Source organism: Pempheris klunzingeri, chromosome 13 (assembly GCF_042242105.1).
Source record: "Pempheris klunzingeri isolate RE-2024b chromosome 13, fPemKlu1.hap1, whole genome shotgun sequence".
In the NCBI taxonomy this organism is placed as follows: domain Eukaryota; kingdom Metazoa; phylum Chordata; class Actinopteri; order Acropomatiformes; family Pempheridae; genus Pempheris; species Pempheris klunzingeri.
In genome coordinates, this window is record NC_092024.1 from 9427481 (window position 1) to 9564529 (window position 137049).

The following is a 137049-nucleotide window of genomic DNA, read 5'->3' on the forward strand; positions in this document are numbered from 1 at the left end:
ACAACAATAAACAACATAGAACAAGGACACATAGAACATAAACAAGCAAACATAGACAAGCGCCAGCCTATCAATTCACCATTGTACGTATAAGAGCTTTAAAATTTAGCACAGTCTTTTATGTGGTTATTTAAAGTGAGGCGAGCAGAGCACATAAAAGCTTTCTTTTCTAATTTAGTCCATGAACTTTCAACAGACTGCAGAAACGCACCTTCACCTAAAGTCTCAGACTATAACTGAAGTCAGCTCTCTGTGCAGTCAAAGTGCAAATGTATGATGGGAGTTTACTAAGAATGGCTTTATAAATGAACACATGCCGACGACTGAGTCTCCGAATAGTCAAAGATGGCCAACCAGTCCTGGTGAAACGAGTGCAATAATGATGACAGAGGGATTTACAGTTTGTAACAAATCTTAGTGCACTGAGATATGCAGTTTAAGCAATTTAACATCTGCAAGCAATGTGCAGGTGCATTCATGAACAACAGATCGCCTTAAACAAGAGCCACTCAAGCCTCTCTGGTCTCCAAGGCAGGAAACATTTCTAAAATAAATCTCTAAAAAGATTTACAATGTGAGGTTTGAAACAAGGCTGCCATCAAGCCAAATATTGAGATATTTAGGGAGCAGGGAGTAAACCAGTTTACACTTTTCAGATTTAAACCCCAATCTGGACACCAGTACACTTGGACGACTGTGCAGTCTGTTACTACTGTTTCCTGTTTCTGTTCCTGTTTTCATTGGTGTGTTGTTTAATCTTAATATATGTATCCGGGACTTCCTGGAAAACAACATTGATACACATTATTCTGGGGAAATACAAAAATTCAGTTTGTTCCATATTTACAGCTTTAAGAGGCCTGAAGGCATCAACCAGCTGAGGTTTATGCCTTCAGGCCTCTTAAAGCTGTAAATATGGAACAAACTGAAACGGGAACATCACTTTGGTTAAACTGTTCCCGACTCGCAGACATGATGCACCCCTGACACTGTGTCATTTTAAACTGCCAAAATAGGTGGGGCCCACAGGAGGATTATCAGCTCATGGGATAAAACTAATGACATCTAGTAAAATAGCTGAATAATGTTCAGAAAATATTAAATATAGTAAATGTTACTGTTTGTCTGGTGTTGTTCAAGGAAACTATTTTCAGACTGTTTCAAACAAAGAAAATAACCAGAATATAGGTTTTATATTTACATACTGCAGTAGTTGCTTAAGGTTGTGCTGATTTTAACAACATTACATACTGTTGGGTAGTTTAACATGATACATAATATTTTTGCGGTGTCACTGTCCTGTGAGAACCACTCATTTCTAAAAGGTCTTAAAACTTTTCACAAGCTCATAAAAACAGCCTGTTTTCAGCTTTGCAATGATGCATTTTCCAGCTGATCCAAGAGGGTTTTAAAACATGTATTTGGTTTAGGAAGTAAAAGAATTTTCCCATCCCACAGGCGAACACTTCATCCTTCATTTCATCGGAACAAATTTTATTCAAATCACCACATTTTGAGATACATGGCTTTTACTGCACAATAAAGGGTCGGAAAAGTTGTAATATGAAAAGTAACTAAAGCTGTCAGACAAATGAAGTGCATTCAAAAGTATGGAGCTGAAAAAAAAATGGAAACACTCAAGTAAAGGACAAGTACCTCGAATTTATAGTTATGTACAGTAGTTGAGTAAATACACTCAGGTAGATTCCACCATTGCCAATTACAGACAGATATGGTGTACATTTTTCACTATATTCTTCACTATGTTCATCCTGTATTGTAATTCTGTTTTATTTTTTATTTCTATACTTAATATTCTTAAATGTATGTTTTGTGATTATGCACCACAATACCAAGGCATATTCCTTGCAATGTGAATACTTACTTGTCTTCTGATTCTGCTTTTATTTAAATGTTCAGGTTCTCTCACAGAGGAGCAGAGCCTACTCTGTAATGTGAAATTGGTAACCAGTAGATGGCGCCACGATGAAAGCTTTAACCTGTAAGGATTCTGATAATATTACAGACTCTTGAAAGCAACGTACATTTACTCAGCTATTGCACTGAACTACAGTTTTGTGGCACTTTATTTTATGATGCTTTAGATTTTACACTAATTCACAAGATGTGAACTTTGTAGTTTTTACATCACTTCATCTATTTGACAGATACATTCACTACTTAGATTGAGGATTTACAAAGAAAACATATGATAATATAAAACACATTTACATTAAAAAAAAAAAAAAAAAATTCACATTATTGCATTAGTGATAACAATCCAACAGTATATAATTATAAAACTCGGATGAGTTCATTTACTTTAGATATAGTTTGCACAGTGTGCTGCTCATGCTTAGGGACTTTCACTTCAGTCAGTTTTGAATACAGGACTTTATCTCGTGGTTGAGTATTTGTAGATTATGGTATTTGCATTGCTCTGCACATTTGCACATTTGCACTTGAGATTATACATGTTTGCCAAAACAATTTGTTTTGGAACTGTTATTATTTTAAGTGAGCCTGTGTCACTTTTGCTGAATGCAGCTAGTCACAAGGGGCATTTACAGGATAATGGTGAATGTTAAAACATTGTGTAACACAAGTAGAGAAGAAGTAGACTCAGTAATGTCAGTTACATCTACATGAAGTTTGCTAACACCAGTCACCATAAGCTGCCTGAGTGCAATGAATTGAGCAAAGGTGTGTTTTATTATGTATGAAGTAAACTTCAGTTGTGTTAATTCTTCTTTTTTGTGTCAAACCTCATTAATTTCTACTGTAAACACTAAATACAGTTAGATTAGTTTATTCAAATTTACAACATAGTAAAGTATCAATTCTTTGTACTCCATTGTTACTCATGTACATACAGTGTAAAGGTTGGCTACTTCCAACCTTGCCTGAAAATAAATCTGCAGGATTAAGATGTTTTCGGTTATTGTATGTCATAAGACCTGCTAAATTCCCCGAACTTCCAGGCAACCATGTTGGCTTTGTTTCTCTGTAGCTGGATCAATATACAACGCACAAAAAAAAGGTTCTTCAGTGGTTCTTTGGGGTGATCGAGGTGCTATATACTGCCACTGCAAAAAAAAGAGCCTGTACAGCTACTTTATGGTTATTTAAAGGTTCTCTGCTGGTGTTTCAGATTAGTTTAGTTTAGTTGGGTGAAGGTTTTCATTTGACTAAGTTGCGATGTAGCACCTTATTTATAGCATCAAAGGTGTTTTCCCTATTCTTACAAACCAAATGGTGCTATTCACCACCACTTTTGTTTAGTGTGATCAAGGGGAAAACCACAGTGTGATGAACTACAAATGAGCCTACAGGGTCTTCTGCAACAGCCACACAGACAAGTGAAGGAAAAGACTTTGTATGTTTTTTAGTGTCTTTAGAGGATGAGGATGTTTGTCTGGGATCAATTCAGTGACTGAGACGGTGAACAGATGAGGGGGTTTCTAACAGTATGTTTATGGAAAGTCATGAACTGGACTCACTCCTCCTCTGGATTCCCCCCTCGTCATCTCGACATTTGAATAAATCAGATCAACTCTTACTTTCATCTTGAAACACGCGCATATTCAACACTTTTCTCCCACATGTAAGGTTAAACAAAAATGATGCATTTAAGAGCTTGTTGTAAGGTAGTTATTGCCCAATTTTCTGTTGAAACAACTATTACTCGTTCACTTACACTTTACTGAATCAGCCCAGCTAAAGATGGACTGATGATGGAATGAATCTGTCTTTAGGTGACCTGTGATGACTATTTACTGTCCTCCTCGCTTTGTTCTCTCTTATTCCAAATATATCCAAAACACTCAGGGTCAAACTGTGGGACATGTGATTTCCTGCAGCACGCGAAAGCGGCATCCGAGCGAACATGCGATGCTTACGTCATGGCCGTTGAATGACGTATGCGGCGCACTAGGATGAATGAGCCGGTGGAGAGAGCACGAGAGGGACGGTCAGAGGCACGAGAGCACCGACAGGGAGACGGCATGATGCTGTGAGACAGACTCTCCCCTGAGACAGAGACCACTCGACCGGAAGATTTAACAGCAACAACAACAACAATAAAAATAATAGTGATAATAATTCATTCATCGTCTTGAAAGCACAATGGCGCGAGGAGAGGGCGCCGAGCAGTACGCGGCGAGTTTACTGTCAGTCAAACCCCTGAACACAGAGATCAAGACAGCAAAGGTAAGAGCGACGAGTTCTGCGCTTCACTTTGATCAAACTATGTGTAATTTCTGTGTTGCCGCCGTTTATTGAGGAGCGTAAAAAGGCGCCTAAAGTGACGGTGTCTGTGGTTAAATTGTGGTTAAATTTCCTCTCTTCATTTGAACGTGAGTTTGTCCGCCTGTCCTCCGGCAGCTGCTTGTGACTGACACACCGCCTTTAAGGGGACCACTAACGCCGTTTTGAGAGGAATAATGATGAAAAACAGTGAATAATGATGGAAACCGTAGCAGTCTGGTGTCGTGCAGCTGACAGATGTGCTGCAGAAACATGACGTGTACTACTGACCCACAGCTGCACGATGCATCATTAGTTTGGTTTTTAGTGTCAGCAAACAAAATTTTTTTTAAAAAAAGTCTGTGTTCAACAATGATATCTGTAATGTGCAGCAGTTCAACCAACTTGTACAGAGACTTGAATGTGTGTAAAACCAGTATGGAAGGTTTCCTGAAGGAGGCAGCCTGATGTGTCTGACAGGTAACTCTCAAGTGTTGGTATTTTATATGAAAAAGAGTGACGGCGTTGCTTTTTATCCATTTATACCTAAGTATACCTTCCACATCTCGTCTGCTCTGTGATCCCTCCTTTAAATATTTGTATTTCACCTTTTTGTAGGATGGTTAGAGCATGTGCAGTCTAAACTGTAATCTGGTTCAGTTGGATTTGATTAAAATGCAGTTATTAAATTTAATATAAATGATTAGTTGAACATTTCAGTTCATCTTTTTAACGTTCACATTTAGGTCTGTTAGCCTGAAGTGTTTTAATGAGCATGTTTAACTCCTAATAGACATTTTGCAGACAAATCATTTAATCCAAAAGATAATCTGGCTCATCTATAATCAACCCTAAATTGATAGAACAGAAAACACATCATTCGTCCTCTTAAAAGTTGAGTTCACTGGCTGTGGATTTTCCTCACCAGTCATCAGAGCTCATATACAGTCGGTACTCCTTCATGTAGCTTTACTTTTTTTTTTAGTTTCACATAATTATGTCAGTGTGGACTTTCTGAACGCCTGAGGACACGAGAATAAATGAACATTAGTCATTACTGATCTGTGAGGGAGCAGCTGTTCGCTCACAACGTGAGGTGCTGCTACGTTTGTGTCCGAAGCAGATGTGAATCAGTGTGTACGGACCCCCTCGCTGACATCATCAGACCGTGTACAGGTGATTGGCTGACTGCGGACGTGATGAGACTGTAGGCTGTTTGCTGACTGTTGATTTCTCTGCATGAAATATCACACTACACTAACATCCCATCGCTAGAGCCAATGGCAGCGCTGGATTCTTTGTGATGTAGCGTGAGTGTGTGAACTAGAGTAACCTCATAGTTTTACACCGACCACACCACTCCAAAACACCACTGGGGATTTGCCTCTAATCTGACATCATGCGCAATGGGGTGAGGACCGTTAGCCCATCTCGGTCCCTCGTGGTAACAGGTTGTTTAACACGTCATCGCCTTTGCCAAGAGTTCTGCACGGAGGGATGGATGAGATCCAGAAAACGTGGATTAGATCAACTCCAGAGTACAGAGGAGAGCTGTAGATAATGATCACGAGGCGCACCACGTCACTTTAGCTTTATTTATAGCTCTTCTGGGAATATGAGCATTTAAGTGTTGACACACCCTCTCCCTGTCCCTGTCTTACAGCCAAAGGACCAGAGGAATCATCTGTCTGTGTGGAGTAAACTGTGCTATGCCATCGGTGGGGCCCCCTACCAGATCACCGGCAGCGCTCTGGGCTTCTTCCTCCAGATCTACCTGCTGGATGTGGCTCAGGTGACCAACAAGAGACACACGAGAAGGAGAAATCACATGGCAGAGCTAGAAAACACATTTTTTTAGCAAATAAAAAAGACATTTTGAATAATAAAGTTTAGGAATATCCTGTGTTTTATATGCATTATTCCTCAGACCAAAGTCCACCCTCATGTTAATTCTGCAGAAAACAAGCTGGAGACTCATTTCCTCCTCTTTGCATTTGGATTTCCCCGTAGTTACACATACTGATTAGCTTCACAGCCAAAGTTTGTGCTTGTTCTTCTCAGCCTTGGATCAGTTTAACAGTCTCCACCCCGTCAAGCGCATTAACCAGGAGTCCTACTGCTTTACTTTGTTCCTCAATTAGTAAATTAGACTTTTCCACTGCACACAGTAGGAACTTAAATAAAGGCCATTCAGCTCAACTGATGATATCATTAGAGGGGCCTTGAATGACGCTCTGTTCTTAAACAAGTGACACAGTCGTGTATGTCACTGCTGTCGTACTGTAAGCAGCTGCAAAGCCTCAAAATGTCTCCAGAACCATGTCGGCGTTGTGGTACCTTTGAATCGGCCACAGCAGGGCCATTTGAGGTAGTATTTGGCATCCTCTTTGTTTTACTTTCATGTCTCACTCTTTTCCCACCTTCTTCCTTTAGCTGGATCCCTTCCATGCCTCCATCATCCTGTTTGTGGGCCGGGCATGGGACGCTGTCACAGACCCAACAGTGGGTTTCCTGGTGAGCAGGAGTCGATGGACCCGCCTTGGCCGCATGATGCCCTGGTATGTTTCTCACAGCAGCCCATTAATTCAGGGCGGGTTCACAAAGCAGAGAGGATAATAAGGCAATGCTGAAAATGAGCAGATAGCATATTGAGTGGGGTGAGAAATGTGAGGCAGATGTACTGACAAAATAGCAGCCCATAAGCTGTTGCCCGTAACTATGGCAACAGGGTTGAAGTAGCCACTGATGAGGTAAAAGTGGTGAGTGGAAGAATATAGTTTGTATGAATGTGTAGAAACACAGTGCATACCAGAATAACCGTAATAATGTACAAACAGCTGCTGGTGCTTTAAGTCACTTGGCGTTTTGTAAAGTTAGCTGAACACCTGCAAGAGCTTTTAAGCTTGTAGCTGTGTGTGTATGTGTGTGTTGGGATTAGCAATGTGAATAAAATCTGCTGTTACAGTATATTTAATTAACTATATTACTATGATGATAAAGTAAGTTAGTTAATTAGATAATATTTAGCTGGAATAACCAGATGGTTAATCTGATGAGTATTCAGCCACATTAAGGCCATGAAGCCGTTCTGGCTCACTGATTTGATTTGGCTACAAAGATCTAATAACCACAGAAATGTAAGATCCTTAAATTGGCACAAACAGTGCAACAAAATCTAATCTCACAGTCTAAGTTTATCATCTGTCCTTTGTGTATGTGAATGTGTTTGACTGTCATATGTCACCCTGTGATATACTGGTGACCAGCTGGCAGCCTGACAAGAGGATCTCCTTCCTCTGGCCTAAGGCATGCTGGGATTGACTTCTGCGACCAAATTCATACAGTTAATATGGCCATTGAGGAAGCCTGTAAATATAGACGACCTTGACATTTTGAAGTGTGTGTGCACATATGAGAGAGAGAGAGAGAGAGACTGTGTCTGCTAGATGTGACAGTGTTACAAGAACGTCAGGTTCAGAAACCGTTGCTTCACTGCACCACTTCATTGCATTGTAACAGATCTGAATATTTAACAGGTGTTATCACTGTGATAGTTTGAGCATCGTAGGTGCTCGAAGCAGAATTGCTGGCTTTGCACAGGCTGCATGTGGAGGGGGGGAGGGGATTTTACCGGCTTCTGCTGCGATTGGTCCAACCCACAACACACCATCAGCTACTAGGGGTGTGTCCATCTTTGTGTGTGTGTGTGTGTGTGTGTGTTTGATTTGACTGTTTGGGAGGAGGGGGTTTGGTGCAAGCAGAGGGAGGTTACCTTGGGTCAAGAGGCATGTTGGGTTGAAATAATGGAGGTCATTGTTAAAAAAGGCAGCATGTGCATAATCCTGTGGTCTGTTTTAGCTTCTCAAATTAATGCGAAACAACCAGCCGTAAGAGAAGGGCGTACAGATGTCTTTTTGTGTCCGCCTTTGGTCTTCTTATTTGTGCTGAAAATGTTTTACATAGAGATATTCTGATAGAACACTAGAATAGGGCATTGTGCCTTGTCTGCATATGAGTTTTTAAAGTGAAACACTTTTTCACATGCACTTTTAGTGTATTCCCCTCAAGGTCATTTCCTGTGCCTTACCGTCAAGTGTGACACATAAAGAATCTGTGGTGTGCGTGTGCGTGTTCAATCAGCCATGTGGGCATGCGAAACATTTGCAGCCTGGCCTCTATTTCCAAATAAATCAGCTCTCATTAACCTAATTCACTCAAACATTAGTGGAAATCAGGAGGTGCTTTCTTTCTTATTTCCCACATGTGTTACACAAGGAGAAGGGGGTGGGGGGGGGGTTCATATGACCGTGTGAGTGCAGAAGTAGCTGTGTTCAGTAATATGATCCTCAGGGAGAGTCGGGATTTGTCTCTCTTGCAGGACAGCTGAAGATTACTGGCAAAAATATAGATTTTTAGATTAGTTGGATTTGCTGTCATTTTCCAGCACTGAAGGAGGGTGAATTTAAAGAGTGCGGCTCTTAATTATTAATTGTTTTCTCGACTTAAAGGGAAATTCTATCATGTTTTATGTGAATGTCCAATCGGTGTAAATTAAGTCAATTGAAGCAATAAATACCTCAGTGTGTGCTATATGGACCAAGGAAGCTGAAGTCACCTGACGTGTGCAGTGATATAGTTGGTGGCCAGGAACCACAGGTTACTTCCTTGTTCTCGTCGCTTGTATTGGAAACTAGCTACATTTCCAACAGCTAGAATATAAATGCAGAGGATGTTATGGACGAGGATACATTTTTTTTATGGCCGGCGGGGACCAAGAGCAAACTGCGACTGCGGGCAGTTTTTTTTTGCTGGTACCTATGCCAACCCCGAGAGCCTGTGTTATGCAACCTGGCACATGGCTTCACCAGCAGGCCAGCTCAGCGTTCTCAGTCCGTATAGCACAAACTGAGGAATTTATTGTTTCAGTTGACTACATTTACCATCAACACTAATTGGACATCTCCATAAAACACGGTGAAACTTCCCTTTAACCTTATTGATGCGAAGAAGAGGCGCGTGGTTTCCTGTAACGTCTCTCCTCGCAGCAATGCCTGACATCTATCTGTAAGGGGCTTGTGTAAAAGAACGGTGTTTTATCTGGACTGCTGGCTGTTTTGAAAACAAATTTGTGAAGTTGCAGCTGCTTCCCCGTCTGAGGTCAGCTGGAAGCCATACAAAGAAAAGCAAAAGGCTGATTAGCCTGATGGGGTGAGCACGAGGTGGGCCAGTGTGGCCTCAGCGTCCGGGCCAGCCCACCCTTGTCTCCTCATGCAGCCCAGACTGAGCCCTTTCTCCACACACTAGCTCTAAGAAGGCAGGATTAGGAGGATTATTCACAAAGCAGCATGGGAGTAGAAAAGACTTTCTGGGGTAAATCTACAGTAACAGTTGGCACAATTCATTAAAAACAGAAGCCAAAGAGTACACACTGTATGGTGAACCCCACTGAGGTGACTCAAATTGGGGGGAAAAATCATCTCAGACACATTTGATTATTGAAAAACTGAAAATTGTTTTAAAATATGCCTTCATCATAACAATCCTCCAACCCTTTCTTCCCAGGATCCTTTGCTCTACTCCATTTGCGGTGCTGACTTACTTCCTGATCTGGTACGTGCCTCCTTTTGAGGAAGGGAAGGTCATCTGGTACCTGATCTTTTACTGCCTCTTCCAGTCAATGCAGACGGTCAGTATGTCCCAGAACTGCACACGCAGGATTTTGGTCCTCTTGGTCACATGTGCACAGAGATCTGACTGTGTGTTTGTGTATGTTTCCAGTGCTTCCATGTGCCGTATTCAGCCCTCACTATGTTCATCAGCAGCGACCAGAAAGAGAGGGACTCTGCCACTGCTTACCGTACGTCAGCTCTTCCTGTGTGATCAGACGGTTTTATTTGTGCTTTTATTTTGCCGTCCGTGCGCTGACTTCTCCGTTTCTGTGTCGCTCTCAGGTATGATGGTGGAGGTGCTGGGCACAGTTCTAGGCACCGCAATCCAGGGACAGATAGTAGGTGGCACCACAAATTGTCCCAATGAGTCTGATGGGCCCGATAGCAGTAACTCCACCGACATTGACACACCCAGAGTTACTCTGGAGGAGACGGTGAGTGCCTCGAGTCTTTTGCGTTGTGTCAGTTAAATGATGTTTCCAACCACCTGACCCAGCGTTTGCATAGTCTAAGCTAATCCTGTCTTTTCTGTCCTCAGAAACAAGCTTACTTGATTGCTTCAGGGGTCATCTGCATCATCTACGTCTTCTGTGCTGTAGTCTTGTCTTTGGGTGTGAAGGAGCAAAAAGGTATGAAAACATGAAAAAACAAGAGAGGTTCTCTTCGTCTGATTTCAAAGTGGAATAGTAATCATATCTAATGTTGAGTTTTGGACTCAAAGACACATAACTTGGACTGATTTGTACAAGTTTGTATCAGTCTTTGTCAGTTGTCCTTGGGGAAACATTTGGCCAACTCCAAAACAACGTGACGCGTCAGTGGACACATTGTGGCAGCCGCTAAATGTCTCTCGGAGATACAAACGAGCTGATACCACAACATTGTCTCTGATCATAAGAGCTCTGTGTTGTGCATTAAATTCCTTACAGTGGAGACATTCAGATGTGTTCATCTTTGTTCTCTTCTGCTCCTTTTTTTTGGATTATAGAGAGTGGGCGGAAAAAATCGCAGCCCCTCACCTTCCAACAGGGCCTGTGGCTGGTGATAAGTCACGGACCGTACATCAAGCTGGTCATCGGCTTCCTCTTCACTTCTCTGGCCTTCATGGTAATACTGTTTTACCATCTGTCTGTTATTTTGTTTGCTTTTGTGTGAATTTAACATTGTTGTAACATAAACTGTATTTCCCAAAATGTCAGACCGTTCCTTTGTCTGTGACTGTAGGTGGCATTTAAAATGACTCCTCTTCATTTGTTTTTTACAGCTACTGGAGGGAAACTTTGCCCTTTTCATCACCTACGCTCTCGGCCACAGGAAAGACTTCCAGAATATTCTCCTAGTCATCATGGTGAGTGTTTCTTTTCCCCACCGAGAAGCCCTCCTTCTGCTCAGTATAAGATTTGGAGGACATCATGTAATCTGCAGCAGAAAACCCAGCATGGCTGTCCTTGTGGTGTAGATGAAAGTGTCCCGATGTTTTGGGGTTTCAACCCGTGCTCTGAGGCTGTTCCTCACGTGAGGAGACGCATGCTAGCGGGGCTGAAAGGGCAGATTTTCAGGGTGAGAGGAGGTGTTGTTTGGGCTCCTGGGAACCTGTCTCCCAGTCACACACTCATTCTGCGTTAGCAGGAGATCGAGGGAGAGACAGGCACACAGTGGAGCTTTTGTTGCCCTGGCGGCCCTTCACTGCTACCATGGGAACTGCCACCATAGGTTGCGCCCTCCTCTCCATCCTCCCCTGGCTGCTTTCTGCTCTGGTGCGTCTCCCACTGATTAGGAGTGGAAACATTTTTGGGCTCCATGTTTCATATTCGGGAGGTGGGAGTTGAGGGTAAGAAAGGAAATATTTTCCACTGTATTCGCCCACGGTTGCTGGTTCTTGTGTGGCCTAGAGGTCAAAGGTTTTCTGCTCTCTGCAGAAGTAAGTCAAGACCACACAAAGCATGTTGTGCCCTTGACCCCTGACCTCTTCCTGTGGTGGACACTTTATTCTTTCTGTTTCCCACATTTTTAATGAAGCCCAGTTTAGAAATTTCCTTTGATTGATGTAAATTATAACTAATGAATATTAAGTCATTATTAAGGCAGCATTCAAGCTTACTTACCAACACGCAGCATTTACTCTTTCATGATTTCCAAACATATTTCTTAAGAAGTCAATAAAGATCACAATGAAGAAAACAAAAAAATATTCAAATGTGATATCTAAATTCTAATCTAATATCTAAGTTTCTTTCGACTACAAAATACAAATACCATATCAGATAAATATTTCTTCATTTAAGATGAAAGCACAACGTTATCCATATGGTTTAGTGTCTCCATCTTTCGTTTTGATAAAAACGAATCTGGCTAAGCTTCACGACATTTCTAACTCTGTGTCACATTTTTCCAGCTGTCTGGGACTCTAACCATCCCGTTTTGGCAGTGGTTCCTGACCCGCTTTGGGAAAAAGAAGGCGGCTTACTTTGGCATCTCAGTAAGTTTAAAAAATGCTTGTGTTTGGTACAAGAAAGGCGTTCATTCAAAAGGACGTGCTGTGATGTGATGTGCTCGCTCTGTCTCCTTCTGTAGTGGGCAGTACCCTTCATGATCCTGATCATCTCCATTGAGGGCAACCTCATCATTTCTTACTTGGTCTCAGTGGCAGCAGGTGTGAGCGTGGCGGCAGCTTTCCTCCTGCCTTGGTGAGTGTGAACGTATCCACCCAGTCCCAGGATCCACGTGCAAATGTGGATTTGTGCTGATTGTGTCTTGAGCTGTTGTGTTTGTGCTTTCAGGTCGATGCTACCTGATGTGGTGGATGACTTCAAGGTTAAGAACCCAGAAATCCACGGCCACGAAGCCCTCTTCTACTCCTTCTATGTGTTCTTCATCAAGTTCGCCTCTGGAGTGTCCCTGGGTATCTCTACACTCAGCTTGAAGTGAGTTAACTGATCCCTTTTAGTATTCATATCTGTAGCCATTTTGTGTGGATTTGGGTTTTTATTCTTACTATCATTAAAATGTAGTCCGCGCTTAACGTCTTCATAGCCATGATCTCTAACACACTATGGGAGTCGCTTATCAGTCCAGTGGTCATGTGGTCAACGGTCACATAATCCTTCACCTAACAGTCTTGCCAAACTGTACTCACATCAGCTCAACTTTTCTCCCTCTATCTGCATTTTTTTCGCAGATTTGCCGGCTATGTGACCGGGAGCTGCTCACAACCCGAGGCGGTCAGTTTAACCCTGAAGGTGCTGGTCTCTCCTGTGCCTGTGGTTCTTATCGGTGTGGGACTTTTGATACTGAGGACCTACCCTATTGATGAGGAGAAGAGGGAGGACAACAGAAAACTACTGCAGAAAATGCTGTAAGTGAAACATGATATGTACACAAAAGCACTTGACACGCAACAACACCAAAGTTTGTGCTTGTTTGATTATCCCAAATCAAAAATGGACACTTTTGTTACGCAGCAGGACTCATGCATGACCACAGTAAACAAAGCAGTGAAATGCTAAACTCAGTTCTACTCTGCTTTCAAATGAAACCCTTAAAAGAAAAATAGTTTTGCCCCAGTGTTGGCCTGCATTATTCACTCAGTCTTGAAGAGCCAAGTCCTTTGTGTGTGACTCCTGGCTGTTTTCCCTTTTAACAGAGACTCTGAAGCAGATTCAGAGTCTGAAACTTCAGCACTCGGGAGCAACGTGTAGCGGCGGAGGATGGCCCAACCACCACCACCGCTGCTTTACATGTTTGCACAGGCTGTGGAGGGACGAGACCACCAGCTATCTGGACCAACACAGGAGGGACCTCAGACCACTGCTGTACTAACACCAGCAGCAGCCACCGGCCCCCTCCAGAGGCTCACACAGGTTTACATCGCCCTCCGGTGGCCAGCCAGTGTCACCATCCTGCGTGTGCGATTCAAGTCCATTTAATCATCCTTCATCTTCAGCTGTGTCCCATTACTAAACCTAAACATCATACACACTTCCCAAATCTACACAGTCTATTATTTGGTCAGGTAGAGCCGAATTCCAGAGCCGAATTGTGGCTTTCACCTCCCGATATACTTTTACCTGAAATACAATACTGGTCCTGTTTGAAGGCACTGCATACTGAAAACCTGGTTGGAATTGGGACACAGCTCATGATTTGGGGGTTTATTAAGTATTTATTTACTGGTTTACAAGACTGGACGTCAGAGCTGTGTGTGACTTTCCACTCAGATGGTGCTCTGAAGGAAATATACAGCATCAGCCCTTGTTTGTAAAGGGCACACCAGCACTGTTTTTGGAGCTGTGCTACAATTTCTACTTGCCATTTGGTGTCGTCGTTTCCTGTAGAACAAGTGTACTTGAATCTTCTGAATGGGGGGAAAAGGTATGATGGTATGATGTACTGTACGGATCTGAATCACTGCCTTACACTCACGTCTTGAATAAGTAGTTGCAATGAGATTTTCTGTTGGTTTATTTTTCTTTTTGTCTCTGGGACGGGGTTCCCATCGCATCTTGTTGTGCTTTAAAGGTTCAGCAAATCTCAGTGAGGTTTAACAGACATTTCTGAATGTGCTTTTACAGCAAAGTCAACTCCCATATGAAGTCATTTCATCTAGCATGTTCTCAAAAAATGCTTTATTTAACTATTTATTTAAACAAACTAAGGGATATGTGAAAGCACACGTGTATAATAATTTATTAACAGTGAAACGTGACAGCGATTTTCAAGTCCTGTTAAAAACATTCAAATGGTGTTTTTTTTCTTTTTGTTTTCTTCTTCTAAGAAAATGATGATATCAGCTGCTGTAATGTGATAATCCAGCTGCCTTAACAGCATTCTGACAAAAACAGCAGCCCAAACCCTGTTTCTCTAGAAGTCTGTTCTCACTTTACATGACTTGATTTAACTGTAAATGATCTAATATCCTTAAGTTATTACGATTCAAAAGATCTTTAAAGCTTAATATATACTTGCGTAGTTTTCATTTTTAGGGCTTTGAAATTGCACTGAATGAACTGAATGAAGAACAATGAATTTCACCTCGTTCTCCTTATATGCTGCTACCTGTAAAATATGTAAATACTCTTTTCTAAGTCGGACATTGTTGAGCAATATGTAAGGTCGTGCTGTAAATTTGTAATGGTAAGTCTGTGAATAAAGTTTGTCAAAACAGAGAAAAACCTGTGAAATATTCTGATGCAAAATCCCCAAACTCATCTCATCTTTTCTGTTTAGGACATACTTGTTTCCTCAATAAGGTTTATTCGTTAGATATATTCATGGGATTAAATTCATGTAAATTGGTACAATAATGTAAATACAAGGTTCATATGAATCCCAATAAATGGGACCTTTTGAACATATTTAATCTTGTTTTACAACACACCATATGTTCTTATATCTTATTAGAATATAGGACAAATCATAGAGATCCTCAGACAGAATCCCAAAGAACTGTTTTATAAATCAATTAAAATAATTAAAAGAAAATATATTTTAAAAGAAAACATGTAGCACCTGTAAAAACATCACCATTAAATATTCATTTTGTCAGTCATTTAACCTTATTTTCCTGATTTAATCTGATTTATTTTAATGTCATGGACATTGATGGACATGAATCCTTCCTCTGTTTCCAAACACTTAATTGCGAGTAATAATGTCAGAATACTGTGACAAATCATGACACAAAGACATCTGCAGCACAGGAAAGCTGCTTCATTTTAGAAGACACAAACCAACCAAAGCAGAGCTGACCTCCGGACTGCCAATTGACCCTCGGCACTAATTACCTCCAGCCGTGGTCCGCCTGCGGTTTTACGCGCAGATTGAAGGACTGGAAAGGTGGAAGGACGCCGGTCTGCTGCGATGAAAACAAAGTGGCATCTCTATATTTTGTGGAGTGTTTTATCACTTGGCCTCCTCAGTGCAGCGGATTCTTATGCATCACCACCGTTTCTTGGAAGGAAAGGGGTTTTCAAACTGGGTAAATCCAAAGCGTCAACATCAGGCGACAGACAGTCCTCCCAGAGGTCTCCTGCTGGCGCGCCTCCATTGTCTCAACTCAGCTTCCCTCCTCCGGCACCTGCAGCGCCTCGATCCACGCGGACGAACTCTGCTCACCTCCCAGACGTCTCTGTGACCTGCTCCACGTCTGACTTCGTCGTGCGGGTCAAACCCACTTTCTACGGTCTGGGCGCGGATGCGGAGGAGCTGAAATTAGGCAGCTCCTGCAAAAGCAACGGGCTTCTCAGGCCGTACGGCGACCTGCTCTTCACGTACCCTCTGACTGCGTGCGGCTCCGTGCGTCAGGTAAGGTTTCCGCTTGTGTCCACACTCTTTCTGCGTGATCTTCAACTTACAATTTTTGAACCCCTTGTGACAGTCGCCCCACGGCTACTTGGTCTACAAGTTCGTGCTCCATTACGAGCCATCGCCAAAACGTTCCCTAAGCAGAGCGCACCGGATCGATGTCGACATTGAGTGCCGCTATCAAAGGTCAGCCTCGTCCTTTGGCTATTTTCAGCATCTTGTGTGTAAAACGCCAGAGTTTACAACCTCCAAACCCTGTCCAGGAACCGCCATGTGCACCGGCTGACTGTGCAGCCCACCTGGGAAACTGCTGTTGTGCGTAAAAGGCTGAAAGGAGGTCCAAATGACTTCCAGATCCAGCTGATGGACGGTATGTGGATTCTAATGAGAGCTGGTTTCAGTACAAATATGTGTTTGCATGTTTTAAATGTACATAATGTGGCTCCATTTGATGCGATATATTTGAACTCTTAGATTCATGGAGCAGACCAGCCAAGTCCCGGGTGTACCAGCTCGGAAAGACTGTTAATTTGCAGATCTTTGCGCATCATCTCCCAGCTGAAGGAAAACTGTACGTCAGCAGCTGCTATGCTATACCGTCCGGAGGCTCCAAACCATTCCTCAAATACACAATTATTGATAATTTTGGGTGAGGACGGTAATGCATGTTAAATCTCGTGGATTTCCCTCCGTGTCCTGATTTGTAATAAACTCAGATGAGTGGCACAACGTTGTCATCCTTAGCTGTCTGCTGGACAGCAAGAGAGACCCAGGCGCCTCTCAGTTCACCTCTCGGACAGCCAACACCCTGAGATTCTCCATAAAGGCTTTCCAGTTCATCTCTGATCCTGACACAGAGGTGAGCACTGTGTACAATTCTGTGGATTTAACTTAAAGTTTGACCCTCAAGTCTTAACCGTTTCCATTTATAGGTCAGTATTCACTGCAAATTATCCATCACATCTGGGGACCCGAGTCCTGCACACAAATCATGCACCTACAGAGCAAACAGGTGAGTTTTGGACACAGAATTAATGTCCAGGATTATCAGTGACTTTTTCTCTGTTTCCCAGCACATTCAGCATATTTGTGCATGTGCCATGATAGGTGGACGGCCCTTACTGGTGATGACTCCATATGTGAGTGCTGTGATTCACAATGTGTGACCCCTAAACCCCGGAGGGCCATGACGGAAGGTATGTGGCGGACATTTATTATTCATGCACCCATGTTGCGGTTGCTCTAACTTGCTGTATCTCTGCTTTCACCCAGGCTCTGCCAGCAGTGGGTCGGTGCTGGTCTCTGATCAGCTGCTGTCTGGCTCTCTACCAGAAGGCGAGGCCACCATCAGTCAGTACGTCGATGAGCTGCACAGTCATGACATGCGGGGAAGTGCGAATGTAGTAATGTATGATGATGATGATGAAGAAGAGCAAGGCTACACTGATGAAGAGGATCAGCAGCTTGAAGAAGAAAGTGGGCTTATCCTTGGAGTGATGGCAGAACCTGAGTTAGATGAGTTTGCCTTTAGGCAGAGGGGCTTAGTCGAGGAGAAAGTGTCGAAACAGTTCAAAGAGGACGGGTCAGGGTATAAAGTGCTGGGTAGTTTTTCGGAGAGTGAGGAGGAAGGATTTGAACGAGAAGATGAGAGCTCTGATTTACAGCGTTTGAATCAGGAGGGAGACACATTGCATCATCGGGTGCAGGTGGAGCAGGGAGAGTTGCAGCCTCTAGAAGGTGAGGAGGAAAACAAGAAGCGTGGAGGTGAAGAGGACGATGCCTCTGATGTGGAGTGGGAGGATAATGATGATCTGGCAGATTTAGTGGGTGATGAGGAGGCGACGTGGTATTTCACATGGAGGTAGTGTAAGTTTGATAATCGACCGGTACCCCAAAGACTGTAACTCTCCGTAACAGGAGGATAATCTGAGCCATTTCAATAAAAACATGGAAATGCAGTTGGACTCTGTCGTAACTCCACCTCAGACACCGCTCCTGTTTGTGTCATACAGACTTGGGGTTAAAGAAATGGGACATTTAGAAGAAAAAAAATGATCCTGATCTGTTCATAAATCTTTATTCTTTCCATTATAAATGCTCATTTAGTACATTGGTCTCTGAAAACAGTTTGAAATATATTATAGTTCAACACAGATGTATCCCACTGAGGGTAAGCCAAGCCAGAAAATGTGCTCCAAAATATTGATTTTAGTACAATTGCTTTACATTTCTGTTCCGTTTTATTGCTGTGACATTAATGGTCATGCACTTGGAGAGCTTTCAATCATAAAAAAAAAAAAAAAGATGCATGGGATTTTTGAGGAGAACATATATTTGGATATGATTAAGAGCTATACAAAGTTGATTTAAAGGATATTGGGGTTTAAACACAACATTGAAAAGAAAACATTCTGTCTGCAGAGACCCTCCTCTGAACATGGAAACAGGAAAAATAACTTAAAATAATTAATATTTTTTTTAACAAATATAATTGGTGTGGAAACCCTTTTGGTGAAAACACAGAACAGAACTCTGTAGTATAGATCCATTATTTATGGATATGTTAAATGTACAACATTTTGCTATATTTACAGATGAGCGCCCAAAAGTCCCCTTGGTAAGAGTACTGACTAAAGCTCTGATTCAGCAGGACATAAGTGGTACAATCATTATTTGACACTAGAGGGCGGTACATTCCCATCTCTTGCAACTGTAAAGCTCAGAAGACCCTCTGGCAAAAGAAATTATGCTGTATTTTCTCTTGGCAAAAGAAATTATGCTGTATTTTCTCTTAGCAAAATGCAAAATGAGTACTTGATAAAATTAAGACCCACACCATAAACATCAAATTCAAAGACTTTTCTTTAAAATCTAGAACTTTTCCAAACACAACCTCTGAAATAAGCATCTCATCTATCCAAATCCAGGTTCTTCTCTGTCACACAAAGACCAACTTGCAGCAAGTTCAGTGTAATTGCCAATTCCTTCGCAGGTCTCCTTCAGTCTTTACAATCATGTGGATGGGGTCCGTCCTCCTTCAACAGCACTTGCTGTCCCATTTGTTTTCTCTGCAGCATCTGAGATTGGGGAATTTAGACAGAATAAGTTTACTGGAGTGCAGTAAAATAAAAACTCTTGTTTTTTTTAGATGAATTATGATCACTAATTACTTTTAATCTCTTTAATTTGTCCAATACTTTGATTTATGATATATGTTGTGCTTAGTGCCAATTGGCAAATGGTAGCATGCTAACCTAAGATGGTGGTCACATGAAAAACATTACACCTGCTTTCATGCAATGTGCTAATTGTGTAATCTTTTCATTAAAACAGCCTAAATGAGCTACTTTTGCAGTGTAGGAGGTAGATATCGCATTGACAGAAATTCCAGATATTACCGACTCTGTTTTACAACTTGGAAGCTGATGTGGATCATTATAAATAGTCAAGTTAAGTCAAAATTATACAATATCATTGAATATCAGCATGTTAGTCATTATGACCCTGTTAGTTGTGTTTTATTGATAGTGGATGATCTCTCTTACCCTTGATACACTCTTGCAGCGCTTCCTGCCCTCCACGTTGCTCCGTCCCTTCTCTGGTCTCAACCTCTTTACTCTTTGTTTTGGGTTTCTTCGCAACAGGTGGGGGCACCTTGACTCCCTTCTTTACAGACTCTGCGTCACTCACCACCTTTGCCACAGAGGAAACCTCCAGGTTCTTCTGCACGGTTGTCTTGGTCTCAATCACCACCTTCCGGTTGCTCTTGGAGAAAATAAAGCTTGCTGTGCTGGAGGGAGACTTATGAGGGTCGAGTGGTGATGTTGGTACGTTCAAGCTTAGGCGAGAAGCAGTGCTGCCTTGTGATCTGGCTGCAGTCCTCAGGCGGATGGCCTCCTGTAGGTTCATGGAAGGAGCAGCGGTCATGGCAGGAGGGGACTTTCTCGTAGGGGAGAGGGTTTTGGATGAAGTTGCAGGTGGAACCACAACAAACTGGGATTTTGGCAAAGCTGGTTGTGAAGTAAGTGTAGCAGGTGGTGAGATGGATGTGGGAGAGGTTATGATTAGAGACCTCCTGATGGGCTTCTGAGGAGCCTCACTACTGGCAGATGTGGTAGGGACCTGATTGCTGGGCTGCTGATTCCTCACCGTGACCTCAGATTCTGGTTCCTCCTGATCTTTAGGAGGCTCAGGGCTGCTACTGACGGACCGCAGCTTGACCGTCTGCAGGATGGAGGGGGTGACAATGAGGGTGGGTTCCTCCTGTGCAACAGGGGCAGAGGTCAGCTCCAGGGTTTGGTTTTCTGTGCTTGCAGGACTTGGCTGGTGCTTAATGCTGGCATGACCCTGCTCAGGTAAAGGTGGAGGTACAGGGATATTTACAGGTGGAGGAGGAGCAAGCTCTTGCACCTTTTCTGGTGAAGGAGAGTTTTCAAGAGCTGTTGGGATAGAGGCTTCAGATGGAGGTGGTGAGGAGGCCTCCTGGGTTACTGGATCTTCAGTGTTTGGGGGTACAACCTGAGGCTGGAAGAGAAGCTGTATGGGAGGTGGAGGTGGAATACTCTGGGGGGGAGTGAGAATACTGACAGTTTCAGGATATTGGATATTTTCTTGTGGAGGATTAATCTCCTGCTCTGATGACTGGGGTTGTGATTGCAGAGGTGGTGGAGGTGGAAAACTTTGTGGTGGAGCGAGCTTGGTAATGGGTGTGACATCTTCAGACGATTGACAGGTATTCTGTTGAAAAGATGGAGGAGATACCTCTTCAGTGGACAGAGTGGAGACCTCTATAGGAGGCAGAGGGGAGACCTCTTTAAGTGGTGAAGGAGTTACCACCGTAACTAGTGTGGGGGAGACATCAAGTGGAGAGGGGGCTTCTTGAACCAGAGGAGGAGAGGAATCTGTAGGCTTCACAGCAGGAACTTCTTTAGGTGGTGGAGGAGAAGCATCTTTAGGTGGTGGGGGAGAAGCCTCTTTAGGTGGTGGGGGAGAAGCCTCTTTAGGTGGTGGGGGAGGGATTTCTTTTGGTGGTGGTAGAAGGATTTCTTTTGGTGGTGGAGGGGAAACCTCTTTAGGTGGTGGTGGAGAAACTTCTTTAGGTGGTGGGGGAGAAGCCTCTTTAGGTGGTGGAGGAGGGATTTCTTTAGGTGGTGGTAGAAGGATTTCTTTATGTGGTGGTAGAAGGATTTCTTTTGGTGGTGGAGGGGAAACCTCTTTAGGTGGTGGTGGAGAAACTTCTTTAGGTGGTGGGGGAGAAGCTTCTTTAGGTGGTGGGGGAGAAGCCTCTTTAGGTGGTGGAGGAGGGATTTCTTTAGGTGGTGGTAGAAGGATTTCTTTATGTGGTGGTAGAAGGATTTCTTTTGGTGGTGGAGGGGAAACCTCTTTAGGTGGTGGTGGAGAAACTTCTTTAGGTGGTGGTGGAGAAACTTCTTTAGGTGGTGGGGGAGAAGCCTCTTTAGGTGGTGGTGGAGAAGCCTCTTTAGGTGGTGGTGGAGAAGCCTCTTTAGGTGGTGGTGGAGAAGCCTCTTTAGGTGGTGGTACAAGGATTTCTTTAGGTGGTGGTACAAGGATTTCTTTTGGTGGTGGAGGGGAAACCTCTTTAGGTGGTGGTGGAAGGATTTCTTTAGGTGGTGGTAGAAGGATTTCTTTAGGTGGTGGAGGGGAAACCTCTTTAGGTGGCGGAGAAGGATCCTCTGTAGGTGGTGGTGAATGAGAGACTTCTTTAGGTGGCGATGGAGAGACCATTTTAGTCGTAGGAGGAGAGACTATTTTAACTGGTGGAGGAGGAGCTGTATATGGTGGGGGAGGAGGGATGCTGAGGGGTGGAGGTACAACCCCCTGGGATGCGCTGGGCTTCTGTAGTTCAACCTCTGTGGTCACTCTAAGACGCTCTGTTTTCACCACTGATATAACAGATGTAGTTGTACAAGAGTCACCATCAGGCGTGGCGCTCTTTGGTGGCACCTGAACAGGTGAAACTAAGCCCTCCTCACCAAACATTGGGGGTGGTGGAAGAGGGAAATCGATCTCATCAGTGAGACCCCCTTGTCCCACTGGTGGAGGTGGTGGGGGCCAGGACGACTCGGGGGATACAACTTGTACTGATGTGGGAGGATGGTGGGGAGGTGACGGAGATGGAGGTATGCGTGCTAATGAAATGGCAGGTAATGTTTCCATGTCATTCTTTACCTCAGAGGCTTGTGAGGTTGACTTTCTGGCCTTTTCTTCTGTGACTTCTGCCAGCCTTCCTTCGCCTTTCTCTACAGCCTTCACTAACATCCGATCTAATATATCACTTACTCTTACTTTCTCATCTTTTTCTGTCACTTTGCTATTTCCTTTCAAATCAACATTCTGCTCAGCCAGACTGCCATTGTTCTCTTTGTCAATCCCCACATTCAAAAAGCCACTTTCTTGAACGGTCTTTGTCTCCAGCACATGTAGCGATCCATTAGCGGGCTCCACTGTTACAGTTGGGTTCTTGTGTTTTCTTTCAACCGCCAAGCTCTTCGCAGAGCCCTCCGTAGATGCAGAAGGAGACTGCCTCTGTTGTCTCCGGTCCTTTGGATTCTTCTTTATGATGGCGTAAACATTATCAGGTGCTGGGGGCCCCAGCAGCAGCTCAAAGGTACGCTTGCTGTGAGCCCATACCTCTGGAGGAGGGGGTGGAGGTGCGTGAACTTTGGGTGGCGGAGGGATGTTGAAGAGATCTCTCAATGTCCTTACAGAAGGACTGACACTGACAGTATCGACTGAGGTGTCAGGTTTGAGATTCTCAGCAGTAGTGGACCCAGGAAATAACCTTTGAAGCTTTGCTAAGATGCCTTTCTTGTGCCTTGGAGAAGAGTTGTGGGGCTGTTTAGAGGTCTGTGGAGACCTGCCATCTTGGCTAGAGTACCCGCTGGACGGGGAGATAATTTTGCTTGGCTTATTCTCCTGAGGTGATTTCTGCTCTCTCTGCTTCTCTTGTGAAGCACCCCTGCAAACTGTTTCCTCAACCTTTGCAGTTTCCTCTGCCTTTAGTGTTTTCAGCTGGGACCTGATAGGACTGAATGACACAGAACCAGTAGAGTCGTCCAGAGAGCTGGTGTCAGCATTGTATCCATGGTTGTCTATGATCATGGACATCATAGGAGAAGATCCTGATTTGTTTTTTTCATTTTTGTGACCAGAGGCTGAGCTGCTGTGGAGAGAAGATTCCCCTTCAATTACCTTAACTTCTGCCAGATCACGTGACCGCCGCTTCATCTTATTGTGAAGGGAATAGGAACGGTTTGGGGGAGGAGGAGCCCTTTTGGGCTTCATTACAGAGAGACTACGCTGAAACGGGCCCTCTTTGTCTCCCTTAATAATGAGCTTGCCATTGGAGGTGCATTTTGAAGACTTGCTGCGGGAGGAGTGGACACTGATTTTGTCCTCTCTAGCGGAGGCATCTCCATCTTGTGACTTCTTCTGTCTGGGGGTGCTGCTGCTGGAGATGGTTGAGGAGTCGGACACCAGGGTCTCTGAGGACTCAGAGTTGCTCCAACCGGAGCTGTCAGACAGATTGGGAGGGCGTTGGCGAGAGGCGGAGGTGATGGTGGATGCTCTAGAGGAAGCACGGGAGGGAGCCGGGCTGGACAACACCAGGCTACTCTTGCTGACGGTGCGGACGCTGTTGCGACTCGGCCCACGGCTGATTTCCACCACCTCGATGGAGGGTGGCAACACAGCATTGGGAATGATTTTGGACATGTAGGCTGCCTGGGGTGACATGGACATGACGGGGCTGGGCGGCTCCTGCTGGAGGCTGTTTGCAGTGGTCATCCAGGGAACGGCCAGGGACCGGGGCCTCAGCTCACCTGACAAGTCAGGGCCCAGGCGGTGCAGCAAGGCCATGTCATCCCTATGTCCAGCATGGGTAGCGTCGAGCTGCTTGAGTTGGTCCTTGTTGAGGGGCTGGGCAATGTTCACATCTTGATGGCTGGCACTGGCTCCCTTTTGTGACTTTGCTGCCTGCTGTGGCCCATCGGTGGTTGGGCTGTTGTCAGTTTCCCCGTTATATAACTGTTCCTCATCTAACCTCTGAGCCAATGTCCAATCCACTCTGTCCAGACCTGATAGAAGACAGGAGGACTAATTAGCATAAGTTCACATTAATCGTTAAGAAAATGGATGAAATTAAAAGAAACCATCCATTTATTTTCTATATAGAAAACAGTGACCTAATCATATTTATTACTATGAATGTAGCTCATACAGTTTAAAGAGTAATTCATAGATGGATGCCTGTTGTAAGTAATACATTTAAATGATGAGCTGCATACCCAGTTCTCGCTGAACATGGTGTGGGATACCCACAACAGTCTTCCTGTGTCTCCTCCTTGTCTTGGTCTTATCTGACTTCTTCCCAGAGTTCAAGGGCCTGAATGTTGATTCTGGGCCAGACGAAGGCACGAGAAAAAAAATAGCAAAACATGATGCTTTGATCCTTAAAACATTCAAGTTAACAGAATACAGTTTGAAAATTTCACCCATAAAATGCTTTTTCATGTGTGTGCGTCACCATCTGTTGTTTAATGATTAAGATGGGATTTAACTAGTATTTACGCGTGTGGCTAGGTTACCTTGCCTGGTGAGTCCAGAGCGGGAAGATCTTGTGGACACAGATGATTGTACAGAGACGATGGAAGTTGTGTCAGCAATGGTGCTGTCCGTCATAAACCCTCCACTTTCCCCGTCTGTGTGGACCGTCATTGTCGACTGTCAAAAGGAGAAACACAATCCTTTTGGAGAACTGTGCATTGGCAGTAAGTCTAATAAAAAAAAAAAACAGCAGTTCTTGGGTGTGATGTGTCACTTACAATTGTGCTTTCATTATCCTGGTGCTCCACTCCATTATTGGTCTCTGCAAGGACAGTAACATTCAGATTCATAATGGCATTTGTAATTCTTAGCAGTGTTTATAACCTCTAGTTCACACCCTCTTGAGTAATATGCAAACAGTTATCAGTTATTGGCCTGCGACACCTCTAATTTAGTGTACAGATGTAAAGCTGTATGACTAGGGAGTTGTGTACCTTCCTGCTGCATCATTTTCAATCCTTCCTGGGCCTCAGTGTGAAGGTTCTCCAGGTACTTGGGCCTGCTGGCCTCAATGAACACGTTCTCCTGGAACAACGGGGGTGCCAGGGTCTTGTCGTCATCATCTCGCTTTGGGACAGCTGGAAGTAGAGAGAGGAGAGAGGAGATCAGCCTGGATCAACGCAAAGCACTGTGTTACTGTACCAGTAGATAAGTGGGGCCATATGGACGGGGGTGGGGGGCGCATTCAGGTGTCTGGCAGGGGCATTTAAGTACAGAAACAGTAAATATGTTTGTGGGTTAATACATGAGAGAGGGAGTGCAAATTAAGTGGGCTGGACTCACGCAGGATTAACCCCAGTGACTTTGACGATGACTTTTAAGACGGGATTATCACATCAAAAGCAACACACTATACTTTTAACATTGAATTAGACAGTGAGAAGGACACTAATTAAAATGCTGTCACATCTTGTTGCATGCCTGGTACACCAGTACAATCTTTCATTAACTACCTAATTAAGTGATAAAATACCTGAAATACCAGTGGAAGCCATCCAAAACATTACAAAATGCTTTCAGGTTGATTAATGTTATGGTTTTACTTAGAAAGTGCAAAACTCTGTTTGGGTTATTGTCACTTATTCATTTAAAAAGTTAAATTAAGAAACTTGATTTTTTAAATAAAGATAGAAGACCACAAAAACAAATGTTGCAGTAGCTTTACATTTGCTGACTAACTAGCGTGTGATTCAGCCCAGTGATCCAGTCTGGGATCAATGGGCGAACAATCGGCTGAGACCCGTTTATGTAATGGTGACAGCTGATCCACATTTAGCCACCTACCGAACTCACCGCACTGCTGCTGTAAGACCATGCTGGAATTAGCTACCAGCACCATGTGCTCAGTGATCACTACTAAATATTACCACTGTCTCTTCTGTAACAGCATTACGGGTACTCTGGTGGTAGAAAATCCCAAAGAGCAATTACCTATAAATATGCAAAATTCTCATTCTTTAATTCACTTTCCTGTAATTTAGAGGAAGTATTAGTTGCTGAAGTGCGATTTAAATCAGAGCTGTTCTACATCAGGAGAAACCACTTTACAAACTGACAGTAGTTTATATGGTCTACAGCGACAATGAGTGACCACACATTAATTACTTTACTGCTTGTCTTAGGCTAGCCTGCACTACTGGACATCCTTAAAGAGCAAACAATCAGAGCAGGAGCAATTGGGTTTGAGTCATAAACCAACGCATTTCAAACGACTGCTTTCACTCACCTTTCCTCTTGAAGACTGTTGGAAAGCAGTAGAAATGAGAACTGGTGTTATTAGTCAGAAGCACAACCATGGTCCCTCCTGAACTTAGTAAATTAATCCAAAAGTACGCCAAAACCGCGCCCAAGTTGTTGTAAAGAAAGAGGAGGAAGAACTAGAACTCTGAACGTGCAGTCTGTTAGCTCAAAAAACATCCCGCAAAGATCAAGACCGGCTGATAATCTTGCGTGTTTTTGATGAAGTTGTTGTTGACAGTTCAGGTCCATGCGGAGCAGTGAAGGTCTCTACAGCCAATAGACAATCAGAGCTCAAACACTAATCCTCAGCAGCCTAATTCCTGCCGTCCATCTCTACTGTATCTCCCCCTGCTCCCTGCTCAATGAGATCCCCAGCATCCCACTGTTGCTCCCCATCTGCAGGCACTCTCGCCCCGGATTGGCCAGTAAGGGTACAGATCAGACCGAGATCATACATGTAAACATCGAAGGGAAGAGAAAGCTGTTGTCAGGGATTTAAGGTACGAGGGCGTCACGGGTGGCTCCCTCTGTTCATAAATAACTTTACACTTCTTTGTTAGATTAAACACCATTTTTATCGCAGAACGCCAGTAACACAGCACATTTATTTACTCCCTCAGACTTCACTACAACACGTATAACTGTATTGATCTGCCACAAGGGGGAGTAAGTGAATTAAAATAATCTATTCCTAAAACAAGATTAAAAACATGTTTAAAAAGAGGCCTGCAGCTCCACAGCACATGGTCACACATGTGAAAAAATGTTCCCTATTGTTTCCAGCAGCATTACGTTACATTTGTTACCATGCAGCAAGAACAGAGGATGATGAATGAGAAGATCTTCAATTTTCCAGTTAATCAAGAGCTTCTAACTAGAGGGGAATTTTCTCATTTGGAGAAACATCAAAAACTTTTTTTTTTTTTCAAACTTGTTTTTGAGTCAAAGTGCTGTTGTTGAGACTATTTCTTCATCTCTTTTTTTCCTTTCTATTTTCCATTTAGGACACCTCAAACCCATGTGCGGCTAAGAGGGTTTGTTCACTTCCTGGTGTGCTGAGCAGACACGACATGGAATGTGTGCCATCTGAACGAATGGAAAACACTCCCATGGTCGCGACCCTACCGAGTCACTCAAGACAAAAGCAGTCCACAAACTAAAGGAACAAAAGGAATCGCATGTGCCGCCAGTACATAGTAACGAGTAAAAGTAGATCTCTGTTGCTACGGGATCCGCTTCGGCCTATAGGTGTAAACTGAAAGTTGATTCACGTGTGTCGGGTGAAGTCAGTCTAGGACAACACTTATCTGGTTACCATGACAGCACACACTCGACTGATGGGTGGGGCACGACTTCACGCTAATGAGGGACTCATATTATCACTGGTTCTGTGGTCACATTGTAATTGTGTCCATATTAATCACTGACACATTAAAGACACCATCTGCCACTGTTGGATTGTGCAGAAGCAGGCAGCATTAACGGGCTGGTGGCGATTATGTGTGAACCCCTAACTGATGTTTACATCTCGGATTTGGATAAACAGACTAAATCTAATGGATGTGATACTGCGTGACTAGTTTATTTAAGTTGCAGACTTCAGCCTTTAATGAGGGAAAATAATATCTTTTAAAAAAAAAAATCAGCTCAATTCTGATTGCATTTTATGACATGTAAATAATGATGGGTTTAAAGTAGTAACATCTGGTGGCAAGTTTGTTTGGGTGAAATATGGATTCCCTGGCAGTAAACAGAGACAGAAGGGTTCAGGAGACAGGTTGCGTCATCAACTACTGTAAACAAGTTACAACCAGTGATACAAATGGCAGTGAAGAGTGTTTATCAAATGCAACCATGGCCATAAAATGTAGCTTTGACAACTCATTTTAGATCAGAAGCCCTGTTCTGTGAATGGATTTAGGTTTAGAGAGAAAAAACAAGAAATTACTCCAGGAGGTATCAGAAGTTTTGATTCTTTGTAAGCAAATTTTAGAGTAATTATTTCACAACATAGGAAGGGGCTTTATATTTAAAATGTTACATTTATTAAACCATGACTGTACTGAGGTCATGAGTCCAAGACTCTAAAATGTTTTTTTCTTATTATTTTTCACATTGCATTCATTCAGCTTACCGTTCACTTACATTTTATGTAAATTGTATTTTCATGAAAGCTGTTCTTAAGCCCTCTCCGCGCTGCCAGGACTAATATTTTGGCAGGGAAATGCTGAATCCTTTACTCACTAAATAAAAGAGGCCAAATTCAACTTCAGTTAGTCTAGAAATACTGGTGTCATCCTGTAAAGTGCCCTAGCGTGTTGCTTTATGATGTAAACCTCCATCCAGGTTGACAAAACTCCACAAATTACCAGAGAGAACACTGAGACCATGACACACACCAAACCCACATCAACACAGACAAACTACCTGCTGTGACTCTTCCTATAACTGCCTCATGGGAATGAAACAGACACAAGTACCCCACACACACACACACACCTTACATCCCTGCCCTAACTTGCCCCTCTCTCGCTCTCTCCCTCTTGTTTTGCACCGCCAGGCAGACAGCCATGCAGAGACATTCTCCCCAGCTCTGAGGGTGCTGTCTGCCAGGTGCTTAAGCCTCTCTAATCAGCACAAACCCAACTGAACTCAATGGGACGGCAGTGGGAAAGGGCTGAAGCTCACTGTCGCTCTGAAAGTATGTACGGCCTGGACACACTGGGCGCACCCTCTGTTGGCCGTTTTCACGCTCTTGGTTTGCAATGAATTAAATATAGACGTCTCTCCGTCACAGCTGAAAGATGGGAAGGAAGAAGTGTGGTGTGACAAGGACAACAATCCAGGTAACAGATACACCTGCATCATCTGGCACGCAGGGTTACAGTCTGATTCACTGTCAGACAACACAGTCTGTACGCCAGCCGGCATGAATCTATTCAAATGCCACGTTCGTTTTGTGGGTGGTCACTTTTCGCACCGTAGTTAAAGTCATTACATCAGTGCCCACCTCGAAACCTCTCCACAGCCTTCACCTGTGACGTCAGCTGTCACTTCACCTTTTTCAAAGGTCAGGAGTTTCATAGCAGTGACGTCTCTTTTGATAAGTGAAGCTGTAAGTAAAACTGTGCAAGACAATGTAAAATATTGAGGGCTACTAGCACCAGTTTACAAGCTCCTGTTATATGTGATTACAGACAAAACAGGGCTATAGGCAGGAAAAGAGCTGCACTTTCACAGATGATGATACCTATTATGGGTGCGGAGTACCTGAGGTACAACTCTTAAGTTGGCAAATGTTAGTAAAATCAGACTGTTTACGTGTGAGTAGCTAGTGTAGATACTTGTTTACCATTAATTCTACATCTTCAGAATAAATTAAGTGGTAGATCACCTCCCTAACACCACCGGGCACTACAAACACCAGCCATGCTGACGTAAACTGTGCAAGTCTCTCTTACTGCATACAAACGGAGCACAGGCTTATCACAGCTCCAGTCCTTGAATGCATCCCGAAAGAACAGCGTGTTCTCGGAGAGCAGAAACTATACCGAAGAACCAACACCGCGTGCACCTCCACTAAACCTTGCTACGCCAGTGAGGTAAAACCAACAAAGTTATCTTTGAATTTCCACTCTTTACAGTAAGCCCTGTTGCTTAAAAAACGTCTATGTTTGACAACAAAAGTCATGACTGATGACTCACAAAACTTTCCAAGCTCATATCTATCAGCTGGTCTGTAGACTTGCCACAATGTGTTGGCAAACATTTTCTTTCCGTGACAGTAGCTTGAGCAGTTGGTGCAAAGCCACAGTAACGTATCTGCATATCTTGACAATGAAACAATGTATGATTTCATAAATAACAAGCGTTGCTTTTGGCCATCCTGCTCGGTTCGGTAACACTGACATTAGGGGACTGCAAAGAATAGAAGGAACTTGATTAAATGAAACTGGAGCTCATTATTCAGTTGGGACTAGAGGGCAAACTGGCACTTAGTGAACTCATCTTACCATTGGAGTGACCTAAATATGATCTCTTCTGCCACTTGGGTGTGGTGACTCTTCACTGACTGAAACAAAATCCCGGTAAATGCCCATTAAACCCAGTGATTATAAACAAGCTTTTATGCAAGTGTTTACTATACAGGTATACAAGTCCTCATCTACAGAAGTTCCCACGCATAACGTCATTATCGGCTCAACCCTCAGGAGCTTGTGTTCAAAACTACCTGAGAGTGTCACAGAAATCAAAACCTCGTTGTCATTCCGCTGTGGCATTTAAATTTGACAAAAAAAAAAGAAAAAGCATGTGACAGAATCATCAAGCACTTTTCACATAAAGGTCAAATAATGAGATGATCTCTCAGAGGGATGCGCCTCTCTGGGAAGACAGTGTATGAAAAGGCAGACTGGCTGATTAATTCCCGCCACGAGAGGAAAATGAAGATAAGTGAAACTATATCAGATGTCGTTTTTCTCAAACCTGTTCTCCTGCCCTTGACTGTTTCATCATCACAACACAACTACAATATAAGATATCCCGTGTCACACAAGCACAACAAAGTGACAGCGTTGCAAACAACATCAAAAGAATCAAATTATACTAAATGCACTTTTCAAATGAAGACCCAGCGGATTTAGCTGATTTTGGTTGGAAATGTGATAGAAATGAGAAAAACAGCGTGTGTGTGTAAAGTTATTTTACTGGGGATCGCTTTCCTAACAAGGACTGTTAACAACACAAGCTCAAGGATGGCTTGAGCAACATGAATTTTTTAGTAAATTAGATGAAGAGTTGTCTTTAGTCTCTGTCTCAACCATGCTGCTAGCCCTAGTGTTCTCCACAAAAAAAGAACTACTATTCCCATAATCCCCAAACCACACAATACAGTTGTGTATGTCTGTATGCGACGTTTATAAGAACTTCAGCCTCATCGTTTGCATTGTGGTGTTTTTTTCCTTTCACTTCCGTCCATGAGCGATGTGTTCTTCTACTTCTACTATCTGCCATCTAGCAGCTAGAGCTCAACTTTACCTGAAAACACACCTTTTCTCCCTGATTTACTCTATAATGCGACCTGCCGTACTGCCTTACACAATCTAGCTCACTTCACACAAAAACTAACCTGGTGATGAACCCGTAAAGTCTGCAAATCTTTAATACAACAGCAACAAAACTGGTGTGGTTTTTGGGCAATAGTTTCTCAGTGTCTAAATGCTCCACAGCGCAACATGATAATCTGCCAGTAAAGCAACAGATAAATACTCTTAATCTTAACAATCTTTCTTAAATCAAGCAGTGTCTGTAACAAAATATTCAACAAAGCAAGGCAAATAAAATGGCTCATATGATCCGTCACCTGTATGACAAACACACTCACACACAAAGGGCTCCCTATTTCTAGCATCCTCAAAGAAATATCTTCATAAAGCTCAGGAATGTGAGGAATCTCTGAGGGAGTGTTTTGAGCGAGCAGGTGACCTTCTGATTGAACAATGATAGGACTGTATGATCTAATCAGTCTTCACCTTATTTCATTTATCCAAGGGAACTCCTGTTAAAGTGCATCATAAAGCCGAGGCAGGATGTGAGTTGCATAAGAGGGGCCTGTCGAGTGGTTTAACACAGACACGGCAGGGGAATAAATCACTGTCAGACAGGTATGCAAAGACAGACATTAATGAGTAAAGAAATCAAACAAACGGAAGTGAATTAACATGGAACGACAAATACCGTAACCTCTGACTTTGGGCTCACAATGGAACATTGTCCCTGAAATCATTGCAGAGTTAATGGGTTTACCATGCTGAAAGGTCCAGGAGGTCCAGAGTTTATCACTCCAAAACCTGCCACTGTGCACTTCCCGATATGGTCAAACTCCAAGGGCCGTGTTTACAAAAATACATTCCTACAAGAGCAAAGGGTAAGGTGACCCCAGGGTTACAAGGTTTACACGCTCAGCCTGACAGGGAATCTACCGCAACTTGCACTGTCATCCTTAAATGAGTGAAAACACATGAGGAGATTGTCTGATGTATCAGTAGTAGGCTGATGTGTTAGGGGCCTGATGAATACACATGAATACCAGCACATACTGGTAGGGCTGAACATTTTCTCTACTAGTCCCATATGATACCTATGTTTTGGTACACAAAATTATCCTTTTTTGTATTTTTTGAGTATTGGAAGCTGGAAAATAAAAACATTTTCTTTTGTAAAAAAAACAAAACGCCCACCCTCCGGGTTTACCATCTTCACTATTTAATCACCCAAACTAGGGAATGCTTGGCATTTTTGCTTGAAAAATATTTGTAACTATTAATCTATTATCAAAACAGCAGCTGATTATTTTTCTGTCGATCAACTAATTGATTAATGAACTAATCGTCTCAGCTCAAATACGGTCTGTTTGTGAGGTGGTTCATATTTCTCAGTAAATATGATGGTGTCTTGTGTACGTCTGTGATGATCTCTAAGTCACAGAAGCACTACTGAGGTTTGACACCCAGGCGTTCTCATACGAACACAGACTCCACTAATGATCCTGTGTGGGTACCGGAGTCCCCGCGCTACGAGGAACAGCGTGAGTGGAGGGGTCGGGGAAAACAGAACCCCTTGTTCCTCCCTCACTGTAACGGTCCTGGCATGGCTTTTAATTAACTGGCACTGTGCCTGCCATACCAGGCATTTAGTAGTTAGGAGGCCCCTCTGGCATCAATACAGATCATCATCAGAGGCTCAGCTGGAGGTATTCAATTTTCTGGGCAAGTGTGTTACAGTGCACCGTGTCCTGCTCCTGCAGTAACCCTCCTCTAGATGCATTTTTGGGAGTTCTCTGATCAGAGGAAGCGTCTGGCGAGGGGTTTGCTGAGAGTTGCTGCCAGCACCAACAGTGTGCATGCCATCCACAACACGCTGATTGCTCAGGGCTCAATAGCAGCATATATTAATACCTGGCACACACTTCACACACTTCCGATGTTGTAGTGAGATATTTCTGAAACCTTAAGGTAATATTTAAATATATATCATTTAAGAGAAGATTCATTCTGGCTGCCATCAATCACAACAATCATTAAAGACTAGCTCAGACAAAATCTATTTAATTACTCTTTTTCAGTAATTCTTTTTGATTGCATGTGTGGAAAAGTGAAAGAGAAGAATTCACGTGGGAGGTCACCTCTAAGCCGGCCTTGGCAGAGCAGAAACACCTTATCTGACTTCACTGTTTACTTTCTCTTGCAATACTCTAAGCTTCATACTGCTGTCACAACTAACCAGAAACAGCATAATATAGCAAAAATTGTGTAATGCAGCCTACATACACATACTGTAGTCACTGCAGACGTGACTGCAAATGTGTTTATACATATTCATCCTCTGTTGTGGGTATATGAATCATGGAAACCCCCCTCCCACTCCCCTGACAAACTTCCAGCTGAACTACGAGCTCTGGGGCTTCCACTTGGAGAAGACGAGGCAAAAGAAACAGGCGGGGCTTCCTCTGTCTGTAAAGCAATTAGACTGCACAAGCACTGCCAGACAAACACACGTAACAGCCCAAACCAAAAACTGCTTGTGCTTTTTGCGGTTTTGCAAAAGCAAGATTAAGCTTAAGAGGGTTCAGCTAGTTTGTCAGATGTTTTTGTGTTTCGGGTCTGACTGCATCTAAGTGTGATTAATAAGGATGTATTATTAAAGTAAGTGATTTCAGCTCACAAACTTAAAAAAAAAGGTGTGTTCACAGAGAGAAAACATAGCATGCTGACATATGAGTGCACATGTGCAAGCTCCAACAAGATCCCACAGCTCTGGGAAAAGTCAGAGCGCTGCTGCAATCTTCCCTGGAAGTGTGTGAATGAGGCGGCTTTTTTTTTTTTTTTTTATGTGTTTACTACGTGTGCAAGGTGGGTTTTACATAAGTGATCGACTGTTTGGCTGTGTGTGTACTTGTGTGGCTGCACACAAAGTTTAAAATGAAATAGACCACCCAACTCCATGCATGTCCCGTGTGGATGGCGGCTACAGTGCAGCACTTCACCCTCCACGAAACCTGAAGACCAGGTAGGTTCAGTGACGGTATCACACAACAGGACAGACAGACAAGTTTTTTCACTGCAAACAAAAGCAAGCGGGAGGTCAGAAGGCAAGTAGGAAGTCTCTCTGTTCAAACATCCCTCCAGTGAACAAACACGCATGCCTGGGAGCCAAGGAGCTGCATATTCAACTATGCAACTAGTTCCCAGGATCTTATCCCTGCTCATCGCAGATGCCATGCTGCTAAACTACACTGCTCACTATACAAAACTTTTTAAATGTCTTATAAAGAGCTAATTTTTTACAGTACAATACATTACAGGACAACATTGGTGCCCAAGTTCCCTCCCTTGGTAAAAACGTACTTCCCCACCGGTCAGAGCAGAACATTAATCAACTGGAATGACCTTGATGAAGATAAGGTATTCACAGTTTAATTCTAGCTTCCATGTTTAGGTTTGTGTGTGTGTGTCAAAGGTGCTTTATCTTAAATGGCACTTCAGAGGGAGACTCTGATGATGCCTTCAAGGATGCTCTGACATCATGGAACTGCTTGCCAGCTGCTGAAATTTGCATTTTTGTAGGGCAGCTATTGATTTTCTTTTTTTTTTTTTTTAAACTATTACCTGTAGATTATTTATTTGATTTAGCAATTCATCATTGAATGTTGGAAAACAGGGAAATTTCCCAGAGCATAAGGTGATGTCTTCAAATTCTTTGTTTAATCCATCCAACAGCTTCAAACAAAAAGGTATTTAATTTACAATGATATAAAACCTAAAAGGAAACAGATCAACACCTGTGAGAAGCTGTTTGATAAATGACTTAAAGAACGAGTCAGTTATAAAAAGCACAAGTCTGTCAGTTGTACACTATGAAGCCAGCTCAGATGGCATGAGGAGGATAATGTTTGCTCAGTTTGAACACAGTGGTGAGAGTTTTCAAAACTCTGCTTGCAACTGCATCGACGCAGAAGAGCAGCATGAAGTAAGTCTGGCAAATAATCATTAAAGGATTTTCTGACTGAAACAGGTTTCAGGTCTCTGCAGGCTGATTCTCATTTTATGGTGAAATGACGCAGACGTCTTGTGGGAGGCAGGAAATAAATCTGAGGGTAATTGTTTAGCCGACATGGTGAGACGGCCAGATCTCATCTTGTGCTCAATGAAATTAGTAAAACTAAATCAAGCCACATTCATTCACTACATGGCTTTTGCTGTAGTGCTCTTTTGGATGTCATGTAGCATGTAGTGTCCACACCGCCACAGAACCACTGCTAAGATCCAAACACCTGCATCAATAAAATAAAATGACTGTCGAGCATCCTTCAGGCTCTTACCATGACCGTTACCTTGTGGATGAGCCTGCTTTCCCGACTTCTGTCCTCCCTTGTGTCCACCGTGATTCCCAGCAGGGTGCCCATCCAAGGCCAAGTCAAGTGCAGGACCGAGACCCAGGCGCTCTCTCTTAGTGCCAAGGTCCTTCCTCTTCTTACCCTTCAGCCAGCCCAGAGCCCGGCCTAGGGAATGACTGCGCTTCTTCCGCTTGTAGTGCTTCTCCTGCGCAAAAATATCAACCACATCCTGGGGAAGCAGGTCCCCAAACCCCAGCGAGTCACGATTCGACATACCACCTCACGCTGGAGCTACGCCCTGAAAAAAAATAGACAAAGAAGAGAGAGGCGGAAATTACATTTTAGTCATCATCGTCCAGGTTCTACATGTGCCATACACAATTATTTGATTGATTTCCTTCCTGACAACTGATTTCAATTAATGCAATTAATTAGTGGCACCTAGTGGTGAAACACTCGCCTAACCCCTCCCTCTCCTAGCGTGTAGGAGAAGCTACTGTGGCAGACGAGGATTCACGTTCCCTTGGTTTTACAATACAAGATGGTATTCCTCTATTTTCCTCTTCCAAACGGTGCATTTGCTTTACCAATTTCAAGCTGCCACTTCAACGTAAAAACGCGAAATGCTCCGTTTGTCCATTCTGGGCTACTGTAGAAACTTGGTGTGAAATGTGTGCAGACATGCTCCCAACATCAAGTCGCTTTTAGATGTTTTATTAGAGAAAGTGTATGGAACCCATGACAATCATACATCCTGTCATTGCGTTATTTATGGATGGAATTATAGTGAAAATAAATCACTTGGGACGCCGCGGACCCTCCTAAAGGACCCCTGAGCGTCCCCGAACCCCACTTTGAGGACCACCATTTTAGGTAATCCATCCCAGTGAATTTGACAAAAGGGGCTGTGATGAAAACCAACCTCGCTGTTCCGTTTAAGAAAATCACAACAACCGATATTTGAGAGTTCGCTGCTGTAAAGAAGCCTATTTAATTCAAGAAGCTGCCAAATTCAGTGCGCTTACAACAATTACTATATCTGATTACTGACTCCCTTCCAGGTTTGATTTCCCATCAACAGAGCTTATTGATCTTTTTCTGCTTTTGATGCAGTGGATGTTGGTGGTTCCTTGAACGTACCACTAAATCAAAAACATGCAACACTATTGTTTCAAGTCCTGGTAAGGCGATTCTCATCTTGAAAGCTTTTTTTAAATCCAGTTGAAATTACAGTGTGCTTTGGAAAATGCTTGTTGGTAACGCTAAGTGTACAAAACCAACAGTTCAGTGCCAATAGTTGCAAAGTCTTATTCTTCAGACCGCCGCAACTAGCATGTGTGTGTACATCTGTTTGTGTTTGTGCGTCTCCGTGGGCACCGCTCATTCAGCCCGCACGCTCAGCCTACACAGACCCCCCCTCCGGCCTCTAAACCAAACTTCACAGCTCTACAAAGAGAGAACTGGCACCGCTCCCTTCATTCCATAACATGGAGTCATAATTCACAAAGCCACACCCGTAGGCTCATGCACTTTTACACACAGGCACAGCGGCGCACTAGGAAGAGCTAAAGAATAGGAAAATAAACAGTAACCAATGTGCATTCAGGCGTTTTTTAACAGTGTGCGTTCATATATCAGCACACTTTCTGTTTCTTGTTCTGTTTTAATTCATTCTCAGTAGAATGAGCTCATCGCCTCCTTCTCCTTGCTGAAATTCTCTACTCTGAGGCAGATTTCCCAACCTCGCTCCTGGGGATCCCTGGGCTTCTTCCAGCTCCGTACTTTATTAAATGCTTATCTCCAAATCACGGGCTAAAAGTAGGAACAGGCTCTTTGGATGACAGGAGTCAGAGCTTGTAAACATGCACACAAAGAGTGATGGAAGGTGGGATTGGAGTGGGGGTGAGAGAATTATGAATCCTTGGAGGATCTGTTGTCGAGAAAGTTCATGAAAAGTTTTTTTTGACAGCTGTGTTGCAGTACGGTCACGCACGGAAAACACTGCAGGCGGATATTTTAGTGCAGGTGATATGTGAGCAATACAACCAAACAAAACACTGTTGGGAATACTTTCCTGCTCCAGACGGGACATGACACTAAACCACAGAAACCTGTTTCTTGTTCTCTGCGGATTACAAATGTGACTTTTATAAACTGCTTCTGATCATCAAAGCTCCATGCAGGGGGGGGGGGCTGTAACGAGGAGTTAGAGGACACTGGTTTGGATGCATTGTATGGAAATTTTTCAAGCAGATGTGCACCTTTTAAAAGTCAAATGCCTTACATACTGTACACTGGTCATAAATTAGCCTTTTATCAGTCAGATATTGACAATATGAGAATTTCCCCTCTGGAGTAAAGACGATATGGAGTTTATACACTCAGTTTATTAGTTTATTATAGGTTTTCCCCAACTATTTTGGAAATTTGATTCAACTTTATAGTCATTTTGGAGGCTGTTGTTTATGGTGCTGTTGAACTATGTTGCCAAGAGTTTCTATTATTTCGTCCATCCCATTTAAACTCAATGAGGGCAAACACTACAAATGCCTCTCTGTGTAACACACCATAGTTATGAAGGTAGGATTCATTGCAAGTCAGTTTTAGCTAGAGAGCAGAGTTTCCATGGCAGGCGGTGGTCTTCACTCTGTACTTAAAGTGGCTAAAAGTGGAGCTGACTCTGGTTCAGCCCTCTCCAGAGAGCGTCCACACTCGAGACACGAGTATGCAGCCCCATATGTGAGGCTTAAGATGAGTGCTTGAAGCACTTGAATGTTTTTCTAAACTTTATACATACGTGCATGTGGACATTTTTGAAGTACTTTGTTATCTTAATGTAGCCAAGCTGAACTCATTATTCACTGCAGCCCATCTGAAGTGGCACAGTGTGTGTGTGGAGCAGACATAAGGAGTGAGTTGTAGTGAAAGGCCAGTAACAAGAGCAAGCATCCATCTTCTCTGGAGAAAAGTACCAAGCCTCTCCCTGCACTAAGCCCAGTGTTTCTCCTGCTCCAAATTACAGTCATTTGGCCATGACTAAGATCCCTGCATCTCCATTTGCCACAGTCGCCAGTAATCAGACGTCTCTCTCCGGAGAGGAGGGGGCTGGTTTCATTCATTTATAACCCAGGGGCTGCTGGGAGCGCAACAACTCCTCGTGTTAATTTCCATCACAGGGGGACCTGAGTAATGCTGAGAACTCGGAGGACCACCCAGCAGACCGCTCTGCTGTCTGTGCAGTCCGGTCACAAGGAGTTGACTCATGCCATCGTTGCTGTGGTTTCACAAAACCTGCAATTTTCAGGTTTGCCAGTACATTTAATGAGGTGGCACACACAGTGGAGAGTCCTTTAAAATGATCACCACTCCAACAACATCTGCTTGTTTGATGACGTCTATTTTATGCAGTTTGTCTCAAGATTTACAAAAGAAATTGTCACATCTCTTGGTTTTATCCAGGATTAAAGCTTCTCTCACAATCCTCACTCTAGCAAATCAGCTTTAGACCCACGATCCCTCTTCAAAGTTAAAGCACCATTGCCGACATTGTCAATTATAGAGTTGCTTCACTGTCTCACCAATCATTTAACCCCCAACCACGCCTCTTAGTTCATCAAAGTTGATGCACAAACTAAAAACACAAGAGAAGAATTTAAAATCAAATTTGTTTTTAAGGAGATGCAGCACAAACCTTGCTAAAAAACCTCCACCAGCATTATGAACATTACACCTGGCTGTATCATATTACCATAAAGATCATGTTTAAGTCATATGCCCTAAGCTGATTTACAAACAAAAAACAAAAAAGGTGTATGTTCTCTCTCTCTCTCTCTCACACACACACTCTTAAGTCGCTGTGGTGTTTCAGCCCAGCCCCAGTCCTGCCGGAGCAGGCATGTGTTCCAACACGCTGTTTACTTATCCTTTACAAAAGGAGCTGGGCTCTCACACTGGGCAGGAGGTACCGCTCAAACACAGCAAACCTCAACGCTGTGTGTGTGTGTCAATACCTGCAGCACTGCCTGGTTATCTGACATTGACGGCAGTGTGTACACATCAGCATGAAGTAAACTGGGGCTGATAATAGTTTACAAACTGTCACGAAATAGACTCTGAGACTCAGCATATCTGGGAATAACACGTATTGATTGTGTACCTTTGACAGCTTTACGTCCCGAGGCTTGAATACATAAATTCCAGAGCAAATGGGGGTCTCCTCTCTACGTTACCTCTGGCAGGTCAACACAGTTAAAGCAAAGCAAAGCAAAGCACTGACACCTGCCTCGCCTGAAGCGAAGCACGGCAGCATAGATTACAGCATAAATCCAAAGCCAAATCTGTGAATACACCAAAGATCTCCAACTCACTGTACCCTTCTTTAGCAAACTGGTGTGGAAAAGAAAAGCCAGTTTTTATCATATTTGAAGAACTGCTTTAAGTCTGAGTGACTCTAAGCATGCACACACCCTAAACAGATCAATGTCAAAGAAGAATTAAGCAAATAAGTATTTGTTTTGCCTTTAAGGTGGTATTTGTGCCACAAGATCATTTACATGAGTTTACTGACTTTGAAAAACTTATTCAGGATTCTAAACTGTGTCTGACACCCACAGCAGTGTTTCATGTGATCATGTTGAAACATTTCAGAAAAAGTGGGTTAAAATACTGTTGGATCAGCCATCCTAAAAAACTCCAAGAGAGCAAATCTGATGGTAAAGTCACAGAAGTGTTTTATGTACTCACACCCTTATCAACAAATATGAACAATGTGAATTTTGCAGGCGGTGAAGGGAGGTGGTGGTGTGTGTGTGGGGGGGGTGTCTCCAGGAACTTTAACTTTGACTGCGGTGAGTCACACGGGGAAGCTGACGGAGCAGACTATTGGAGTCTGTCTCATGGGGATAAGGCAAAGCCAAGAAGGAGTGGCAGTGATACAGGCAGCCACCTTTGTTTGAATTAGGTCCGGCTGAGTTTAACCAAGAGGCCGTTCACATCTACGCCTGAGCTGCTGGGTTTCACATGGCATGACTTAGCTGTCAGCGAGCAAGGTTAAGGTCGGGCAGAAGGTGGTTAGTCCCCGCAACACGCAAGTAACAGGTTAAAAAGGTTGATATTCTCCTGTTTTAGGGGGGAAAGGATGTTTTGGGTCTGCTCCTGTCTTCCTGCTGAGATCACGGGCTTTACTGTAATAGCCAGTGTTGGAAATAACAGTTTTTAAAGCACGTTTAAAGTGACTCCATAGCTAAATGACAAGTGTGAAAACTGGCGTTACTGTGTGGCACCTGAAGGCATCAATCAGGGTGTTGGCTGTCTTCTTTGGGCATTATCAAACAAAGGAAGGCATTGCTACTCAGACTTAAGCAACTTTGTCTGAGCTACTACTCATGTGCAAACACTCAGCGTACGAGAAACACACTGCAATGGACGGTGGAGCTACAAACTGGAAATGCTCATTCCAAACGACTGAGGAGAGCCTTTTAGGGATGGGAGTCATCAATGAGATATTTCCCATCTTAAGGGAAGTAGTTTCCTCTTTCACAGCAGACCTATTTTCACACTGACGGAGAGGATTACAAGAAATATGAATAATGCCACCAAATAGCTCATGAAAATTTCATTTGGAGATCCGGGGCCCAGGGTGGCCGCAAGTTTCCTACAATCTGGTTCCATACCAACATAAACACACAGCGGCGAAGGACTTGGGCTGAAAGACAGTCCCTCACTGACATTATGTGGTGCCTTTGTTTGCTGCAGAAAGGATACAGTTACAGAAAAACAGCATGTAGGTAATGACAGAATAAAAATAAGGTAAAAATAAACAACAATAACACTGTAAGACAATGATGACACAAATAAACCAAAATGCTATGTAACTGAACTCATTGAGGTTATAGGCGCTGTGTGTGTGTGTGTGTGTGTGTGTGTGTGTGTGTGTGTGTGAGGTGGTACGGTGCAGAGATCTGTGGACGGGGTAATGCATGTTGGCATGCTGCGAGGCCGCCGTAGCCATGCAGCAGCTTGTCTGGTAAGAGCAGCGGCTGCATTCCTGAAAGATTGATAATTACCTACCGAGGAGCTCTTCACTCCAAATCTGCTTTCACCCCCCCCACCCAACACACACACACACACACACACTCACACTACTCCTCCTCCTCCTCCTCTTCCTCTTATTCTCCCTTTCACCTCCCTCATACAGAGTACAGTGGCCTCAGAGACAGAGCCATGAAAGAAACAGGATAATAGCTGGCGCATGAGAGTCATTTTGAGATAACATTATAATGTGGTTGCACGCACTGGCTGAAATTATTGTTCACTGTGTGTTCTCTGTAGAGGGGAGGCATAAATATTTGAGCTCTATGGAAACAGGACTGAATTTTCTAATGCAGAATACGTGGAAAAATACACATCAAAGTATGAAAAAAAACATACAGATTTTTTCAAATTTAGAATGGCACAAGCCTCTGTGCCAAAAATGTTTAATGATCATTTTAATTAACAAGTAAACAACCATGAATTTTTTGATGAATCCATCAGAATATAGTGAAAGACGCCCATTATAATTTCCCATGGTCCAAGAGCACCTCTTCAACGTCCATGTTTTATGTGACCATTTGTGCAAAACTCAAATCTTTACTATCACATAAGACAAAGAAGGCCAAAAACTAAACTATGAAACTGAAAGTAGGTCATGTTTGTTGTTTTTGTGCTTGATAATGCCGATTGATTTCCTGTCAACTAATCAATTCATGGATTTCAGAGCTGCTGATACACTGTAGTTGCAAGAGGAACACTTCTGTGGTATATGATATAAAAAGGTGCAAGATCCAATTGTTGATTCTGTAAAATCTCTCCTTAGATTTTGAGATAAATTACCGTGACATCTTGTCACTTCCAACAACATTACTGTTTCACTTAGTTTCCTTTGTACTTCTTTGTGTCTTTCAAACATGGGACAGAATGATGACTCTCCTCTGGCAGACTAATAGATGGCGACCAGCAGACACAGTGGCGGAGCCCAGTAAAGTGTGTTGTTTGCTTAGTTCCCAGGGGTTGCCAGGGGTCTCAGTCTGGACTGCAGCCTCTGCGGAGCTAAAGACCTCTGAACTGATGGGTCAGTGAAAAGAAAGCGTTGAGCTGCAGCAGCAGTGACCAGCTCGCAGCGAAAAGGCAAACACAGCAGGAAACTCGGGGGTTTAAAAATACACCCTGGCATCTTAGGGTTTCTGCTCGGAACGAGTCAAAACAACAACAAAACAAAAACTCTGTAGCTGCTTGGAAATCCTTTTTAATCTGACGCTCAGTCAGTCTGACAGTCGCCTGAGAGGAAGCACAACAGAAAAATGCAGTGTGGGAATGAAAAACGTCCTCAGTTTAGACCAGAACGTATGTGAACTTTCAGACAGACAAGAACAGAAAGAGTCTGATGTTTACACACACACACTCTCCGTCATGTCCCTACAGCTATTGATAAGCTCTTTCAGAAGTGTTGATGAGTTACTCATCAGCTAATCCTTCTGATTAACAGCACACTGTGTCCCACTGATCAGGACAGGATCCTCTCCCTGCAGGCCAGTATGACTGACACACACACACACACACACACACACACCACTTACTCAACGTTCACACACATCATCAGGCATCTTTATGTTACGACATCTGTGGTTTCCTCCTTTCCAGCTCTGCCCTTTCCTCCACTGAGCAGAACCTACCTGCCTGCATCATGTCTCAAATACAGAACACACTTTCAGCCTTTCTTCCCATCCGGTTCTCCATCCTGTGCTGTGCCTCAATCCCCCCACCCCCACGCCGCCTCTCAGTGTCAGCATCCCACCTCCGCCTTGATGTTCCTCTCAGCCTCAGGTGCCTGCAGGGCTCTGATCCACCTCTCGCGCTGACATAACACACCTGTAGTCTCCATGGGTACAAGCCCTGGCATGGCAGGCTGGCGAGAACGAAGCACCAGTATGCGACACACCCTTTCTAAACAAATGGCTCTGTCTCGGCCTCACCTACCTGAGGGTGCAGGAGGTAAACCTGAGGCCATGGAGCTGGAAAAACAAACGGCCGTCAACCCTCGATTGCTGGAAGTGCCCCAGAGTTTTCAGAAAAGTTTGGATTCGGAGCTTGATTCCAGTCCAAAGTCCAGACGGGACAAACAGACAGGGGGACACCCCTGAGAGGTTCTGAGGTGCTCCTGTTATCTCTGTCTGGTTAATCAGCAAGCAGTGGATCTACGCAAGAGCATTATGAGCTGCACACTTCCTACTGTCACTGACGCTGGCATGAAGTGAACCAGGTGTCAGAGCCCCATGCTAGGACAGTGACGGCACACAACACAATAGTCTTCATTGTCCTGAGCTCCATAGCTGAGAGAAGCACTACAGGTCTTAAATTACCTGAGCTTAGAATCCCTCAAGGCCAAACTAAGAAAATCTCCCACACCTAGTTTTCCATGCATGCCTATACTCACCCTGGGTCTCCTGCCATCCATCTTCATCTGATTACACTTACACACCACCTTCTTTATTGTAAAGCCTGATTTTATGTAATCATAATAACACTTTCTGTACATCCCTAAGAGCTGATTCAGTCGATCCTGGTGACAAAATATGGACTTTTTCTGGGTAGCTCCGGTAGCCCGAGCGCATAAAAACTTTTGGACAGAATATTTAACAATATTTTTCACTATCTATCACGCCAAAGAAAGGTTTTGGGGGCTCTATAAGGCGGAGGTGGCAAAATTAAAACGGACACAACGTGAAAAGCAAAGCAAATACCTTGTTGAAACTGTATGATCCAGATGGGCTGATTCACCCTCTCTCCATTGGAAGCGTCCTCCCGCTGCGTCCTTCCTCTCCAACTCGCCAAACTTTCACCGTCCGGAGGGAAACTCCAGGTGAATCATTTCCGTGAAAAAGGCACTGGAGGAAGCGACTGGAGTCCGGATTAGTTTGCAGCCGCGGATCCGGATCCGTGTGTTGGATGACGCCCGGGGTGACTTCTCCGCTGTCGGCGCTGTTTTGCCCGCAGACGCTCCGGCGGGCCGCAGGGAGGAAATGAAGAGGAGCTGCGCCGCCGCGGGACCTGCAGCAGATCCCACCTGGAGGAGGCTGGGCGCTCAGGTGAGGTCAGGCTGCGGTCAGAGCTGTGGGGACATCTAGCGGTGAGACGGAGGGACGACAGGTGACACGGAGCAAGTGAGGAAGAAGAGGACTCTTACTTTTCCCACGGTTGCTTTGCATTACCCAGCGAATTCATTTCAAGAAAATAAATAAATAAATAAAAAGAAGTTTTTTCACCTCTTGTTTTAAAAGTTGCAAACCAACATTTCCAGCCCGTTTGTTCTGGTTATGCACATCTGCGTTAACTATCTGACCGCTGTAATAGAAATGATATCGATTGCACAACATTTTCCATGCAAAAAGTTTTCAGCTTTGTGACAACGCAAGTTTCACGCAGTCCAATAGGTTTTTAAAAAGATGTCATAATTTTGAGCCGTTTTAATGCTCCAGTTTGTCTGAAAATTCACCACATGTGGAGATACATGGTTTTCTATGGAGATCTGCACAGAGCACACTTTGATGATGAGATGAATGGTGGACAATGACACGTGGTTTCCATGGACACAGGTGATGCAGTCACTTCCCCATTTGGAAACTTTTTACTGGATTTCAGTTAAATGGAGTTATGGGCCATTATAAAATCCACAATAGAGCTTATTCTTTAAGGATGCTCACACCAATGTGTGTGTGTGTGTGTGGTGTATGTTTGTCTCTATTTGTGTGTGAGAAATTTGATGGTCAGCATGCAAAACACTGCAAACAAATGACTATATGGACCATGCAAAATCTGTGGCCAGCTGAGCCCAATACTGAAGGATGCTATTAAAAGAAAAGCCAGTGAATGTTCCCTCCTCTGGCTGTTCAGTAATCCGAGGCAAAATGTTTTCAGGTAGAAAGTTATTGCTCAAGTAGTTTCAGTCATGATGTCACCACCTTCGTAGACGTGCATGAAAACAGGTCATAAAGCTGTATAAATATAGAGCTCTGCGGCTCCCAGGCTGCTCCAGACGTGTTTGCTGATGCATCCGGAGCATGTAGGCCAGACTGGCTTCAGCACTGACACAGTTTGGGCTCCCATGTGGGGGCTATGGGGGAGTCTTAGATAGAGTTTCCCCTCCTGTGTTATTAATAAACACAAAGTGTGCCTCTGTTTTCCTAGAGACAGGCACACTGCAGAGCTGTCCTTAAAGTTCGACGCAAACTGTGCTCCCAGCAGTCTGGACACCTTCTGGTCACCTTCAAACAAAGTAAGTAGAAATATAAGTTCATGACTTGTTAATGATCAGCATAAGACGTAGATTTTGACAATGAAGTGAAGGTTTTTAAGATTTTTAAGGCTCTTGTGATGTCTTTAAGGTTATGCAGCATCAAGAGTTGTAAACATGATTAAATTTGCATTAAACTGCTTTTGGGATGCAAAACAACCTAAAAGAAATGACCAGATTAGAGGGAGGGAGGGAGAGAGAGCACCACAGCCTCATCAGTTATTGCCGTGGGTCATTTGATTAACGACAGATCTCACTCTCTCCTTATCTCCAGCTTGCCTCTTGGAGGGCCATGGACAATCAAACATCAACAGAGAATGGGAAGGACGTGGCATCTCCTGAGCACGTGGAGCGTACGTTTGTTGGCGATGTCACAGACAGCAGCAACACTGACTCTGAAACAGAGACAATCATTCCCCTGGATGAGTGCCCACCACACCCCACCACACAAATGGACAAGGTGGTCATGGAAAGCTTGGGGCAGCTCTTCGAAGACTGCATCCAGCAAGTGTCCCACCTGGAGATGCATAGGGACGAGCTGATCGGAGACCTCATCCGTCTGCAGGAGCCCATGCTGCGGGTGGTGGAGCACCTGAGAGGGAAGCTGGTGGATACGCAGAGGCTGCTCACTCTGGCTCAGCAGGACTACGCTGCTGTTTATGAGCAAGTGCAGCAGGTGAAGAGGAAGCTGTTTGCCACGGCCAGAGACTGCATCCAGAGCCAGGTGACGCTGGCCGCACAGGAGTACGAGGTGGCCCAGTCTGCTGTCACACAGGTAGGAACACCTGGAGGATTGATTTACTTTGTGGCAGGTTGTAGCAGATAAGTGTGCAACACAGGACGAATGATCACCATGATTATGAAATTCACCAGGCAGACTTATCATAAATAATGCTAAGTGAAAGAAAGTGAAAGTGTCTACAAACAAAATTGTGGAGTGATAACAGACAATACATTATGTTGGAAACATAGCAACATTGTTTCCAATGTATTACTGTATAAAATGTAATAAACCATAATTACACACATTATATTGTCTTGTAATAATCCCACACATCACTTACTGTGTAGAAAACTTAAATTCAAGGCTCTAAAATCTCAAAGGTTGGTGGCTCTTCAAACAGAGCAAATCATGTATGAAATAAAACAACAAATGACTAGATGTTAACATCAGGGTCAGGAATAATAAAAAAAAAAAAATCTAAATCAATTTTCTATCCATCCATAGGAGGAGCTCAAGGCGCACATTCAAAGTCTGACCCAGGAAATGTCCCAGCTCCAGGAGGCCTACCAGAACCAGCTAAACTCCCTGAAGGACCAGGCCACCAAGCCCCGCAGGCCCAGGGCCATGAGCGACGTCGGCCAGTGCCGCCATGCTTCTCTCAGACTGCAGCGGCGGCTCAGCGGCAGCGTGAGGGCACTGGAGGGCTGGTACGAACCTCGGCTCATGGCCCTGCTGAAGAGAAGGCAGATCGGGGAGGACGCGTTGAGAAAGAGCAGGGAGCAGGCGAAGGACCTGAGGGCCAGCCTGGGGCCCCTCAGAGAGGACATACAGAGGCTGGAGGTGCAGAGAGCCTGTTTGGGGCAGAGGATCGACCTGATGGACAGGATGAGGGAGGAGAGCAGCAATCAGCACAAGGTACAGTGACTGAGGGATGTAAAGATAGAAAGGATGTTTGGTAAAACTGGACAAACTAAGATGTTTCTCCACTTTGCTCAGGAGACTGTGGAGGCATTAAGAGAGACTCTGAGGGAACTCCAAGTGGAGTTTGAGGTTCAAAGAAGATCTAAGAAGGATTTGGGGGATCTTAAAGATGGCCTTTTAACAGAGCTGGCATTTTTGAGGTAGGTTTACTCTGATTCTTTTACTGTTTACTATAAACTGAGAGCATCAAGATTAAAACTACTTTGTTTTATAGAGGCTGTGAGGGACCCAGTGAAACCACAGCAAAGGAGGATCCATAACTTTGTGTTTCCAGTGGATATTCTCGAGCCGGTTATCTACACCAGACCAAACGCCACAGCATTACATTTATCACCATAATGAAAACTATTATAATACGCAGCGTAATTCAAACGTGGTATTTTTTGGCTTCTACAGGCTCGTTTACGTATCAACTCATATTTTGCAGGAAATGACTCTCGTGTACAACTTATCAAACAAAGAAAACTGTACTTACTGTAAATATTTAATTATGAATATAATTAAGCATACAAGCGATCGGATGCAGCACAGAAAAACAAAAATAAATGCAGACAAAACAAAACACATAAGTGAAAAGACACGAAATCTGGAAAATTGCCATGAATATCAAGCAAATACAAGAAAAGCTACAGTATGTACAATTTTATTAAAAATGGATTTCTGTAGAAATGTTTTCAGGAGAACCGATTGAGATGAAAGTAAGACCATCAGAGCAAACCTGAATGTTGATGGACAAAACTGTTGTTTCATCACAAGCCAGAGTTGTACTGGGAGTTTATAAAACTGGAAAAAGTCTAAAAATCTGACTGATACAGACTTACTTTAATGCTTCACAACATGATGACGACGCGGCATTTTATCATTTTCCTACAAAATCACTGCTGTGTTTAAAAGATGTTGCCGCTTTTGCTCCCAGTGCTGGAAAACGGATCCGTTTGTAATGAGCAGGTTGAACGAAGAGACGCGGAGACTGGACTCATGCCAGGACCTCTGAATCAGCTGCACCTTCTGGGTCCTCATCGTTGTAGATGTTTTCAGCCTGTGGAAGAAACAGTTCAAGAGTATATTCACTGTTACTGCTATTCACCGTTAATAAACGCACTTTAAGATTCTCTCCATGTTGTGTCGGATATTTACTGTTCTTTCACAGTGTCATGCACTTCGTGCAAACAAAGCTCGTACCATCTGCCAGACTTGCATGATGTTGTCTTCTGACACAGAGCAGATGACCCACGGCTCGTTGGGGTTCCAAGAGAAGTCTGAGATCTTAGCTGTGTGTCCGCCGTGGATGAACTAAAGAGAGACAGTGGAGGAGGGATTACTACAGCACTTAACATTCAATAAAAAAAAATTTAAAAAACACACACACACACACACACACACACTGACCAGCAGCTCAGGAGGGCCATCCTCAGCATCCTCTGACGACTGTTCCTCTCCGATCTTGCTGAGGTCCCAGACGTTGAGCCTCCTGTCAGTGCCACTGGAGGCCAGGATGGTTTCGTTATGAGGCGACCACTGAACCTGTTAGGTGGGCCAGATGTTAACTTTCTTGTTAAGTGCTTCATTAACTTAAAACTTAAAACAAATAATCACAACCAAGAGGAATAAAACTGGCCTAACTGTTGGATGACTGTTACCTGCTGTTTACTATGGCTCCTCTGAATCAAATTAGGTGCATTTCAACTGTGACGTGCTTCATATCAGCCAGCCAGAGGCTATGTATATGCAGGACTGGCGTGTGGCCTTGAAAAGGTAGATATGCCACATTGTGACTAGTGAGCTACTGTGGTCCTTACGCCTGAATTAGATCCCACTGGTCATCTGTTGTTAAAGCCAGCCCAAATTTAAAGCCTAACAATGACTCTCAAACAAACTATTTCAGATTAATTTGACTGACCTGAATCGGGGTCACTTCTTACCTGGAAGATCTCGTCCTTGTGAGACTCAAACGAGTGCAGCTTCAGCTTCAGGTTCCTCAGGTCCCAAAGAGCCACGGTCTAAAAATAAACAGTCTTCAGTAAAAGGAGAGCAGATCCTGCAATGCAGGACAGTAACACACTGTGTAACAGTTCTCCAGAGACAGAGGGAACCCACCTTATCTGCCGAGCCAGTAGCCAAGATGAACTCGCTGTAGGGATTGAAGGATAGGCAGTTGATCTCAGCTGTGTGGGCGTCCACTGCATGGCTGGGCTTGGAGGTGTTGTTGGACCGCATGTCCCAGCTGTGCCAAAACACACAAAAGCACCATTGTTTCGATGAAAACTGAGAGTGAAATGAGCGTCTTGTGGGTCATCACTTACTGAAGTCTGTTATCAACTTAAGAGCTACTTACATCATGAGTTTCTGGTCATCGGCCACAGACCCAAAGAGTGACTCGTGGAGCAGGTGCCAGGACACATCCTCCACCACAGCAGTGTGGCCTGTGAAGATGGTCTTGGCATCCACAATTTTTCCCTCCTTGGGCGCTGTGCTGATATCCCAAAGGCAGATAGTCTGTGAATGAGAGCCGAGATTAACGGTAAAAAAATAAAACAAAAACCCCAAATGCTCTGACAACCACCGCTCAATACAACAGAAAGGCAATTTGTAATCAATCATAATTATTTCAACAACGATGATTAAAAACTTGGCATAACAGGAGGAGAGACAATACTAGTCAGAGGAATTCAGGTATGTTGTGACAGGTTGCTTACATGGTCATCAGAAGCACTGAGGAGGCAGCCGCTGAGGTTTGGGTTCCACGAGAGGCCATAGCCCTCCTTCTGGTGGCCTCTCAAACGCAGATCTGGGGTACATTCTCCAGAAGGGTCTTCAATATAAATAAAATCAATGTTACAAAAAAGTCTGCAGACACAACACTTTAAAAAAAAAAAAAGGGATTTTTAGCTGTGATCCTACCAGGCTTGGAGGGATGCTTTGTGTAGTCAAAGACCAGCACGTCGCTGGTGGGGGTCTTGGTGGCAATGATGCAGGGATTCTGGGGCATGTAGCGGGCCCTGTTCACTTCCCCTTCGTGGTTGATCTTAATCTCAATTTCTATCTTCCCACTTACAGACCCAAAGCCTCCAAACTCTGACATAAGGGACAACAGATTCATATGGCCGTTATTGTAAATGATTAATGCAATTCTATCTTACTAAGCCTGTTAAAGAGTGTGTTGTATGTAAGAATGTTTTACTGCATTTTTAAACTAAAACTTCAATCTAAAACAAAGACCCTGCCTATATTTTCTGGGACATTAAAGATTGCAGCAAGATTTAACTTTATCAAATCATTAACAAGAGATGTGAACCACGGCATACATCCATTACATTGAATGACTATAATTTCAATATTGAAATGTACTGAAATAACCATCAATAAGCAGCCAGACACAACATATATTGCACATACTATCCCTCACCTCCTTTCTCGCTGTCGTAGTGTGATGCATCAAACTGGGCGTCATCATTTGGGAGCTGAACACTTGCAATAACCAGGTGATTCTGCTCATCAGACGTGTGCGTCCCCAGAACCAGCCTGTGCACGCTGTAGTCTTTCCCCTCTGGTCTGAAAGAGGAGGGACGAATCAAGATACCAGTTATTCATTCATTCCACCTCTAAAAATCTGGCCTAGTGATGATTAGGTGTTTATAGAGAGCAGCAGACCTCCTCTCACCTGGTGACATCTGGCAGCCACTGGGCAGTGAGGCTGGGCCACTCCAGGGCGTGAGTCATGACCAGGTCGTAGAGGAAAGGGGTGTTCTTCTTCCAGATCTTGTACTCCTCATTGATCACCCTCTCTTCCACAGCATCATCAAACGCAGCTGCGAAAGTCACATTTACCAGATGTGTTATGATGGTCGTCAAAACTGCTTTACCTTGCCTGGACCGAGCAGAGGGTACTGGGGTGGCATGCTAAAGTTGTACACAACCCAAGCAGCTAATGCTAGCCAACTGCTAGCTGGCTGATGTGTAGCGAAATGAAGGAAGATGCTGGCTGGCTGGCGCGCCGACATCCACCAGTACACACAGACTCAAAGTTTGTATCATTCTGGACAACAAACACATTTAATGAGGCAAGTCAGAAAAGTGAACACCGTTACCGTCTTTATCGGCCATTGTGTAGGAGTTACACCGCTAAACCGGCGAAAAGTAGCACTTCTTCAGGGAGAATAGCAGGCAGCTCAGAGGCTCGCGATGGCGCCAACTCCGTACAACGGGACCGACCAATCAGCGCTCACCAAAACAGACCGGAAGTCGTCAGAGCAAACACATGACTACATCCGGAACACCTTCCTCTTACCCATGTTGTTAGTTAGCTACTGTGGCGCAGCGACTTGTTAGAGATCAGTTTTATTCCTCTTATACACGTTGAATAAACCTACAGCTTCAATGACCGACCGCCCGCTGGACCTGACAGATGCACAGGAAGCTATTAAGGCAAAATACCCGCCAATCAACAAGAAATATGAGTGTAAGCCTGAAAGTCTGATAAATAATGCAGCTAGCTGTGTATAAGTGTATGGTAGCTACTCTAGCTTAGCTCGTTTACTTGTGAAAACTGTGTTTGAAACTCCTTTCAGTCTCCAACGTCAGCTAACGCGATGTTCGTGCTTTAATTAAATGAACCAATTAATTGAAATGAAGTGACATAATGTTGACACAGTGTTTGAAAAGAGTGTTATCACATCTGCCCAGCTGTTATAAGTTGGTCTGACAGCATGTCACCGTGTGTTTTACTGTTCCAGACCTGGATCATACAGCAGATGTACAGTGAGTATGCTTTCATATCTCGGTTAAGTGTTTGTTAGATCTCATCTTTCCCTTCTGTTCAACCTGTATCTTATTTTCTGCGCTCTCTTCCTAAGGATTCACTCCTGGGGAGACACTCTGGAGGAAGCCTTCGAGCAGTGTGCCATGGGCATGTTCGGTTACATGACAGACACAGAGACCGTGGAACCGATTGATACTGTTGAAGTGGAATCAGAGGGTGAGGGTTCAACAAAAGCCTCAGTAAACCATTTCTGTACCTCTATTAATCAGACTAAACTCTATGCATACTGTCTCCCCAAAGGTGAAGACATGGAGTCCCTTCTTTTTCACTTCCTCGATGACTGGTTGTACAAGTTCAGTGCGGACCTCTTCTTTATTCCCAGGGTGAGTATGTGAGTCATGGAGTCACTGTGTGACTGTGAATGTCCACCTGTGCTTTGCCCTTTGCCTAGTGTATACTGGGGTAGCCTCTAGTCCTGAATAGGACTTATATCATAACATGTGCCACGGTTGTTTGTTAAATAAACTTAATTTGCACTGTAGTTCATAATTCATGCATATGGTGTGTATTTATATTCCTGTTTGATGGACAGACTGTGTAAAGATCTTGTATGTTGATTGAATATTTCTTTTCCTCGGTTATTCTCCTGACCCAGTTATGTGCTCCGTCTGTTCACTAGGAGGTCAAAGTGTTGCACATAGACAGAATGCACTTCAGGATCCGCTCCATTGGGTAAGTTTGGGTGCCTTCTCACAATAATAGGTTCTAGCAGAACAGCGATGTTGACAAACCTAAACTATTCCAAACTTACTCCTCATATATGAAGTACTGAAATGCATTGAGGGGTTAAAGTATTTGGTAGCAACCAGTGTTGGGTTTCTTCAGTTGGTAGCATTACTTCATGGCACTTAATGATGGCGTCCTGAGAGACAGTCACAGTGTTTTCGAGTATCCTGTGTTTTCTTTACCAAACTCATGTCCAGCAACTATACCCGATTGCTTTTGATGGAAGCTCATTTTCCAAAACTATGACCTGGATCTTTCCTGCATTCCTGGAAGAGATCTTACAAACAGCCCCTGAGGACAATCAAATACCCAGTACCTGAATCAAATACCCGCAACAAAGTGAATAAGAGGTGACATGTTTGAGGGGGGCACTTTCTGGTAGATGTCTCTCAAATATACGCTCACTCTGCAACAAAATAGACAAACCACACTTGCTGATACTTAATGTTAGTGTACTTTTCAAAGCACCTTCCCAATGCTGGTTGGAGTATAAATCCATCTGCAGGAAAATCTCAAGTTCTGTAGTCATGAAATTAGGTGATTACATCAGTTCAACCAAGGCGCTGAACTACCAAAATATAAACAGATGAAATGCCTCACCAGACAGTGGACAACTGCTATAGTACCATCAAGTTTGCATAGCATAGCCATCTACATGCGCTCCACAGGTGAACTGTGATCACACCCTCTTCCACCTCACACATGAAAACCTCAAAGGATCCAAGCCAGTAACAGAAACAGTCAAAACATGGTCTCCTGAGGCCACAGAGACTCAGACTACATGGAGTCCACAGATTGAGACATCTTCATGACCACTATTGACAACCTGGATGACTACGATGACGTCTGCATTCCTACCAGGATCATCCTCTCCTTTTAAGCCTCGTTCTTGAGCTCGGGAAGCTTCGATACAAGAAGAAAAGGAGTCCTACAGGAGTGATGACCGGGTTCCTGGATCATGCTCTATGCTAGTGCACACTATGAATACTTGCACTGTGAATTTATCTAAATTGCACTGGACTTGTCTGACAACATTGCTGGAGTCTTTGCACAGAATGTACACATGACCCATCACACAGAGCCTTACGTCCTCTGCAAACCTATTTGTATATTGCATATTACACTATCTAATGATGTATATTTGTTCCCTTCAAACTGCTCTCTCATGCTGTTATTTCTCTTTTGTTTATTATAGTTGGGGTGAGGAATTCGCTCTGGGAAAGCATCCACAGGTAAGCCAGTAAATGAAGCTTATATGAAGATATCACTGTAGAATATCACAGAAGGATTGTTTATTCAGAATCTGTATATAAGAAAATGCTGGAATAAAAGTACATACGGCCGTACTTTGTTTTTTATTGTTTACTCTCAAAGAATTATTTACAATAAAAGATCAATCGTTCAGTGCGTTTATTCCAAGTGTGATGTCGTGTTTTGTCAATGCAGGGAACTGAGGTGAAAGCCATTACATACTCCGCAATGCAGATCCACGATAAAGACAAACCGGAAATATTTACTATCATTGATATCTGACGACACCTCCAGAGGCGGAGCACCACACACCTGGTTCAATGGAACTGCAATATGGACACGGCCAGTTTAAATGGCCTTTTATCTGAGAGGCACTGATTGTTGACTTGTAAAATCTGGTTTTCTACTTGTAGCGTGAACTGTTTACCAAAAGGAGCATTTCTCCACATTTCTTCTGATCATGGGCGCAGATAGTACAACAGAAGAGCTCTCTCACAGATTACAGACTGCAGATGCAACAATGATCTCATAAGTTGCATTATTCAGAAATCACAAAACCTTTAATATAAAATAATTTGAAAATTAATTGCATGGATATGATGGAACTACTTGATGTATTGGTTTTTAACATATTTGTCAACCCAGTTTTACTTAAATCTTTTGCAAGTTCTCAATCTTATTTATCACAAATTGTGCCAATGCCTTATTAATCGTTGTAAATAAATCAACAGATGTTTATTTTTCTGCTGGGGGATTGAATAAATTGTTTCTTGCGATTTCTATCTTATGCATGTGTGATCATTCTACAGGAGCAACACAGCAAACCTCAAACAAAAAACACTCCCTCAGCGTTAAACAGTTAGAAACTGTCATACATTGAGTTGATTAAAGCTGCTCACGTGAGGAGTCTGCATTACTGGTAACAACACTATGGTTGATTTAAGTTGTTCCTTATGTTGATTTCTATTTTTTTAAGAGTGCTAAAGCCACACCGTGGACTCCATGGTGTGTGTATGTGCCTGTTCAAAGAACTGAAATCTGAGAATATGTAATTTTATAAGGGACAATGCTTTTCCAATGAGTCAACATAGAAGAATGGCAGGGGATTTCTTTTGTACTACAGTGGCTGAATGCCAAAATGCAGCAAATTAATTTAACTGAATTGAGTTTAAATGAATTCAGCGTGACAGTTAAGAGTTTTACAGGGCTACTGATCCTAAACTCCACAAACAGCATTTATTATATTGTTTATAAATGCTTTTATAATAAATATTTATAATATTTATGACTAAGAAAGATACACACTCTGTTTTCTACATCAACTGATCCTTGTTGTCGCAAACCAATTGCATGTACAAAGCACTTAACAGCAGGAATTAGCGTAAAACAAGAGGACTGACACCGGAAACCCAAGTTCTTCAGGTTATACAGAAAAAGAAGACGTGCTGTGACAGCAGCATCTGCTGTCTGCAGGAGCCACTATGCTCCTCTCAGGACGGGACCTGGACTGTCTCACTGCTGTTTGAAGGTTCATTTTTCAGGTTATGATACAGAAAAGTTGGTGCTCTCTACTGTAAGATAATAATAATTAAAAAAAAATCATGTTAAATAGAAAATAAAGCTAGAAATGCCTCAGTGATGATTCAAGCATTTTGAATGTATCGAGGACAGATGTGCTCAAAGTGGTGAGGATATCTGGACGTGGAGTTTATTGCAGTCTGTGACAGCCACATGTATGACACATGATTTCTTTCTTTTTTCTGTTGGGCTGTTATGAGAATTTCAACCAATATGACAAAAATGCATCTAAAGTCGCAGACCCTGCCTTAAATATGAATTTTAACAATCAAAATGTTTTTGTAATTTCTTAACTTACAATTTGAATTAAATTAAATTGAGCTCAAATCAAATGAATTAAAATAAATGAATCTTAATTGACTTTAGTCTTGGACATCTTGAACATCCTGCCTGGCCGTGGCTGCTCTCTGGCGGTGACGTCACTGTCCCCTCCCGTCAGACTCAAATGCAGCTGCGCCATCTCTCCTTTGTCCACTGAGCGGAGCGACTCTCTCGACGGGCAGAGATACCGGACGGCTTTCTAACTCGGCCGTTTATTGCACCGGAAGCCGCTGTTATCTGCACAGCTGCAGTTTAGTTTGAGGAGAAGCTAACGAGCCCGGCAGGCGTGTGTTCCTTAATCTGTAGCTGCTCGCGCGTTAAGTTATGAGCCAAGCGAATGGTGAGAAGAGCCAGTCTGAGTCCGCCATAGAGTCAAGCCCAGCAGACAAGAAAATCAAAATGGAAGACACCAAGTACCTCCCGGAGCTCCTGGCTGAGAAGGACAGCTTGGATTCATCCTTCACGCACGCCATGAAACTTATCTCTGCAGGTAAAGTGATCTCTGGCTAGCTCAGCGAGGCTAACCCAGGCGAGCTAACGGAGCGAGGCCTGCCCTGCTTTTTTCTTGGAGTGAAACAGGCCTGAACAATGGTGCCATAAACACGTGGTTGTTATGGCGATGTGGGTCAAACCCTCCTTGGTTTAAAATGTACCAGGCTTTGTTTAATTCACCAGCCGTCCTACTTACTCTCATACGTGCATAGTTTTGTGTTTTATGTGCAAGAACCAGTGTTCATTCAGACGTTCATTGAAGCTCCAGTCCATCATCAACTCTGGCTCTGCTCTTTTTTTTAATTTTTTTTTAAAAAAAAGAAAGCATGTTTGTTTATTGTACCCTATTTCAGTACACAGATGTAAGTAAAAGTGTTGCATGTTGCACAAAAACGCCTTGAAATACAGAGGGTAGGGTTATTACTGCAGTGGGTACTTAATAACCCAGTGGCTTTATCGCAACAGCACAAAGAAGCCTTGTTTTGAGGGATGATCAGGCTGCTACAAGATCACCTGAGATGTGGCCTATTTTGGCCGATGATGTAATTAATTTTGAATGTCTATGGGCACTGCGTCTGTGAATGCCTCTTGCTCAAAAACATTTTGTCTCGCTTGCAGAGATCGAGAGGATCCAGAAAGGTGAAGCAAAGAAAGAACCAGAGAAGGAAACATATCTGGACCTATTCGCTACTAAGAATCTCAAACTCAAAGAGCGAGTTCTCATTCCTACTAAGCAGTATCCCAGGGTGAGTTTTTTTTTTTCCTTATCTAGGGCATGATCACCGTCTGTTGCCCTCAGGGGGCTTGGTCACCCAGCCTGATCAGTCACCTGAGGCAGCTGTGTTCAGTGACTCTTTAAATGCACCATGTAAAGATGTATTTTTAATAATGTTGGTTATATGTTGGGGTTAAAAATGTGAACTGGGGCATATCTCTTCCTCTGGTGCTGGGCCTTGAAGTATAAACACAATGTCTGAAAGCATGTAGTACATGTCCAAATGATCCTGTGTACCAGATTGATGCTCCCCTTCCTTCTGTCAGCTTTGCTGTCCCTGAATTAGTCAAGTCATGCGCCCAGTGCCCCACTAAGCTTGTTTCTGCATGAACAATCTTGCAGTAGTCTAAAACAGCAGTGTGTGAAGGGGGCTGTGGTGATTACTGTGGAGTTGATCAAGGGATCTTTCATGCTGAACGTGAGCTGCTGCAGCTTGCTCACGTCTCAGCAGGCTGAGCTTGGCTGTGCATGACTATCTTCAATTTTCTTCTTCTGTAATGGGAACAAACAGTAATGCTTTGCTAAAATATTTCCTGCAGGTCAACTTCGTTGGGAAGCTTTTAGGACCACAGGGCAGCACAATCAAGAGACTCCAAGAAGAGACTGGAGCAAAGATTTCAGTTCTGGGTAAAGGTTCCATGAGGGACAAGAACAAGGTATGTGTTGAAAGTTTTCATTGCTGCACTGTTTCCCCATATTGCGTTTGATGCTTTGTGTTAATTATCATTTGCATTTAATGTTCTCCAGGAGGAAGAGCTGAGGAAGGGCGGAGAGGCCAAATATGCCCATCTGGCCATGGAGCTGCATGTGTTCATTGAGGTGATGGCACCCATACCAGAAGCCTATCTGCGCATGGCTCATGCCATGGAGGAGGTCAAGAAGTTCCTTATCCCGGTATGTCCAAAAGAACATCTTAATTACCGAAGCATTTTATGTACTTCAAACTTAATATTGGATTCCACACATGATAGCAATTTCTTGTGTGGCTAACTGAGGGGACTGTTTAATTATCTCGTCCGTAGGAACCTGGTGAGCACGACCCATACATGGACCCTCACTTCCTGAATGGATCCCAGGATGGTTCAGGCAGGGGGCGAGGTGGTCACTTAGGAAGGGGCAGAGGTGGACCACCTGGTGCTGGAGGACCAAGGTAGGAGCCTGACTTGTAATGACAATAACTCTTAACTTGTACTGCATCACGTTTTGGCATCATCTGGCAACTAGCGGCATTGGCCTGTTAAATATGTGAGTGCACAAACTGTCTCTGTGGAACCATGTCGCAAGATGCTGTACTGTTATCGCTCTTTAGTCACCTGTTTTGCCAATTGATCTCGTGTGTCGGATCCCCTTTTACAACTGGGCAAACTTTCCACAGGGGCCGAGGAATGCCACGTGGGGGCCCGCGAGGAGCAATGCGTGGTGGAGCACCACGGGGAGGACTAGGACGGGGCAACGCTCCCAGAGGTGCACCATCTGGTAGGGGTGGACTGCCCTCTGCTCCGAGTAGAGGAGGCTCGACTCCCCGCTCAAGACCACCTGCAGCAGGGGCTCCAAGGATGCTCCCCTCTGCAGCCATGTCCCACCAGCAGCACCAGGGCCCGTCAGCTTCACAGCCCAAAGCTGATGCCTACGAGGACTATGTAAGTTGCTTAACTGCGGGTTTCTTAATTTCTCATGAATTCTCTTGTGAAATCGTGGTGACACAGTGTCAGATCCCTCTGTTACAGTAGTTAACTATTGACTTTGTTTGTCCTCTCAGCCTCCATATGAAGAATCCTATGCAGAGCCCGCCTATGAGGGATATGACAATTATTATAGTCAGCAATCTGCACCTGCGTAAGTCCAAATCAGTTTGCGTTGAAGTATTCAATCTGATTGTTTTAAAGTGCTGTAATAACACTTCTTTCCTGCCTTCAGGGATACCGAATATTATGACTACGGACACGGAGAAGCCCAGGAAACGTCGTATGAGCCTTATGGTAAGATTGTAGAATTACCATTTGTTTTAGTCTTACCCTTAAGGACTCGCACTCACTGAGGACTCTTGTGGAGTTCTGATTAGACCTCCTGTCTACCCCACTCCAGGGTGCTGACTGATGTTTTGTTCTTGTGTTTCCCTTTTTCTGTTCTTCTAGCTCAAGATGATTGGGACAACTCATGGTCCAATTCTGGGGGTGGAGGCAAAGCCCCAATGTCCAGGCAGGCAAAGGGATCCTATAGAGAGCATCCATATGGCAGATACTGAACGGCTACTACTGGTAGAGAGTTGCTATGGCAGCTGTCTCAGATTGTAACTCGCTGAACTTTTCAAAAGTAATTTCCCTTTCGTTTTCTCCCTTTTTTTTATGGTTTATTTTAATTTTGTTTTTTAAACTTGGTAGAGACGTTTTGTTGGATGTATCATAGCGTGCCAGAGGAGAAACACGAACACAAGGTTTTTTTTTTTTCATTGTTTGCCTGTTTCCATTTAATGTTTGTTTCAGTTGCGTAGTTGGCAGTGAAGACCGTAGCGACATAAACCTAACAAAAGAACGAGTGACATTTTAGTGATATTTGATGGTTATCGTTTCAGTTAATTGTACCTGAACAAAATGTGATTGTGGCGATAAACTCTTCTCATGTAGGCTGCATTTAAAATGTCCTTCACAAATGGACACAACTTATTCACGACGAATCAATGTAACTTCACTATAACTAGAATACTCAGTTGCAAACTCAAATACAGTCCTGATCCGTTTTGATTTAAAAACTAAAGTCTTATCATATTTGTTTATACTACAATACAAATCTAGTCTTGCTTGCAGTTATAGAATCACCTAAAATACTATTGAAAGTCATTTGACAAAGACAAATGCTTCTATTTTTGCCACCATTTACAATTGGTATATATTATGATCTGTTGTGCTGTCACTTGCAAAGTCATCGCTGATGATGGACTAATTCTTGTAAAGCTTGAAAGAGTAACAATCCTCAATGTGTGTGAGGCTGCAGCCAACTCAATATTTTGTACATAACCTTAGGACTACTGTGTATGCTTTAAGCCGTGCGTCTCCAAAATGCATAATGCTTGTGTACCTTTTTGGCTAAATAGGATACTAAATATATCCCAAAATGTTTTTCTGCAGTGCGTGTTTCAATAAAGTTTCTAGTTTCTTTTTAATCAATCTAAATATGGTATTTTGCCTTTGTTGTACCAAAGGAATGCCTTCAGTTTGTGAAAGTGGTCCTCAGTGGTTTCTCAACAACGCTGAATAAGCTGTATGTATCCTCGTCAGCCTGACAAAAAAAAAAAAAAAAAACGACAAAAAACAGTGTTTTGACAATGAGCTTATCCTCTTCGTCTGTCTTCAAAATTTATCTAAATGACACTTGTAATGTCACCTTCAAAAACAAATAAAGCTCATCATTCCTTGAGGTTATGTGCTGCCAAATACATGTTTGACTTGAGAGTGATATAGTGCTTTAACATGTATTGTCATTAACCTTTAGTTAGTGTATATCTATTCAAGCTCTCAAGAGCAATGTATCTTCAGCCACTTGAAATAACTGAATTTCAACAGTATTTCAAATCAAGCTTGCAGGGATCTTACTTGACTTTGATGCAAAGTCATGCTGGCTGGTTTTTATAAAAGAAAAAAATCGCAGAGGAGAGGATTCTAAAAGCCTAAAGATCGCCACAAGAAGGTAAAACTAACCCCAACACTCATTTGTTAGATTTTTGTTTTTCTGTGCAAAACATCAAGTAATGCAAGTCATCCAAAACATATCAAAAACATTGAAGTACAAAATTATGCTATCTGTAGTTATTCAGAGCAAAATAAGCCGTACAAAACAATCAGAAATGGTTGTGATGCAACTCTTGCTCAAATAAAACCAATAATGGTCCATTCATTTCACTCAATGCTCACAGTTTCCATCTTGGTAATTTCTTTAGAATGTAGATTAATGAAAATTACTAGTTGCACTCAAAGCTTTAAAATATCCCATTGGTGGACAAAAACCCTTCAGCTTGAGTTGCATGATACTTTTTTAGTATAAAATTAGTTCTGCATGTGTGCTGTCCTCTGTGTGCGTGAAGGCACTGGTGTGTTCAAAGACCTCATACCTGTTTCTCTTCTTAGGTTGTCAGACAACTGTGTAGGCGCAGTTGACACACTGGACTCCGTCTTACCGAGCGTTTATGGTCAGTTGGAAAGAAAATAAGATGAGCGTTTGCCTTACAAGTTGCTGTAAAGATGATTAAATTTGTCTCTCTGTCTTTAACAGGTCCATTGAAAGTCCCTGGAAAGACCAGAGGCCTTGCGGTGTCTCTGGGACTGATAACTTGTCTACCAATACTAATCCCTCGAGGGATTTGTCTGGTTTTAGAGTGTAGCAGGAGCTTCCTCCATCACTGCTGAGAAAATGCTCTGCTACTCTGAAATATTCCTGTAGCAGTTTTATGTTTTTGTTACTGAATGTGTTTAGATTTAGAATATTTTTTTACATTTAAACCTTTTTACTGCCTTTTATGAAAAAAATAAAGCTTTTTAATAAAAAATACAAAAGTGTTATTTAATATTTGAATTCTGTCTTTACGTGATTGACTCACCACGTGTAGATTGACCTTTTGAACTAGCTGCTTTTCTCTGAATTTAAGGCTTTGTGCAGGTTTCAATGAGTAAAGGCTAAATTACAACACAATTAGCATGCTCACACCCCAATTTGGATTAGTTTTGAACAGGTTGGACTTTTCACAGGAGACCAAAAGTAGTTAGTGAGTTGTTTTTTTTTTTTCTTTCAAGACAAGCAGCTGTACAGTCTGTGCTACATCTAATTCACAGAGATGAACTGTAAAACTTGAGGGATGTGAGGTGTTTGGTTTAATGCACAATAAGTTTTACAGTACATGCTGGACTTGGATCACAAACCCTCACAGCAAACCTGAGCATGTGATGTGAAAACACCAGCACTAGTCAGAGGACACAGTGCAGATACTTAAAGTAATTACCTGAAAATGATGATCTGTGTCTTCCTGTTGGCTAAAAGATATTTATATTTAATTGTGGCTAAAAAAAACATTTGTGATTTATTAGATTCAACATGTCTTTTCCCAGTTTATACATTAATGAGTTATATTCCATGTGAGCAAATTTCAGGTCAAGTTTAAAAAAAAAATCCAAAACAATGAACGCACTCAACCACTCATACACCACAAGCACGCAGTATATAGAGTTTGATATACAGTTACAGTCGAGTAACAGAAGAACCTAAACACCTCTGAGTCTGGTCTGAACACATCCACTAAAATAAATCCACGCTGCTTTAACCTCGCTTGCTGCGTCTGTTTTCGAGTTTTGGCGGAATGGCCCTTTAAATGACTCCCCTCCCACAGCTCGCTAACATATCCGCGCCCACATCCATCAGCGGCTAGTTCCACATCAACAATGACTGCCTTTAATCAAAAACACGCCCGTACTTCCGTGAATAATCCGAGGGTGTGCCGTGTTTGAGGAGCTACCGATGCTGCGGAGCCGCTTCTAACGCAGAGCTCGGACCCTGCCGCCGGTGAGCTCCGCTTTTCCAGCCCAGCTAGTTTGGTCTGCGCTGGGTCGGCTGGAAGCTAACTAGCTAGCGGGCTAGTCAGAGACACTGTTAGCCTAGGCCTCAATCTTTGTATTTAATCGAGCGTGGTCTTGGCGGACAGCCCGCAGCCTGCCGCCCATTGAAGGGGTCCACGTTGTTTTCGCCATCTGCCCCATGTCTCAGACTGAGGCGGCTCTCGTGAGATATTTGGCCCTCGAAGAGAGCGAGCCGTGTAGCCACCAAGCTAGCCCGTAATGCCAGCTTCCGCAAAAAGTTGGACCAAAATAAGGGATGCTTTGCACCTGGTTCCTGCCTTGTTTAGCATTAACTGCGTGTTGCATATTTGCGAGGGAGCATTCGTGCATGTCATTTAATCGGCGTGGCTTTCCACGTGCTTAGATTGACATTAAAATATTAAGATCGTAAAGACGTATTAATGTTGTGTTTGTTATGACCGTGTGCACCACTCCCTTAATTATGAGTTGTGTGTCTAATCCAGTCATTTACCAAAACACAACCAGATTAATTCTGTGCCGTCAAAGTCTTGACTAGATCGTTTACAGGATTACTTCAGCTACAACATATTTGTTGGATATACCAGATCAGCCCTCCCAGTCACAGTATGTCCGATCTCTTGTTGCACACAGGTACTAGGACAGAAATCACAGAAGTAGACGTACAGCTGGGAGCAGTGAGCCGTGGGTGTGTCTGCCATGGCAGGTGGAAGGAGAGGGGCGAACCGCACCACGTACTGCAGGCCTCCACTCAGCAGTGAACCGGGCTCGGTCAGCAATGGAAACCACTCGACCAGCTCCCCGGTCACAGGGGTGCGATCTCGTACAAGGTCTGATATCCTGCTGCGAAACACACACTGAGCCTGAGGAATGCACCATGACTCGGATGTGTGGTGCTTTGGTTATCCCACATTGTAACAGAGGGGATGTTCATGTATAGTAACCGGCCGTGTTTTGCCTGCAGGAATGGTTCGGGAACATGCATGTCCAGCCCGCCTCTGGCCACGCAGACCGTGGTTCCTCTGAAGCACTGTAAGATCCCAGAGTTATCTGTGGACCGCAACGTGCTGTTCGAGCTCCATCTTTTCTTCTGCCACCTCATCGCCCTCTTTGTCCATTATGTCAACATTTACAAGACCGTGTGGTGGTACCCGCCGTCTCACCCTCCCTCACACACGTCACTGGTGAGTACTTCATGGTCAGCTGGTTCTCAAGTTTGTTATGGTCGATCAGGTCTTACTGGGCCGCCTATTTTGAAATTTGCAAACATCACTGGTAGTCAATTCCTGTCCTATAGGGCTGTGCTTATTTCTGTTAATAAACTTAATGTCAGTGTGTGTGATGGGACCAACAATCCTGTATCAATCCTCCTATTTACAGAACTTTCACCTTATCGACTATAACATGCTGGTGTTCACGGTCATCATACTGGCGAGGAGGTTAATTGCAGCAATTGTTAAAGAGGTAAGAATACTACTTTTGGCTCCTACATTGTTCTAGTAAAACTTATGTCCATGACCTCTTTCTCTACATTTCAAAACAAAATGCAGCCCTGTCGCGCTCACACTGTAATCTTCTTGCTTTTGAAAGGTTATACTAATGATGTTTCTGCTGTTACTGTCCATTTTTACTGCATTTTGTTTCTGTCATACATCTTCAAATGTGTTTCAATCTTGAATAAAGGTGTTATAGCAAAATTGTATCAATGCCTTTGACTATTCTGTCTCCCCCAGGCGTCACAGAGTGGGAAATTGTCCTTCCCTCATTCGATCTTTCTGGTGATGGCTCGGTTCGCTGTGTTGACGCTGACCGGCTGGAGCCTGTGCCGCTCCCTCATTTACCTCTTCAGAACCTATTCTGTCCTCAGCCTGCTCTTCCTCTGCTACCCGTGAGTATCCACAGGAGGAACAAAGAGCGTTATTATCATACCAATATTTGATGTGTTTGAAATGTCTAATTTACACTCATTCCTCTGCCTTTTCTCCCACTCCTGAGTCCATTTTTGAATGATGAAAGTCATCATTCAGATCTTGTTTGGTATTTATTGTCCTCCTTTGAGCACTGTAGTGAAGAGCTTTTATTCAAACACTGGCTTTGTAACATTGGGTTTATTAAATATTGATAACTTGATGCATTGAAATGGAGCTTGAATGCTCCTTCATTTCCTGCCAGGCCTGATGGTGTATGTTGTTTGCATACTGTTATCCAGGGTGTCAGCATGGATCATCCCAGTAAATCACATAGCAAACATCAGTTTAATCATCAGTGCAGACTGTTGTGTCGCAAATGTATGTACAACTACCCTGGCAATGTTGAAGCAGGGCTTTAGGGTGTTGTAAAAGTTAAGCATAGCTGTCGTTTCCCACAGATTCGGGATGTATATTCCATTCTTCCGGCTGAGCTGCGACCTGCGGCGCGCAGGGCCGCTCTCCCCCATCGCCAGCATCGGCTCCAAAGAGGTGGGCAGCGTGGGCCGGGGCCGGGACTACCTGACTGTGCTGAAGGAGACGTGGAAGCAGCACACCAGCCAGCTGTACGGCGTCCAGGCCATGCCAACTCATGCCTGCTGCCTCTCCCCGGATCTCATCCGCAAGGAGGTGGAGTACCTGAAGATGGACTTCAACTGGAGGATGAAGGAGGTGCTGGTGAGCTCCATGCTCAGTGCTTACTATGTGGCCTTTGTACCCGTCTGGTTTGTCAAGGTGAGAAACTCTTTACTTTTTTTTTTTTTTAAAACCACATCTTCTTCATCATGAGTCTTACTGTTCTTCCTCCTGTATTTTCCTACAGAGTACACAGTATGTGGACAAGCGCTGGTCTTGTGAGCTCTTCATCCTGGTATCGGTCAGTACGTCGGTCATCCTCATGAGGCACCTGCTGCCGCCTCGGTACTGCGACCTGCTCCACAAAGCTGCAGCTCACCTGGGCTGCTGGCAGAAAGTCGACCCCTCGCTCTGCTCCAACGTTCTTCAGCACATGTGCGTACTGCTCGATGTTTAATGCTGGGCCGTAGGTCCCTTTGGAGCCAAATCCTAATCTCACCCTGCTGTCTCTTTTCGCACAGATGGACCGAAGAGTACATGTGGCCACAGGGAGTCCTGGTCAAACATAATAAGAACGTGTACAAGGCCATGGGCCACTACAATGTCGCGGTTCCGTCAGATGTGTCCCATTATCGCTTCTATGTGAGTATTCACAAATGAACAGGTAGAACAACCACAGATGCCAGAGATGTCAGAGAGCCTGTAGCCTCTTTTGGAAAATATTTGTGGTATTTTAAAAAGGCAGCTATTTGCACTTTACCTGATGACATCCTCTCCTCTTTCCCGCCCACAGTTCTTCTTCAACAAGCCTTTACGAATATTGAACATACTCATCATCCTGGAAGGTGCCATGATATTCTACCAGCTCTACTCGCTGATATGCTCAGAAAAGTGGCATCAGACGATATCGCTGGCTCTGATTCTCTTCAGCAACTACTACGCCTTCTTCAAGCTTCTCAGAGACAGAATAGTCCTCGGAAAGGCATACTCGTACTCAAACAGCTCTTCAGACCAGAAAGTCAGTTAGGCTTAAGTTATTATTGGTCGCTTTCACTTTGGAACAACACAAACATGCTTAAGAGCGCCGTATTTTTTCTACAAACTGCATTTTGTGTCACATTTTTGTTCTGGTCTGCCATAATAAAAAGAAATATTTTTGTATTACTGTAAAGCTTTGCTTTTGTTCTGTTTGATTCTAACGTGACCACAAGAAGCCTCAGCACCTCAAAAGATTAGTCTTTTTTTTTTTTTTTTTTTTTCTGTGTAAATGGGTGTAAATTTCAGTTGACAAGGTGCACTAATTGTCTCTTCTTTGCTGAGAACCCTTTGATTATGCACATTTACAACATTTAATGGGTTTTCCCTGCTATTTACTACTGAAATGGAAGCAAAGAAGGATGTTTGAGACTTTAATCTTATTTCTGAATGCCTAATGAATCGGCACAGAATACTAAATGCCAAAATTTGCATATCACATAATTTCTACCACTGAAGTATTTTACTTTTAACCAAATCTATAATATCTATAAATTCAGGTAGATGTGGGTATTTTTAAGTAAATTAGTTCAATGCTCTGGTGTGGAAATTTCAAACCTGACTATTCAGCAGTGATTTAATGTAACAATTAGACGATCATAAAAATCTAATTCTCATCATCATTCCCTGCATCAACACGATTGCACTTTTCTTGTGCCAGACTGATGCAACATATAAAGATAAATTGGGTGCTCCAAAAAATGCTAGACTCCAATTCCCATAATTCAGTCTAGTTTATTCTTCTGTCAGAGCCTCCCTGCCCGAGCTGAGATACACCTGCTGACATCATCAGAGTCAGTTTCTTCCTGCAGAACCACAGAAGCCATCCTCTGCTCCTCACCCCTCCCCCTTATGGATGGTTTTTGTTTACCATCAGCACAGCTGCTTGTTCCTTAAAGATGTCAGTGACACGGACGGAGATTTCTGGCGCCCCCACGCGGCCTGTTTAAAGCACCTTTCTTGCTGTAATAGATCATGCAAAGCAGCATATTTGCAGATAACCACCAAAGAGCAGACAGTGCACATGGACCCCCCCCCCCCCCCCCCCCCCCCCCCCTCATCCTACAGTTCGCTGCACCTGTATGACAGGCCGCGCTGGGAGCTCAGTGTGGACTGGCCCTTTAAGAAGGATAAAGACGACGTCCCCCCCGCACGAGCCGAGCGCATCGCCGCCGCGCGCTGCACCCCGTCGGTGGTCCTCGGTGGGGCTGCAGGGCTGATTCAACACCCCCGCGCTTCATTTGAGGACAATTTCCACCAAGTGCACTTTTCTATGAATGGCAGGAGGAGAAATGTGACGCGGCGCTCGGCCGGTTAGCTGCTTCGGTGCGTTTCTGAGTCGGTGAGTCTCATCTGTGTCGCTCGTAGACGGTAAATCTGTTTACACGTCGCCTCCCGCGCTGAATTTAACAACGAAGCGCAACAAACTGCTGCCCGCGTATTGTCCTTTTGTGAGCTTTGCTCCAGTGTTCACACAGAAGAAGCACGGAGGGATTTCAGAGCGTAAAGTTGCCGTGTTGTGTATCTCTGTAGTGGCCATCTTTGGGCTAAGGAGATAACAGCTACTGTCACACCGGTCTCATCCATTGTAATGGGTGAAAGCCTTACACAGGCCCAGTCTGTGCTGAGGGGGTCATGGTGGCATTGATGAGCTCTCTTTAATGTGACTAGAAACAACCTCTTCTGCTCCAATATGCTGGAGGTGTCACTGAACCCAAAATAAACCACCACACATGTAAGTGAACGGCAAACAAGAAACAAATGCAACCCAAAACAGTACAATCTAATGCTGCACTGCCTTTTAATTTATATAAAAGTGCTGTATTTTTTTACATTGTATAGGTGTCTTTTTTCCTGGTCACTCATTCAGTGTAAATGAATCAGGGTAAAGCCTTAAGCTCCACTGTCATACCACAATAAGTTCCTTATAATAATAATAATAATAATGCAGTATATTGATTGTCTGCTTGAGCCATCTGTCTGAAAGCTGTGTACATTAGGTCCATTAGTGTAACATGCAGCACGCTCCTCTAAAGACTCGTGTCCTGCATCTTGGTGCAGAAGCTCAGCCAATTACCTGATCCTGCATTTCAGTCAGTCGTGTAGTAGAAGATACAAACGACTGCCCACTGCAGTGGAGCTTTCTTGGGATTTCTTGAGCATTTTTTTGTGGTTCGCTTGTTTGTCCTCTAAGCAGTAATGCGCCCTCCTTCAGTTCACACACATTCTCTAATGTATTTCCACTTTGACGCTGGTCTAAAAATATCTCTCCAGGCTGCTGTTCCACTCCCACTTTTTACACCAGGGTAGGATTATGAAGAGAAAAAAAAGCCAGACAATTGCTTTCTTTTAAAACTTTCATCTAAATCCAATCCCATTTAGATAGGTAGATTAGTCACATAGATTAGTCCTCAGTCTCTTTTAATTAAAATGTAGCAGCACTTCCTCTGATTTAGACTTTTCTGTGACAGATTTAGTGAGGATGCTGTTAAACTAATTAAAGCATCACTTATTTATTTATTTATTTTTTGGCAGAGTGGAGAGTCCTGAGCAGAAGCACTAATTCTGTCACTGTCCTCTTTTCTCAGGGAGGGGAAGGCTGCTGGTCTTGGACTACCTACATTCTGTTGTTTCAGGACGTCCTGAACGCCAGCCGGGCAGAGCAGGCGCCCCCTCGTCTCACCCCAGAGAGCTTCCCCTAAATAGATAATAATGGAAGACAAACGCAAGAAGCGGAGCCCAAAGGTGTCTCTCCCCCAGCCCCCTCCTCCCCCGATCAACCCCCGCAAACTCTCCGTCCTGCCTGCCAGCAAGAGTGCCACCTTCTCCCTCGGCCTGCCGCAGCCCCCCTCCCCCAAGAACAGAGGCAAGTACAAGAGGTCCATAGGAGCGCCGGGACAGCCCAAAGAGGTGTTCGCCGCCGTCGTAGCTCCACCAAAGACCACCAGGTTTGTGTCATAACTCAGCAGGAAAATCCTCCAGAAAACACCGGTAGTTATAAACAGCTGCTGCAGGTGTTCTTTGCACGTCTTTCATGTCCGAACAGATAGAGTGAGATAACGTGTGATGGGATACAGTGTGCAGTGTGTAACCAGAGAGAGATAATATCCAGGAAATCAGCACCTAGCAGATTTTTATTGCTTTTACTTGAGCAATATCTGACCTGTTCTGAATGTTGTGAAGCACCAATTCATTGACTACATAAGCACCTTTTAGCTGTCTTATATTTGATGCTAGGTTGTTACATTTTGTGTCTATTTTTCATCTTCATATATATCTTTGTTGCATGTAGACCTCTCACTGCTGCCATACCTTATATTCTGTTTTTTAATATTAACTTGCTCTATATATATTTTTTTATTTTGATACATATCGTTTTCTTTATATGCATCTTACTCCAAAGGAGCTAACAGCCAAAGAATTTCACATGAGTGTCCTGATACAACGGGACCGACAATAAAAATCTTGGATCTTGAATCTAAGAAATCAACTTCTCTCTTGTGAAGAGGATAAAAGGCCATACTGGGAGTAGTAGAAATATGCATTTCACCTCAACCTTTAACTAAAGACAGAAACAATGGATACTTGCAGAAGATATTTTGTCCTCTGTGTGTGTGTGTGAGATGATTTTACCGATGGACTGTTTTTGAAAAGTGTGGTCATGAGTTACAACATCTGATTGATTGTATGATTGGGATGTTTTCTGTCTGCCTCTCCTCAGGCCCCACAAGGAGAAGCCCAGGGCCCCCCAGCCAGCAGGGCCCAGTAAAGTAGTCCAGTCTTCCCCTCTGCAGCACTCTTTTCTCACAGACGTCTCAGACGTGAGAGAGATGGAGGGAGGCCTGCTCAACCTCCTCAACGACTTCCACTCAGGCAAACTACAGGCTTTTGGTAAGATAACCTTGATTAGAGAGGCCACCGGGGGAATATTCTGTTACAGGCTGAAAATAAAAGCTGGTTGAAGAGTGGCTTTGCTACGTGAATCAGACTGAAATCAAATAGCTGTGCTGCTATTTTTGCACATCTGCTGCCATGGAAATACTTTTGACTTTGCAGTAATCCTCCACAACACTTTTAAAGGAGTTAACACGTGTTGGGGTTGACTCGTCTGATTTCTAGGCAAGGTGTGCTCCTTTGAGCAGCTGGAGCACGTTCGTGAGATGCAGGAGAAGCTGGCACGGCTGCACTTCAGCCTCGACAGCCACGTGGAGGAGCTTTCAGAGGACCAGAGGAAATGTGCGTCAGACCACAACCTGGAGCACCTGCTCTGTAACGTAAGCACAAACCACAGCAGCACAGGGTCGCCCTCATCTGTTGCTTTTTGACATTTGTTAACAAAGTTACAGAATGCAAGTTGTACGAGTCTTTGAATAGTCCGTTTCACTTTTTGCATGCGAAAACCACCTGCTAAAATGACAAGAAATCAGTGTGTGTTTCATGATCGTCTCTGCCATGGTGGACAAGCATCCTGTGACTCTTTAGTTTAGCCTGGTTGGAAGTTCCTCAGCGCACAATGACGCAGGTTTCACTGCTGGTTTTTACAAAATGTCCAGCCTGAGGTAATGGAGTAAAGATTTCACCACTGAGACATTAGAAAAAAATAACAATAAAAAATCTGTCTGAAGATAAAACCCTCCATTAGGTCGATTCTCCAGTTTTTTTCTTTTTGTTTTAAACCACAGGTCCAGTTTCTTAAATGAACGTCTGCAGTTTGATGGATTGAATTTCAGATATATAGCAGTGTAGTATTATATAGTATTTAGTATTGTTTTTACCTTCCACTCTGGACAAAGTGAAACAATTTAGTAGGAATGGTGAAATATTATAATATAACAGTAAGATTGCTGAAAATAGTTTCCAGTACGTTTAAATGTTAATGGTATTATCCAGCGCAAACGGCAGTGTGCAGTCCAAGAATGCCTTGAAAGAGCTTCTATTGTTAGCGTATGGTGTGGCTCCCAGTTACCCGGGCCTGGGGCTGGTATGCTCGCTGTGGGGAAGTGACAGAATTATGTGTGAGGGAGGTGAGAAAAAGCCTTCAGCTCATTGCAGACGGTGCTGCCAAGAATACTTGGTGGATAATCGTGCCTCAGAGCAGATGGGCTGTCAAGCGCCTTTCCTTTGTGTGGATAAGAAGTGAAGTTGACTGTTTGCCTTTGTAAACAATGTAGTCGGATGATGGGAGTTGAATTCAAATATTGACCCGACACAAACAGGCTGTTATGTAATGTGATCACATTGGGTGATTAGTCCCGTGTACTGCCACATCGCTGTTTATTTTTGGCTGCTTCTGTTTTCCCCTCATCCATTTGTTCGTTTGTTCCTGCAGCTGGAGGAGCTCAGCACCTCCATGTATCCTTTCCTAATTGAATGATGGGAATCACCCGGCGCTCTGGGGCGCAGCCGCTGGATTTAAACAATCTGCTCTCACTTCAAAGTCCTCCTGTGTGAATCCTTAATGTGTCCGTGTTCAGACAAAAGCTCCACTTGGCTGAGAACCAGGACCTGCCCAAGACATCTGGTCCCTGACAGAGTGAGGTGCGGAGCGCGGCGACCACACACTCATCTTCTCCCAACATCTAACCAGTCCAGGTTGCCATGGCATTGATCCAGCTGCCTTAGTAACAGAATGGAAAGATCCACGGGAGGGGGGCCTATTTTTCCATTTGGTCAGTGAAGCCAGGAGAGCGATACAGGGACTCAAAGCAGCCGAGCATTAAATCAACTCTCAACCAAAATCCTAAACCTTATTCATGGCACAAGAAATGGTCAGAGGGCTTATCAACAGCTGTGTTAGAGGAAATGTGTGTGTTCAAGTTTTCAGCATGTTGTTATGATCGTGGCTCCACTTATTGGTTACATCATTTGGTAACAAATTATTGACTCCAGGTGCAGTCTTTGGTTCTCTGTCACACAAAGCACATTTCACAGCAGCTGAAGACTTTGTATCATTTCATACTATACCGCCTTGTCTTTTGCATAATTTCAGGTGTATGTCTCTGTTAGCAAAGGTAAGAAATTTGAGCCATACTTTCGTAGCAGACATGTTTGACCCCTGCCGACAAGGCCACTGTGGTTAGCTCAGAACTTTAAAGGGAGTTTTCACTTTTGCTATTATTTAGAGTAACACTCCCTCATTTTATATCTTTGCTTTTGATACTGGAAAACAGATTGGATTTAATAATAGCTGGGTGAACCTTTACGATGGTGAGCATTTTAAAGGGACTATGTGAGGAGACCCAATGTATGAAATGTATGTTTGATTAACTTACACGTGCAAAATGGTTTATATATGTTTTGCCAATGTGCAGATCAGCTACTGTATTTGTTGACACTGATGGTTTAAAGTAACTTTTGAATTGGAGGATTGTCTTTATCTTTTTTTTTGTGAATGCTGGCCCAGTAGCAGCATGCCCCCAAGCACAAGCCAGCCCCCACCCCCCAATACTGAAGTGCTATAAAAATCACCTAGTGACTCTCATGACGGCACATTCAGAGTAATGCAGCTGGCAGTCATCTCTGTACAGTACACGTTCAAAATGGCAGCTACTTTCATAGAAAAAAGTTTAGGGGTGGAATGATGATTTTGAGGTGTGCTTTCAAACTCGGCAGTGATGTTCCTTGTACTGATGTACTATTTAATCCCAGACAAGCCAATAAAAGTAACATTAGTGGTCAATCTGAAACATCAAAGCATGTCGAAGCACGTGTGCATTGAAAAACTAATTCCAAGTCTTTTTTACAGCTTGCTAAGCCTACCTCTTTTCTAAGTCCTTGGCCTGGATCGCCTCTACAATCAAACAATACGTTTGTCGTTCTAATTACTGCGTCACAGATGTATGCTGTAATGTAGGCTGTAACCTACGATTATTGTCATTATCAATTGATCTGCGGATTCTTTCCTCAATTTACTTATTTGTTTAGTCTATAAAACATCACAACATACTGAAAAGTGTCCAAGACAGTGTCTTTGAATGTCTTCAAGTGTCCGACCAACAACCCCAAACCCAACGATTCAATGATGTACCGCAGAGAAACTCAAGAAAGTTTGGACATTTTCTCTCCAAAAACAACTTTTAACAAGTAATCTGTCATCAAAACAGTTGCTGATTACTTTTGTGGCTGTCAGTTGATTTATGATTTATTGATCAGTATTTGCAGCTCTGCTTCACAGCCAGTTCCTACTGTTATTTTACATATTAAGAGGGGCATTTCACCAGAAAACTGGTTACCATTAGCTTCACACATGAACTAGGAAATACAGAAAACTTGTGAAGAATCTCGTGTATTCAGTAAATCCAAGCATTAATAAAAGTAAATGAGGCATCTTAAAAGGTATATGTGTGTGTTTCTTGATTATAATTTAATTCACCTTTCACTGTGAGAAGCTGTAAAGTATAACTGTCAAATGTAGACATTAACAGCTGTGGCTGGTTCCCCTCCACCCCATTTCTAATCCCATTACAATCTGAATGAGGCACCTGGAAGTTAGTTTTACAGAAATAAAACACTTTATTTATATATCAATCTGTCATTGCTCTTGATCACAAACAAATTCAATATAATTTAACAATAGATGAGTTGAAAGGCTACTTGAAGACTGGCACTATACTGAGACAGAATCAGATCTGGGTCCTCACTGTTTCTCAGGCGACCGTTGGAGTAAAGCTGAACTCCTTTTCCTTTCACGCTGCCCAGGAGAACTGCTTCGGACCCCAATCAGTGTTCATATATATCTCCTTAACAACAGTTTGATCCTACCAGAAAGTTTTGGTCATGCAAAAAAGAAAAAAAAAAAAGACAGACGGTACCAACTCAGCACATCATTAACAGGACTTTTAAACCATTACACAATGGATAAATTAGAAACTGTACCATCATACAGCATACGATTACAGATTAAACTAATACTGTGCAAAAACACATTTGAGCTGTACAAAGGTATTTTGTACTATTCTCAATAATCTCAATTCACAAATGTTTAAAACTACAGAAGACATTTTAAAAATAGCACATCACATCGGATGAAACATCAAAAATATACAACTTTCAGGTCCCTGTCTTCTTCCTCGTCTTTTTGTGCATTTCAATTTTACATTCTGCAATTGTGTCTCTGATTTGTCTACAGTACATGTTTAGTTGATGGAAATAAGCAATGACAATCATGGGATGGTAAAATGTAAAACTTTCTTTCATGATAATGAGCTACCTTTTCAAAGTGCAAAGAGAGCAGGTTGTGTATGTTTAAGACCTGATGTCAGTATGTTACAATTGTCCAAGCTTCCGTACCAGAGGAAATCTCACTGAGATAAGAATAAGAGCTCCTAGTTTGAAGGACTTTCTCTTTATTGATATAAAAGTGCAGGCACTATAAGAAATGTACAACATCTCTGTTTTCAAGTAAGGTCAGTGTTTATATGTTCTTCTCTTCCAACGTCTGGATGTGTTCGGATTCTGTTTTACCTTTAGGATAAGGTCCTCAAGACCTCGTTTAAACATTTATGGACATTGGCAGGCTGAGAGGCAGCACAGTCAATCAGGCCGGACCCCATCTGTGTGTAAAGGGCTTGGCACAAGTTGGCAGTAGCAGCCCTCACGCTGCCGCCCCGGCCATGAATGGTGCCGCTGTGGGTAGAGGTGCCCAGGAGGTGCCACAGCAAGGGCAGCACTTTCTGCTCCACCATCTGGGGCTTCCGAGGGTAGAGGTCTGTCACAAGAACTGGAAACACCAAGTGAGAAGAAACAAGGTGATGGGGCATTTAAACTAAAGCGAGGGCTGAGACTAAGTCCTGCTACAGTGTTCAGAATTATTACAACAAACATACCTGCAACCTTTTCAATAAGATCCACCTTTGCTTTGCCGTTTAAAAACTGAGCCTTGGTGCAGAAAGGCTGAAGAAGAAGTATGTTATCTGTCACGGAAACAAAGAAAATCACAAAGTCACATACAGACAATTCTCCAATTAGACTGAGCCTCCAATTTCACCTCTTCCAGAAATATCTTAAAATGAGTACCAAGATTTAAGATAAGTGCATTAATAGCTCCAATAGCAGCCGAGTAGATGGCGCTGTTCTTGGAGTTGAGGTGATTGTCCACGATTGCTGGGACCAGGATGTTGACCACTTGGGACAGGTTGTCCTTCAACAAGTGGATGATTTTCTGTAGAGACTCGAGGGCATACAGGTTGACCTTGCTGTTGGACTCCTGTAGCCTGGCCTTGAAGGCATCGAACACCTGAAAGAACACAAAGGAGAAAGAAAGACATTTGGATGAAACGATGGTAACTGGGAGCCAAAGCATATGACAAAAAAAAAAAAAGCTAGCACTTACCGGGAATATACTATTGATGACCATGTTGGGGTTGTGCTGGCAGTCAGCTGCTAGCTGGTCGATTCCCTTGATCCTCTCTCTGAAGTCCTTTGAACCCAGCAGACCTGAGATCTGCTTGATGTATTCGGTCTTGTCTGCAATACTCTGAGTCTGAGATCTACAGCTGTAATGGCTGTTAGACTCCCTGTAGATGATGCAGAGTTCATCAGATGGTTCACTTTTATAAACCTGTGAGTAAATTATGAATGATGTACTTCCCAAACTTTGTTTGATCTTTACATCCACCTGTTGGTCTGATTGAGTGGCTCTCTAGTGAGAGATGAGGCTCTGACTGTACCACTGCCTGGGAGGGAACGTCTACCCCTGGCTGACTGGGTGTCTTGCGGCATCTCACCAAGGCCCTTAAAAAACCCCAGCAATCTCCAGGTAAGACGACAGTGTGGACTTAAACAAAAACACCAATAATATGCAACGTGTGCAGGAAAAAACACAGTACCTTAGTCTTGAGGGTGAAGACGGTGTCTCTGACAGTCGGCAGGTCTTTGGTGGGGATATATTTCTCCAGGATCTTGTCAAAGTCAGGGTGGGATGACAGAGACAGCAGCATTCGCCGCCCAAAGTACCTGTGGGTTGAGCCAGTATAGTAGTATGAAGAGAATGCAGATATCGTGTAAATCGGTCTTATGTAAACTCTGCTATCTTTGGTCCTGCAGATGTCATGTCCATAAATCAGCTGCTTTGTTTTTCTAGGATGTTTTCAGATTTCCAAATACATTATTACAAACACTTCATTTGGAGAATTTCCTATAAACCGTGATAAGAGTCATCTGTGTAAACCCGACCATGAATGACATGAACATGACATGAATGAGGCCGAATGGCTCCAACCTTTAAAAACCAAGGTGAATACACGTGTAGCAGCTAAAAAAGTGTCCCTACATACTTGGTGATGACATTGTTTTCACATTGTCCACATCATGGTTTTAAAGCGTTACCATACACTACTACATACCTGGTTTCCTGTGAGGAGTCTTGAGTGAGTTTGGTGATGGCAGGTAAGATTCTGTCAGTGAGATCTTTACCTCCAGACAAAAGGCGTGCAGCACCAACCTTGTCTACCAGATTGCACAGATGCTGGGCGGTGCATTTTCTCACCACTGCGTTGAGGTGACTACCAACAGAAGGGAATTCAGCAAGCAATGATCGTTTTTTCAATTATTTGATGTTAAGAATGGTGCATAAGTAGCCGCAAAATGTCCAAATTATTAGTGTGGTGAAACAGCACACATACTGACCTAAGTCCCCCAGAGAGTAAAGCATTGATGCCACGAGTGGGTGTGCAGTGCTGCACCATGCAGTCCAGTGCTGCGTCCACATCCTGCCTGATGAAAGCATTACTCTCCCCGGCCTTCTGCAGCAAAGCTTTAACTGTCCCATCCAGCTCCTGGTCCATTGCCTTCTGCATGTGAGTGTACAGGTCTCCCAGGGTACACACTGCAACCCTGGACACACCTGACCGCAGGTTCTTCACCTGAATAAGACGGACATGATTACTGCCTCGCCAGAAACAGGATCGTTCCAACCGCACACAACAGAAAACTGAGGTAGATATTAAAGATATCTATCTGACAAAGAATATATACACTGAAAAATGATCTTCAAAATCAGATATTGGTGTAAAAATCAGGATCAGTTCAAGTTCAAATGGAGTAAACCAGTAAAATTAATACAATTCAAAATGATATATACATTATACTACCTCTTGAATGAGAGACAGACAGACATCATGAAGCCTGGCCTGCAGTGTGTCTGAATGGTAGTGAGCCAGACTGCGCAGGAATGTCAGACCCTCGATCTTCTTCTCCCTGAAGTAAAAATATAAAGATGCAGCTAGTAGCCATTTTCATTGACTTTGTTGACCAAATGTTAAGTTATGGTTCCTGCTAAATATGGTGTATGATGAAGGGGGCTGTGCTTGTTTCTACAAAAGTATATAAATGTATAGCTAATAGAAACTGGAATCTCTGTAACTTGATATTTTTCTATTAACACAATTTCTAAGCTAATCAATACCTGCAAATGCGTTTTTCATGATATTCTACATTGTTTCAAACCTGTGTAGATGCCCTGGATTTGAGTTATCAGTGTGATGGATCAAACCTATTCTGAAACAGTGTGGCTGAAATACTGTAACGTGCAGGTGTGTCTCACCAGTCCTCAGAGCTCAGCAGGTTAAAGCTCTGCGTCAGCGCCAAGTCAGGCTTGGAAAGTGGACACAGTTCCGGAGGCTCGGAGGGATTTTTCTTGTGACCCACAGTGCCAGGGGACAGCTCATCTAAATGGCCCGTCAGACACCACACAACACACAGACACACACAGATTAGGTCTCGTGTTACATCTCTATCAGTCAGAAAACAAGCAGTGTGTGTGGGCGGCGGTGCATTAACAGTAGGCTGTCAAAACAACACATTGTGGCACATTACCCAAAGCAAACATCTTATTCAGCCATGCTCTGATGGCTCTTGCAGTCTAATTAATGTTATAATGTTTTCTATAAACAAAGACCTGTTAAAGCCCTGGTTCATCTATTTATAATGTGGTAGAATACGGCTGAGTTACAAGCCAGCGTCAGACCAACTGAGAGATGACAGATAGCAACATAATAAAGATACACAGTGACATTTTTTGTTTGCTTACAAAAAAAAAACGATGATCCACTAACCTGAGCTGTGGGACAGCGATGGTCGGGTTCTGCTGAGACTAGGGGCCCTCCTAAGACGGGACAGGTTTTTGGGGTTGGGGGGAACTGTAGGGGGGCTTGGTTGATGGGGTGGGGTGTAGCACTTGATGGGGCTTTGGGGTCCTGGTGGGCTGACAGGACTGGTGGGGCTGATAGGGGACTCATCAGAGAGAAGGTCTGCTTTGGTGGAAGTCAGTGTGCTGCCGTTCAGATGCAGATCTACATCAGAGCAAATCAACAATTCAAGTCCCTGGATGATTTTATTTCTTTAAAGAACATGAGGATAAAATGAAAAACATCATAGAAAGATCCAAGACATATAGCTGAACAGCTGGGTATGGTTCACAAATGTTTCTCTTGCCTTTGATGATCAATACTCGATTCTCCTCTGTGGGTGAGTCAGACAGCATCTGTCTGACTCTGTGGCGAATCTTGTCTCGCGTGTGGTCTCCTTGACTGAGCTGCCCCTCTTGCTGATCCAGACACTGCTGCCGCGTCTTATCCCGGCTAAACCTGGCGTTCATCCTCTGCTGCATACACATTATTAAAAAACTCACCAAATGGGTCTTTGTGTGATGACCTTCACCATGATTTACCACTGGACAAAGTGTGACTAACCTTAACCTCATCTGAACGTGGGCTGTCATCACTGTCTAGGTGATTGGCAGTCGGAGCATGGCCGTAAATGCCTGCTGAGGCATCAGTGGGGGGGTTGGCCACAGAATCACCCTGCTCAAGTAACGAGGCGACTCCTGGACGGCTGGAGGACGCTGTAGTGCCGAACATGCCTGAGATGCATGGGAGGGATGTTTGCAGTGAACTTCAATTATCGGACAGCTGGAAACCAAACATTCTCAACAGCTAAAAGAACCCTTAATTACATCAATTAAAACTATTAAATCCATCAATTATGGGAAAAAATGCCCACTGCAAAATTTGGCTTTGTTTTTATGTAACTCCTTTCAGTCTGTTGTAAAACAGCACTCGGCCAGAACTGCTTGGCATCCAAACAGAATATTAGACAACTGAACGATGGATTATGGATGCAAAGTAAAATCTACACAGCCTGACCTCTTCCAATGACTCCTTCAGGCATATCTGTGGCTGGTGAGTTCCTGCTGCTGTGGCTCTGAGATCCTAAGAATCAAAGCAGAGGAATGCTGATGGGTTTAATTATTTAAGCACGCAAAGTATTAGTACCAGGTAAATCACAGAAAAAGCTCTGCTCTGTTTGGAGTCACTGCTGACTGACCTTTGGCAGGCTTAAGAGCTCTGACTGATTCACGGAGCGCTGGTTTGACCAATGGCGGGGACGGTCCTGCTGTCTCTTCCTCAGATTTGATTGTTCCGTTAGAGTAAGTGACTCTCTGCCCAACAACACCTACCTCAGATGACAGTTCATGTCTCTGAGACGATCCTTTAAAAAAAAGAGAAAACATAGAGATAAAATAAGATAAACTAATCAATAAAACACACTGGGCAAAAACATTTGATCCCTCTTATACCTTGAAGGCTGCTGAAGTCCATGGACACAGAAGACCTCAGTTTTGCAGAAGGCACTCTTGCAACGCGAGGCTTAACTCCTGAGGAGTTTCTGGGACTGTTAACAGATGCGACAAGTGAGAAACTATGCTAAAAAAAATGTCTGTTCAACACCATGGTGTGTTTTGACATGTCAACTTGAAAACATCTCATAGATTATCTTAATGACTGTGTTTACATTGGGCAACTCTCACATGATCTTAATATTTCTTATAAATGACTGCTAAAGATGCATCAACATCCAATCACATCATCTAGTCTACAAGAGGAATCTAGCGAAAGCACAAAACTTTTATTATAATGTGAAGTTGTTGTGAAGTTGTAAGTATGGGTCTACTTTTGACAGACAGTGATGGAGGGACTTCAAAAGCAAAAGAAATGCAAAATGTAGCAAAACGTGGATCCTTTACCTGGTTTTGATGCCACTGAAGCTGGAGTTGGCGACTGAGCTCAAACTGTAAAGACCACTCTCGCTGGCTGAACTGGTAAGCATCGGAGAGGTTTGTGATGATGAGTCCAGAAAGGGGCCCAGCCTCACAGCTGAGTCAGGGCTGTCTGGATCTGGATCTGAACTGCTAAGGCTCGCTTTGGCCCTCTTCTTGGCAGCACTGTTGCGCAACGAGCGCAGGGAGTTCAGCATCTGTGAGCAACACACAAATTGACACATTTGAGCATGGAGAGGAGAGGAACATTAGCCAAACAGGCTCTGGACTAGCAGAACTTGCTGTGTCCTGTATTTTCCACCTGAGTCTTTCTAAGGATAGGATAGGATAGGATAGGAAAAACCAGACTGTTTTGCTGACCTCCTGCATATCCAGAGGATAATCCTCCTGAGGCTCTTGTGCTGCACTGATGCTTTTAAGGTCCAGATGAGGGTCCCTCTCTAGCTGCTGATTCTGAGGGCTGCCTGGAGCATTGGACCTCTGGCCATTATGGAACTGGACCTGCTCTGCTGTTGGGACAACTGGTGAGATAGACAGGTTTGCCCTGGTGCTGCTCAGAGCCCGGCGGAATGATGAAGTGGAGGAGGAGCTCACGAGGGTGGCACGGAGAGGCCGGGGAGAGCATCTGCTTGAGAGATGATCTGCTAAAGGGGGCAAAACAGGGAGGATAAAAAAAACACAGATGATGCAAAGAAGCCACATCATTTTTGCATTCAGCTGATATCCCACATGTCGACATAGGTCTCTTCAGTTGATTACCTGTTGCTGCTCCTGTTGTGTCGCTCCAGGGGCTGGTGTCTCGCTGCTGAGGGCTGTTCTCTCTCTTGTTGGGCCAGGTGTTGGACATGGAGAGGGAGGAGTCTGCGTGACGGCGGGACAGCGTTGGAGTAAGCATGCCTCCAGGGAGTGTAGCCAATGGATAGGAGGGTAGTAGGAAGGAGCCGGACGTGGTGGGGTTCGAGGGGAGGGAAAACGTGCGCTCAACACTGGGGTTCCTTGAGAGCACACGTCCCTTGGATGCCACTGTGAGAGAGGGGGACGTCAGGAACCATGAAAAACCGAAAACTGGACACACTTTACAGGGACGTTTTTTAAATAATAAGCAGACAACTTTGAGGTTCTGACTCCTTACCAGCATCTGGGTCAGAGAAGGTGGTCGTTTTAAAGATGTCGGGGTCCAAGTTTAGGCTTCCACTTCTTCTGAGGCGTGCAGGAGACGCCCTCCTTCTGGAGGAATGTGGCTTCTGAGGCTCTGCAGAACCTAGATGGAAAGTAAATTTTGCCATTCGCACAATAAACCAAACAGGTTTGCACATGACTCAAAGGATTTACCTGACAGTGACAATCCCTCTGTAAACTGATGATTTAAGTGTAAGTGTATTATACAAAGATGGGATAAACTTACTATTCTATTACTAGGTGTCATTTTTACTGTTGGAATCAATATATTGTTTAGTTGATTTACTTTAATTTTTTAAGGTTACCTTCTCACTTACGTTCTGTGATTAAAGTATGTGATATACTATGGTGAATTATACATTGTTTGGGAATTAATCTATTCCACTTTTGGTTTTTTTATCTAGGAAATTTCCATCACTCTTACTAATATCACTATGTATGTATTAAATCATTAAATAGATGATTAGATTGCTTGCTTAACTACCCTGGTAAATACTGCTGGCAAACTTTGCAACTATAAATTTGAAAAGTTTTAAGTCTTGTCTCTCCTGTGAGGACTGTTTTGATTGTTTGGGGGACACAGAGGCTACATAGAGGGGGTCTCACACAGCTGCAGCCATAAAAATGGGACATTGACGCAATAACGTTACACAAGAGTGGAAGAATTTAGCAAAGCACACAATTGTTTTTTTTTTCAGGGTATGGAAAAAAAGACCACATTCAAATACTCTAAGCACATCTCCTACACTTGTAATCTTCATTTAAGGATTACCACAAGCATGCGTCCAGATTACATAAAATATGGTGGCAGCAATCGAAGTGAGTCTAATCCCTGCATAAATTGTGAAAATCAAACAGCCAGTGGGTTAAGGAGATAAAATCCAACATAGAATAGAATAAAATTCACTGAGGTGAGAAACAACATAACATTTTGGCAATGATATCTAAGTATGAAGTTAGAAAATTCTGGCACAAAATCTGGCAATTCCCTGTCACTGGACTTCTTTTTACTGCTTGTGCCCAAACTGAGGGGCAGTCAGCTGCTGGCAGGTCATTTTTAACGTGACGGCACTGACAAGCTGCTATAAACTTTCGACGCCTTGTTTAAGTTGCACAAACATCCCACATTTGCTGGGCTTCATTTTCTACTGCAGTTAACTTACTGCAAGAGCTTCTTGTTTTTTATTTTTACTTCTTTTTGCTTACTATGGTTGCTGTTAGACACTAACATAGACAAATTCATTGTGAACTTATTTGGCAGTAAACCAATTCTGATTCTGATTACCTGCCTTGGCCTTAGTGACATTAAATTAGCCTTCTTCATTGCACATGAGCTGAAACCTGTTACTGAAGTAGGTACTAGAGTCTGACTATTATCATTCATTGTGTCCGTAACATATCAGAAGGCTAGAGTTCAGAAAGCTAATCAGTTGGCCAGAGGTATAGTGTAATGGTCTTTTCGAGCATGTTGTGACCCTGGTATGACACTCATCTGCCTTGCAAACTTACTCATCTCAGGGCTTTTGGTGACATGTGGCGCGCTGACTCCTCTGACTCAGCACACTAATCCAATTTAAAGCCGCTCTAATTTGAGTCCAGCTGAAGATGACCATGACAGCCAGTCAACTGTACTTCACTGTCATCTCACATGGAATAAATGTGAGTGTCATGTTAAGAGAAGGGAGAAGTGACACTTACTGAAACTTGGTATGTAGGTCTCTGGACTCAGCTTCCTGGACATGGGAGGGAAATCTTCACTGGCCACCTGTCAGAAGGCAGACAATCATTTGCTTTAATGGTAACAATAGAGGATGAAGTTCAAATAACTAAAGTCAAGCAATCCTTAAACAAACAAGAGCCAAAGTGTAATTCCATCCAGTGGCCTGAACAAAAGGATGGAGCAGATACTTGACCAGTTCAGACAAGATCCACCGGTATTTGGGTGGATGTAAACAGTAAACGATAAACAGACTTAACTAAATGTACATGACGTCTTCTGTTCTTATCAAACTTTAACTGCCAACCTGCGACCTGTGAAATGTAATTCAAGTAGAGTGAGAAGTATGATTGATTTTTGCACCATCTCTGCCTTTGCCTACAATCTGATCAACGCTCATAGTAGAGAGTTTGTTGCAATTGCAATCAACACTAGAGCAGTAAATAAGCCATGTTTTACAAGCATAACCCTGTGATATCACCAATTATATTTCACGCCCCCTTCAGTAAGTGTGCTGTGTGTTAATGGGGTTGCTGGGAAACAGGACAGTGCTGTAAACAGAAGGTTTTTCAAATGGAGGCTCTAAGCTGGAGCACAGTTTCCAGAATAAAATATGGTCAATTAATACGTCATGAAACACAGCCACTCATCTCAACCTACGGACTTTTTTTTCATTTGAATAGAACTGATGGTTGCTTATGTTTAACGGATCGTTTTAGCTTGTTAGCTAATAGTATGACCCTGGTGGTCATACTGCTTATTCTCAAGACGACGGATGCTGTCGCTGTGCAGAGAAATGAGTCACCTATGTCTTCCAGGAATAGTGTCAGTGATTCTGGAGTTGTTGGCCTCTCTGTTTGTAACAAACTGAGACACATATTCAATGATACATTTCAGTCTATTGTTAACCTACCAACAGATACAGATCACTTTCTAATGGTGTAAAAAAAAGCAGCAGTCTGTGAGCAATATGCTTCTAAGGAAGTGTGTATGCGTGTGTGTGTCTGTGTCTGTGTGTGTGTATGGACTGACACACAAGCTTTGACTGAAGAGGACACTGCAGAACTCTTTGCAGTATGTGTTTAAGATATATTGTCCCTTGTTGCTGCATTTGATCCATAAGGTATCATGAGACATATAACTATATTTAGTTTTTTTTTTTACCCCCAAACTCCCACTGAGAAAAGTGTCACATATAAGATTTTGTTAATCTTTTTGCACTGGTACCTTTGGGTGTCACTCAGCTTGTTCAAACAACAAGTGAAAAAAAATCTGACAGCAGAGAAACTGTCAAAATCCCAGATCGAATGATTGAAATTAATTCATTCCTGCTAAGATTCAGCTTCATCATAACTCTGTAGATTAAGGGAGCCAAAAAGCACACAAAAAGAAACACTCCTTTCATGTTGTTTGCAATTACTGACTGATTGGGAGCAAATCAATATAACTGCCTTGCCATTGAGATGCTCTGTAATTGAAAGACACTCTGGTGCTCCTAAAACCTCTGCACAGACAGCCAACAAAGGACTAAATGAGCACTAATTGCTTTGGATTTCAACAAGTATTTTTAGAAAAAACAACTCCTTGTTGAGTCAACAGCTGCCTCATTCATGTCGATCCATAACAACAAAATTATCCACCTGCTATCAGGGAAAACTAACCCACAATACCTCAGAATTACCCTCTAAGCTGTAGATCTTATTTTGACTCATAGAGTTAGCAAGGACTTATACTAAATAATTATCACAAGAGTCTGCAGTGATGATGAACCTCACCTGTTCAGAGCACTTTCCATTGAGGGTACTGCATTGCTGGTCATTCTCAGTAGAGGAAAAGCTCGATATCTCCCAGGGAAGTTTGTTCTTCCCTTTACCTGCGCTGACAATCCTCCTTTGAAGTGGAAGGTCATCAGTGAGAGAGCCTAAGCTGCCATAGCCATACAATCGGTCACAGTCTGGTTCAGTTCTGTGGCTCCTGGCACTGCTAATCCGCCCTCCGTTCATCACCCAGTCCAGATCAGCTCCAGAACTGTACTGCAGGGTGCTCCGCTGTCCTGGTTTTGGTACCACCAAACCATACTCCACTATCCCCTCAGAGGAGAGCTTTGGAAGGACGTGCCTTGCTCGTCTTGCCTGTACAGCTGCCATAAGACCCTCTGCATCCTCATTGAGCTCAACCATGTCTACAGCTTTCATTAGAGGCTGCTTTTTCCCTGTGTCAAGGCAACAGTCAAAAACAGCAAACAGCTCAAGGGAGGCGTGGCGGACCTTCCTTTTGCTGTCAGCCAGGTATGGTGCAACCTCAAAACAAAGTTTGGGGATGTTAAAATCTTTCCTAGGAAGAGTGAGCATAGCTGCCATAATAATGATAAGGACATCTTCCCGAACCCTTGAATTCTTGTGTTTCAAGTTACCAGTGACAAGATCCAATATTTGTTGCGGTGCAACAGTTTTCATAAGCTGTCGAAACACATTCATGTATTCATTTCTGGTTACGGTACGGGTATCCCCTAGGGCCTTCAGAGCCACAAAGACTATCTGTTTGAAATATTTGTCCACACCTGTGTCTAACTTCAGAATGAGTAAGTTTAAAACTTGTAATGTGCCATGCAGCACTTTAAAATTACTGTCATCCAGCAGTCGAGGGAGAAAACTGATGAACTCCTGAATACTGCCAGGTGGGACTGATTTAATGTCCACTTCTGAGAGGATGTGTTTGAGCTCTTCCACCCCATTTGTGCGATTTTGGTAGTTCTTCGGGTCCAGGAGCTGCTCGTGTAACTCCTGGGAGATCAATCCAGGTATCATTATTGATGGTCTTACTGCTGTGGTCAGATTTGAGAATTCACTAAAGCTAACACAATCCTGTGAGGACAATAATATTCCTCCTTTTTACTTGGTGCTTTCATCCTGAGTGGTTGGTGGTGGAAAACCACTCTGCTGTTAGTCAAGCTGTGAACACAAAACATGGTGGTTAGATGAACGGGAGTGTACACAGAGCTAATTACATTCCTCAGAGTGAAATGAATGCAGCGAGGAGGAAATTTATGTATATAAACACGTTACAACACAACCAAATAACCGTAACTAATTGATCTAAGTGCCTCGTGATCGATCACTGTGAACTAACATTAGAACAGAGGGAGTGGGCACAACCACTTGTGGCTGTCCTGTCCATTCATAGCAGAATAGGTAGAGATGACCTTTACAGCTGTATGTGAAGTTACCTTATTCCCTGCTATTGTGACACTGATTACTGTGAAGTCTGTCGTTTGGAGCCTCAGCCAGTTATACGATATTAAGCAGTGCCCTCAATGAGCTTACAATCAATCCCTGACTACACGTTAACGTTACCGTTAAGCAGCCTGATTAATCGCTGGTTAGCTAACTACATAGAATCTTAGCGTTAGTTAGCTAACCGTTCAAACGGTGCTAAGCTAAGCTAACTACTCCGCTAATGGTGTTAGGACTGACTGAGCTAGCAAAGTTAGAAAAACAGCAAGAAAATAGACCTCGCATTTCTCCTCGGTCCTCTTCGGTGACGCTCGACGAGGCTATCTAATGTTACGTCGTCCAAATGTCCGTGTCATGCTGCGGCAGCTACAGTAGTCTGAGTGCAGACATTTTCCCCGGTAGTTTTAGCTGGTATCTGGAGTCCTGGGAGTGTTGAATGTTTGGGAGCTACAGGGGTATTCTCACAGAGAGGAGCCCACACACACACTCACTCACTCACACTCACACACACTCACTCATATAAACACACGCACGCACGCACACACACACACACACACACGGGCAGCAAAATGGCGAATACATGTCGCAAACTGAGCGCTTCCATGGCGACGCCTGTTCCTGCAGGCTCCTCAGCTCACAGCTGCAGCGGTCTATGTGTTATTATACATTAACATTATGTAACTTATTGCCGCCTATCTGCTGCCCCAGCGGTCACATGTCTAACACAGCTTTAGTCATTTTATTATACTGTATTTTACATGTTATTATACTTATTAATATATTTTAGCTACTGCACCATTTTATGTTTTACCTCTTATATCTTAGATTATATTCAGATTCTTTGTCTTATTTCTTAGACTATGTTTTCTTATGTCTTGAATGTTTTGTCCTATTTCTTAGATTATGTTGTCTTATATATTTGATGCTAATCATCCACTTGTGACTTTCTTTTAAAGTGATTTCTTCTACAGATATACATGAGTTATATATGTGAGTTCACTGTTGGGAGGAGCCCAAGGCTGAAGAATTTTATTGCCAACAACTGCTTCACTGTAATTGTTGTGCTTAAGGCAATAAAGAATTTGTAAATTGTAAATATAATATAAATATCACTTAAAATGTATTGTGGGTTGCTGTTTGTTTTGGTATTATTTCTATTCAGGTATGATGTCAAAAACGTTTATATTTTCTCAAATAGCCTATGTATTTATCTATAGTATATAAAGCCAACCACAAACCCCTACTTTTATAGAAACATAAAAAGAACAACATTGGTCACTCCCTTTGATTGATGATTTAAAAAATAAGATAAGTTAAGATAATCCTTTTTTTTGATCCCCAGAGAGGAAATGTGGGTGGTACAACAGCATGAGGACAGAAATAGGCCTAATGATAAAAAAAAGAACAATTATAATTATGTAAAATAGAAATATGAGTGGAATAAATAGAAAGCAGCAAAGTCAGCAATGTACAGTATAAAAGTTAGAGTAATATGATTCCATTAGCTACAACAGCATACACCACAACATTATATAATGTGATTTTGTAATTATACATAGAGTTGTCTGTATTAGATATGATGTAGTACATTAAACAACAAACAGTATAACATTACATATCTTCTTACATGATATAGTATAATATAGTGCAGTATAAAACAATATATATAGTAAATAAATTATAATATAAGCACAGCACACCGATATAGCTCAGAATAAGATATATCATAAGGTATTGTATGAGCATAGTATATTGTATAATATATAATGAATACTAATAATAATAAGCCATGTCATGGGAGACACAATTGAATTTCAGATTTACTGTAAAATATTCATGAACAATGAAAACTGTTTATAAAGAGATCATTTGCAAAAACAAGCAAAAGCCATTCTTAAAAAGAATAAACCAATGCCAGTTTGTCAGTTTCACTTGAGTGCACAATATAAGAACATTAAAAAAAAATTTCGATACCTTATCAAAACCAGAGCGCCCAAAAAAAAACATGACTGAGATGTCTGTTTTTGTAAATGAACCATTGATACACACTTTTGATGTACTTACTTTACTTAAAATGTATTCAACTTTATACAGAATATTTCACCAATAATACTTAAGAGGCAAATACATAATTACTTGTAAAGTTGCAAATTAAATCTTTAAATGCAAATAATCCCATAATGAGCTGAAAATATGATGCTTTGTTATGGACTAAACTATCCAAAAATGTGTAAATTGGTCAAAAGTAGCTCAACTTGAACCAGCTAAAACAGTGGAATGTTTCTTGCAAATGAATGTATTAACAATAATTTAATGCAATGTATAACACTGACACTGGCCAATAACTCTCACACACAATAACACTTTAGATATGGACATGCAGTATCATATTAATACAGATTTTTTTTTAAATCCAAACCTGTCCTTTCAAGTATATTTTTCTGATATTACTAATATTACTGGAGGATATATGTTTTGGGCGGGGTCATCAGATGCACATAAACACCGGTAAAGTTGACTACCACTCTGAGACACTGTCTCACACGGACGTGGCTCTTCCCTGTGAGTGGCTGCGACTTTTATTTTGAAACCAGAGCGGAAGTGGGTGTGCTGCCCCGATAGCTGGGTATTATAAGAGCTGCTCTGTAGCTTCGTGGCTAGGTTGGCAGTAGGTTGTTTTCCTGATAGCCGCCCGGGGTTCCCTGTCTCTGCCACTGCAAAATCGGTCATTACAGCGGCACACCAGACGGACTATAGGTTACAGGTTTGTTTTTCTTGATTTGACAATATATAAATGTTATCTGACAGCTAGCTATAACGTCACGTTTAGTGTCTGTCAGCCATGTTACTGTATATCAATCAATGATGCAGCTAGCCACAGTAACCGTGTTTATTTTTAGCAGCTAACCTTCGCTGACTGCAGTGCAATGAAACAGAGATATAGGCACCGTGTACTTGCTGGAGTCCAACATTGTTGATGATACGCTGCTAGCATGACTGTCGATGTTAATGTAAATATTGAATCCGTGGATATTTGCCCCTGCATACCCCAAGTTGTTGATGGGTTTTTTTTTTTACAGTGTGTTAGCTAGCGCACTAGCTGTCTGCTGGTGTAAAGCTAAGAGGTAGCTACCGAGTTTTGATCTGGCCATGTCCCCCCGTTCAGAAATCAAACCAAGGCCCCAGTCAACAAACTCACATTTATTGTGACTGGATGTCATAAAGCATAAATGCACACCAGTGTCCAGGGCAGCTGGCTTGAGGTTGAGCTAAAAGTGTGTGAGCTTTCTATTAAGTACGGTAGGTTAACTTTAGGATGCGTTAGCAGTGGATTAAGGAGATCATGCTTCTTTAGCTTGTCTCGCTGCTTCCAGCGGGTCGGAATCACTACTGTGTGACTTGGAAACATCCCTGAATGCATCACACCGCTCGGGCATGTCTCCTTAACGCTTGCTGTCATTACGTCATGATGCACAGGCCTGTGTTAGTTGGCTTTTCAGGCATGTAGTCTCATTGACAAGATGACAAATGGTTGATTTCCAGTGTCTCAACTGGTTGTTGGCCACATGTCAATGAATCTGAAAATCGCACTGAATCAGTAGCCTTTTCAAAATGTCTACACTGCACTGAAATGTGGCTTCCTGCTCTCAGATGGACCAGCAGGACCAGTCCTATATGTTTGCCAGTCTGAAACGGCCTCACTCAGAGCAGCTGCTGCAAGGCCTCCAGCTCTTGCGGCAGGATCATGAACTATGTGACATCGTCCTGCGTGTGGGTGATGCCAAGATCCATGCCCACAAAGTAGTGCTGGCCAGCATCAGCCCTTACTTCAAGGCCATGTTCACGGGTAACCTGTCGGAAAAGGAGACCTCTGAGGTGGAGTTCCAGTGCATTGACGAGACTGCCTTGCAGGTATGTATGGAGCCAGACACCTTATTAACTGCACTGATTAACTGAGGTGTCATGGGTATTGTTTATGTGACGCTTTTACTCTCTCTCTTCTAGGCCATCGTTGAGTATGCCTACACCGGCACGGTGTTTATCTCCCAGGAAACAGTGGAATCTCTGCTACCGGCTGCCAATTTACTCCAAGTTAAGCTCGTACTTAAGGAGTGCTGCTCCTTCTTGGAGAGCCAGCTGGACGCTGGGAACTGTATAGGCATCTCCCGCTTTGCAGAAACATACGGCTGTCATGACCTGTGCCTGGCTGCAACTAAGTTCATCTGTGAGAACTTTGAGGAAGTTTGTCAGACAGAGGAGTTTTTTGAACTGACGAGGGCTGAGTTGGATGAGATTGTGTCCAATGACTGCCTTAAGGTGGTCACAGAGGAGACTGTATTTTACGCCTTGGAGTCGTGGATCAAATATGATGTAACCGAGAGACAGCAGCATCTGGCGCAGCTGCTGCACTGTGTTCGCCTTCCACTCCTCAGCGTCAAATTTCTCACCCGCCTATATGAAGCCAACCACCTTATACGAGATGACCACGCATGCAAGCACCTGCTCAATGAGGCCCTCAAATATCATTTTATGCCTGAGCACCGGCTCTCCTATCAGACTGTGTTGTCGGCACGACCCAGGTGTGCCCCGAAGGTGCTGCTTGCAGTAGGAGGCAAGGCTGGACTGTTTGCAACATTAGAAAGGTAATGATAATAATTTGGAGCACTGTGGAAAGGAAACGTTGCAAACTTCTGGATTGTATATGCCTGTCTAAGTTCTGTGTTCAAAAACAAGTAGACTCATCAGATGATTTCTGTCTTTCTCTTGCAGCATGGAAATGTATTTCCCTCAGACAGATTCGTGGATAGGACTGGCTCCTCTCAGCGTACCCCGATATGAATTTGGAGTGGCAGTGCTGGACCACAAGGTGTATGTGGTGGGCGGCATCGCCACACACATGAGACAAGGCATTAGCTATCGGAGACACGAGAGTACAGTGGAGAGCTGGGACCCTGAAAGCAACACATGGTCCTCGGTAGAGCGTATGGCTGAGTGCCGCAGCACGCTCGGGGTGGTCGTCCTGGCTGGGGAGCTGTACGCCCTTGGTGGCTATGACGGCCAGTATTACCTCCAGTCAGTGGAGAAATATGTCCCCAAATTGAAGGAGTGGCAGCCTGTGGCACCCATGACAAAGTCCCGCAGCTGCTTTGCCACCGCTGTGCTGGACGGCATGGTGTACGCTATTGGAGGCTATGGCCCAGCCCACATGAACAGGTACTGCCACTGTGGATATGATCTTTTCCCTTTTCCCTAACACATTTATGCTATATTTAAGAATGAGGAACTTTGAACATGTGTGATAATGTGACTGATGAACTTGTTATAGTTAGTTATTGTGAGTATACATTGTGAATAACATTTTTCCCTTCAGCTGAAACCACTTCTATTGAAGATTTTGTATGATGTGAGGACTGCACACAGCCATATAGAAACAAAACACGCAGCTAACCTTTGTTCTCCTACAGGTGACATTTGGCACGAGTAACATAAAGCTTTGGTGCTCAAACACCCTTTTTTAAAAAAAAAAAAAGTCTTTCATCTCAGTGAAAAGCCACTAGCTCTTTTAGATGCCGTAACCTGTCTTTCTCGCTCAAGGTCGTGTTGGTTATTTAATAGAACTAGCAATCAAGTGAGGGATGTCAAGTGTTGCTGAGAAAATGGCCAGGGCCCTGTTAATGAGTGGAGCCATAACAGAAGTGGTGGCTGGAGTTTCATTGAGAGGGTGCCTGGCTCTGTGCTGCTGATTAGACCGGTGTTGTTGCTGTGGACCTCTAGAGAGCGGTGCCTCTGTTGCTCGTTTCCTTGACTCCTGAAACCCCTCAGGAGAATGTGTTTGGATAGAGAATCTTTGGGGAATATTTTTTTTTTTTCCGTTCCCCAGTGGCTTATATGTCCTTGCATACTGCAAAACAATCCCAATGCCAGAGTTCCAGTCACTGTTGTGGAGTTTGTTTAAGTCTGGTCAGATTTAGTAATTCATAGCCTCATTAAGCAGTTTGTATGATCAGACCTCCCTGAGCTGTTTGTAGCCTTTAAATATGGCTAAATATCAGTTCAATTAAGTTCTGTATTTCCAAATTAGACTTGCATCTGAAGAAGATTCCCCACTCCTGAAATAAATCTTTTGAAGAGTACATTGGTTTTGCATGTCTTATTGTTGAGCAGATTTCCCAGATAGCTGCTGTTTCAGTTATGCCTGTCTAATATATGAAAACAACAATGGTTATTTTCTAACAATGGGTAAATCACTATAACATTAAGATGGGGGTTTATTTAGGAATTTTAGAGGGCTGGGAAATCGGTTCCGTTTATATTTGGACTTTTTAAACCTCTGTGCATTTTGTTAATCGTGCTGAATCTGTTCCACACAGCGTGGAGCGATACGACCCCAGCAAGGATGCCTGGGAAATGGTAGCCCCCATGGCAGATAAGAGGATCAACTTCGGAGTGGGCGTCATGCTCGGCTTCATATTCGTGGTGGGTGGACACAACGGAGTGTCGCACCTGTCCAGCATCGAGAGGTATGATCCGCATCAGAACCAGTGGACAGCCTGTCGGCCAATGAATGAACCACGTACTGGTGAGTTTACGTCATATTTTAGCTAGAGCCCCCGTTTGTAGGATTTAGAAATTAATGCTATTGGCTAAATACAACTGTGGCGTTATCTTGCAGGTGTGGGCTCTGCCATCGTGGACAACTACCTCTATGTGGTGGGAGGTCACTCCGGGTCATCCTACCTGAACACTGTCCAGCGCTATGACCCTATCTCAGACAGCTGGTTGGACTCGAGCGGCATGATGTATTGCCGTTGCAACTTTGGTCTGACTGCCCTTTGACCCATGGCCCGGCCAGCTAGGACCCAATAAGAGATCTTAGACACAAAGACGTTTCTTTTTTGTTGTCTCCTCCTCTTTCCCCACATTCATCCTCCAGGTGCAGAGGAGCGCTGCACACCGACGTGAACACCAGAGGAGAGAGAGCCTGCTGGGTGGATGGATGTGCCGGGCTAGCTGGCTGGTTAGAGGGGGACCACAGGCGTGGCTGCAGAGATGAGGAAGAGCTGCAAAGTCGTGCAGAAAAGAGAAAGATGGGAGGAAGATTGGACGGCTGTCGTCAAGGGCACGAGGAGACAACCGCTCTACTGCTGCTGGACCACAATGAGGACTCTGAGCCATTTCCCAGAGGATTGTGGGAGAAAACTTGTCACTTTTGTTTCTAACTTTTCTGTTGTGTTAGCAGACATTGTTTGTTTTCCTTCATGCCATTAATTCTGTTTAACACTTCAATCTTTTTTTTTTTTTTTTTTTTATTTCCCTGCTGCAACTGGAACCATGTGTTCAAATTTTGTAGAACACTGCAGTTTGCTGGTGTATTGGTATGAATATGTGGTTGTTGGCCATGTAGTGTGTATGTCCGTGTGTATGCTCGAGGGGTACATGCATGTCAGATAGGATTGTTTGTTTTGTTACGTGTCTGCGTGCAGAACTGATGCTTGGGCTCAGCAACGCAGGAGTTCTGCATCAAAATCAGTGCTTCACAAAAAAGAGAAAAGTTGGAATCTTTATATTTTCTCAAAAAGGGCTGCCTTTTTCTCTCTTGTAAATAGTCTAAATGAAATATATAGATATGAATATATCCTCTAGTGCATTGCCTGTAAATGTTTTTCTGCACTGGGTCACTAGTGTGTGTGCGGATGTGTGTGTAGTTCGATTCCAAGGGTCAGTGTAGAGGTGAATGACAAATTCTCCTCAGAGTGTTTGCCACTTAGTCTCTGCTTCATTCCTCGGAGCCATTTAAAAAACCCCATGTTGTAGCTTTTGTTAATCTTCCTACGGTCAGGTCATGAACTTGCTACTCTTCACGATAGTTGAAATCGACCTTGGCCCTCTTTTCACCCTTTGGTCTGTACACAATACCAACTGGTGCTATATTTAGGATTCAGGATTCAGCTGTTTGTCTGTGTTGCCTCACATAATTAGGTCAACCTCTGTTCAGCCTCTGCTACATTACTGCATTAGATTAAATGTGCATTTAAATGCATAAAATTTAATGGCCCCCAACCATGCAATAAGAACTCCTCCTGAAAAGTAAGCCTGTGGTTGGACGACCACAAACTCCTCTCTGAAAATTAGCACTATGTTTTATTTGATCTGTTCTAGTTAGCCTTCCCCTCCCCTCAGATTGTCCCTGTTGCAGGACATGAGCATGTTTTGTAATTGTCTCTACGCCTGTTCCTTGGTAAATATCACTCTCTTAGCCACAAACAAGACTTCTCTGCCTGTGATTGGGACTGACGCCTGCTCTTTGCACTCGCCACCAAACGTGATCCTCATGTAGCCAAGGTCTTGCTTGCAAGCTCAGGTTCGAGGTAATCCGTTCACAGCTTCATGTGAAGTGCCAAATCATGCCCCCCCCCTCCATCTTTCCCATCTCCAGTCCCTCATGTGCCACAATTGAAAAATTTTCTTCTCGCCCTTTTTGCTAATGTATCAGCACTACATTCTTCCATGCTGTCATATAGAGATGGATGATAAAGCACCAAGGGCTGTGCCAGCCACCTCAGGCCATGTTGCCACTGTCTCCAGTCCTGTGTCCTGGTAGAGAGACCAGAGCGCTCCCCTGGGTGTGTCTTACTGGTTGAGGGTGTCGCTCTGTGCAGCCTTGGGCTCGGTTAATGGCCAGATCAAGCAATGCACAGCAATAGAGGGGGCGCCAGGCTAGGAAAGGCTAGGTGTGAAGTCTGTCTTGTTGAGTCACTGTTAATGTTCAAGTCTAGTTTGAGTTGCTTTGTGCACTGATGTTTGCACACAAGTGGAAACTTAACCAAGCTCTGCATTGCACTTACCAAACTATTTGATACATATTGTAATTTGTACATATGTTTTGATTTAGGATAATGGCATTTAAATAATGCAATAAGACTTCTGTTCTCTCTGTGGATGAATATGTTTTGTGTTTGTCTCTTTAAAAAGCCAAGGCATCTCATATTGCTGTAACAGAACCCCACATGGCATGTCTGTCGATTCACACTGTTGGCCGGTTAATGTGGAAACATCAAATGGTACCATTGACTTTGCCTCATCCCACCAGACGTCCTGTGTTGTCATTTTGCCGTGCATGCTGGTTCATTTTTTTTTTTTTTTACAAGCCGTGTCTTTGTATAGGCAGATTCGGATGGTTTTCTAACAATTCATTGATTAATGGCCAAATGTATGCACCTTTTTTTTTTTTTTAAAAAACAAACAAAAACCATCGGTTTTCACCACATACAAGTCTTGTAAACACTAGACAGGATGTGTGCTCTTCCACTTTACCCTTGTACTCTAAAGTTGACGTGTTCGTAAAAAGATTAGATTACTACAAACGAGAACTATGAGAACTTTGCCTTGCAAATTTGGTCATGGTGTCACTGGTGAGATGTTTAGTTTGTTATAGACTTTGTTTTTGCATCACCATATAAAGTAACTTCCTTTCAATTTGTTTTATTTTGAAAGAATAACATAAGCAACCCAAGCGTATTTCTGCAAATGTCATTTTATTTTAGAAAAATGTGACTTTTTTTTGTATTTATGATTAGAATTATTTGTATTGTGTGTGTGTGTGTGTGTGTTCTGTAACCTGGTTTTGTTTGCTAATTGTTTTGTCTGTCGTACTAAAGTTTGTTAGGCACTTAAGAGCCACAGCACAGATCACGCGGGCGTAATTGTGTGCTGCTGCCATGAGTCATCTAGCAACAATGTCACGTACAATGTCATGATTTCTGAGGTGTACACTAACTACTACTTTAATGAATTTTGGAGGAGGCGCTGATGAAAATCTGCAAAAAGAAGGGATGTTAAAATTGAGTTTTTACGCATTTTTTTATTAAGGCCTAACCAATGTCACGTTTTTGCCACCACTCTCACCAAAGTGCTTGTTCAAAGAAAGCAGATGGATGACTAACACCTGGTCTGAAACGGACTGCCACTCTAAATGTTTGTGTCTGAAAGAAAAATTCTTTGAAACTGATGTCAATGTTAGCCAAATGACCACTCTGCTTCTTTTACATTTCCCGTTGTGTGTCTGGAGTAAGGTGATGATCTTGAATTTTATATCCTGTGGATTAATACTGGAAGTACAAGATAACCTTAGGTGTAGAAACAGTAGCTTTTCACATTTTATCATGTTTTAATTGAGGACATTTTACATACATTTTAGTCAGTTTGTGTGGTGCAGTTGTACCCAGTTTAAAATAAATGCCTGCCTTAAAAGGTACCGTCTGCTTTTATGTGGCTTGTGTTATACCTGTTCATGCGGTGCACACAGGTGCAACAAAAAAATCAATACAAGTGTACTCCAAAATATTTGTATTTGCATTTTAAAGACAGTCTTGGCATAGAAAAACAGCAATTGAAAACACATCAGAATCCTTTTCACAAACCTTGCTTAGCAGAGGCACTCTGTGATACCAGTGAGGTTAAAAACTATTTAAAAAACTTTATGTAAATATACATATTCCCTGTGTTCGCACCTGTAGTGTGTCAAAATGTTTGAATTCAGTCAGTATATGAAGTATCTGCCCTCAATCTCTGTATTCTAACATTCACTCACTATTAAATACGTTTCCCCAATTTAAGCATCTTATCAAAAAACAACATAAACCTGAAATGGACCTCAACTTTTTCTGATTGTTTCTTCTCATGAGATCACAGAGCAAATACAAAAAAGCACCTGTTTAATTTTGGGACAAGGCTGAAATGCAACCATGGCATTTTTAAAATCACATCAGTCTCCCCTGTGCGCCCGGCAGCTGTATATACACGTGACGGGAATTATTCACTAATATTGTCACGTATGCATATCAGCCCAGAACTATTATAGTCCATTATATTCTTGGATTCCAAGCATGCCCGAAAAAGAAATATTTCCATTTAGCAGAGTAAGCTCTCTGCAAGCATTTAGGTGAAACGGAGCATGTGTCGTTCAGCACTCATACGGCTAACAGAGGAAGCAACAGCTGACAAGAATGAATGAAAAGAATAAAAGAAAAAAAAACAAACAACTGAATGATAAGTACAGAAACATGATTACAGTCATTCATGGGATCATGACAAAATAATCACAGAAAGGGTGGATGAAAGCTCTCGCTCTTGCGTGTGACTCCTGCTCATCCGCGAGCCGTCTAGTGATACGGTGAGTTTACTTGTCGGAGGCGCGGATGTAGACCAGAGAGGACAGCAGCAGGAGCTCTGGCGGCTTGTGTAACAGGATCACATTGTCGCTCCTCAGACCGTCATAGTGCATCCAGCAGCCCTTGATCTGGAAGGCTGCAGAGTAGTGATGCTCCTCCTTGTTGAAGAGTGTGGCGCCCTCCAGTGAGTACCTGTGGAGAAAAAGAATTAGGAATAGCATTTTCTTTATACTGTCCAGGAAACTCCAAAAAGTAAGAGCATAATAAAGTGTTAGTGTTGGTTAGCAACATTTTTATCTTTTATTATTTGGGGCAAATAGAGGCAGATGTTACTGAAATAAAAAAAATAATTTCTCATGCTATTAGACTTATAAAAGGAAAATACATTTTCCCCGAAATATTACTGAAAAATGAATTACATGCTTTTATGTAATGAAAATGTATTATGATTTTTGCCTCTGTTTCACAGCTTACAACTGTATTTAATTCTCTTTATATGAGGATATATGGACATGCACCAGAGCTATGATAATGTAGGTCAGCACAGTCACCCCGGTCTGGTTAACACGCTGTGGACGCTCCGTACCTGTGCTCGCAGAGATCGAGATGGTAAGGAATGTAGGACAGCTCCTCTGACTTCCACTGCTGCATGTTGAGAATGACAAAGGGTGGGGGTCCATGACAGAACACCCTCTGGGAGAACTCCCTGAGACCATTGCAGCTGTTTGGAGGAAAGAAAAACCAAAAAAAAAAACGCTAATCAATTTGTCAAAGAGGTGCGATAAGACTGAACCGAAGATGATGATCGTCCTCCCTGTGTCTCACCCCGGTTGGGAGCAGAGTAGGAGCTTGGGGCAGAAAAACTCGTCCACCGCCGACTGAATGGGGTCTCTGTGGGGCAGCTCATGAGGAGGGCTGGAGGAGGAAGGATGTGAAATTATAAGAAATGGAAGTTTTTCAGTGGAGATTTTTAAACTTTAGTGTGTCAGGTGGTGAAAATGAAACCAGAGCTGTGCACCAGCTGACCTGAACCGTTCACAGCATTTAACATAATGACAAGTGCTTCCTACTGGGACAGAGCCCTTAAGAACATTAGATATTTTTAACAACAGAACAGCCCTAAATAAAGACAGCTGTTGGCGCATGAAAAGCTGCATCAAGTTCACTCTGCAGCAGCATCAAGACGTCACCCCTCCTGTGTGCGGTGTACCTGATCTTGATTGTAGTCCTGATGTACTCCTGGAAGCGGGCCGGGCAGCTCCAGTTGGTGCACAGACTCTCCTGTATGGTGGACATGAGATCCTCCAGGTTCTCCGTGAAGTTCTCATGCTCATTTCCAAACAGGTCGATCTCCAGCTCTGCCTGGTGGATCTCAGAGCGGTACTGTCTCTTGGACATCCTGTCCCAGATCCACAGCATCTTCACCGTGGTGTAGTCACAGGAGTCCATCAGGTAGAGGAAATGCTCCACAAACTGCTTGCCCAGGAAGACGGCCAGCTCCCTGGAAAAGCCCTGGTTGTCCCGCAGAATGACATACAGGATCATGAGGAAGCCATCGATGGTGCAGGTGTTTTTTAGGTTGATTTTGACGTACAGAGGGGTGCATGATATGGCCTTCCGTCCCGCCTTAATGGTAAAGACGCCACCCCAGGGGAGCACAGGCCTCCAGAAGTACCGATCTTCTTCATCGTTGTTGTTGATGGAGGCGCGGATCGCTTCAAACAATGTCTTAGACCTGAACAGACATGTGCATATAAAGAGTAGACAGAAATGTTTAGATTGTTGAGGTCGGCTTTAGACTGTTGCACTGCTGGATGCGGACAGTATAATGTTGAGAGACTGCCACCACAGGATATGCAAATACATGCAAGTTAGCTTGCAAAATCAAAACAAGCCACGCAATGACATGACGAGTAACGTCCAGTTATCCTCCAGTGAATAGACTGAGCCCAAAGCAAGCTTCACTAAACAGCAGCTGCCATCAGTTTACCTTTCGAAGTGGAGATTGTTCCCGGTGTTTGAAATAAGCGTCTGGAGGTCTTCGGTGTCGCTCAAAACACAGAATCTACTCTCCATAGCTCTTCGTGTTTCTTCATGTCTCACGGCGGACTTACAGACAGATATCCGAGTAGAGTAAATTCTAGCACTTTCTAATGAATATCTGAGCGGTGACACTTTAGCGAGCACCAAAACAATCCCGATGAGCCGTCAAGTTGCGCCCATATAAACACTGTTGTGGGTTTTCCTGGTGGATAATCTACGCGGTGTGTAAATATCGTGCTGCCCTCTGCTGACGCTCGACGTAATTACGTCCTCTGAAGTCCCGCCCCTTCCCCCGCCCCTCGTGGGTGGTATAGCAGAGCGAGGAACGCCATTGGCTTTGAGACTCTAATAACGTGTTATAAAAGGCATGTGATTGGCTGACAGAGTTGACAGTTTTACAATAGCCACGCCCCTTCCCGTCACCACGCCTACTGCCGAGCCTCCGCTCTACGTTCAACGCTATTCTCGAAAGTCAGCACGCTGGTTTTCAGCCGCAGTGCAGCGTTTGTGAATGAGATCTGCGCACAACACCTTCACCCCGGACGCTGTTTGAATAGTCTGAAGTTTTTGGCAGTCCTGTGGTCCCCGCCACGCTCCTCTTCTCTTCAGCCAGTGTGTGCAGGAGATAGCAGCACCTCGAAACACGGACTTTCAGGACCAAAAGATGTCAGCTCAAATCATAAGTGGGAAAGCGGTTTCAGCGTAAGTGTCATGTTTTTTAATGGGTGCACAGGTAGCCATGTAACGTTTGGTGTAACCAGCCTGAACAAACATGTGTCTGCTGGCTAAGAAGGCAGCTAACTAGCTCCCTCAGTAATAGATACTTGATAGATATTCACAAAAGAAACCTCCGTACATGATCGCAGCCTCTCCACATTTTGCATGCAGCTGTTTTATATCTCAGGGAACTGGTCTTGTACGTGCTTTCAGTAGTAAACTATGTCTAACTTAGTTTGAATTGGTTGTACACTATCATGTCCACGTGAATTAAGTGCACTGAGAGTAACCAGCAGAGAAATCACAGTGGAGCCTCTCTGAAGTTGCATGGGGCATTTGTTCATTATGTGTGTATGTATGTATGTATGTATGTATGTATGTATTAGTCTAAATGTGTTCACACTAAATGCACGGACTTGTTCATAGTTTGATGGTAATCCAGGAGATTTGGGCGATGAAAGCTGTAGAATGAATGACTGCAAATCCTGCAGCATTATGTAAGAAGCTGTGGTGGATATGATCTTTGTCCTATTGGTCCACTGGCAAGTGGTGAGGCTGACAAACACCACTCATAAAGTTTGTAACACTCATGCGTTTGCGTCTGTGATTTCACATGTGCAGTCTGCAGCCTTGTGTTTTTAATTGTTCAAAGTTTTAATGAATCCAAGCATTGCTAATTGCAAAAAAGTTTGGGGAATTATATCTGGTGAAGAGGCAACAAAGTGCAGGTTATTAAGTTGCATGTGCTTGTCACAAGACATGACAGCCTGCACCCTGTTAACGGTCCCTCACTGCACTCATTAGTTAGATTATTTTATGCACCACAAATAGCCTCTCCACAGATCTGCCGTGCTCTCAGTAGGAGGGCTCACATTCATTATCTCTGAAGCTGGACTAACACTGGCAGACCACTGATTGTGTTGAACAAGTATGGAGTTTGTAGTTCTGGACAGAGGTTTATTCAGAAGATTGTTTTTGCCTTTCAGGAAGTGTAGTTTTCCACAGCTCTTAACTCAAAAGTGTCCTCTTTGAAGAAGCATAATTGATGCATGGGCAAAAATCAAAACACATAACAGTACTGTGTACTCTATGAGTGTCCTTTTTTCTAGGAATATGACCGTAGTTGATCAGTGACTAGTTATGATGTCCCAACATGGTGTTTTATCTGCCGTTGTTGTGATGCAATATGTTATAGTGATTGGTTTTATGAAGTCCGGGAAGAGTGTGTGTGTGTGTGTGTGTATGTGTGTGTGTGTGTGTGTATATATATATATATATATATATTTTAATGACAGGCCTTGGCTTCTCTGTTCCAAATAAAAAGCAACACCTTGCAGGTCAGAAAAAATAAAGTGTTTAAAAAAGGCTTTACATTATTTGCTCTATATTGTTTATGTGTTTTGAGAGTATATAAAACATAAATGTTGCACCAGTGCAGAAACACTCTGAGTCTACTTGAAAGTTAGTTCAAACTGGTGTCACTCCATTATGTCATGCACCCGTAATCAATAGTAATCACATCATGTGTTCACTGCCAGTGAAGTTCATGTGATGGACAAAGTGTGTTTTAAACGCGATCGCATGACTATCTTTAGATCGACGGATAACTTTTGAATAACTCTGTTCTTTTTGTCATCCGCAGTGGGAGAAATCAATAACGCTGATTAGTTGTGTGATTGACTGTGTGATTAGAATACAGAAGAAATGGAGTTAGGGTTTAGCTTTGTTTGGGTTATTCTGAACAGATTTTAGTTGGATTTTAGTTTTAGTTAACGTCCAGTGACTTTGTGTCACTCACATTGTCTTTTTCTTTTGATTGGTTGAGTCGACTTTGCCTAATCATAATAATGTGTTTTAAGAGTTAAGCTGTAACTGCCATAATGAAAACCATTAACTGATTAAAGATAAAGCAAAGACAAGAACCAAAGATCACATTCACGTTCTCCCAAACAGGCTCTCTGATGCCCTGGCTTTGCCTGTGCAGTATGGGGATTGGAAAACGATTACCAATTTCACCATCAGATAGCCAGATGGCGTGTCTTTGGGCACGAAATCTATGACCATTGCAAAAGAAGGGGATGGGTAATGCCCACGGCTGGTGTGCCATATGGTCCCATCCCCTTTCCTTTATAATGGTACACCTGCCACTGCATAGAGATTACAAATCCAGTTGGGTTTCATTCTGTCCTCTGGTGTTCTCAGGCAGGTGAGGGAGCGTCTGAAGAAGGATGTAGAGCAGATGAAGCTGAAGGACCCAAACTTCAGACCCGGCCTAGTGGTTTTACAGGTAAGTGTAAGATGGGAATGGGCATGTGTTGGGGTAAAAGCACACTTTTGGATGCTAGCTAATTTTGCCATGTGCTTCCTCATGCCCTTCCCCTGGAGACTGTCGGCAGGTAAGGATCTGGGACGTGTGTGTGTGCCGTTGTGTGCCACTGCATGGATACAGAGTGTGATACACATGTGTTCCACTAAAATCCCTCTCTGTACAGTAGATGAAGACCTTTATGCAGTTGCTTTGTCCTCCACGTGTTTATCTTTATGGTAGTAAGGCGTATTCCTCCATGCAGGCAGGCAAGGTGATGCTATGTGTCTCTGCAGGTTGGAGACCGCGATGATTCAAATCTGTACATCAGCATGAAGTTGAAGGCGGCAGCAGAGGTTGGACGATATCCTCTTGCAGTACATACAGAATGCAGACTGTTTGCAATCAGGCCTAACTTCCAGCTTAAACTCTTTTTCTCCGTGCACAGATTGGAATAAATGCCACACACACGAGACTTCCCAAGACTGCAACAGAGGAGGAGGTGAGAATGAATTTGAAATACTTATGCCCTTGATTTTGTTGTAGTGTTCAGTAAAGCTCCCGAATCTTTAAATTTTACTGTCAGCGTTTTTAAAACTTATCATAGCTGACAGGAGTAGACAGGAGTAAAATTTTTGGCTCCTGGTGCCGTAACAAAAAAGTGTCTGAGAGTGTAAAGGTTGTCTGTCTGTCTGTCTGTCTGTCTGTCTGTAGGTTCTTCACAGCATCACAGAGGTGAATGAGAACTCATCTGTCCACGGCCTCATTGTGCAGCTGCCCTTAGACTCAATCCACAAGATCGACACAGAGAAGGTCACCAACGCCGTGGCCCCAGAGAAGGATGTAGACGGGTAGGCACAGACATTTTTAAGGCTTGAAGAGCGTCTTTGTGTCCTTAGAATCTGATTAAAAGAAAAAAAAATCCCTCCTGGATTCTCTTTAATTTGCGATGTTCTTTGTGTCCATTTACAGACTGACCAGTATAAATGCAGGGAAGCTGTCTCGTGGGGACCTGGGCGACTGCTTCATCCCCTGCACACCAAATGGCTGCTTGGAGTTGATCCGACAAACCGGTAAATGCAGCGATTAACGCCCTAATGTTGCTAGGTAGAAAACATCTGTGCTGTGAAAAATGCGTGACAAAAAATGAAGCGAGGCCAAAGTTAATCGGCCTGCGTCTCTACAGGTGTGTCTGTGGCAGGGAAGAGAGCGGTGGTGATTGGTCGGAGCAAGATTGTAGGCGCGCCGATGCATGACCTGCTGCTGTGGAACCACGCCACCGTCACCACCTGCCACTCTAAAACCGCTGATCTTGCTGGAGAGGTACGTCAGTGACCCCTCCACCCAACCCAGCAGTACAGTGTCAGGCTCATAATCCTGTGGGACATTATGTGTCCCTGCTCCGATCCAAGCAGAGCGTCTTGTGGGTGGACTTTAGCTGTCGTGTATGTATTGATTTTAAATGTCTCAACAGTGACACAAGCTGCTTTCCTGCATTTCTATTGGTTGGTGATGACATACTGGGAATTGTACATCCCTGCTGCCATCGAGTGGCATAAAGAATGACATCATCATCATTTCTTGCCAGATTTTTGAACATTTCTATTAAAGGCAGGATCTGCAACTTATTTTAGAAGCGCTTTTTTTGTGATATTGGTTGAAATTCTCCTTACAGCCCGACAGCAATCAATAGATGAAATAGTTTGACCAAGCCCAGCGTCATTGTTATTTATGCTGTTCTTTTATTCACTAATGTCCTGTGCTTGTCCAGGTGGGCAAAGCAGACATCCTGGTTGTCGGCATTGGGAAAGCAGAGATGGTGAAAGGAGAGTGGATCAAAAAGGGAGCAGTGGTCATCGACTGCGGCATCAACCACATTCCAGGTTGGACTCTACTTTAGCAGTGGATCAGCAGAGGCGAGAGGTGATTGTTGTGGTGTTCACCTCAGAGTTTCTCTTGGTGTCCTGCAGATGAGACCAGACCGAGTGGGAAGCGGGTGGTGGGTGATGTCCACTACGCCTCAGCCCAGGAGCAGGCCGGCTTCATCACCCCCGTGCCCGGTGGGGTGGGACCTATGACTGTGGCCATGCTGATGGCGGTAAGGTCCATCTGGAGAATGAATCCTGAACCAAACTCTATGTTGGCATTATCCGAGCTTGTCTGAAAGACTCAGGTGTTTGTTGTATATATCGACGTAGCTATCAAAAATAACTACACTGACTAGTCCAGAGGAGGAATTTTGATTAATTATTTCTTTGTGATCTTGCTAGAATGACTGACTGAATGTCATTGTGTGTGTGTGTGTGTGTGTGTAGAACACCGTGCTGAGTGCCAAGCGTTTCCTGGACAGCCATCAACCAGGGAAATGGAACATTTCGTACACCAAACTCAACCTCCAGAGGCCTGTGCCGAGGTCCGTCTACGCCTTCATTTAGTCACGTGCTCTGCTAATTTGTCACTGAAGGTTTTGTTCAATTCAATCATCCACATACAAGACGAGCTGGTTTAATTTGTTGCCTCACGTTAGAGCTCTGTGAACGTGCTCTTTGTCTTTCAGTCCTCGCTGTTTTCCTCCTTATGCTCACATGAAGAAGTGACTTTTTTTTTTGTGTGTGTTTTATCTTTATAACTCCCAACAGTGACATTGTGATTTCTCGCTCCTGTGTGCCCAAACCCATCGACCATCTAGCAAGAGAGGTGGGCCTGCTCTCTGATGAGGTGGAGCTCTATGGCAAGACTAAGGCCAAGGTCCAGCTCAATATAATCAAGCGTCTTCAGGCCCAGCCAGATGGCAAATATGTGGTGGTCACTGGGTATGCTGTCAGCACTTTTAAGGATTTCTGTCTGGGGGAAAATGTGTTAATTCCTCAGTATATCATTATGTACAAACTAACTTGTATATTTAAGTTACAGAAACTGGCCATTAAGAGTAATATTATTACACAAAACACAGAAGTATGTCAATTTACTATTATTTAAAATGTACATTTCTCTGTTTTTCTTTTTCTAGAATTCTCCAGTTTTTGCTGGTTTATTGCTAAGTCATTGACAAATGCTGGGCAATAATCCAATAGCACTATATATTATCTTTCAAAAGAATCCTGTTGTAAGTCATGTAGTAGAAGAGTTTGGTCTAGACCTGCTCTTCATGTAAAGCGCCTTGAGATAACGCTGTTATGAATTGGTGCTATATAAATAAAGATTGATTGATTGATTGATTAAATGTGGAAAATTGCTCACAGTTTCAAACCATAAACCTGTCGGCCAGTGGATTCAAACCTGGAACCTTCTTGCTGTGAGAGATTTATTCGCTAAATCCCGCCCCAATCCTATGAAAAGAATTTGATATTTTTTTTATTTCATGCTTGCTTTTCAGTGTTGTAAATACTTGACAGTATGCCATGCCAAGATAAAATTTGTAGGGATTTTATGCTTGGTACTTTCTGGCCCTGCTGATGAGAATGTTACATGCTGACGAAGATTTTCTGTCTGCAGCATTACACCCACCCCTCTGGGTGAGGGGAAGAGCACCACCACCATCGGCCTGGTCCAGGCCCTGGGAGCCCACATGAAGCTCAATGTGTTTGCCTGTGTCCGGCAGCCTTCTCAGGGACCCACCTTTGGCATTAAAGGTGAGCTTTGGAGTAACGTTCGCTCAGTGAGAGGTTGCACAGGCTTCAAGCTGTTGAAATGTACATTTTTAAGTCTGGTGCTGGCATACGTATCTGTAGTTCTGTCTTCCGTCTACAGGTGGTGCTGCAGGAGGCGGATATTCTCAAGTCATTCCAATGGAGGAGGTACTACACTGCTGTTTCTAGTTAGGAAACCATGCTGCTTGTATAAAAACACGAATGCAAAATTGCATCAAATTAATGAGTCTGTTCGTTTTAGTTCAACCTCCATCTCACTGGTGACATTCACGCCATCACGGCTGCCAACAACTTGGTGGCTGCTGCCGTCGACGCTCGCATGTTCCACGAGTCTACGCAATCTGACAAGGTGAGTGCTCCATTCTGTCAGTGCTATACTGTATAAAAAAAAAAGTTCATTTCTGGATTGTTAATTTCGCTCTGCATACATCCTTAGGCTCTGTTTAACCGCTTGGTGCCACTCAGTGGGGGTCAGAGGAAGTTCTCCCCCATCCAGATCAACAGACTGACAGTAGGTGATCTCTGACTCGCAGGTTGTGACTTGACCTGCAGTCCCCAGAGTATGACGTGCATTTGACATGAAGTTTTCCTGTATTTGTTTAGAAACTGGGCATAGAAAAGACGGATCCCTCTGCTCTGACTGAAGAAGAGATCACCCGCTTTGCCCGCCTGGACATAGAGCCAAGCGCTGTCACCTGGCAGAGAGGTACGGACACCTGAACAGTCTCTCTGTCCTCATGACTCTCATCTTGTCTCTCTCATTCAATCTACTTTATGAGTGTAAGTTCTTGTGAGTATATTGATCAGGCCCTGAATTTCTCCACTTAGTGTTGGATACCAATGATCGATTCCTGAGGAAGATCACGATCGGCCAGTCACCGACTGAAAAGGGATACACGAGAGAGGTAAAGGCATAAGAACCACAAAGCTGCTTCATGTACAGAAAAAGCCACGACAGTATGTGCAATATTAGGAAATTGGCTTTGAGTTCATCCGGTGGTTGTATCAAAGTTGTATCATCACAATTCAACAAAAGACAGTTTCAGGAAGTTGACAGTAAAAAAAGTTTTAGTCTGTAACTATAATAGAACAGCCATGTTTAAGCACCACCAGTGTTTCTTTTTAAATCTTTAAGTTTAAGAGAATTTCTGTGCTCTAGTCTCATCTGCTTGTGTACGGAGTGCACCTCTCTGAGCCCAGTTTCGCTGCATTGTTGTTGATGATGAGGGCACCCCCCCCCCTTCCCTCTGTCCTTCAGGCCCAGTTTGACATCACGGTGGCCAGTGAAATCATGGCGGTGCTTGCCCTCACCAGCAGCCTGGAGGACATGCGTCAACGTCTGGCCAAGATGGTCGTGGCCACCAGTCGCAGCGGACAGCCCATCACCACCGAGGACCTGGTCAGTGGTCTGAAGTCTTCAGCATGATGGGACCTCCCATACAAAGTGCTGCGACAACAAGGCTCCTATAATTATCTTGTTTTCTCTGTAGGGTGTGAGTGGTGCTCTAGCTGTGCTAATGAAAGATGCCATCAAGCCAAACCTGATGCAGACCTTGGAGGTGCGTAAACACACGTGCTAGCTTATGCAGTTCCACCGCAAGCAACTCTGCAAACCAAAAACGTACAGCATGAGAGTAATTAGATCTTTAACCAGGTTAGGAACGCGTTTGTTTACAGTTTTAGACTAAAAACTTTAACAGGATTTTAAGGTTCAGTCCTTAGATGGATATTGTTCTGCTTGTTTGTTGTTTATAGTTTGCTAAATCTTTTGTGATCCTACATGCATGTCAGAGAATACACATGTAGGTTAAGATTGAAGTATGGGTTTTATGTCACATGTGAGTCGTCTGACCCCACAGGGAAACCCTGTGTTCGTCCATGCCGGCCCGTTTGCTAACATCGCCCATGGCAACTCCTCCATCCTGGCTGATAAAATAGCTTTGAAGCTGGTTGGACCCGAGGGCTTTGTAGGTAAGTGGAGCAGAGAAACGTCCCTGTTGCAGCATGTTTTCATCCATAGTTAGTTTTTAAAAAAATTTTTTTTTTTACATCTGATCTAGTTTTGCTTACTATGGTGATTCTACTACTGCTCTCTTTGTCTCACAACCCCTCTCAATGGCGCCCAACAGTGACCGAGGCCGGCTTCGGTGCTGACATAGGCATGGAGAAGTTCTTCAACATTAAGTGCCGCTACTCGGGCCTGAGGCCTCACGTGGTGGTGCTGGTAGCCACTGTCCGAGCCCTGAAGATGCACGGAGGAGGACCAACTGTGAGTTTGCTTGAGTTTTCCTTGACAGCCGATTAACATCATAATTACTTCAATGATTTTATTTACAAAAAAAAAAAAAAAAAAAGTTTTGCATGATGTTTGCTTTTCGCTACTGTGAACAACATCAGCATCCACCCAATCACAATTGATATGTCCTCTGCACATAAGGATGTCTGACCCTCTGTCAGGGAACAACAGCTCACTGCTTGGAGTAATTACATTTCCTGCTGTGTGGACGTTGAAGCAATAACATTCATATTCATCGTTCATATTCTCACATCTTCATTCACACAATTGTTGTTGGATTAATTATTAATATTCACTAAATCATTTTACATGTTCTTTGTTCAGGTCACTGCTGGGATGCCACTGCCCAAGGAGTACATTGAGGAGGTAAAACATAATAGGCCCTTTAAATGAAAGCTTGGCGTTGATGAGCTGTGGATGAACGTTGAGTAAATAACACACTGCATATTTTTTAGTCTGTGCGAAGAGCCTGAGACGAGTGCACACTCGGTCAAACACATGTCAAGTGTGCATCACCGCACCTCAAATATAGATTTTTATGTTAAAGCATACAATAAACATCTTTAGAAACATTGCTGCCTTAACCACCCTCTCATAAGCTGATGTAAGAGTGAGTTGTTTTTTTTTTTTTGTACCTGAATGTAGAACCTTGAGCTGCTGGAGAACGGCTGCAGCAACATGAGGAAGCAGATCGAGAACGCACAGCACTTCGGCGTCCCAGTGGTGGTGGCTGTCAATGGTTTCAAGTAAGTGATGGATGACGACGGGGCAGAAAAAGGACTCAAATGTTTTTTATTTTACCTAAAACAGCACCAATTCATATTTTCAGCATTAACTTTGCTTGAGGTACAAAGCTATTGTGTCAGTAAAGAGATTAAATGTTATAAAGTATAGTGACCCAAAGCAGTGTGTCAAATATCTGCCTTTTGTTGCTCCGACCCAACCTGCAGGACAGACACTGAGGCTGAGCTGGATTTGGTCTGCCGCATGGCCAAAGCTGCCGGAGCCTTCGACGCTGTGCGCTGCTCCCATTGGGCTGACGGTGGAGCCGGTGCCGTGGCCCTGGGCCAGGCCGTCCAGAGGGCCTCCGAGGCCCCCAGCAACTTCAAGTTCCTCTATGATTTGGAGGTATGGGCCATCGTGCTTTTTTTTTTGTTTGTTTTTTCAGTGCAATTCGCAAGGAATTTCAAAAGGCTAAGCATGTGAAAATTTATGACAGATAATAAGAAAAATCCTCGTGTTTTGGCCCAAAACATAATCGGCACTGAAAATGTGCTTATTTTGTCCGGTGGGCTGAAATATCAACTTGAAGACAACGCTGATGGCAGTGTGTGTACTTGTAATTCCTCTCTAGGTCCCTATTGCTGACAAAATCCGAATAATCGCCCAGAAGATTTATGGAGCGGATGACATAGAGCTTCTCCCAGAGGCTCAACACAAGGTGGAGCTCTACACCAAACAGGTTAGCATCCCTTCTAGCCGATTAGTTTCTTTCATCTACCTTGTTGGGCCTTTCTGTTGGTTGCTGCTGCCGCCATAATTAAATGGAGAATGCTCATAAAATGTCTTTTATCTCTGCTCCTGCCCTCAGGGTTTTGGTAATCTGCCAATGTGCATGGCCAAGACCCACCTGTCGCTCTCTCACGAGGCAGACAAGAAGGGTGTTCCCACAGGGTTCATCCTGCCAATCAGAGACATCCGGGCCAGTGTGGGCGCTGGCTTTCTGTTCCCGCTGGTCGGCACGGTAAGCTCTCTGTTAAGGCGAACAATGCCTGTCCTTTCCACAGTTTTGCAGCACATTCGCATCTGGCAAACATTAGGGTGCAACTCTTCACTTCTCAAACCGCATCACAATGTGCTGAATGTGATTTTCTTTGTGTTTCTTTTGTTTCGCCTGCAGAAAAGTATCTAATAATAATAAACACAAAGCATGACTAGTAACTGTCTTCATCTCACTATTCAAAAACAAACACATGGTTGGTTGTCTGGCAGTGAAACGGTAGTTATGATGCTATGCCGCATACACTCTGGAATGAAATAAAACGTGTTTTTCCATCAGCTGTGTTTGCTGAAGATTCACCTGCTGCTGTGAAGCCAGGTATCCTGACCAGGGATGCAACTAATTATCCTCAGTTCATTAGTTTTCATGCAATTATTAGTTTCCATATTATCCATGAATTATTTAATATATAAAGTATAAAAAAACAGCTCAATGTTTCTCATGTTGTCATGTTTCCTGGACCCGAAGAAGACGTCTTCAAAAGACCCAAAGTCTTAAATGAAAGTACAACAGCAAACTCTCACATTTGAAAGGCTAATAAATATAATATTATTATTATTATTATTATTATTATATTATAAATATTTTACTTTTTTTACATGATAATTAACCAAAACGGTCAATAAGTCATTGCTGATGAATTGTCTGTCCACTGACAACTCAATATGGCAATTCTAACATTGCTGTACAAAAGCCAGCTTATTAAGCACTTTGAATTATAATGAAAAGAGTCTTTGTGTCACTTCCTGAAAATTCATCAAGTGTCTGTACAGATGTTGTTTGCTTTCTCTCGCTGTTCCTCCCAGATGCCCACAATCCCCGGTCTGCCCACCAGGCCATGTTTCTATGACATTGACCTGGACCCTGAGACTGAGCAGGTCAACGGGCTCTTCTGAAGCAGCCCTCTGCACTCTCGATGGTAAGGAGGGTAGTTAAGAAAACACAGATACTAATCTCATTCTGGGGCTGACAAAGACGGATGATAACTCTTAATATCGTGCCCTTGTTTGTTTGTTTTTTTCCCTACTCTTTAGACTGCTGAGCCTTAATGAGATGTGATGGACTTATAACTGGAAGTGACTCAAGCTTGTCTGCTGGTGCCATTTGTTGTTTTTCACTAAGACACTGACATCTGTAAATAACTGATTTGCTGCTGATGGGTAAATCTAGAAACTCAATTAACCACATAACAGTGTGTCCCCCTGAAATTGCCAGTCTGTGATTTTCACAAATGGGAAATGTCCTATTGCCAACGGTTACAGTTACATTACTCGCTGCACATAAATGTGCCCTTCTTGTATTTTCACATCCCAGAACCCCCAGTGACAAGAAGAGAGACTGTTAAGTGGCAGATCTGGAGTCTTGCATTAACTATGTGTGTATATTTGGTGAGGAGCTTCTACTGCAAGCCATTGTCTTAAAAAAATCCACTGATCTGTTTGTGCTTTTGGGATCAATTTATTGTTAAAAACGTCTTTACATAAAAATAATGTTTGTTTTTCTAAATGTTTTTGAGCCCCACATTTCCTCTTTTTCCCGTCCTGTATTCAAATTGAATATTTGTCCAACACTACTGTAAAACTGACATAATGTTGAAAATCAACAGTCTCCACTTTTCAGCCAGAAAATATCAAATAAAGTGTCCTTGATGGAAAGTGACATATCAACCCTTTTGCTATTTTTTACTCTTTTTATCAAATCTGTTCTCAAGCCTTTCTCTGCAGCTGATATTTAGTTTAATTATTCCTGCAAGTTTTCTGTTAAAAATATTCACCTGAACATTTTAATACTTAACTAGTTGTTGTTATAGTTTATTTCTCTTTTTCTCTGTGCTTAATTTCTTACTAATTCTTCTTCTTCTTCGACACCTTCGACTTCAACTAGAGGGGTGTCAAGGACTCCCTAATTAATAAAAAAAAAAATCAGGCTCTGGATCAACATATCATAAGATGTAGTTTCAGGGAGCCCCATCTGGTAAGATGTAGTTATTCCAGACTTGTCTATACTACAGATTGTCAGCGTGACACCTATGAACAAATTCCCATACATTCTGTCATTGGGCTAATTTCTAGTCAATCAAATAATAGTGAAATTATAACCTTCCCCACTTGTCTTGGGGACCCCCCTCAAGGACCCCTGGGAGTCCCTGGACCCCAGGTTGACAACCGCTGAATGCCACCCCCACATTTTACTGCAAAAACATATTAAGTATGTGACAAATAAATGTTTGAGTGTAAAGTAATAAGTAGTAGAAAATTTAGTAGATTTCATAAGAAGTCATAATAGTTTTTGTGCATCTCTGGATGTCCTGACGGTGAGCGATGACGGCTGATGATCCCATTCAGTAGAAATGAATTCAACAGAAAGGTGAGTGTGGCATGATTGCATGCTGGGAACTTGTCTTCCATTCTTCACAATAAGGCATCCTGACCTCACAAGTCACAAATTAATCAGGAAATGCTTTCATATTATTTGGTTGATTATATATTTTTTTCCAGTGGCTGTCTTGATGTTGCTGTGGCTGTTCACTGGCACGGCAGCTGTTGGCATCTTGCAGCCTGTCAGTCATTGCATCACTATGGTAACCAGTGTCCCCCGCTGCTGTTGGAGATCTGTCGATTCAAAGGTTGGACACACACGGCGTTATGCAGTGGAATCAGCAGAGATAACTGACAGGTAAGGAGTAATGATACATGCATGCATATTATCTTCAGCTGAAATAAGTAAATTGATGATCATAGTGAAAACTTTTCCTCACAAATCACAGTGAATGCAATTTGTTTGTGTGTGTCATTGAGAATACCCACCGGCTACACTGAACATTAATGGTCTTGAAAACATATTTTATTCTTAAGTAACAGATGTATGTACTATAAACATTCATCACTGAGGTAAAACGAGACAGCAGTGTTCAGAAAGGTCTACGCAGCACTTTGACCAAAGGAGAGTGACTCAGTGATGCACAGACTGTCGGCTGTGAAACAGTAACAGATGGTGGATGAGTGTGACTAACTGCAAAGTGGACATAAATTGTGTCTTTTGGTGTTTGGGGGGAACTAATAGTAAACACAAGCCTCTCTGTCGGCAGGAAACCAGCCGAGGATTATCTTAAATATCGGTGACGGAGGATAGAAAATGCTCAGGAGAAAGCTGACTTGCTCTAAATGTCTGCACATGTAATATGACGGAAATTTCAATGCCAAGCTGTGAGGAGAAAGTCATTGATGCAGCTGAAATGATATATAGAGTGTCCCTCAGAGCCCTGAAACAGTGCAGAACATAAATCGTCTGTGGAGGAGAAGGAAACACTTAAAGATATTTAAATTCCTCAATCAGCTCATTCGTGTTCCTAAACTCTTGTCAAAAGTCAAATCAAATCTTCAGGGCAGGAAAAGTCTCTGCAGCCAAAAGCGTTCTGGAGGCAGAAACCGAAAAAGCCTTGTACCTTCTTCCAGGAGTGTTTTGGAGAAGCTATGGAGAACATCTGTGAGGAGTTGAGAGTCCTGGCAATTGAAAATGCCGATGAGTTATGATCCCGAGCACATGCCCAGAAACTGAGGTAAAACAGCACCGTCCTGAGATGCTGTGTGCTGACAGACATTAGAGATCAAGGCATCACCTTCACACGTAGGTAAAGACATGAAAGCGATGGCGAGTCCTGCTAGAGTGTGAATGGTGATGGAGAAACTCAGGTGATCCCTCAGTCTCCTGCGTCAGGGTCACGGCCACCCTCAAAATGTGGACAATTTACACAAGCAACGAAGCACGAACACCCCTAACGTCACCTCAAAGAGAACTACGTCACAGAATCCAGATTAGACAAAGCGAGATTAGACAAGATTGGACAGTGACTCATTCTCTGTTCACCAGAGTGCTGCCGCAGAAAATGACACAGACCCAAAGGGAAATAAAACACCAGCCGGCTCTGTGACACATGATGCTGCTGTTGTGGAACATTCACACTCGAACACATCTGGTGCTAGTTTTTTATGTAATGATGGTACACTCTGAGCAAAAAATGCAGAGCAGCAGTGAGAGGCAAGAGAGCTTCTCCTAGAAACACAATGCTGTGTGGTTCAGGTTGCAAAAAACATGATGGTGAAAAAGTTTACAGATGAACTGCTGGATACAGCTGCAGCTACAGCAGCTGCCATCGTGGGATTAATTAAAATCAAAACAGCTTTTTCCGCATTGGAAGGTAACTGTGTAGAAGAGAACTGGGTAAATTGTCTATTATGAAGTATTGTGTGTGCCATTTTGATACTTATACAAACACCATCAGTAACAAACACCACATCATCATACTCCTCTGTGACAGAAACCACTGCGCATGTTAACACCGCAGTGGCTTTTGACTTGATAAGCCAAACCCAAGACACGGAACTATAGAAGCCCACATGCAAACAAACAAAAAGACATCTTGCTTTCTTCTGGATTAGTTTATTAGAGATGCATTTATTCTTGACAAGCACCGTAGTTATCACAGAATGATGACTCAAGGAGTTCTTCGTCATTTACTCTTGCAACAGCGGCCACCACGTTGTCCATGACCACCACGACTTTCTTTCATTTGTTGTCCATATTCCCTTCCTCCTTTCTTTCCTCTGTCCTGTAAACAACCACGATAAGAATTATTGATTTCTGATGATTGATTACAGAGTCTCTTGAAGCAGAAATATAAATGGCTGTATAGTTTGAATTCAAATAGGCTGAGAAACTCCTGCCTTTTTACATCTTCCTCCTTCCTGTAAAAGACAATGGGGAAATTAACACAGGAGTGCTAGAACGTTGCCAGTAAGGCAAAACAGCATGAAATGCACATCAGGAAGAAGAAACATGTCTTACTCCGTCTGACTCAGAAGATCCGGTGCTTTCCTCTTCCTCACCTGGCTTCTGTTCCACCTTCTCCTGAGGGAGGGAAGCAGCTTCATGAGCACATGTTTCCCTGCTGTTAGTCACAGGTCTAAAGCACTGTAAGATGGCTAAATGACTCACCTCTTTTTCTTGCTTGGCTGTGACGGAAGGACAAAAACCAAGTGTCCAAATTAATGTGACAGTATATTTAAATTCAAACACTTCACTTTAAACACAAATTCTCTCCTGTAAACTGCAGATTTCAAGTAAAACCATCAAAGCTTCGGCTTGAAAGGTGGATTTCTTGTATATAGTAATAGATATAATAACAAAACCCAGGTGTAATTAAAATTAGATATCAGCTTAAAAGGCAATCATAGTTTAAATGCAGTTTAAAAAGATTCTGCATCTCCACAGCACATGGCATCTAAAGACAGACTGAGACAGACTGTCAGATCTGCGGTGCTGCAGTTTTATCTACCGTCTCTTATTGCACCGTCCTCTGAGGATACAGGTTTCACATGGAGGCTGAACGCCCACTTCACACTCACACAGTAACAAACATGGATGCAAGGAGAAACTGACGGCAGAGCTGCAACTGTGACCACTAATTCTGCCTGTTTGAGCGGTAAAGCTGAGAAAAAATAACAGAAGTTTCTGATTGAGCTGCCGGCGCTTCATCTAGATGCTCCATGGTGTGGTGGCCTTAATCTGGTATGGTTCTTTTGGCTTTATTACTGAAACACCACTTATGGCAGAAGTACACTCAAAGGCACTGGAAAATGAAGCGTTGTGTTTGGAGTAGGAGCACCGTCGCCAACGGCACAGGAAGAAAACAAAATTCTATCTTCTCAATTCTATTTAATGGTCAAATATGTCAAATTAATTGCAAAATGAACTCTTAACTTAATTAAGTTGCTGAAGCTGCATCGGTGGGCAGTATTCCCAGGCTAAGGTGATAGATATCATTCACAGTTTTGCACATCATAACATTCTTAAAAGATATGACAGTTAATCAAAGAGACTCACGGTCACTCATTTTGTCTTGTTGACAAGTGCAGTAGAGAGTCTCTTCTTGGGGAAAAGAAAAATGAAAGGAAGGATCTTTAAATTTGACATATTTCACTCCTAGCAGTCATTCCAAGTAATCAACAAAACCCAGCACTTACCTGGAGCAGATATCAAACTGACTGGTGTCTAACGTGTGTGTTTGGTCAGTATTTGTATGTGAGATGAGGAATATGGGTGTGTTAGTGCTGCGTGCAAACCACATGTATTGAAATGTGACTGACAGAACTGACAGTTCCTCCTCAGGAGATGTAATGCAGGACCTTCAGAGAGCAGGGGCGTAACCAGAGGGGTGAAACTGGCCCATCCTTAACATTATTGTTCTACTCTGAATCTCTGAATCTTTTCACAGAAAACATACGCTGTATGTTGCCTGGATCACATATTACAACAGATGATAATTAATGAGCATATTAAAGTATATATTCTTTCAAAAGTCGCGTACTGGAACAGATTTTAATCTGTTTGATTGTAATCCTCGCTGAGCAGCAGCATTCACTCAAGCAACATAAGCAATGCCACACTGTAAAAGTACTCAATTACACGTAGAAGTCCTGAATGTGTCATTATACTGAATGTCACACAGGCATCAGCAGCAAAATGTTCTATAAGTATGAAAAATAAAAGTGTATCAGACTGTCGGAGAGTCATATTATTGGATTATTGTTACTGATGCATTACTGTTAACATACCATTGAAATTAACATTTTAATGTGTTATTAGTTGAGGTAGAGCTGATTTAAAGTATTTTATACACTGTTAGAAGGTTAATCTATTATAATACATCACATTTTATAAGATGATCGTATGTTTTAGATTTATTATTTGAATATGTTTTTATTTTTGTATGTAAAGTAGAGCACAAGTTGCTTATGAGTAAAGAAGATTGATGATGAATGCAAACACAGTAACACCCAGGTAAAGTGTTATAGTAACCACTGTAATAGCAAATAATAGTAGAAGCAATATTAGAAACACCACCCTGCTGCTTGTCTTGATGTCTACAATAATTATACAGGTCACGACTCAAAAGGACACACCTTTCACTGTCTTCAGGCATTCATGCAAAACTGGAAGTAAAATGCCACATGAGGTGACCCAGGCAGAGTAGACAGACAAACAGTTGTCTGATGAGTGAGGACAACCGTACACGGCCAAATTATTATGACCTGACGTGATCTGCTTTCTGTGTTCTGATCTGCTCATGTTCATCTGGCACCTCCTCGTGTCAAACCTGAAAGAAATGCTGGATTTGTGCTCTAACTCAGCGAAGCTCGTCATAAACGGGGTGTGTTTTCATCTGAACGCGCAATAATTTGTGTTTCTACATCGTTGTGCAAACCTTGCTTGCTCACTAATAACCTCATACACAAAACACCTATCAAATCATATTAAGTTGTGAGAGATGACCTGAACTGTGAAGCACGGGGCAGGAAGCTGAAGACGCAGTGCTGCATAATCACTCTCTCATAATGTAGATAACTGCAACCCGTTGTGACTTCAGATAATTGCTGGTCACTAAATAAAGTTGTCAAACAAAGTGGAAAGCAGGTGCCCTTCACTGCCAGTCAGACTGCTGGCAAAGCATGCACTTCTTTCTAATCAAGCTCATCATTTTGTTTTTAAGGATGTTTCACTGAGAAACACTTTATTACACTTCATTATCAAAAACCTGTTGTGTTTGATGCTGCAGGAGGACATGGTTAATCCCAGTTTACAGAGAACAGGGGTCCCTGGTGGTGAGGACGCCTCCCACATGAGTGAAAAGTGAAGTGAGGAGAAAAAAAAGGGAGAGACTGCACATCCATTTCTGATTATATAAAACAGTGAGCCTGGAATGTTGCAACCATGCAACGCATTCCTTTGGATCATTGTTTGTTTTCATTAGTCAACTAACTTTATTTCAATTTCATATATTATAAAAAAGAATATTTATACTTTAAAATAATAATAATAAAAATAATATAGCATTGTGGAATATATTTTTATTCTATTATTTGTATGTTTTAAAAAGCAAGAATAGCCTGTATCAGTCCATAGTTTCTGATAGGGGTACAGATGCCTCATTTATGTTATTTAGACCTGTTTTGAGGAAAAGGGACATTTTTCAGCTGCAATGTTTGCCTTATGTTTGATTCCTTGACAAATTTGTTCAACATTTTAGGGGAAATGCAGTGTCTGTCTTAATCATACAAGATGTCACACCACAGATTCATTAAATCCTATCAGTTCTCACTTACAGGATTTTCTTGAAGTAGGTCAGGCCCAGTACTTCCCATTCATTATCATGTTCAGTAGGTTTAAATCGCTGGGGTCAACGTGAGATGTTTCATTTGAATTTGACAGGATTAAAGATGTTTTTATCACAGAGGCTCCTGTTGATGAAGGATTTGGCGCCACCCAGCGGACACGACGTGAAGCTGCTGTTTGTCTCTGATGCCGCTTCTGCTGTTAGCGTGATGAATCCAGCTGATGTGGAGGTCAGTACATCTATCTATCTATCTATCTCTCTATCTCTCTATCTATCTCTCTATCTCTCTATCTATCTATCTATCTATCTATCTATCTATCTATCTATCTATCTCAGTCTTCCTAATATTAATGTAATAATAGTTTTTAATGTAGCTTTTGGAGGACAGGGCCAATAAGGCAGTTCATACAAAAATAGACTATATATAAAATATATAAACAACTATATAACAAATATAGTTCTAGCTCTAATCAATCAAAGTGGGGAAAAAAAAAGTCACTGCGTCACTTCTGGCTCCAAAATCAAAATGGCGGTTTTGAAAATGCTCAACTCGACACTCAATATGATGGGTGAGGCCTATATAAAACCAATGACATCAACAAGCATGGCGGTGTTAGCATTTAGCTCAAAGCACCGCTGTGTGTAGGTAGAGCTTCCAACATGGCTGCTGTCTATTAATTAAGTGTTGTTAATTGACGTGGAGCCTAATTGACCCTCAGGTTACAACAGTTAATCATGTCTGTTGACACTGTCCCCACAGCTGGTTCATGCTAGTAGATGCCTTCAGCTGAAACTAAAGCTCATAAACTGAATCACAAGGTTGAAGCTCAACTACTTAGTTCACCATTTAGTGCAGCAATTTCCAGGTATTAACATGTCAGAGGCCCACAGAGCTTCAAACACAAACATTCGTCTTAAAGACATTTCCTCCGTGGATTCTAAAATAACTCAAATACTTCAAGGCTGAAATATTTTGTAAAGAGCTTAGCAGGATCGGTCCGTGTAGAATGTAAACTACGTGGACTCGTGTGGCGGAAAACGTCACTTTCAAAGATGTGTTTGCTCCCATGATGCTCTGCAGAGAAGTGACTCCGAGTCTCCACAGAGTGGCTTCACCTCTGCGTCTCTCCTTGAGCATTTGTCTGCCTGTTTGCTGCATGTCATTAGTTCTCAGACGCAGCTTCGGCAAAGGCAGCACGCCGTGCATGAAGAACTGTGGGAAATTCAGCAGGCAAACCCCTCACACACACGCACACACACACACACACACACACAGACACACACACTCCACCACCTCCCTCCCAGTGTTTAGGAAGCTTCTTTAGTACTCTGAACATGTAGTCTGGAGCTCGTAGGAGATGCAGCTGAGAGAAAACAGCACACGCATCTCATTTCTGATGTCTGGATTTATAGAGTGACAGAGTTTGATGGGGATCCTCCGTCAGACTGGGAGTGACTGGTGAAGCTTTTCAAAAATGTCGGATTTATTTATTTATTTATTTTTTACATCAATTCCTCTTTTTCCCCCTTCTAGTCTGATAGGGACACAAAAATATACCACGAAGAAGACGCACGCTACAGAATTGAATGTCTACAAAACGGAGACAAAAACATCTCTTTTCTTTTGTGTCTTTACCAAATGGAAATCAAAAACCTTCATTTAACCACAAATTATCAGTGCCCACCAGCTCCATGTGCCTGATATACCTACAGAGTAAGTCTGTGGCTTCAGAGAAGAAAGAACAAATAAATTAACAAACAATCACATTATGGGTGTTATTAAACTATCATCATATTACCACCAGCGTTTTATTTGAAACAAGAAAAAAGTAGAATAGTATAGATTTGTTGTGACACATTTACACACACACACACACACACACAAATTATTATTATTATTTTACCGTAGTGTTAATTAGGCAGTGGTGCTAATTCACTTCAGAGTGTGTGTTGTGTTTGAGGGGAGGCTGACAGGATTTAACTAGCATGCTTTGAGCCGAGGATAAGTGAGGAGGGGAAAGAGCAAGTGCTTTAGAGAGGGAGTGAGAGCATATGTGCAGGAGGGTGGGAGGGTTAGAGGGAGAGGGAGAAAGAGAGAGGGGGAGAGGGATCGAGAGAGAGAGAGAGAGAGAGGGGGAGAGGGAGAGGACAAGCGGATGGGTGCTGTGAAATCCGTTAACAGGGGAGCTCTGTGCGTTTGTTAGACGTCTTGGCTGCTTGCCCAACTTGGCTCATTGTAATCGAGGCATGATCGTCGACTCCAGGCAGCCCTCTCTGCCGCCTCGGCTGCCTCGCGCCTGGACCCAGCCCAGCTCTCACCGCTGACATGGAAAGACCCGTGAGTGCCTTCTCTCTCCTTCCCCTCTCTCCTCTCATCCCACACTCTCCAGCTCTCTCTGCTATTAGGTTTCCCCCTCTCCCTGTTCTGCTCTGTCGCAGATTCAGCTGTGGCTGCATGCAGCGTTTCAGTTATGTTTCTGGCTCTTTCTCTCCCCCGTTGTAGCTCCTGTAGGTGGCAGGAACGCTGGGCAAGGAGGAAGCCTTGGCAGCGTTCTCTCTGCAGGGCCCCCTCCTTCCCTCTGCCTGCCTGTCAGGGCAATGGGTGCTGTCCGCTGGCAGACCCACAACGTCTCTGTGTGTTTTGTGATTGTGTGTGTGTGTGTGTGTGTGTGTGTGTGTGTGGGTGTGCACGTTAGCCTTGCTGCTGCACAAACGCAGAACTGCCCGGCCGAACCCAGAGGGGTACAGTCCCCCGCTTTGGTCTGTGGAGGCCGGCGCGCACTTCTGTCTCCGCCATTGGCCTCGCTGAGATTCAGAGTCGGCTGCGTGTCTCTCTTGCGCCTATTCTTGGCGGTATGTCCTCATGGTCTGTTGTGTTTGGATACCCTGACAACTAGAAGCTGTGAGGTAGCCACTTTCCAGCCTGCCGCCTCTCTGAGTGAGTCCCAACTTTTCTTGTGCTCGATTTGTCTTTGCAGGTTTGACACCAGTGTCTTCAGGATGTGCAGGTCTTGCTATTTCACTAACAAACAAGGACCGATCTCTCTGATAAGAAAGACTTGAGCGTGGTTCTTGAACTCAAACTGTTCAACAACATCTCATTGGCAGCCGTTCCTTGAGGGTGTATCAATGGCGGCGATGGTAAAAGAATTTCTTGCCATCCCGATGCAATGGACTTGGTGCGCTCACTAGCCATGAGTCATCGTTCTGTGCTAGTAATGTCACATATAAGCAGCCATGACTCTCTTGTCGTCACTGGGGCAACAGTGAGGATGACTGACTCACTGTGTAACATCTACTTCCTGACTCTGTCGAGAGGGTTTGACCCCCTCGAATGATTTTACATAGCGCGTGGAGAATGGGATACTTCAAAATAAATGATGTGTTTTCACAGTTTCAACAAGCAGCAGTGGCAACGTCTCTATTTGACGGCGTTGTTGTCACCTTTCCTCAGCTGTGAATAACAGCAGATGATGCCAGCATTGATTCAAAATTGGAAACACTTTAGCTGATTGAGTCAAGAGCTCCTTTTTTGACAATGGTTGTCGTTCATTGCGTGTCGTCCGAGCACTGGCGTTCGCGTGCTGAATGAAACCTTTGTGATGATATGAGGAGAGATGCTTCCCCCAGGTTCTGTCTAGCAAACATCAAACTCTGATCACATCTTTTCTAAGTTTTGGCATATATTTGTCTGTCACATCACTTTATTTCTGTCACACATCCCAGAAAATGATCACTGTTACAACTTTCATTTTGGTGTCTTTGAAGTGAACAGCTTGCTTGAGAGTAGAAATGCTCTTTTTGGTTTGTTTTTTCCTATAGCGTCATCTCATAGCCCGGAGCATGTGTCTTTGAGACAATGTGTTCGATTTTATATAAGGTAGGAGCTGCCTTGTGACCCGTCCTCGTGCTGGCATCTCACAGACGCTGGTGTACCAATTTAAAGGAATAGCTCAAGATTTTGGGAAACATGCTTATTCACCTTCTTTCCCAGAGTTAGATGAGAGTGTTGATACCATTCTCATGTCTGCGTGGTAAACATGAAGCTGCAGCTAGCAGCTGGTTAGCTTAGCTTAGCATAAAGACCAGAAACAGAGGTGAACAGCTCGCCTGGTTCTGCCTGTCTATCTACCAGCACCCATTTCGTTTAACCCATTCACAAAAATCGCCGTTGTGATTTCACAGGCAGTTCTGTGGTGGATTATATCTGCTGCCTGACAAGTTCACAGTGACTTCAGACAGTCTGTATACTGTATACTAATCTCAAATAGCTCATGTTCATATCAATCCTCCCATCTAAGTCTCTGCAAAGAAAGAAAATGAGTGTTCCCAAAATGCACCACTGTTTCTTCAAAACATGCAGTATATTCGTATACAGTACTACTGCGGTTTTACAGCAGCTTCTTCTGTCATGGCATCTCTGTCATGTCATGCACTTGACCCGAAGCTCTGGTGATCTTTTTCCTTAAAGAAGGTGACACACTCTCCTAACCCTCGTGCTGCACAGAGGAAGATCTCATTCACCAGCCCTCTGAGACATGCACCTTTTTAGTTTGATCCACAGCCAGGTAAATGAACCACACTTTCCCCACCCACACATCCTGCTGCACCTCAGAAAAACTACACACAAGACCCTCTTGGAGAGAGAACGTTAAGTTACTGCAGGCTAAAGGAAATGCGATCTCTGTTTTGATCTCCATTATCATTCTGTAATATTATCCTAGTCTGCCTAGTCCTTATCCCGCCTGCTTTGGATATATGTGCACATTCCTTTAACTCGGCAGCTCTTCTGCACATGTTTGCAGTTGGTTTAACATGGCGAGGAGAGGTTTTCTTGAAAGGAAGTGTTAACACACACCTAGTTGCCGTTGCATGAGATGCACATGGAGATTTTCAGTAGGGGGGGGTGCATGTCGTGTGAGCAGGCATGCCCTGCTGACCGCACTGGGATGTTTAGGATGCTCTGCATATGCATTCTCCCTGTGTAACTGAGCGTTGTAATGAATGCTCCATCTGTCGTGGGTTTGAGGGTGTGTGTGAGTGTTATCCTAGCACATGCAGTGGTGTGGTGCTGACCATATTAACTGTAACCAGACAAGTCAGGAAAACCCACAAAAGTACCGAAAGATGGCATGAAGCACCTGGTCAGTTTTTTTTTTTTTTTTTATTATTTTTTAACCAGATAGTAATGATTTTAACAGGTTTTACTCTTATTTGATGTAGGCAAAGTTCTTATACAGCTGCTTGTGTTTAGACCATATTTAGCTTCTTTTAGTAAATGGAAAAAAGATAGGTAAACACATTGCTGTGCTATCAGACTGAGGTATCACTGTAGTATCTAAACATTTCATGTAATGCCAAGAACAAAATTCTGAAATGTGAGCATACTTTTTTTTATTGTATCAATGATCTGATGTTTCTCTTTCCAGACTCCCAGTGACATGATGCCCAAGAGGGATCATGAGAGGGACCTGGAGCTGGACAAGAAGATCGAGGCGCTCCGCAGGAAGAACGAAGTGCTCATGAAGAGGTACAAGGTAAGGACAAGTGCTCGCAGGCAGAGAAGCTTCTGTGGAGTTCAAAGGTTCACCAGTCATCATCTGGTGTAGAAATGTCAAAATGTTTCTTTTCTGTGGAAGCCCAGCGGCTCTTTCAGGCTTTCTGATTAGTTTGCTGTTTTCATTGAGTTGCATTTAGGAGGTGGAGGAGGACAAGAAAAGGGCAGAAGAGGAAGGGATGGCGCTGCAGAGCCGTAAGGGCAAAGCTGATGATCTGACAATCACAATCAGCAAGTCCACAAGTGTGAGTTTTCACATCTTGATTTAAGATTTGTAAAAATGTTGCTGACAGCACATCCTCACACTTTTCTTTTATTGTGAAAAAGATGCTGCAAACTATATGAATATTGTCATATTCTTGGCTTTGGTTAGCAGGATAATCGCACGGTGGTGACGAAGCCATTCAGCGGTGGTTCACCAGCTGGGAAAGGGCAGCAGGAGGCCGGGCCCGACAGGGGGGGAGAGGGCCCTCAGCAGGGTGTTGGCCGAGGCCACAGGAAGCAGCTAATGGTCACCATGGCTGGCAAAAAGGTAAATACACTGCCCATTCACTGTTGGTGGTAAGGAACAATATAGGAGACCCCAAAACCCCTGAAGGTTTACTGTAATAAATGAAAGAATCACACCAAAGCAATTCCTCATTTAAATCAATAGGTCCCCCCAAGATGCAATCAATGAAATAAGCGTTCAACCAGTTGGCTTTAGGTAGAAAACAAGTATGATACCTTGTAAAAGAAAGCAGGAGCACTTAAAACTGATGACTGTTCAGACATTTGAGGATAGTGAATTGTTCAGTTTACAACAAACATTTTGCCAGAGTTTGAGTCAGACTTTTGCAGTTGAGATCACTGTCTGTATATCTGCTATTCAGGAGGTTGTTTGCAGGTTTGACACATGCACTCATGGTGTAGTTAACAAAAGAAGCTAAATATGATATGATAATTATATATATGATAAAAATATGATAATTTTTTGCTCAGCCAAGCTGTAAGAGTAGCCAACGTAGCTACGAGTTAACATCCATGCTAACAGCTGTGTGGGCCACAGCAGTGCTTTGAGCTAAATGCATACACTGTACACACAGTCTGTGGCTAAATGCTGACATCAGCATGCTAACATACTCACAGTGATAATGCTTGAGCTAAAATACTGCTCTTTACCAAGTAATGTTTACCATGTTCAATGTCTTAGCTTAGTGGGTTAGCATGGTAACATTTGCTTATCAACTCTAAACATGAGTGACTGCTGAGGCTGATGGGACTGTCATGGACGTTTGTCACTGGACAAATTACATTTTTGAAATGTCAACTTGCTGGTGGCATTAGTGGAGAAGGCTGGGGATCACCAAAGTTATTAGGATACATTCTGTGGACACTGGGCATCAGTACCACACTTCATCCAGTGGTTCAGATATTTCATTCTGGTGGACTCAAGTGTGGTGGGCTGACTGACAGACTGACATAGTTGGCCAAAGAGACCTGGTGGTAGCGTGGCTAAAAATGTGCAGCTGTATAAAGTACAATGTGCTATCTTGGTGTGTATCAAGGCGGCAGGTGTCAGGCGTAGATGTTTTGATCTGTGCACATGAATCACTGTTGATGTTTAGTATTTGTGCTCTAAATAAATCATGCCTGTGCACAGTTTGGCCATGCGCTGGCACTGTTTTATTACGATGCACATTGCTACAGGTATGATACTCTAATATGAATAACTGTCTCTCCAGGGTAAGAGGGTGGTGAGTGAGAGGCCAGACAAGAGGCCGGGCCCTCCGGACATCAAGAGCCCTACAGATGACGGAATGGCGAAGCGCTTGGAGTCAGCGGGGAGAGGGAAGCAGCCACCTCATGTGATCAAGAGAGACACAGCGGCGCAGGTCTGAATCAGACGCACTGAACACTCCAGCGATCATACGCTTCAGCACGCACCCTCCAGTCTGCTTTCACTCCCACATCCCCCTTTGTTCATTCTCTCGTGCTGCACCGACGTGTTTTGCATAGATGTCAGACATGTCGGCTGGCCACACCCATCCAGTGATGGAGCACAATGGTTTGTGGACAGGAGGCTGACTGGGGCTGTGACTGACTGGTGTGGGATTAACAGAGGGGGGCAGCTAATAGAGCTATCGGCTGAGTAGATGCTCTGTAGAGCTGAATCTCCACAAATCGAGAATGTTCAAAGGGCCTGGATGACTGGTTCTGCTATTTTTTAGTGTAATCCCTCTAAGGTCTGACAGATATTTTTTTATTTTCTCCCTCTGAGGAGCTTTTGTTGTATTTTTGGCAAAAAAAAAATCATTCTACCTCTGGGTTGTAGATGCTTTTGGGTGTGCGGAAAAGACTAAAGTTCACAAACTCCCTCTAGGGCCTTTTTCCAACAAAGGCCTTAACAGTTCAAAGATACTATATTAAACATTAATAGCTTTGCTGTGTACTGTAGATCTCAGATCCCATGTTTAATGCAGACAGGCAGAGACACATGTGCACATGCAGCACCCCCGTCTGTAAAATGTCACACTGTCAGTGACCTTATGCCCCCCTCCCTCTCTGGGTATGCAGAAGCTCTGCAACAGCTGCTCTGCCTCAGTCTGTAGCTTGACACACACACACACACACACACTCACAGACACACACAGGCTGCTCAATCAATAAGCTGATGCACAGCAGAGACAGCTGATCCTCACCACTGTAAACACAGACACAGTCTAGTCACAGGAGTCGTCTCTGGACACAAAACCAGTGGAGCCTCTTTCTAAATATGTATGTGTACATCTGCCTGTGATTGGCTGATACACCGAGAGCTGCTCACTGGCCTGTCTGAGTTAATGTGCGCTAAATCTATGGGCTGAACATGCTGTTCTCTTGCCTTTATTTCTGGTCTGTCCCCCTTTATTTATCATGTGGACTGATTCAGCACTTGAACAGTAGCCAGCGCTCCAGTGCACCAGTCATCTGTAAAACCCAGAGACCTGGTTTCCACGTGGTCGCTATTTACATAACCACTATCATTTAACGCGGTTTATGAGAGCGGCGGGGCAAATGCTGTGAAAGGGTGTTGATAGGAGGAGAAAATGTCATAGATCTATTTGGCAAGTGTTAGAAAAATATTTGTTTGGAAAAGATCCATGATAAACTGCACATTGCTGTGCTTTCTCCTGCCTCTGACATAGTTTTCTAGCCAGTGTGTGTGTGGGACTGGAAATAAATAATGACTGTGTGAAAGGGGTGTGGTTATTTGGCACCGTCCCAGGCAGTTTGTAATGCCTGGAAGTACCCCATGACTAGACTGTCAGTTCACAGAGGGAGTGAGAGGGGAGAAAGGAAATGCAGAGACAGGGAGTGAGGAAAAAAGAGAAGGGGAGATACTCCTGGCAGCCAACCATCTGTTCCCAGCCTCCATTTCCCCTCTCTGGAACCTGAAGTGGTCTGCTCTCCTCTGGCACGATTGTTTCCCCATTCCCACCATCCTGAAAGGGCCGATTTGATCTAATTAACATTCGACTGCCTTCTCACTCTGAAAAGGCTCATTATGCTGCCAAAGAGATGGGACTGGCGATGTGCCAGGAAAGGGTCCGTGAGGGAGAGGAGGAAGGAGTGAGAGGAGAAAGAAGAAAAGAAACAAGGTAGTCAGGGGTCCTTTTTGTTTGCGTGTAAGCCAGACTGCGCTCGATTGTGTGGGCAGGAGAGCGTGCACGAGTGTGTGTGTGTGGGCGTCATTGTCTGTAGGTGCACTAGACCCCTCTGTCCAGTGTTTGTTGTCTTTCCTCCCTCGACAGTTCATGCAAGTGTTGCTGTTAATGGCAACATGACTCATCCGCTGTGTTCACTGGAGCAGCCAGAAATACACTAGAAGCAAAACTCACACAATTCTCCACCTGCAATAAAGCGAGTTTCATATTGAAAACCACTGACGTTCAACCGCCTGCAAACTGCACTCTGCTCTGATGACTTCATTGCAGAGTGGACATTTAAAACTGAACCGAGTGCCAAATTACTAGTAGTCCACTTGGGGGCAGTGTAGGCCTCTTAATCTCAATGGATGATTGTGCTCTGGCTTGATTTGCCTTTACTGTTTATGGGAGCAGTAATATGACTCTTTACAAGCATGTTTAATCGGTTTGCAACAAGTTGCCTTGTCACCCTTATTGTTCTCTCTGACAGGATGAGGTTAAACAAGGGCAGAAGCACACTGAGGAGCACCACAGGCTCTCTGAGCAATGCCAGGTACCACAATTCACACCTACATACACGCACATCACATATTACCATGCATATTATCACTATCTAGAACATACCCTTCCACGTGCAGTTATCTCATAATGATAACATTATTTACTGAACTGGAAACAATTGAGAAATACGGGGTTTCTATATGACAGCACTAAAATGTGACACACAGAGAAATGCAAATATGCGCTCTACTGTCATCACAGACACTCACATGCAGACACGCACAGCACGTTGCCATGCACAACACCCCCCCCCCTCCCCTCTTTTTCTAGTGCTTGTCCCCATCTGCCTTCCGCTGGCTCACGTGTTAACGTTGCTGGAGTAGCTCAGAGCTGTCTCACAGATCAGGCGTGCGATAAACAGTCTAACTGGGGAGGCAGAGAGGACGGGGCTTCAAAGGCCCGCTGAATACGCCACATGACAAGTGATGCTGTTGATGCCTCTCCGCATCTTGCCTGCTTTGCAGTCCGAGCAGAGCGAGTGCTCAAGGAAATACCATGCTGAGTTTTTTTTTTTTCTAGGTGTTGTGCAAAGTTCAGACAGGTCTCGGCTTTGTTTGCTGTTTTGGTTAACAAATATACTGGAAACATCTTCTGGCATTTTCCAGCCTAAACCAGTGCGGCTTTGTAGGAAGAAAAGAACCAGTTCAGCAATCTAGAAAATGAGCACAGTCATTCGTATTCCCCATTTCTAATCTATCTAAGTGTGTGTGCACTGCCTGAGCCCAAGTCCTGCTCTCTCTCAGCTCTGGCCAGACTTGCTGTGTAATGTCCACCCCACCTGCCTCGACCCCTGACAACCTCCCTGCGAGGCCTCATGAAAGCGAGGAATTGAATAGTGCTAATTAGCAGGGCGGCTGAGGTGGCAGCAGCAACCGGCCTGTTGGAACATGCGAGAAGCGCCCTCCCTTGTGGCCCTCAAAGTCCTCCGGGGGGCCAGAGGAGAGGGAGGGGAGAGGAGATGGAAAACAGAGGGATGAGCACAGATGTCGTGTTCTGCCATAACTGTACACAGGAAGGCAACATGTTTACTTGGCAGCGATTGGTCCACACCTGGAGGAGAAAACGTCACCCTTGATCATTTCTTACCGCCACTGTTCTGTTTTTCTCTCTGCCTGACATAATGTGTCGTAGCATGTAGTAAACTCACACAGTTTTCATTTTCCTCTAGACAGCAACATCATCTGCCTCCTGCTGTACAAAAAACAAGCACCGATAAGTACTTCTCAGCGATCTCTCTCAGAAATTGTTGGTCTTTTCCGTGATTTCCCTTGGAGCACAGCAGTGTTTGTAGTGCTGTCTCGCTCCGGGGCTTTGTAAAAAAGAGCGCACAGTCTCTGTCCCCTTTGATGTGTTAAAGAGCCTGCATCAGATCTCCCTTTAGTATTAACAAGCAATACTTTCTGCTCTCATCTCACTAATCGATAAGCAGGTTAAGAGGGGGATGGAAGGGGACCTAATTGCATTTATAGTACACTGTTCCTGGAATACTGTCACCTTACATTAATCATGGTGAACAAACAAGAAGCTTTTTAAGATCAAATGGGAGCTGACTGGAATCAATCGACACCCAGAGGCCATCATTCGTACTAACACTGAGGCAGTGATTGGCATCTACAGTCATTCAGAATATAAGAAAATGCCAGAAATATCCTTGTTTAGCTCCCTCCTCTTGAACCCATATTGCCATGTTGCTGTTTAATTTGTTTGGAGATGAGAAGCTGTTGTTTATGCCCTCCCATGTTTGATATGAGGCTATTGGTGAGCTTGTTCCCCTCACTGCTCTGATTAGTGTTTAGAGTGATGCTTCCGAAGTATTATAATGTGGCACTCTGAGTGCAGCGGGTGTTAGATTTAGTCATGTTTCAACGCCAGTGCTTCATTACAGATGAGTGGACATCACTATCATCTAAATCTACATTAAGAGGGCCGCTTGCTTTTAGGATGCATTAAAATGCGCTGAACTGATTTGTGTCTGCCAAGGAGCCCGAGAGCCCGCAGGCCAGCACCGATCTCAACATCCCCACATCGAAAGAGGAGCAGGAGGAATACCTGCGGTGGAAGAAAGAGCGTGAGCAGATCGACAGGGAGCGGGTGGCTCGCCACAAAAACGCCAAGGGCCAGTGGAGACGGGCGTGGGACATGGACAAAACTGACAACATGTAAGACGTCTTAGCATGCAGCCTTCCTACAGCACTTTTATCTGCCGGTGCCTTCAGTGGTTCCCTTTTTTATGCCGGAGAACTCGTCTTTTCTAACCTGTCTCTGTTCAGGAAATGTTGACTGAACGTATTTAATCTTCTCCAGCAAAGCGCAGCTTCACATTCACAGTTGTCTTGCCATTGGCCACTGAGCAATAGGGGATAAAATCTTTATCGAGGCTTATCGCCACTTGGTGGTAGTTGAAGGAGAGCAGAGTGTTATTGTTCAGTAAACAAGTGGAGGCCAAATCTACTTCTCTAACCACCAGTCTATGTCCTGTTATTTATTGTGGTATATTCCTAATAATCCGTCCTCGTTTTTTTTTCTATTAAAGTAATAGTACAACATTTTGGGAATTATTTACTTTCCCGCTGGGACTTATTGAGAAGATTGAACTGTTTTCTTCATCTAACTTCATCTAACTCTTTTATTATTGTAGTTCCCTTTTCTTATATGCTGTAATCATAGGTACACACAGTGACTTTATTTAAATATGGTCTAATTACCAGCTTCATTAGCTAATGCGCTGCAAAATGTTGTTTCTTCTCCTCTTATTTTACTTTAGAAGTTAGTGAAAAGCTCAATTCAAGCATTAACAAACAAAGAAGAAGAACAGCCTGTTTCTCTCTAGTTAGATTATTCCGTGGAAGAATCCATTAGATGAGCTATCTGGACTTCATGTACTGCCGCATGATCACAAGGGTAAATCTCATCAGGTCACAGGATGTTGCTAAATGATTGCATCTCCAAATAATTACATTTCAGGCCAACTGTATTATTGTGTTAACAGTATGTAGTGGGAAGTCACTATAACTTGTGTATTCTCACATTTCTCAATTTGATAACAGCATCCATTGATTTTAAAGTGAAACTTTGTTAAACACATTTCATGTTCTTAAAGCTTTCCATCCCATTTCCTTGTGAAAACACACAATAGCACCCCAGACTGACTGGAGGAAAAAATACAGCCCATTAGTTTTAAGTGTTTGTTAAATTTCAAACAAACCAGGCAGTAGTACAAAGAGTGACCAAGCTCTAGAGTAAATTAACGTCCTGTTAAAGGAAGCATCAAAATGTAAAGAGACAAGGGAGGAGCAGCTAAATTTAGCTCGGGATAAGGGATGGAATGCCTTGCCTTATTTGGTGAGGCTTAAACAAGGCCCCCGAGTAAGAATAGAAGAGGAAATGTGTTTTTGATTCACCAATTTAGACAGTCTCGCTGCATGTGAAACACAATGGTGTGACTGGTGACTGGAGGAAAACCTCTCACTGATACAGCAGAATCTCAAATTTTATGACCATAATAAATGAACAATGACGATATTCGAATATCAGAAGAACCTGGTGACAAGACACTGCTTGCGTTGTTTTGGGTTTCTGTCTAAACTGAAGCTCCACTTTTAGGTTTTCAGACAAATCCCTCCCCGACAGAGACTGGGGCCCTTCCAGCAGAGGTGAGACACTCGCATAGTTCAAAACTGAGATCATGAGCAATAAGACCTCTCACATCAAAACATGGCAATCACAGGTCTGTTTCGTCATTATCTTGGTTCATACTAGGTGGACGAAATGCTAGAAGAGGACAATCCAGGGCAGGCGCTGACTCAAGAGGTACTCCATATACAAATTAGTGCCTTAGAATTATCATACAGTGTATAGAAAAGCTGAGAAAACCTTTGTGAATTTGTGAAAAGTTATTTTCTGATTTCCTCGCTGTTATAATTTGATATTTTTCATGCTGAAAGAGGATTTTAGTGTGGGACATAATTCACATGTGGCTCATTGAACTGGGTAAACTGTTGGGATATCAGGAAGAGGAAGCCAGATAATGTTGGGAGTGGCTCCTCAAATCATCATAGTTTTTCCCAGAAATTGAAAGAAATGTAAGCCCACGCAGCGAGGAAACAATTAAAGATATAATGTTATCTCAGCAGAAAGAGTAATGGATTTTTCATGTAAGATGTTGTTTAATGGTGACTTAAACTGTCAGTGTTCCTTGGCTTCTAGGTCACGAGAAGCGAGGCAAAGACAAGGGAGCTAAAAACGTGCTAGTGATGAGCAGCAAAGCAAAAGGCATAGATCGTCTGACTGGGAGAGCCAGGAGGTCAGTAACAGCTAAACATCATCTACATTAGTGCCACGCACACACAAACGCACGACAGCCTCATGTTCAAGTTCATTCGACCATCCGGATGTCTCTCACCACAGACTCAATAAAGTGTAAAAAGAAATCCCGCTATGACTAATGAGATATGTAAAACGGTTGTGGGAAGACATGTTGTTTTCTTGCACTGTGCCCTAATGTACAAATTCCCCAGGATGTCATGAGACCTGATGTAGAAGTTGTGGCAGCTGACTAAATAACCCAGGAGGCCCCATCCATGTGCTACATTCACTTTTTTCTCCTCCTGCTTCTCTCTGTTGTGAAACACACCAATGTGCTGGGTGTGCTGTTAGCAGAAGTTAGAAACGTTGCTCATAATCTCAAAACGACACAAGATCACAGACCTGAAAATGATTCGTTATAGCTTTTCAGTGTGAAAGTGACCTAAACGCTTCTGTCACAGCTGGCAATAAATCCGAGTGTAGTGAGAAGCAGCCCACACACCACTAAGACTGCAACAGCTGAGAGCAAAGCTAACGAGAGCTAGGCTACCTACAGCTTTCTGCTTCACCTTTCTCATCCTTTGCTTTTTCTTTCTCTTATTTGACCGTGCAGTATTTAAGGCGTAGTTCAAGATTTGGGGAAATACACTTGTTTGCTTTTGTTTAGAGAGGTAGATGAGAACATTGATACCAATCTGTGCGTTATGTAAGAAGCTGCAACCAGGCGAGTGCTAGCCTAGCTCAGCATAAAGGCAGGAACCAGTTAGCCTGGCTCAGTGCAAAGGTACAAAATCCACAAGTTAACATATTATATCTTGTTAATTTATTCCGTCTAGAAATTGAAGCGTAAAAATTCCCCCTGTCTGTATGTTAAGCTAAGCTCAATATTTACTGTACGGGCACGAGAGTGGTATCGATCTTCTCATTTGACTGTTGGCAAGAAAGTGAACATGGATATTTTCTGTAACTCTTCTATACAGTTTACTGTAAGTTGCATGTTGTAATGGACAACAGAGTAACAGATTCACTACCCACTGTTTCTGTATTGTCACAAAATAGCTTTTGATAAATGTCCATTTGCATTTTAGATGGCAGGCAAATGAAGAAGGAGAAAACCTACAGGTGAGATAGCAAAGTGAGTGCTAGTGAGAGTAAATGCGACTTTATTGATATAAATGTCACTTAAGAAGCATAAATTCCTGATTTGTTGTTCTAACCTCATCCTCCAGACTTCTGACACCACATTAGAGGAGTTCTTGGAGGAACTTGACGCCCTCACAGATCCCGAGGGAGAAGATCAGAAAGATCAGGACTCAAAAATGAAGCCATCGCCCAGCCCAGATTCACTGAGTACATCTGAGGAAGTGAGCGGATCCACTGCTCCTGACTCCCCCACTCAGGAGAAGGCACAGGCTTCGTCCCCTCGGGGTTCGGAGAAGAAAGTGCGCTTCTCAGAGGAACTTGTACAAGGGGTTCATACAAGACAAACCACAGGCTCTCAGGACTCTGGCAGCTCAGAATCAAGAAGTCCGATCTCCTTAAAACCTCCTTCGCCTAAAAAAGAACAAGTGCAGGGGCCACAGCAGCCTCTTGAAAGTGCCAAGCAGGATGACGGTAGCCCTCAGGATCAGGGAGGTGGTCCGCCTGCTCCTCCTGTTGCCCAGCAGCAGGCCTCTGAAACAGAAAATACAAAAAAAGACAGCACCCCACCCACAGCTCCCAGCTCCCCCTCTCCTGAAAAAGCCTCTGCCTCGCTACAGGAGAGCTCTGGCCAGCCTGTAGAGCTTGCCAAGTGCAACATCAGCAACACAAACACAGGTATGCAATAGCTTCAGAGGTTCCTGACTGTTTCTGACAGTACATCTGGACAGTACACACCTAAGCTAATGTTGGTTTTCTTTCAAAGAGGAACTAATAGACTCCGGTCTGTCTGTCCTGAGCCTGGAGTCAGGAGAAACACACCCAACACACTCCACCAGCAATGACAAGGTCAGTGTGAGAGACAGGAAGAGGGATGGGACAATCGATATATGTGTAAATGGACTGATGGAGGGAAGTGCAAATGGATGATGAGTGAAATGGATGAAGAGAGAGAGAGAGAGAGAGAGAGAGACGGGTGGTATATCTGCACTGCAGCTGTGTTCCATTCAATTTCGGTTTAAGTGTATTCACCACCTCTGAGGCCAGTTGAAGTGCAAGAGGCATATTCTCAAGAGAGATTGCTTCTTCATCTCATCCACCACTCAAACAGCTTGATAATTAGTCAACCGCCTGCTTAAATAATTCATATAGAAAAGGGAAGTGGTGGGTTTGAGAAGAATATACTGGCTATGTAAAGTATGGAAAGAAAATCTGTTTGCACACTTTTTATGTATGTTTTTCTCTTTCTTGCAGGCACGAGAACATGGGAAGATTGTTTGACTGACATTTTTTGGGATGTAAATAGTGAAACCAAATCGCAGTAACAGAGAGCCTCGGCTCTTTGTATTTGGATACATCATTCTGCTTCAGGTAACTCATCTGAGGTACCATCTTTATGGCTTACACACAAAACCATGGTTTAATTTTGCTGTGGTGTGTCCCACCTGTGGAAGTTTTCAAATATCTAAACCTTTAATGTAGGAACGGTGAATGTTTTCCCTGCTCAAATATTTGCTACACCCAAGCACTTTATGAGTATAAAAGTACGTATACTGACGCATTGTTCAGTATGTTAGTATGCTGCTTGAGTGCAATATCATTGAATGTTTACATTTGTATGAAAATTTCGAGGTACATATCAGGAGGCTAGCTAATCAGTTACACTTAGGTAGCCCTTGAAAATAAATTTCAGCCACAGCTAAATTGTCTAGTGCCTGATCCTGCCTTAGAGGTGTTTTCAATAAATGAAGTAAAGTCTGTATTGTATGATGATACAGTAGGAGCAGACCTATAGTAGAGTCTGTATTTCTACACTCAAACCTGTGTGAGTAGATATTATTTATTAACTGCTTCCAGTCAATGGCCTTTCACACATCTGAAATCACTACATTATTAAAGGCCACATTTGAGACTCACTGTCTTGTTCAGTTTTGAAGGTCTTACCTCTGACACAAAGGTTTTTGTTGTAAAGGGCATTTAAAGGGGCACTCAAGCACACAATTACCTTGATGAAGTCATAGTCACGTGCTGACTGATGTTGTCATAGTGACATCATCAAGGTTATCTCATAAGATGCCATTTGGCCCAAAAAAACTTTACACTGTGAAAGAGACATCTGTAAATCAGCTGATACATATTTTTGAGGGTCACAACTTCCGCGAAATCACTCCTTTCACCATCAGAATTTGATCCATTCAGTACAATAACATTTGGAGAGAGCCTCAATATTACATTTTTTACATTAGCGAAGGGCTAGGCGGAAGTTGGCCAGCTTGGTAGGGCTGAGACGCTAGTATCCATGTTCTTTGGGCCCAACAAAGATGCTTTTAGAACCGGGAAGTTGAACTTCTTTGGCTTCATGCGCCAC

At 43.3% G+C, this 137049-nt stretch overlaps 14 protein-coding genes across 22 annotated transcripts in view; 10 read left to right on the forward strand and 4 right to left on the reverse strand.

Moving 5' to 3' along the window:
• Positions 1–4022: 4022 nt before the first annotated feature.
• On the forward strand, positions 4023–14669 carry LOC139211821 (sodium-dependent lysophosphatidylcholine symporter 1-B-like). Its single transcript, XM_070842229.1, has 14 exons — positions 4023–4209; positions 5909–6037; positions 6679–6803; positions 9808–9931; positions 10024–10102; positions 10197–10348; positions 10453–10543; positions 10903–11021; positions 11179–11262; positions 12310–12393; positions 12489–12601; positions 12695–12838; positions 13093–13269; positions 13558–14669. Exons 1-14 carry the CDS (start codon positions 4126–4128, stop codon positions 13610–13612), a joined length of 1560 nt encoding a protein of 519 aa, XP_070698330.1. The 5' UTR covers positions 4023–4125; the 3' UTR covers positions 13613–14669.
• A 1104-nt stretch (positions 14670–15773) lies between these two features.
• Positions 15774–18082, forward strand: LOC139211961 (zona pellucida sperm-binding protein 3). Its single transcript, XM_070842394.1, has 8 exons — positions 15774–16217; positions 16291–16403; positions 16481–16587; positions 16692–16866; positions 16962–17076; positions 17150–17229; positions 17325–17413; positions 17490–18082. Exons 1-8 carry the CDS (start codon positions 15774–15776, stop codon positions 18080–18082), a joined length of 1716 nt encoding a protein of 571 aa, XP_070698495.1.
• Positions 18083–18298: 216 nt separating this feature from the next.
• On the reverse strand, positions 18299–45013 carry LOC139211551 (NHS-like protein 3). Its single transcript, XM_070841784.1, has 8 exons — positions 44757–45013; positions 35974–36274; positions 25277–25420; positions 25061–25104; positions 24824–24959; positions 24524–24634; positions 19763–24313; positions 18299–19294 (listed from the first exon to the last, which is right to left on the reverse strand). Exons 2-8 carry the CDS (start codon positions 36248–36250, stop codon positions 19230–19232), a joined length of 5328 nt encoding a protein of 1775 aa, XP_070697885.1. The 5' UTR covers positions 36251–36274; positions 44757–45013; the 3' UTR covers positions 18299–19229.
• A 1212-nt stretch (positions 45014–46225) lies between these two features.
• On the forward strand, positions 46226–48533 carry LOC139211553 (syncoilin-like). Its single transcript, XM_070841788.1, has 5 exons — positions 46226–46288; positions 46581–47081; positions 47535–47945; positions 48027–48151; positions 48226–48533. The coding sequence occupies exons 2-5, from the start codon at positions 46599–46601 to the stop codon at positions 48269–48271; spliced, it is 1065 nt and encodes a 354-aa protein (XP_070697889.1). The 5' UTR covers positions 46226–46288; positions 46581–46598; the 3' UTR covers positions 48272–48533.
• Positions 48534–48910: 377 nt separating this feature from the next.
• LOC139211552 (histone-binding protein RBBP4) lies at positions 48911–52192 on the reverse strand. Of its 2 annotated transcripts, XM_070841785.1 has the most exons (11): positions 52100–52192; positions 51673–51820; positions 51418–51563; positions 50913–51086; positions 50708–50823; positions 50347–50507; positions 50109–50235; positions 49934–50011; positions 49401–49535; positions 49194–49304; positions 48911–49050 (listed from the first exon to the last, which is right to left on the reverse strand). In XM_070841785.1, exons 1-11 carry the CDS (start codon positions 52113–52115, stop codon positions 48988–48990), a joined length of 1275 nt encoding a protein of 424 aa, XP_070697886.1. In that variant the 5' UTR covers positions 52116–52192; the 3' UTR covers positions 48911–48987. The 2 variants fall into 2 exon arrangements, with proteins under 2 accessions (XP_070697886.1, XP_070697887.1); XM_070841786.1 differs by lacking the exon at positions 52100–52192 and having other exon boundaries at positions 51663–51768.
• Positions 52193–52294: 102 nt separating this feature from the next.
• zbtb8os (zinc finger and BTB domain containing 8 opposite strand) lies at positions 52295–55903 on the forward strand. Its single transcript, XM_070842242.1, has 7 exons — positions 52295–52470; positions 52745–52769; positions 52865–52986; positions 53071–53153; positions 53450–53502; positions 54752–54788; positions 55003–55903. The coding sequence occupies exons 1-7, from the start codon at positions 52389–52391 to the stop codon at positions 55087–55089; spliced, it is 489 nt and encodes a 162-aa protein (XP_070698343.1). The 5' UTR covers positions 52295–52388; the 3' UTR covers positions 55090–55903.
• A 965-nt stretch (positions 55904–56868) lies between these two features.
• On the forward strand, positions 56869–62492 carry khdrbs1a (KH domain containing, RNA binding, signal transduction associated 1a). 3 transcript variants are annotated; one of them, XR_011585292.1, is made up of 11 exons: positions 56869–57196; positions 57817–57944; positions 58513–58629; positions 58721–58867; positions 58996–59123; positions 59349–59613; positions 59733–59809; positions 59891–59952; positions 60109–60286; positions 62095–62156; positions 62240–62492. XR_011585292.1 is itself a non-coding variant. In XM_070842246.1 (9 exons), exons 1-9 carry the CDS (start codon positions 57031–57033, stop codon positions 60216–60218), a joined length of 1200 nt encoding a protein of 399 aa, XP_070698347.1. In that variant the 5' UTR covers positions 56869–57030; the 3' UTR covers positions 60219–61387. The 3 variants fall into 3 exon arrangements, 1 of the variants encoding a protein (XP_070698347.1); XR_011585293.1 differs by having other exon boundaries at positions 62095–62492; XM_070842246.1 differs by lacking the exons at positions 62095–62156; positions 62240–62492 and having other exon boundaries at positions 60109–61387.
• Positions 62493–63367: 875 nt separating this feature from the next.
• On the forward strand, positions 63368–67229 carry tmem39b (transmembrane protein 39B). Its single transcript, XM_070842231.1, has 9 exons — positions 63368–63520; positions 64186–64382; positions 64517–64736; positions 64933–65016; positions 65286–65440; positions 65921–66254; positions 66343–66530; positions 66617–66737; positions 66889–67229. Exons 2-9 carry the CDS (start codon positions 64252–64254, stop codon positions 67120–67122), a joined length of 1467 nt encoding a protein of 488 aa, XP_070698332.1. The 5' UTR covers positions 63368–63520; positions 64186–64251; the 3' UTR covers positions 67123–67229.
• A 1084-nt stretch (positions 67230–68313) lies between these two features.
• Positions 68314–74448, forward strand: ccdc28b (coiled-coil domain containing 28B). 2 transcript variants are annotated; one of them, XM_070842357.1, is made up of 7 exons: positions 68314–68472; positions 69719–70078; positions 70852–71021; positions 71250–71404; positions 72460–72482; positions 72605–72668; positions 73876–74448. In XM_070842357.1, the coding sequence occupies exons 2-6, from the start codon at positions 69843–69845 to the stop codon at positions 72657–72659; spliced, it is 639 nt and encodes a 212-aa protein (XP_070698458.1). In that variant the 5' UTR covers positions 68314–68472; positions 69719–69842; the 3' UTR covers positions 72660–72668; positions 73876–74448. The 2 variants fall into 2 exon arrangements, with proteins under 2 accessions (XP_070698458.1, XP_070698456.1); XM_070842355.1 differs by having other exon boundaries at positions 72605–74448.
• A 424-nt stretch (positions 74449–74872) lies between these two features.
• LOC139212284 (TOG array regulator of axonemal microtubules protein 1) lies at positions 74873–87820 on the reverse strand. Of its 2 annotated transcripts, none has more exons than XM_070842798.1 (23): positions 87594–87820; positions 85858–87033; positions 84064–84130; positions 82319–82447; positions 81946–82209; positions 81547–81830; positions 81154–81383; positions 80707–80801; positions 80454–80618; positions 80273–80338; positions 79820–79989; positions 79563–79728; positions 79184–79420; positions 78673–78796; positions 78221–78326; positions 77757–77992; positions 77474–77632; positions 76958–77084; positions 76747–76862; positions 76462–76645; positions 76146–76365; positions 75956–76042; positions 74873–75849 (listed from the first exon to the last, which is right to left on the reverse strand). In XM_070842798.1, exons 2-23 carry the CDS (start codon positions 86887–86889, stop codon positions 75596–75598), a joined length of 4518 nt encoding a protein of 1505 aa, XP_070698899.1. In that variant the 5' UTR covers positions 86890–87033; positions 87594–87820; the 3' UTR covers positions 74873–75595. The 2 variants fall into 2 exon arrangements, with proteins under 2 accessions (XP_070698899.1, XP_070698898.1); XM_070842797.1 differs by having other exon boundaries at positions 79563–79731.
• A 2173-nt stretch (positions 87821–89993) lies between these two features.
• On the forward strand, positions 89994–95327 carry LOC139212146 (kelch-like protein 28). The gene is made up of 6 exons (XM_070842618.1): positions 89994–90079; positions 90967–91227; positions 91321–91958; positions 92086–92529; positions 93687–93895; positions 93989–95327. The coding sequence occupies exons 2-6, from the start codon at positions 90967–90969 to the stop codon at positions 94150–94152; spliced, it is 1716 nt and encodes a 571-aa protein (XP_070698719.1). The 5' UTR covers positions 89994–90079; the 3' UTR covers positions 94153–95327.
• A 2268-nt stretch (positions 95328–97595) lies between these two features.
• On the reverse strand, positions 97596–100726 carry dorip1 (dopamine receptor interacting protein 1). Its single transcript, XM_070842619.1, has 5 exons — positions 100477–100726; positions 99697–100221; positions 99312–99401; positions 99073–99207; positions 97596–98678 (listed from the first exon to the last, which is right to left on the reverse strand). The coding sequence occupies exons 1-5, from the start codon at positions 100560–100562 to the stop codon at positions 98495–98497; spliced, it is 1020 nt and encodes a 339-aa protein (XP_070698720.1). The 5' UTR covers positions 100563–100726; the 3' UTR covers positions 97596–98494.
• Positions 100727–101017: 291 nt separating this feature from the next.
• On the forward strand, positions 101018–112926 carry LOC139211864 (C-1-tetrahydrofolate synthase, cytoplasmic-like). The gene is made up of 28 exons (XM_070842284.1): positions 101018–101231; positions 103449–103533; positions 103848–103907; positions 104000–104053; positions 104266–104402; positions 104524–104624; positions 104738–104874; positions 105323–105434; positions 105522–105649; positions 105867–105964; positions 106191–106364; positions 107047–107183; positions 107302–107348; positions 107443–107550; positions 107638–107712; positions 107805–107907; positions 108030–108106; positions 108460–108600; positions 108692–108760; positions 109061–109172; positions 109331–109470; positions 109822–109863; positions 110143–110243; positions 110448–110625; positions 110852–110959; positions 111089–111241; positions 112084–112196; positions 112312–112926. Exons 1-27 carry the CDS (start codon positions 101194–101196, stop codon positions 112171–112173), a joined length of 2805 nt encoding a protein of 934 aa, XP_070698385.1. The 5' UTR covers positions 101018–101193; the 3' UTR covers positions 112174–112196; positions 112312–112926.
• An 8646-nt stretch (positions 112927–121572) lies between these two features.
• The window catches only part of LOC139212094 (coiled-coil domain-containing protein 9B), a 17944-nt gene continuing 2467 nt past the window's right edge, over positions 121573–137049 (forward strand). The window contains exons 1-14 of one of the 4 annotated variants that reach the window (XM_070842553.1): positions 121573–121788; positions 124880–124987; positions 125148–125252; positions 125381–125539; positions 126732–126881; positions 129166–129228; positions 131217–131395; positions 132840–132889; positions 132996–133046; positions 133443–133539; positions 134630–134663; positions 134771–135359; positions 135448–135530; positions 135936–137049. The exon at positions 135936–137049 is cut by the window's right edge and continues 2467 nt beyond it. In XM_070842553.1, coding sequence (XP_070698654.1) covers positions 121777–121788; positions 124880–124987; positions 125148–125252; positions 125381–125539; positions 126732–126881; positions 129166–129228; positions 131217–131395; positions 132840–132889; positions 132996–133046; positions 133443–133539; positions 134630–134663; positions 134771–135359; positions 135448–135530; positions 135936–135962 — 1707 coding nt within the window. In that variant the 5' untranslated portion in view covers positions 121573–121776 and the 3' untranslated portion in view covers positions 135963–137049. Of the gene's footprint in view, positions 121789–124879; positions 124988–125137; positions 125253–125380; positions 125540–126731; positions 126882–129165; positions 129229–131216; positions 131396–132839; positions 132890–132995; positions 133047–133442; positions 133540–134629; positions 134664–134770; positions 135360–135447; positions 135531–135935 lie in introns of those variants that run through there. The other 3 variants (XM_070842554.1, XM_070842555.1, XM_070842556.1) reach the window with 3 other exon arrangements.

What these genes read in the sequence shown, in the direction of transcription:
- dorip1 (XM_070842619.1), bottom strand. Translation starts at nt 100,562, where the DNA reads ATGGAGAGTAGATTCTGTGTTTTGAGCGACACCGAAGACCTCCAGACG. An exon ending in CTACTCTGCTCCCAACCGGG is followed by an intron (nt 99,208 to 99,311) that starts GTGAGACACAGG and finishes TCCTCCAAACAG; the next exon opens with CTGCAATGGTCTCAGGGAGT. An exon ending in CTCGATCTCTGCGAGCACAG is followed by an intron (nt 98,679 to 99,072) that starts GTACGGAGCGTC and finishes TTTTCTCCACAG; the next exon opens with GTACTCACTGGAGGGCGCCA.
- tmem39b (XM_070842231.1), top strand. Translation starts at nt 64,252, where the DNA reads ATGGCAGGTGGAAGGAGAGGGGCGAACCGCACCACGTACTGCAGGCCT. An exon ending in GGGGTGCGATCTCGTACAAG is followed by an intron (nt 64,383 to 64,516) that starts GTCTGATATCCT and finishes TTTTGCCTGCAG; the next exon opens with GAATGGTTCGGGAACATGCA. An exon ending in TCCAACGTTCTTCAGCACAT is followed by an intron (nt 66,531 to 66,616) that starts GTGCGTACTGCT and finishes CTTTTCGCACAG; the next exon opens with ATGGACCGAAGAGTACATGT.
- LOC139211553 (XM_070841788.1), top strand. Translation starts at nt 46,599, where the DNA reads ATGGACAATCAAACATCAACAGAGAATGGGAAGGACGTGGCATCTCCT. An exon ending in AGAGCAGCAATCAGCACAAG is followed by an intron (nt 47,946 to 48,026) that starts GTACAGTGACTG and finishes CACTTTGCTCAG; the next exon opens with GAGACTGTGGAGGCATTAAG. An exon ending in ACAGAGCTGGCATTTTTGAG is followed by an intron (nt 48,152 to 48,225) that starts GTAGGTTTACTC and finishes TTTGTTTTATAG; the next exon opens with AGGCTGTGAGGGACCCAGTG.
- zbtb8os (XM_070842242.1), top strand. Translation starts at nt 52,389, where the DNA reads ATGACCGACCGCCCGCTGGACCTGACAGATGCACAGGAAGCTATTAAG. An exon ending in GATCATACAGCAGATGTACA is followed by an intron (nt 52,770 to 52,864) that starts GTGAGTATGCTT and finishes TCTCTTCCTAAG; the next exon opens with GATTCACTCCTGGGGAGACA. An exon ending in TTCAGGATCCGCTCCATTGG is followed by an intron (nt 53,503 to 54,751) that starts GTAAGTTTGGGT and finishes TGTTTATTATAG; the next exon opens with TTGGGGTGAGGAATTCGCTC.
- khdrbs1a (XM_070842246.1), top strand. Translation starts at nt 57,031, where the DNA reads ATGAGCCAAGCGAATGGTGAGAAGAGCCAGTCTGAGTCCGCCATAGAG. An exon ending in CTACTAAGCAGTATCCCAGG is followed by an intron (nt 57,945 to 58,512) that starts GTGAGTTTTTTT and finishes TATTTCCTGCAG; the next exon opens with GTCAACTTCGTTGGGAAGCT. An exon ending in CCATGAGGGACAAGAACAAG is followed by an intron (nt 58,630 to 58,720) that starts GTATGTGTTGAA and finishes AATGTTCTCCAG; the next exon opens with GAGGAAGAGCTGAGGAAGGG.
- LOC139211864 (XM_070842284.1), top strand. Translation starts at nt 101,194, where the DNA reads ATGTCAGCTCAAATCATAAGTGGGAAAGCGGTTTCAGC. An exon ending in CCGCTGATCTTGCTGGAGAG is followed by an intron (nt 104,875 to 105,322) that starts GTACGTCAGTGA and finishes GTGCTTGTCCAG; the next exon opens with GTGGGCAAAGCAGACATCCT. An exon ending in AGTCTACGCAATCTGACAAG is followed by an intron (nt 107,551 to 107,637) that starts GTGAGTGCTCCA and finishes ATACATCCTTAG; the next exon opens with GCTCTGTTTAACCGCTTGGT.
- LOC139211551 (XM_070841784.1), bottom strand. Translation starts at nt 36,250, where the DNA reads ATGTCGAATCGTGACTCGCTGGGGTTTGGGGACCTGCTTCCCCAGGAT. An exon ending in AGGATAATGAAAGCACAATT is followed by an intron (nt 24,960 to 25,060) that starts GTAAGTGACACA and finishes TCCTTTTGACAG; the next exon opens with TCGACAATGACGGTCCACAC. An exon ending in CCATGTTCAGCGAGAACTGG is followed by an intron (nt 24,314 to 24,523) that starts GTATGCAGCTCA and finishes GTCTTCTATCAG; the next exon opens with GTCTGGACAGAGTGGATTGG.
- LOC139211552 (XM_070841785.1), bottom strand. An exon ending in CTACGACAGCGAGAAAGGAG is followed by an intron (nt 51,087 to 51,417) that starts GTGAGGGATAGT and finishes CCCTTATGTCAG; the next exon opens with AGTTTGGAGGCTTTGGGTCT. An exon ending in TCATGCAAGTCTGGCAGATG is followed by an intron (nt 49,051 to 49,193) that starts GTACGAGCTTTG and finishes TTTCTTCCACAG; the next exon opens with GCTGAAAACATCTACAACGA.
- LOC139211961 (XM_070842394.1), top strand. Translation starts at nt 15,774, where the DNA reads ATGAAAACAAAGTGGCATCTCTATATTTTGTGGAGTGTTTTATCACTT. An exon ending in CGTGCGGCTCCGTGCGTCAG is followed by an intron (nt 16,218 to 16,290) that starts GTAAGGTTTCCG and finishes CCCTTGTGACAG; the next exon opens with TCGCCCCACGGCTACTTGGT. An exon ending in TGCACCTACAGAGCAAACAG is followed by an intron (nt 17,230 to 17,324) that starts GTGAGTTTTGGA and finishes GTGCCATGATAG; the next exon opens with GTGGACGGCCCTTACTGGTG.
- ccdc28b (XM_070842355.1), top strand. Translation starts at nt 69,843, where the DNA reads ATGGAAGACAAACGCAAGAAGCGGAGCCCAAAGGTGTCTCTCCCCCAG. An exon ending in AGGCAAACTACAGGCTTTTG is followed by an intron (nt 71,022 to 71,249) that starts GTAAGATAACCT and finishes TCTGATTTCTAG; the next exon opens with GCAAGGTGTGCTCCTTTGAG. An exon ending in TGGAGCACCTGCTCTGTAAC is followed by an intron (nt 71,405 to 72,459) that starts GTAAGCACAAAC and finishes TTGTTCCTGCAG; the next exon opens with CTGGAGGAGCTCAGCACCTC.
- LOC139211821 (XM_070842229.1), top strand. Translation starts at nt 4,126, where the DNA reads ATGGCGCGAGGAGAGGGCGCCGAGCAGTACGCGGCGAGTTTACTGTCA. An exon ending in TCACTTCTCTGGCCTTCATG is followed by an intron (nt 11,022 to 11,178) that starts GTAATACTGTTT and finishes TGTTTTTTACAG; the next exon opens with CTACTGGAGGGAAACTTTGC. An exon ending in ATCTCTACACTCAGCTTGAA is followed by an intron (nt 12,839 to 13,092) that starts GTGAGTTAACTG and finishes TTTTTTTCGCAG; the next exon opens with ATTTGCCGGCTATGTGACCG.
- LOC139212284 (XM_070842797.1), bottom strand. Translation starts at nt 86,889, where the DNA reads ATGATACCTGGATTGATCTCCCAGGAGTTACACGAGCAGCTCCTGGAC. An exon ending in TCTTCACCCTCAAGACTAAG is followed by an intron (nt 76,863 to 76,957) that starts GTACTGTGTTTT and finishes GGGTTTTTTAAG; the next exon opens with GGCCTTGGTGAGATGCCGCA. An exon ending in TCATCAATAGTATATTCCCG is followed by an intron (nt 76,366 to 76,461) that starts GTAAGTGCTAGC and finishes GTGTTCTTTCAG; the next exon opens with GTGTTCGATGCCTTCAAGGC.
- LOC139212146 (XM_070842618.1), top strand. Translation starts at nt 90,967, where the DNA reads ATGGACCAGCAGGACCAGTCCTATATGTTTGCCAGTCTGAAACGGCCT. An exon ending in TTGACGAGACTGCCTTGCAG is followed by an intron (nt 91,228 to 91,320) that starts GTATGTATGGAG and finishes TCTCTCTTCTAG; the next exon opens with GCCATCGTTGAGTATGCCTA. An exon ending in CTGTTTGCAACATTAGAAAG is followed by an intron (nt 91,959 to 92,085) that starts GTAATGATAATA and finishes TTTCTCTTGCAG; the next exon opens with CATGGAAATGTATTTCCCTC.